The sequence below is a fragment of the Emys orbicularis genome, chromosome 9 (assembly GCF_028017835.1).
Source record: "Emys orbicularis isolate rEmyOrb1 chromosome 9, rEmyOrb1.hap1, whole genome shotgun sequence".
NCBI classification, from domain to species: domain Eukaryota; kingdom Metazoa; phylum Chordata; order Testudines; family Emydidae; genus Emys; species Emys orbicularis.
This window is the reverse complement of record NC_088691.1, coordinates 74684208-74828386: the sequence shown is the minus strand read 5'-3', so window position 1 is coordinate 74828386 and position 144179 is coordinate 74684208. Positions and strand designations below refer to the sequence as shown.

Genomic DNA, 144179 nt, shown 5'->3' with positions numbered 1-144179 from the left:
ATTTCAATTGGTATTCTATTGTTTAACAGTGCAATTAATCATGATTAATTTTTTTAATTGCGATACATTTTTTCTGAGTTAATCGTGTGAATTAACTGCAAGTAATCAACAGCCCTAATTAAAATATAAGGGAGTTAAAAAGAAAAAGGATTTTTTTTATTTCACTTGTTTTAAGACAGGCATTAATTTTATCAGAATCTGCAGAACTATCTCCAATTCCTGTATAATTTAAAAACTAAATAGCAAATTAAAACAAACAAACATGAACTTTCCAAGAGTGATGACATTCAAAATGACATTACTAATCAGGAAAATTAAATGTTAAAGTTCTAGTTGGCTTCTATGCTTCCTTGCTTGTACCAAATGGTATCATCCCTCTGCCTGGAATGATAAATGTAAAAATACTTCCAGTGACATTATCTCAAGACTACAGTTAAGGCATAGCTAGGAATGGATGGGCCTAAGTGATAATTTGATTTGGCCTATGCACACACATTGCAGAATGGAGGACTTTGTTTTTAAAACAAGATATATATATAATCTTCTTTGCATGCAAGTGGAATTGTACACCCGTGCAAACACCTAGTGAAGTTAGTGGGGCTCTGTGCAGGTTCTGTCTATATCCTTGTGGAACAAGTTGTAGGGCTGGGACATAACGCAACTGGATACTAGTGAATACTTCCGAATAAACTTAACTCCCCGAAAGAGAGAGTCAACTTTCAACTAATGATATGCAACCTTGAGGTTATTTTGTTTGTTGTTTTTTTAATTGTCAACACATTGGCTATAAACCACAGAAAGCCAACCACTGCAAAGCCACAGACACAGATCACTTTTTGCAAGTATGTTGGGTTTTATTTATTAAAGTTTGTTGCTGAATTTGGGGCTCCGTCATGTAAAACACATTGTTTAGAGCTATACAAAATATGGGCAAAGCCTTTTCTTGGGAGCCATGGATTCCATGATTTATTTTCTTTCTTTCAATACATAATTTTTTGACATTTGGTGATTTTGGATAGTGAGTAGGGGGGTTTGATGGGAAACAGATAAACAAACATCACTGAGAACTACAAGACCTTGGATTGCATGGGAGGCTAACAGAGAACAGCAGTTCAGTAACAACATTGCAGCAATGCAAAGAATCAGAGCCATGGACTTGCAGCAAGAACTTTTGCTTGAATGTCATTTAGTGCTAACCGAGGTTGACCCTCACGATCTCTGCTTCTGTTTTATAGCTCCAGCCCTGTGAGAGTCCAAACAGCTAAAGAGATCCAATTTCTCTTTGTCAGGGATTTTTATCTCACCCACCCCAGACCCCAAACTGATGAGTTCATGAGTAGGAGTCTCTTTCCTGGAGGGAGTTAGGAATGCAGTCAACAGGAGCTCTATCCTTTGAAGCTACACAATACCTCATTTGCCTTCAATGAGGCATCTTGTATGCAGGACGAGATCTCTTCCTTAACTGATGCTTCTTTTCCTGTTTGGGGAGTTACAGTATTACATACGTTTACAATGCAAACATTCAATATAACTTTATACCATGGGCTACAGAGGTTACAAGTGAGATCAATACATGAGCATCCTACAAGCATTTCATAAAGTTTAAACACAAAATACATTCTTATCAACTTCACATCTAATATCTATTTTGATAATGCTAACTCACAGGTAAGCAAGACTGGTTTCCAGCTATGCATCTGTCAGTGTTCAGTGAGGTTTGGGGCCTTGGCATGAGCTGGCACCTAATCTGCCAGCATCACAATCCCTAGTTAGGAAAACACATAAGCATAGTCTTAACTTTTAACATGTGCTTCAATCTCATTGAATTCAGTTGAAATGGGATTAACTTTAAGACCATGTTTAAGTACATTCCTGAATCAGGGCCTTAACAAATGGATATTTTATACATTTTCAAATAATATTTTAAGCAAGATATATGCAGCTCTCTTTTTACATCCCACTCATGCCAGTTGTTCTAGCCATGCAGAGTGCCACTGTGTAGCTGAGGCCTGGTCTGTTATGAAAAATTAACACCTGGAGGCCTCATTTTTGGAATATAGAATTAGGGAAATGAATCATCAGGTTGAAAATGGAATGTTTGTGCTAAATAAAATAAGCAAATAGGTCAGTAGGCTAAGGAGACAGAATGTCTGAGCCAACTAAGATAAGAGGGAGAATGTCCAGGGAACTATTTACTGTGAACTAGATAACAAGGGACAAAATAAATTAGGAATGGAGAGATGAGATAAAGAGAAAGTTGAACCATGGTCATTGTGTGGATGGTGCATGCTGCACAGGGATTGGTTCCTGAAAAGTAACCAAGCCAATCCAAAACCTGGGATGCAATGTATAGTAAATACGAGATGTGTAATGTATATAAAGGGTGAGGGTTTCTGAGTAACTTTGGAGCTGTGATGTACCCTGCATCCATCCCCCCTGTGTTTGAGTCTGATTAACTCAGTGTTGCACTGCTTTATGCCAAGTAAAGATACCTGAGTGACGAAAGCTGGAGTTGAACTGAGGTCTTGGGAAGCCAAATGGAAAGAGGTCTCAGAGGGAATCTCAACACACTGAAGTCAATGAAATCTACCCATGTGTTACAACTGGCGAAGTAAGGATCTCAGTCAAGAGAGCTGTAGCACCTCTGTGTGAGAAAACTATTTCAGAAGAAATAAGTTAACTGAATTACTGCATCAAAAATAAAAAAGCATAAAGTGGTAAACAATAAGGGCCAAACCCTGAGAAGTGCTAAGGACATGTAACTCAACTGGCTTTGATTGGAGTTGCTGGTGCTCAGCATCTCTCAGAATTTGACCCTAAATTTTGAAACAATAGCAGAACACAATATATGTAACCCTTCTGCCCATCTAAGTTGGCAGCAACAAGGGCCGGGTTCTGTATCTAGGGGTTCCGTTTCAATAACGCAATGCAAAACCGGCTCAAGCCCCCACCCAGTGACCTGGGACAATTACATACCACCCCCCTGGGTACCTCTAAGAGGCAATACTTCCCCTCTCGCAAGCACGGAGTCTGAGTGTAGCAGAAAATGTTTAATAACATGAGGTAAACGACATCAGCATAAAATTGGAAAAACACCACAAACAGGATTCATAACACAAACCATGAGCAAAACCCACCCCAGCAAATTGGGCTGTGTCCTTTCCCTTTGGCTCTTGAATCCAGCAACCCAAAAATCACCCAGAGTCCCCAAAGTCCAACACCCCCAAAGTCTCTTGGGTCCAGCAACCACCCAAAGTCCCAAAAGTCCAACAACCCCCAAAGTCTCTGTCCCTGGTCAGTGCAGCCCCAGAGTAAAAGGGGGGGCACGCAGGGTGTTAAGGGGCACCTTACGTGATCCGAGGCTGGCCAGCCGTCTGTTTCTCCGTGGGGTTCCACCGCAGCCTTCACCACGAGCCAGTCCACTTTCCTGCCATCCCACGAACTGCTCTGCTCTACAAGCTGCTCCGCTCCGCCCACCGACCTGTGAGCCGTTCCCGCAAACAGCTCCGCTCGCCGTTCCTTGGGCCACTCCAAACGGCCCCGCAAGGCTCCACACTGCTCGCCGCTCCTCCAGTTGTCCCCACAAATTGCTCCACCAGCTGCTGAGCAGTATAGCTTCAGGCTCCCCCACTAGTTAACACAGCACTCAGTGATCTCAGCTCTTTAATCCTGGTATATTTTGAAATGCAATACATTCTTCCTGAATGTTTCATAGATATTTATGAGGGGGGAAACAATTGTCAATTCCTAATTAAATTTATCACCATACAAACTGTTTACATTTGTAGTTCTTCACACTAATAATTTTTCAGATATGAACAGTATATTAAAACAAATCACACAAACTGTTACCATAGATACTTCACAGCCAATACAAATTGTAACTAGTTTGTGGAAAATAAAGAAAATACCATATTTACACTAATAGCAACTGCAGTGACATACATTGTTCTATGTGATAAAAGGAACAGAAGAAAGTTCAAAAGATGAGAACAGTGAGTCCTGGAGCAGGCAAAGAGCTCGACTCCTTTTTCTAATTAATTTAAAACAAGGATTTCTAAAGTGGATAAGACGTAATGAAAACACACTGGCAACTTGGAATTCTATGCACGTATAAAATTCCCTAGGAATTTGGACATGTTCCTTGGTATTAAAAACAGGCCTAAAAACAGACAATAGAGTCTGAAGCAAAGGTTCTTCTTCCACTGGGGAGATAGTTCCACAGCCTAACAAATCTTATCCTTAGGATATTCTTTGTGATACTCAGTATACATTTTTCATCTCTAATTTCTTCCCATTCCAGTCTAATTTCTTACCATTACTCTTAGTTATACTGGATCCCTTGTCCCACCCTAAATAATAAATTCTTCTTCCCTAGATAAATTGTTCCAATAGTTAATTACCCTCATTTAAACTTTTGCCCCTTATTTCTGGTCTGAATTGGTCTGGTTTCAGTTTCCAGCCTCTCTTTTTATGCCTTTTCCTGCTAAATTAATGCTATCTACTATCAGAAATCTCTTCCTCATATAGATACTTATAGACTGTGATCAAGTCATCTCTTGACCATCTCTTGGATAAACTAACAAGATTGAACTTCTTAAGTCTTTCACTATAAGGCATGTCTTGTCTGCTTAACCGCAAAACGTTCTTGTAGCTCTTTACTGAACCCTTTCCAATTTTTCAATTTCCTTTTTCAAGTGTGGATACCAGAACTGGAAACAGTATTCCAATAATGGTCTCATTAATGCTGTATACAGAGATACTACTGCCTCCCTCACTCCTACTTGATATTCCCTATTTAGACATGCAAGGATCAGGTTTGTCTTCGTCACTACAGCATCACACTGGAAACTCATGTTCAGTTGATTATCTACCATTAGCCCAAGTCGTTTTAGGTGTCAGTACATTGCAGGATACGGTCTTCCAACTTGTAATTGTGTCCTAAATGTATGACCTGGCATTTGGCTGTATTAAAATACATGTTGTTCAAAGGAGCTCACCTGCCCAAGTGATCCACATCAGTCTGTATAACTGACCCAACCCCAACATTATTTACCACTCTACCAATTTGTGTCTCTACAAACTTTATCAGCAATGATTTTATATTTTCTTCCAGATCATTGATAAAACCAGTGACAGAAATCTAAATATATTATACCAACACAGTTGCATTTGTTAATTATATAACAGACAGCTATCTCCCCAGATTCCAGAATAACTATGTAGACAAGTCCCACATCTTCATTGAGAAAGCTGTATATATTCAGTTCTTTAATCTTTCTTCATAAATCATCTTCTCTATCTCTTTACTTATTGCCGTTGCTCTACTCTAATTTCATTCCAATTTACCTACAGCGTAGCCTTCTGGTATAGAGATGTCTAGAGATCTGGGCACATTCCTACATCGTATGTTTTATCTAGTGTGAATAAAGCAGACTCCATAGTTTTAGTATGCATATTTTTTTCTGTTGTTTTTTGGTGTGGATGACATTTCTGTATTAAGATAAAATGGGTCAGTTCACAATTTCATAGTTAGGACAGAAACTGGACTCTCTCTGTGCTTTCAGGTTCAGCTCCTGTAGCTTGCCATACTTCTTGCACAGTTTTTGGGACGATATTTGAGGAAAGAAGGGATGAGGGAAATTATGTCCTTGTGAAGAACCAACCAAAATGCCCTCCATTTTGAGGCCATGTCCTTCCCTCAGAGTGAATGCAGCATGTTGCAGACAGATGACATGAGTGCATTCAGTGCAAGCAACTCATATCACTCAGCGACCAAGTAAGGGGTCTTGAGACCAGAGTGGCTGAACTGGAGGAGCTAAGGGAGACAGAAGTATATAGACAACACTTTCCGGTACCCAGTACAGCTGTCCCACCCCCCCAGTCTGACAGTCTCTGTGCTGCTGAGGAGGATGAAAGTCTTGGAGAAGGAGAACATCAAGCTGGAGCAGAGGGAAACAATCCCATAGTTGGAACCCTCCTTCTAGATGATGTCAAGGTATCCTCTTGCACTGAGGATACCCCTCCAGCAGAGGGAGCCCCAGTTAATAGGAAAAGACATGTAATAGTAATGGGGGATTGTAGTGACGCGGTGTGACTCCCCGCCACCCCAGAGAGGGTCGAGCCTATCCAGAGGCCGGAGTGGGCAGAGCTAGGGAGCTCTAAGCCCGCCCCTCAGAGGGTCAGGCGGTGACCCAGAAGTATAAAGGCTCGCCCTCAGAGCTCACTGGAGGGCTAGCCGCCGGGGAGGCCAGATGTCTCCAGCCTAGCCCGCGACTGGGAAACCCCCGTGGCCCAAGGTGCATGCCAGGACTGGCCTGACTTGCCCTGCACTCGCTACCCGGAGGAGTTGCCAGACCTGCCCTGCGCTCGCTACCTGGAGGAGTTGCCGGGCCTGCCACTCGCCCACTACCCCGAGGAACCCATACTGCTGGACCCCCCGGACGACAACACCGTAACCCAGGTACTACCCGAGGGGGAGTCTGGAAGTAGCCCGGGGGCAGCCGACCCTAGTCTGGCTGTAACACTGCCAGAGCCCATGTCAGTGTGTTGCGGCCAGGATCCCCACTGACACAGCAGCCGGTCTTCTACCGCTGCTAGGGCCCCGGGCTGGGACGCAGTGGAGTGGGAGGGCCTGTGTGTCCCCCCCACCCAACCCGTGGGTGGCAGTCTCTCCCTCTCCCAGGCCTTTTGGAGGCTTGGGCCTTCTGTCAATTCTCAGCCCTGCCTGAGCTCCTGACTCATTACTGTTTGTAGTGTTACTGCTCAGCCCTGCCTGAGGGCCTGAGCCCCTGACTCATTGTTGCCCCGCCCTGACCTAGGGCCTGGGCTCCCTACTGCTTGTACTGTCACTGCTCAGCCATGCCTGAGGGCCTGAGCTCCTGACTCATCATTATTGCCCCGCCCTGACCCAGGGCCTGGGCTTATTGCTACTGTTTATACTGCCACTGCTCAGCTCCTGCCGGAGGGGCCTGAGTGTCTGACTCATTGCTGCCCCACCCTGACTCAGGGCCTGGGCTTGTTGCTCCTACCGTATTGTCACTGCTCAGCCCTTGCCTGAGGGCCTGAGCGCCTGGCTCACTGTTGCCCCACCCTGACCCAGGGCCTGGGCCTATTTCTGTTGTACCGCTGTTGCTCAGCCCCTGCCCGAGGGCCCGAGCACCTGACTCATTGTTGCCCTGCCCTGACCCAGGGCCTGGGCTTATGGTGCTTATTCCAGTTACCACAAGGGCTGCCGAGGGAGACTCCCGTGGCCGGACTAATTCCCCCGAACATCAACTGTGTGTAGTGAGCAGGTGTGGCTCACCACCGCCGCCCCAGAGAGGGTCGAGCCCCAGCTAACCTCTTTACAGGGATTCAATTATTAGAAATATACAATAGATAGTTGAGTTTATGATGAGTGGGAGAACCGTATGGTGAATTGCCTGATGGGAGTGAAGGTTGCAAACCTTTTGAGATATCTAGATAGACTTATGTGCAGTGCAGGAGCTGGTGGTTGTGGTACATGTACATACCAATGACATAGGGAAAGATAGGAGAGAGAGCCTGGAGGGCAAATTTAGGCTGGTAGGAAAGAAATTAAAGTCCACGACCTCCACGGTAGCATTCTCTGAAATGGTTCCAGTTTCACTCGGAGGGCCAGTTAGGACAGGCAAAACTGCAGGGTCTCAATTTGATGGTGAGATGCTGGTATTTGGAGAAGGGATTTAGGTTTATTAGGAACTGGGAACCTTTTGGCAAAGGAGGAGCCTATACAGGAAGGGTGAGCTCCACCTAAACCAAAACAGAACCAGATTGCTGGCCTCTAAAAATTAAAAAGGACAGAGGAGATTTAAACTTAAGGCTGGGGGAAAGCTGACATATGTGGAGGAGCACATGGTTTGGACAGACCCATCTCTTAAGGGAGTATTTATTGAAGTGGATACTCTACATCCTAGTAAACAGGAAAGGATAGAAGTTCATCAAGTACAGGTAGGGACTGAAGAGAAACAGTCAAATGAAAAAGTCTTATTCAGTTACATTACATGAAGTCAGACAGCTAAATATTGACATGTTATATAAAGTGTTTTGTGAAGATAATGAATACCATTCTTCTGAGGGCACAGGCCTGCAGCTGGTTGGATGGTTGATTAGCCCTGCCTGCTGCACCTGGGAAAAGAGCTGGAACTTAATTGGCTGATCCTCATAAAAAAAAGAAGACAGCAGGAAACAGGAGATTGCAATATCCTCCAGAAAGCCGAGGGGCCCAGTGTGGTCTGTAACCTATCACTTAAATCAGCCTCTGTTCCAGATGACTGACAGATAGCTAATGTGATGCCAATTTTTTAAAAAGGCTCCAGAGGTGATCATGGCAATTACAGGCTGGTAAGCCTGACTTCACTACCAAGCATGTTGGTTGAAACTATAGTAAAAGAACAGAATTATCAGACACATATGTAAACACAATATGTTGAGGAAGAGTCAAAATGGCTTTTGTAAAAGGAAATCAGGCCTAACCGAGCTATTAGAATTCTTTCAGGGGGGTCAACAAACCTGGACAAGAATGGTCCAGTGCATCTAGTGTACTTAGACTTTCAAAAACCTTTGAGAAGGCCCCTCACCAAAGGTTCTTAAGCAAAGTAAGGAGTCATGGGATAAGAGGGAGGGTCCTCTCATGGATCAGTAACTAGTTAAGATAGGAACAAAGCATAGGAATAAGTTATCAGTTTTCAAAATGGAAAGTGGTAAATAGGGAGGCCTCCTTCCTGTACTAGGACCAGTGCTATTATGCATATTCATAAATTATCTGAAAATGGGGTTGTAACGGCTTGTGCTCACCACCGTGGCACCTCCTGCTGGTTGCTCTGAGAATTAGATCTGTCCATCAGCAGGGCATCCTCCTCTTGTGGTGTCTCAGGGTATGTCTTCACTAGCCTCTGGATTGTCGGGCAGCGATCGATCCAGCAGGGATTGGTTTATCGCATCTAGTCTAGACGTGATAAATCGACCCCCAAGTGCTCTCCCAGCAACTCCTGTACTCCAGCACCACAAGAACCGCAGGCGGAGTCGATGCAGGAGCAGCAGCAGTCGACTCACCATAGTGAAGACACCACGGTAAGTCAATCTAAGTATGTCGACTTCCGCTACATTATTCACATAGCTGAAGTTGCATAACTTAGATTGATTTCCCCCCCCCCCCAGTGTAGACCAGGGCTCACTCTCCATCACTGCTTCTCCACCGTCTCCACTGTCTGGGAGCGACGCGGGTCCCCACAGATCATGGTGTCCTGTTCAGGGCATGGCCCTCCGGCTGTGCCCCAGCTCCATTGTTTCCCCCCTTCCGGGGGAACCAGCAGTCATTTGCCCGGCTTCTCACTGCAGTGGCTCACTGCAGTGGTGAACTGCAGGCCCTAATCCAGCCCCTTGCTCAGGGGCAAACTGCAGTCCCTTGGCTGGCCACTTCCCCTGGTGGCTAGTGGGGCAAAGTGTGTGTGTGGGGGGGGAGAGGGCAGCACAGGCCCACCCGCTCTCTGGGCCCCAACCCAGGGACCCTATAGCTGGCAGCCGCTCACTGCCTCTCATTCCCCTCTGCCGCTACCTGCTTTCCCTGGGCCACTTCCCCATAGCTCCAGCACCTACTCAGCCCCTGTATCAAGGCCACAGGCTGGAGTTCCACTTGCTCCCCCAACCCTGCCCAGCACTGCTCTGTCCCAGGTACGTCTCTCTACAGGCAGCCAGTCCTTCTCCCTCAAGCTCCAGGGAGAGGCTGACCTTCTTTGCTCTGCATTATAGGACCCAGCCTGGCCCTGATTGGCTGCTTCTAAGCCTTCCTCTGGTTGGCTGGGTTCTGCGCAGCCACTCCAAGGGCTGCTATTAACCCTTGCCAGCCAGCAGGGCCGGCTCTAACTTTTTTGCCGCCCCAAGCAGCAAAAATAAAAGAACCGCCCTGCCGTAACACCCCCCCTCCCAGCGCCGCCCTGCCGAAACACCCCCCCACCGAGTGCCGCACCGCCGAAACCCCCCCACCGAGCACCATGCCGCCAAACAGCCCCCGCCGCGCTGCCGAACACCCCCCGCCGAGCTGCTGAACCCCCCCACATGGAGCGCTGCCAACCCCCCCCGCCCCTCCATGGAGCACCGCGCCGCCTAAACCCCCGCCAAGCGCCACACCGCCGAACATCCCCGAGTGCCGCGCTGCCGAACACCCCCGCCGAGCGCCGCGCTGCCGAACACCCCCGCCGAGCGCCGCGCTGCCGAACACCCCCGCCGAGCGCCGCGCTGCCGAACACCCCCGCCGAGCGCCGCGCTGCCGAACACCCCCGCCGAGCGCCGCGCTGCCGAACACCCCCGCCGAGCGCCGCGCTGCCAAAGCACACCCCCCCCCCCCACGCCGCCAAAACCCCCGCGGAGCGCCGCGCTGCCGAACACCCCCGCGGAGCGCCGTGCTGCCGAAACCCCCACCAAGTGCCGCGCCGCCGAACACCCCCCACCCTCTGCGGAGCGCCGCGCCGCTGAACCCCCCCCCCCGCGCATGCCGCGCCGCCGAACCCCTCCCCGCCGAGCGCCGTGCCGCCGAACACCCCCTGCCGAGCGCCGCGCTGCCCCCCGCCACCCCAAGATTGGCCGCCCCTTACCAGGTGCCGCCCCAAGCACGTGCTTGGTTGGCTGGTGCCTGGAGCCGGCCCTGCAGCCAGTGAGGGGCAGCTGCCCCATCACAGGGGGTAATCAGTAAGGTAGCAATTTACAATTTACAAATTACTCAAGTCCAAAACTGACTGCCAAGAGTTACAAAGGGATCTCACAAAACTGGGTGACTGGGGAAGACAATGGCACATGAAATTAAATGTTGATAAATGCAAAAGGGCACATTGGAAAACATGAGCCCAAGTATAAAAAAAATGATGGGGTCTAAACTAGCTGTTACCACTCAAGAAAGATCTTGGCATCTTTGGCCTGGTCCACACTACCCCCCCACTTCGGACTAAGGTACGCAAATTCAGCTACATTAATAACGTAGCTGAATTCGAAGTACCTTAGTCCAAACTTACCGTGGGTCCAGATGCTCCCCCGTCGATGCCGCGTACTCCTCTCGCCGAGCTGGAGTACCGGCGTCGACGGCGAGCACTTCCGGGATCAATCCGGGATCGATTTATCGCGTCTAGACAAGACACGATAAATCGATCCCAGAACATCGATTGCCTGCCGTCGGACCCGGAGGTAAGTGTAGACGTACCCTTTGTGGATAGTTCTCTGAAAATATCTGCTCAATGTTCAGCAGCAGTCAAAAAAGCTAATAGAATTTTAGGAACCATTAGGAAAGGGATAAATAGGATAGAAAATATCATAATGCCACTGTATAAATCCATGGTACGCGCACATCTTGAATACTATGTGCAGTTCTGGTCACCCCATGTCAATAAAAGATACGTTAGAATTAGAAAAGGTACAAAGAAGGGCAACAAAAATTATTAAGGGTATGGAACAGCTTCTATATGAGGAGAGATTACAAAGATTGGGACTGTTCAATTTAGAAAAGAGATGACTAAGGGGGGATATGATAAAAGTCTAGTATATCATGAATGGTGTTGAGACAGTGAATAAGGAAAAGTTATTTAACTCTTCACATAACAAAAGAAGGCAGCAGCAGGTTTACATAAGGTGGTACGTCTTCACTCAACACAGAGTCAGCCTGTGGAACTTATTGCCAGAGATGTTGTGAAGGCCAAAAGTATAACTGGATTTTTAAAAATCTTTAGATACATTCATGGAGGATAGATCCATCAATAGCTATTAGCCATGATGGTCAGGAATGCAACTCCATGTTCTGGTGTCCCTAAACCTCTGACTGCTTGAAGCAAGGACTGGACATTTGATAAATTGTCCTGATCTGTTCACTCCCTCTGAAGCAGCCAGCACTGGCTGCTGTCAGACGACAGGATACTGGGCAAGATGGACCACTGATCTGACCCAGTATGGCCACTCTTATGACCTGACATGTTAATCTTTAAAGACCTAGGGTATGTCTATGCTACAGACTTTCCTCATTTAAGTCTCTCTCTCATTAATTTATCTTGATTCAGGCTAGCATGAGACAGCATGTTCACACTACAACTATCAGTAATGGGCTTTCTGGTACACCAGGCATCCACACTGGTGCAATACTTAATGCTGTTAGATCCAAAACTTCTCAGGAAGTTTATAGAGCCATTCAAAACGGTGTTGTGAATGCTCTCAAAGGGTACTATGGGTGAAGATGTCTGTCCCTTTTGGGGAATATAGGGAGAAAAAAGGAGCTTCTACAATCCAGCTGGTTCCAGATAACCATTCTCCTTATTTCTGTATCAGTCCTGCATCACTGTATATAATGGAACCCCCTTCTAGCCACGGGGTGCGGCAGCACCCTTACATCCAGTACCTATGCTATATAAATTGGTAAGTGACTTTCAGTCAGGGTCACTGCTTAGAAATGGAGAGTAGATAGATGGCAAGAGAGGCCACCATGGGAAGTTTCCTGGGGCATTGTGGGAAGGCATAGGCAGACTCACTTACACTGACTGTTGTGTCACAGCCCTGCTGCCACACTAGGGCTTTCTTGACTTTCTTGAATATCAGTCAATTCATCTTACCTTGAGATCCCTCTTTGGCTGCTGACTGGGGTAGCTACCTCAATTTCTGCTATAGGCAACACACATATCAGGGTGGGGGGAGTCATGTCTGGATAGGGAAGGTGGGCAAGGGAAAGGGAACAATCAATCTTGACTTTGAGATAAATATATAGTGTACATAACCCCTTAGATTACTTGAGCTCTGACTAGTTGAGAGATCACTTACCCTGTCAGTTGCAATTCTCTGAGGCACTCATGCTAACAGCCCTTCATTTAATTTAGAGAGGGATTAGTGGAAGACATTTTCATTAAGGGGCTCCTGGACTGTGGCACTCACTTCCCACAGGAGCTGCAGGATTCACCATTCTGTCCGGCTCCCCAGTGGGAGGGACTGAGTGGAAGTAGGAGGAGATGGAGGCCTTTTTAGGGTTGAGAAGATTTTCAGGAAGTCCTTTCTTGTAAAAGTTGTTTGATCTATTTTGATGAAAGTTTGAGGTTTAAATGTGGGTATAATGTGCTTAGAAAATGTGATAGTATTTATGGATTTAGAGTGCTCACCGCTGTCTAACATCTAAAACTTATTATCCAACACAATCTGCAGATCTGTTAAGGACAAGTGTGTGCACTGCTAGTTTCTCAAACACTGCGTGGAAGCTGGGTTCTGAAAGCAAGATGTGAGTTATGAGACTACGTTGCAATGTTCAAAATGTGAATGAGATATTTACTCTGCTGAACAGATGCCAAAAAAGGCTGAATGGAATGAAAGATCTTGAAGATCTATGATGCTGTGGAAATATTTATTTTATTTTAGCTATACTGTTGCTAGGGAAAGGAGAAAAATGGAGCAGCAGTCTTTGAAATTGTAGCATGATTATATTTTAAAGCATTCATTTTTAGCCCTGCTTATAACTTCCAGCAGCTTATTCAATGCCTCATGAAGTAATTGCTGATTTATTTATTTATTTTTACATTCCTACTAATGGATGAAGTCTTAGATATTATACTAAACTGTTGGTGTAGCAATGAAAGAGTCTTTTCCCTTTGAGCTGTTTCTTCAAAACGGCTCATGCATCAGGCTGTGCTGCAATGAATCACCAAAACCAAGTAACGTGTCAAAATGCAAGTAGCAGTTGATAACTACTGCTTAGAATTTAACAAATTGGGCATCCAATCTGTAGTGAACTGCTTTTCCTCCAGTTTCTACTATACATCTGTCCCCAGTTAAACAAAGTGGCTTTTTCAATAAAGTTTTGCTATTTGCAGATTCTTGTTTTTGCAGTTGAAGGAACACTAGAATGTTATGAATGCCCTGAGGACATTATTGCGCAGTGAAGTCACTATTTCTGAGTTGTACTGAAATTGCAATTCCTGTTTCAATTGTTATGCAGTTGCACTATATTCCAAAAGGAAATTAAGAGAGTCATTTGGTAACTTTTATACTTTAACTGCACTGCCTTAAAATATGAATCCAGATTGGCAATTGTTCAGTTCAATATTGTTTATATAACTAACCTACAATCTGCTAAGAAGGATGTGTATGAAAAATAATTTTGAAATGAAATGGTTCACTTCTGGTTTTACCAGATTACACTGAAGGGGATATTGGCACCCCACCATGCCCAGCAGGAGAAGAGTTCTAACTGAGCCATTCTGGCCTCCAGAAATAGCCACTCAATACAGTTCCTTTTCACCTTTGCCAAAACTTCTCTGCTGGTTCCTGTAGCCTGATCAGGGTCTTGATAATAGATGGTGGAATCTAACCATTGTGCTTATGCTGCATATTGTGGATTGGGGGCATGTGTCAATCCCAGCACATAACCTGGGAAGGAATGACATGGGTATCTGAATCCCAGATTTGAGCTTTTTTCAATTGGTTCAAGGGTGCCTGTTATGAAATTCAATGGGAAAATATTTTAGAGCCATTGAATTATACAGATCTACTGTATGTTTTCCCTCCACACAATCTCCAAATGCATTCTGAGCTCTGTTGGCCAGTGGCTCATACTTTGTCAGCAGCCGAGCACTGGTGTCCAACATAGTGGCACCAGGGCATAGGGGGTGGGTTTCAGACATGTTTGAGGTTAGGCCCACAAGAGACAAGCTTGTGGAGCACGACCCAGATTCTGTGTTGGGTAATAGGTATGAACAGTTTCCCAATCTCAAGGAAGAGCAAAACAATCCTCCACAACTGCCATAGGTATTTTAAAACTACCTATTGCCTTGATATCTAAGCAGTAGGTAGAGGTGGGAGGTATTATTTGACCAAGACAGGGCATACGGGTAACTACAGAGTGACAACCCCATGCCTCATTGATGGGTTTCTGAGAAACAAAGGACATCAATGGGGATAGTGGGGGTAGGTGGGAGAAGAGCAATAGAAATTATATAATCTTGGACAGTTAAATGACAGAAGAACATGCAGAACCAGAGTCAACCCATAGAAATGTTAGCAAGGACAGGAAATTGTATTTTGCATAATATAAATATATATAAGCTATTGCCATCAAAGATAAAAGGTTAAAAATAAAAATGTTACTTAACTGAACGTTGACAAACTGACAATTTTATTCTCATAATGTAATTAGGAAATTTTCTGCACTAAGTGCAAAAATCATAAAGCAAATGAGGCATAAAGTGCTAATGTGAAACTATCATTTCCTCTTGAAGTGACTGCAAAATTTTCCAGCTTACTACACAGAGTTAAAAAGCAAAACGTCCCGACACAACACTAGCCCTTAGAGAGATGTTATTAATGTAACAGGCTTATCATGAAGACGGTGTTGTGATTGAAACAGGTAAAAAAAATAACATGCATTTGCTTGAGATAGGAAGACTTCTGTGGTCCTATGGCATGAGGATGAAATTCATTAGCATTTTAGTTGTAGCACTAAAATGAAGTTGTTTCCACCTTGAATGAGCCAATCTATAGAACAGTATGAATTAACTCTAAACTATGGAATATAACTCATCCATTAACAAGAACAAAGGGGAATTACAACTGTTCAAAGACTTATTTGAAATAGTTGGACGCCATTAAGTATAGGAAACTCAAGCAGCCTTGTTTGGAAAAGTAGCTCTGGAAATTAGCTCAATTTCATAACTCCATAATAAACCCAATGACTTTTTAAATGAAAGTTCACTTAATGTGGAATTCCCATAATATAAGCATTAAACAACAGCTTGAAAAAGAGTCATAGTGAATTCTCATCTTGTCCAATTCAGCCATCATTAGCCTCAATTGTAAGCAGCTTGCTTGTCTTGCTGGACTTTCATAGTAACACATGCCAAGATTGACATTCTGGGAAGCAGATATAAGCAAATTGAGAAGAAAACACATTAATGCTTAGCATAAATGCATACAGACAGAAACATGCTGAGAGGATGACCATTTATACTGACATTCAATGTAGAATCACAGCAATGATTAGTAAAATAGAGACTATGGACCTGATCCTGCAAGGGGCAACACATAGGCACAGCAGTCCAATTATGTGACACCAGTTGCAAGACTGGGACCTAAATGTGTCTACAGAATAAGATGACCGACTCAGATTGTGTCCAGTCTCCACCTGGTGTAAATATTTAACGCTGCCCCTCCCAAAGTTTCTGTGTACGGTGGACAGAGAAATACAAAAAGTTGTAAAGAATTTACTAAAGTTGCCCAGAATGGATTAGACATTTCAGGCTAGATCCTGCATTCCTTGCACACTCAAAACTCCCATTGGTTTTACTTGGGCTGTTTAGAAAGAGTTGAATAAATGCAAAAATACAGGTTTTCCCCACATGAATACTTTGGAAATGCAGCAATGTTTTATTCTTAGTGTGCAGAGACTTGCTTAAAACATTGGCTGACCATTAGTGATACTTCTTAAAGGAGATTGAGTTGGACTTTCCCTGCTATAAACTTTCAGTTGTGGTGCACCATAGCTTGGCTGTTTCCAACATACATACTAATTATAAATGCAGTTTTTTTAGAGGTGGTTTTAACTTTTTAAAATCTGGCTCAAAAATTTGTTAAATAAAGCTAACCCAAGTTTGAAAGTCATCCCATTTTGTAGGTCTTATCAAATTTAACCATTGTGGTATTTGTGTTAACCCATGAATTAAAAACTTGTGTTCTCTTCCCTCCACCCCCTCTAACCTTTAAATTTTAGAAAAGGCAAAAGTAATAAAAATATCGGAGGAATTAAATCCTGAAGGTACTTTGGAAAATGTTTCCCCCAAAAGCCAAGATTTTGCAGTATGTAGATGTTTGAAAGAAAGCTACTCGAGCTAAGCACTAGCTATTAATGTCAAGTTACTGTTTTGGGTGTTGTTGGTTTTTTTAATTAAATGTAATAATCGGGACAAGACAATATCAATGCAACCCTGCAGGGATTGTCTGTACAAAATGAAACTAGGTCAATGCAAGATAGGCTAACAAAAAAATTGAATATAACCCCAGAACACTGAAATAGCACAGAGGTAGATTTATAAATCCAGAAAAACCACCAGAACAGAAAATGCAGGGAACCAGGACCTTAGAGAGCCCTCTTGTGTTGAGCTGCTGGATTAATACAAAAGGTGATTTGTGAACATATTTGCAAAAGAAGTGGTGAGTTTATGGTATGAGGGAAGGGTGGTAATTAGTACATAAGTATTCCACATGGACACTGGGTGTTTGAGAACTGGTTAAAAGATAGGGAACAAAAGGTAGGAAAAAATGGTAAATTTTCAGAATGGAGAGGGGTAACTAGTGGTGTTCCCCAAGGGTCAGTCCTAGGACCAATCCTATTCAACTTATTCATAAATGATCTGGAGAAAGGGGTAAACAGTGATGTGGCAAAGTTTGCAGATGATACTAAACTGCTCAAGATAGTTAAGAGCAAAGCAGACTGTGAAGAACTTCAAAAAGATCTCACAAAACTAAGTGATTGGGCAACAAAATGGCAAATGAAATTTAATGTGGATAAATGTAAAGTAATGCACATTGGAAAAAATAACCCCAACTATACATACAATACGATGGGGGCTAATTTAGCTACAACTAATCAGGAAAGAGATCTTGGAGTCATCGTGGATAGTTCTCTGAAGACGTCCACGCAGTGTGGAGCGGCAGTCAAAAAAGCAAACAGGATGTTAGGAATAATTTAAAAAGGGATAGAGAATAAGACAGAGAATATCTTATTGCCCTTATAGAAATCCATGGTACGCCCACATCTTGAATACTGCGTACAGATGTGGTCTCCTCATCTCAAAAAAGATATACTGGCATTAGAAAAGGTTCAGAGAAGGGCAACTAAAATGATTAGGGGGTTGGAACGGGTCCCATATGAGGAGAGATTAAAGAAGTTAGGACATTTCAGCTTGGAAAAGAGGAAAGGTATATAAAATCATGAGTGGTTTGGAGAAAGTGAATAAGGAAAAGTTTACTTGTTCACATAATATAAGAACTAGGGGCCACCAAATGAAATTAATGGGCAGCAGGTTTAAGACAAATAAAAGGAAGTTCTTCTTCACACAGTGCACAGTCAACCTGTGGAACTCCTTGCCTGAGGAGGTTGTGAAGTCTAGGACTATAACAGGGTTTAAAAGTGAGCTAGATAAATTCATGGAGGTTAAGTCCATTAATGGCTATTAGCCAGGATGGGTAAGGAATGGTGTCCCTAGCCTTTGTTTGTCAGAGGGTGGAGACGGATGGCAGGAGAGAGATCACTTGATCATTACCTGTTAGGTTCACTCCCTCTGGGACACCTGGCGTTGGTCACTGTCGGTAGAGAGGATACTGGGCTGGATGGACCTTTGGTCTGACCCAGTATGTTCTTATGTTCTTGACCCGCCTCTCAGTAACCAGTCATCCAAATATGGATACATGTGGATTTCTCTCTTCCTGAGATAGGCCATCACAACCACCATGCATTGGTAAAAACCTGAGGGCAGAAAAGAGCCTGAATGAAGTACCATGTACTGAAAATGATGGTCTGCCACAATTAATCAAAAGAATTTTCTGTGACCTGGCAGAATTGCCACATGAAAGTAGGCATCCTGAAGGTCCAGAGCAGCAAACCAGTCTAGGGTGACCAGATGTCCTGATTTTATAGGGACAGTCATGATTTTGGGGTCTTTTTCTTATATAGGCTCCTATTACCCCCACCCACTGTCCTGATTTTTCACATTTGCTGTCTGGTCACCCTAAACCAGTCATGCTGAGACAACACAGGGAGGATAGTCGATAGTATGACCATTCAGAACCTCATGTATCTGATATATTTATTGAGGCTGCGAAGGTCAAGAATGGGTCTTACCCCTCTCTTAGGATTTGGGCACCAGAAAGTACTAGGAGTTGAAACCATGATCCTGGCATTCCGGTGGAACTTCCTCCACCTCTTCTAAAGCCAGTAAAGAGTGAACCTGCTGGACTAGCAGTATTATGTGAGAAGAGTCCCTGAAGAGGAATGGGGAGGGAGGGTGGGTGTGGTGGATGGAGAGGAACTGGATGTATAGCTTGATCTGATTGTGCTTAGGACCCAAGCATTGTGAAAGCAGGCCAGCCTGTCCCCAAACAGAGATGGGGAGAAAGGAGCACCGACTGAAACACTGCAGGAACTCCTCTTGGATACCTTGGGAAGCAGCCACGTGCTGCAAAAGGTCCTGGTGCACCTTGAAATCCTCCAGTACCTAAGGGGAGGAAGATCCCAGCACTGTGAAATCATCTGGGGACAAAAATTGAGCAGTTATATGTGCCAGAGCCGGATCCGCCTCCAGGACTGACAGACCTGGGTGGACGACTCTGGAGACTCCCCAAGGGGAAGGCTCACCAGTACCAGGGTCTTCGGCAGATCAACGGTCACTACCACAGACCTGGTCAATCTTGCCTTTGAGTGAGACAAGGAGAGGGACCTCCTCCACCGAGGAGCGTCCCATGGATTCCATAGAGGCCACTGCTAGGGGTACCCATAGCGCTCAATGAATGGCCACCCATGCAGGTCAGGCGATGGCAAGTGAGAGGATGAAGATCCCAAACTGGATGCCAAAGCGTCCCAGTTCAGGGGATAGAGGTGGAGCCAGCCATGTGGGTGCAAACAACCAGTGCAACTCGTCTGTATCCCAAAATGACGAGGGAGCTGGCGCCGATGATGGAAACGGTACCGGTGGCACCAAGTAGGCCTCATAGTTGCTGTGCTGGAAGTAGTGTTGACCCCAACGTCGGCAGCAGTACCAAAGTAACTAATGGTGTTGAAGCCTAGGGAAGTGAGTGTCACAGGGATGCCAAGGACATTCCTGGTGCTGGGGAGGGCCCTTGCACTGAGCCAAGTACTGGCTCCACTCCCATTGAGTGTGAAAGGGAGATCTTGCCGTACGGTGCTGACAAGACTTACAAGGTCAGCGGCCCACCCAGACAATGGGGCTATAAAAGACGCAGCCCTGGCAAAGTCCTGGACCAAGGGTGAGGTTGGGACAGAAAGGCAGAGGAGATCTATTGCCGCCTGATACGCCACCAGCATGGAAACAGCCAGTGCCAGCATGCCCTTGTCGGTACCAGATTCAACAGACACCCAGGGGCTGGAACCAGAGTCAACAGTTGACGGGGCCTGCTCCACCCTGTGCATCAATGTTCACCCCATGCCAATCTGTGCTACTTCTGGAGGAGGAAGACAAGTCCCCATGGGACCTGGAGCAGTCTTGGTTGGTGTTATGCAACCTTTTCCACAGCACACTTAACAGGGAACAACTCCTTCATCTCTTTGGAGAGGTGCCAGCTCCAGAACACGATGTGGGAGCACTCTCAGAACCCAAGGGTGACCTTCGATCTGATGAGGGCCTCTGTTTCAAAGCAGGTTATGTGGCCTATTTGAGCAGGTGCTGCTTCCGATGAAGATACCTCGCCACTTGAGTCCATTTGGTGAATGATCTGCAAATTGAGCACTGCTCCTTGAGCTCTGTCTAGGCACAGCAAGCAACACGTGTAGGGATCACTCCCACACACGACAGACAACGTTTAAACCCTGGTGAGGGCATTACCAGGGAAACACAAACTATAGCTAATGCATGCTAAATCTAACAAACTCTATTAAGGATACTAATTATATACCATTAGAAAAATCACTAAAAATAGTGGGATTGTGAGGTTAAAAACAGAGCTCCAACTCCAGCCACAGATGGTAAGAAGGAACTGAGTGGGGTCAGGACGGTGATGCCTCATATAGCTTGTGGCCGGGCTACAGCCACAAAGCATGAGCACTGCCTCTCTAAGAGTACTGCTAGGCAAAATTCTCTGGCTCCAGCACACCCAAGGGATCTAAAAGGGAATACACAGTTGCATCTACTTAAAGAATCCCACACTGCCTGATTTGGAGCAGGGATTAGAACCTGGGACTCCCACATCTCAGGTGAGTTCCCTAATTATTGGGTAATAAAGTCATTCTCTCACTCTCTACACCAATGAATATTTAAGCATTCTGTACTAAGTGAGATAGCTTCAACAGCAGTGACCAACCCACCCCGCAATATGCTATAGCCTGGCTGTTAGGGCACTCAACTGGGAGGTGGGAGATCCTGCTCCAGACCAGGCAGAGTAGGGTTTTGAACCCATATCTCCAATATCCTGGAGGAGTGCTCTAACCACTGGGCTATTAGGTAAGCAGGGCCATGACCACAGTTTTTCTTGAGAAAAGACTGACCTGGCTTAGGTGCTTAACTCCAGGCTCACAGCTGTGAATTTGGATTAGAGGGAGATGCCTGCCTCCAGCTAGGACTTAGGTGCCCAACTCCTTCTGTGGGGTGGGGCTCTCCTTGGCACTTCCTATTGGCTAGCTTAGATGGCTCCCTGCTCAGCTTGGTGGCTTCTGTGAATCATGTTTTTCAGGTGCCTAACTCTCCCCATGCATTGTACAGGGAGCCTGGGTGCCTCACTCAGGGCTGTGAATTCTACTTGGAGGCTGGGTACCTGGAAGTTAGCCACTGCAACTCACCCCAAATCCCGCCTCTGAATTTGGCCAAACGGAACAGTTTGAGACCAAGACTTAGGCTGAAATTGTATAAACTCGCTGGTTTCAAACTGTAGTCTGACAAGCACATACTGAAGGTCTGCAGAGAACTAGAGTGCCATATGATGCTAACTCTCCTCCTTTCCACCTGTTAAAATACTATGCCTAAACTTGCCTAATATGGATTTTCCACATAAGCAAACATTATAGTTGTCACAAGAGACTCTCCCCATTAATGTGGCCCACACATGGAAAATTTCAGAAATCCTGCAATCTGGCTAACACAAATACATTCAGAGAAGTCAGGCATTGCTAAAGAAAGGTCTCTAGATACAGAGCTGATGGAATTCTGAGTAGCTGCAAATTTATCCCTCTTTGTTTATGAACCAGTCCTATCAGGAGGGCATATAATGCTGAGTTTAGCATACAACTGGGAAAGCACTTCACCAATTTAAATGTGCGCATATCAGATTAAAGGATGATTAAATAACACACTGCTTACATTAAATTCCAATGTTTAAGGAAGCATTAAGGTAAGCATCATCGCCTAGCATTTTAGGCTTTAGGGACACAATGCAGCCAGAATGGGACTCCATTGTTTAACTCCATGCTATGGCAGGTTAAACTCAATTTCCTTACTTTTGTATAAACCACATCATTAAGGCTTATATATGCACCTCCCAGGGAACACTCTATAGGAGAATCAGTGACTCCATGTTCTCTACTTGCATTTTCTCAAATGGGGAGGGTTTGAGGCCACATGGAAAGATAGGGGGTTGCTGTGCTCAATTGCCATATAATCAGATGATCATTGGAAAACCCAACTCTACAAAACACAGAGCAGCTTGAACAAGGACCAACCTCTCTATGCCATTTCCCAAATCCCCACCACCAGCAGTTCCTCCATCCACACCATCCCAGCTGTAAGATAAGCAGTGTAGTAAAATTCCTTCTCCCAGACTACACCAGGACCCAATAACTCTTAGAGCCCCCAGCCATGCAGTAACTGTACATAAGGGCTTCTGTAAGTCCAAGGCTAGGGAGAGGTGAAGTGTATTTCATTGGCTGTGCTTCCCCTTTTTCCTCAGTTATTGTGGGGATCACCTGGCCCTGGTTCAGCCAATACCACACTTGAAACACAGATTTCTCCTTTACATAATCAGAAAATGTACTTCTTGCAATTTCAGATGAAAGCTATATCTAGTCATTCTGCCAAGAGTTAGACAATGTGGAGAAATTTTTATTCTATTTAGTTTAATTTGCATCTCCAATATTAGTTAAGTCTTTTATTAAGCATTTCCTGTGTAAAGATTCTGTATTTTTTTTATTACCACTTTGCCAGACAAGGCAAGCTATAAACAAAATTATGTAGAAGGGAGACATTAGAACAAATGGTATCAAAAGGCGTTCTTTTCAACAATAAAATAGGAATTGGTATCAAATTTGCGGATTCTTAATAGCTCTTGAAGGTGTATTATTAAACAACTTTTCCAAAGCCAGAAAAATGAGCAAACAGAACAAAATAGAAGGGAATGTTAATAAAGTATTTATAAATTAAATGTGCTGATAAAAGCTGTTATAAAATACAGCAGTGCGGTTAGCCATGCTGTTATAGGTCTATAGCTACTTGACTTGGAACTTGCCTAATAACGGATTGTAATTTTATAATAATTTTGAATTCCCAACTCTTGTATAGTAGGCTTTACATATGGTTTTTCATTTTTTATATCAATGACATTCCTCCCTCCCCCCAAACATAACTTCCACACTTCATACTGTAGATGTCGGTATGATGTTCATGTGATAAATGCAGTTTATCTTGAACCTTTATCTGAATCAACTGCACTCTGCTACTTTTGTTTTTATTTGACCTGAAATAGGAGCGCTCTCTCACTGAAGAACTAGGACTATCCCCTTCAACTAAAGTGTCGTATTTGCTTCTGGCCCTATATATTTTGAAATCAAAGTATCAAAGTATTGAAATAGAAGCTATTTTAGATCATTTAAAATAAATATATATATATATATATATATATATATATAATTACTTTATTCCAAGGCCTGTATAGTTGAATTCTTACTAATAAGCCTGTCTGGTTTTATAAGCAAAGGGATAAGAAAAATATTTTTAAAATGAACGCAAACATTTTTAAAATTGTTTACTCCATTTTACAGAAACTAATACATGACTGTGTATTCACTTCTTGTGAGTAATGCATCCATTGAAAACTCATGGCAAGAAAGCCTTCATTGCACACATCTATTCTCTTTATATTTAAGGGTCTAGAACAGGGATCGGCAACATTTGGCACACGGCCCGCCAGTGTAAGCCCCCTGGTGGGCCGGGCTGGTTTGTTTACCTGCCATGTCCGCAGGTTCGGCCGATCGCGGTTCCCACTTTTGTTTGTTTACTTGCCGCTGCAAGCCAATGGGGGCTGCGGGAAGCCGCGGCCAGCACATCCCTCATCCCGCGCCGCGCGGCCCGTGGGAGCCGCGATCAGCCGAACCTGCGGATGCAGCAAGTAAACAAACTGGCCTGGACCACCAGAGGGCTTACCCTGGTGGGCCACGGGCCAAATGCTGTCGATCCCTGGTCTAGAATGTCTCCTTCAGTTCCTAGGCTGTCAGGACAAGCTTCAGTAATGCTTTACCTCTAAATCACATTTACATTAATTTAATTATCACTAACTCAAAGACTCTAATGGGAAGAGAGGAGGAAAGATTAAGGGCCAAATATAAAGGTTTTAATAAAGATTTTTAGATCCTGTATTTGCAACTGTCTTCAGCATCTTAAACTGACTAGAGACATACAAGTAGTATACAATTTCCCCCCCCTTTTTAAAGTTCAGACTTTAAAGGCCATAAGCACACCAACATAATAATAGGTCATCTAGCACTCCATGGATGCAATAAGCACAGCTCTGGCTTTCAGAAACAGTTCACAGGAGGCCAGGTCCCTTTTTTTATTTTACATTTTTATTACAATCCACCCACGCCTCCAAGTATTAACACTGAACCCTCCTGGTTTTTTTTTTTTTTTTTTTTTCCGTAAAAAAAGAAAGTTAAGTGTTGCAGACCAAGCTGAAGAGATTTAAAGTTACATCAAGGCCTAAAGAGCAGAGTAAAGGAGGCGAAAATCTAAAATGAAGAAAAAGTTACAGTTGTTTGGTTCAAACATATGATTAAATTAAAAAAAACAAGTTGATAAAAAATTAATTTCTTCTAATCTATTTTGAACAGTTTTCACAATTGGGAAATATATTCAATAAAAAAAACATGTAATGTAAAAGCTCTGCTTTAGGAATAAAAATCCACTTTAGAAAAACAAATCAGAATGTACTATATGCTGCAATCATTGTAACTATATTTCTTGAGGAAAATCATTCAGCCTTTGGCCTTTTTTCCTTTCATTGTTCCCAAGGCATGCCACTAATGTGGCTTATAGATGCATCATTGCACATATTATCCCTACACTTAAAATTCACTTTGATTTCAGAGATATTCCCCATACTTAAAATAGAGAAATACCACCAGAACTGGTAACATCTCTAGTACATCAGAACTTTTAACGTGCCCAGCTGTAGGCACCAAACTGGTCAAATGCTCCTACATTAAGCATCACAATGGGAAATTACATCCATCAGCTGGATTCAAAGGTGCTTTTCTTTTGATATTCAAACTAACAAAAAAGGACCACAGCTGTTGATGTCGTATACTCCACTGAAGAAAGATTTTAAACAGCATAGTATGTCTGAAATACACAGTACTTCCAAACAAACTATGAATGCCTTTAAAGATCTGTGTCATAAGTGGGGCAAGAAAACCACGTTTTAAATTTCTGTTCAGATTTTATTTGAAATCTAATTCAAATTGTCAAAGCTACAAAAAGGGGAAAACATTTGTGTTATTTTTGCTATGTCACAACATTCTAAAACAAAAATATCACTACTGCCAGCAGATCAGATACACACATTTCTGATGAAATCTCTAAACACAAAAATGTTTCATTTGGGGAAATAGTCACAATGAAGATATTTTGTACAATATAAAACAATGACAGGTCTACAGATGCAGTTACTCATGAGTATACACATGCATTCACAAAAAATTCAGGAATGCTTTTTTGTTTGATTTTTTTGTTTTTTAAACAGACTGTTCAGGCACAAAAACAAAACCGCATTTCCAATAAGTGACAGCATCATAAAAAATATGAACATTTTGTCAGTGTTTGCTTTTCTTTGACTTCTTGTGAGATCTGTGTGGAGAACGGGACTGCGACCTGGATTTTTTCCCTGACTTTTTAGGGGACCTGGATCGTGACCTTCTTGATCTTTTGGGTGTCCTTGAGCCAGATGGTGACCTGAAAAATAAAGTTTCATTACATACTGATAGATAATTCCTTCGCTTTTTTCCTGCAGCTATATGGCTCTTTCCTCTGATCTACTTTAGAATAAAATACAGAATAATACTCTGTTTAGCCGATTTAATTGGGAGAGCCAGATCAGATAATCAAAAATTCGGATAATGAGGAAAATGGGCAATCATCATTTTAAGATGTGGAGTTGCTTTTAAATGAGCTGACCCCTCCCAGAGAAGCATTAAAACATGCCCCCCTTCTTATCTACTTAACAGAACATACAAACCCCTAGTTCTTGCAAACAATGTTTTGTTCATTTGTTAACAAGAAAACCAACATGAGTTTTTATCAAGTTGTACAGGTATTGATCATGTTCAGGGTTAAAGAGTAAAGAGTGTAAACATTATAGGGACCATCTACAGCAATGTTTCTCAACCTTTTTGTTGCAATTGCCCAGGGCCCCACACTACATTGGGCCCCACTACCAGGGGCTGAAGCATCAATTTCCCATATTCCTGTGTGTGTGCTGGTGGTTAATATGGAGAGACGGATAATGGAGGCTTGGATAAAGGGGGTTCTACTTTGTCATTTGTAAACAGAAATTACTGACTTGTTATCTAGGCACATCAGTTAGCATGTACAATTTCTCCCCTCATGGTATGTGCACTGACTCAGTTTCAGTGCTCAGAAAGTATGAGAAAAACAGCACCAATCAATGTCACTTAAAGCAGGCAAATAATGTACAAGCTTTCCTACATGGTTCTGCAAATGCACCTTAGTCTTTGCGTTAACACCAACTTATTCCAACATTGCTCGTTTCTATTCCATGCAATTATGCTAAATTGTGTTGAGCTGGAAAATATCTAGCATTCTAACCAAACATGTTCATGGATTGTGACCAAACCCAGGAGTCTACAGACAAATGGATAATGAATAAACCTACTGCACCATCTGGTCCACTCTTAATGCACATGATTAATCTCATCTAATCTAAATTGATTTCATGCCTCATCAGGCTATATGACCACTGCATGAACTCTGTAGAAAGATGTAATTATCCCAAAACAACTTTCTGGTTTAATATAATTGCTAACTTTCTCTACAAGGAGGTGCTTACTTTTGCTTGAAGAAGAAACATCACAAATATAATGCACCATAACAATTTTTCTCTTCTCTGCCGAGTCACTAATAGTAGGAACTGAAACTTCAGTAACATGACTACAGCAAAATGCATGAGTATAGCAATCTAGACTTTCAGAGCAATCTTGAGTTTTGGAATGCAAACAGAACACCACAAACCACATAAAATATTAATGAGAAATATATCTGATCTCATGCATAGCATAAGCCAGAGACCACTATTTTGGTGATAGCAGCAATAGGATACTGTTACGCCATATCTAGAGTAGGGAATTTAGGAAGTAATTCCCCATCGTTGAAAGACCTAGAGTAGACAAGGCAACAGTGGTTTTCTTCATTACACTGCTAAAACATCTTCCATAAACCACCAAAACTTGTGTCTACACCAGGGTTCTCACCAGTGAGAATCTTCGCTTAAGTTGCATTTCTCAAACATGACATGAAAGATAATGAATAATCGTTAATACTGTGGTGGTGTGTGCAAAGGAGGCTCTGTTGTCAATCCCAGAACTGGGGGATTATTATTGTAGTTTGGCATTGGGCAAAGGAAGGACCTTGAATCATATAGTTTATTGGTACTGCTGCCTTGTATAATTTAGGGTAGATTTCCAGAAGAGATGCCTAGCTTACCTTTTGGCTTTTTTACTGACATCTCTAGGAGAATCTTTGTGAGATGACCTGGAACGCGAGGTCTCTTTGTGGGATCTTTCAGATCGCTCTGAGCGCTCTGATTTTGGTGATGGGGATTTTGCTCGTCTACTGCCACTGCTGCGAGATGGACTGGGAGATGTACTGTGTCGTCTTTTCCTTTGTAAGATAACCAAAAATAATAAATTTACACACATACACACACCCCTACAAAAAGGAATTCCCTCCGTTTGTATAGATTCTTTGCCAATTTAATATGCAGTTTCATTCATTCATTCCTTAAAAATAGCGTAGTGCTAACTTTTTTTAAAATCACAGCTTCCAAATAGGTCAGTCTGTACTTGATCAGACTTTTTATCTGGGTCACAAACTACAACCTATGACTGATCCCTGTTTATGGATTGGTGACAAAGTTGCAATTAAATACAATATTGCTACAAGTTCTTGAAAAAGCAACACAAGTTACAAATAATGCAGCTATGCTTACTGAGCTAGTGCCAAAACTCCAGCTAAACACATATGTTAGTAGAGGGCCAGCACGAAGACTAAAAGCTACTGTACAATTTAAACTGTTTATACTTTCGTAATGAGGTGAAGAATATTTAGACCAGAGCAATTTATTTTTCCTAAGTAATTTAGTTTTAGGTCCAGTTTTCAGACCAAAAAGTTATTTCACAGTTAATTTATTCCTAAAATCACAGCTAAACACAGTGCATTGTTTTTATAGAGGTCCTATTTGTACCCATTTTTCCAGATGCATTGACTGAAACAAAAGGTTCAGAAAGTTACTTGAGGAGTGGTTTGGGCAGATTAGAATACAAGATCTGTTAAACTCAGAATCCTGTCTTTTACTGTCCTACAATCAGATTAAATTTTAAATAGCTGAATTCCTTTATTACAGCAAAAACTACAAATACAATTTAATCTAAAGTCTAATATTGTCTACAAAGCTATTACACAAGTGGCTTCCATGTGCTCTGGGACAGAATAAAAACTGCACCTTTCTTTTCTTGTTGGTGTACATTCTTCTTTTTCCTTCTTGTCTTTGGATCTGGATTCAGATTTTTCCTTGTCTTTCTTGTCTCTCTCTCGTTCTCTTTCCAGCTCCTTTTCTTTTTCCTGAGTTATTAAAAACAACTGAGATTTAGGTAAGATTTGTTCTATGATACAGAGAAAAGGTATCCAGTGTATCCGCTATTGGGTTACAAGTTTGGAGGGACAGGATCAACATTTGAATCTGGGGAACAGGAGAAAATAATGGTTACACCAACCCACAAATCTTACATTTACTTTTACCGATAGGTTTCAGAAAATTTAAACAACATCTTAACACCAAAATTTTCTAAATTTCCATTTTCAGGAGTAAGAGGGTACCTCTACCTACTTAAATATACACATTCTGGCCCCTGTCTTGAAAATGAAACTATAGACTACCTTATGACTATTTATCCAATGTTATAGAAAAATGAAATCAAAGTACTGTACCAGTCCCCACTCCTCCCTGTAACAGTGTATGTTGTCACATGCACCAACAATAAAATTAAAAAGAAAACAATACAGGTTGATGGCTGAACATGTGTAGTTTAATTTTGCCAGCTGGATCTCGTCTCTCTCCCCCGGATTACAGGAGACAGGACTATACAATTAGTGAGTTTGAGCATAGGTACTGAAACAAGATAAAATGTGGGCTTCAACACCATGTCTACATTTTTGTTATTTCAAAATTCCCTCTGTAGTTAGGAAAATTCTACTATACTCTATATCATGAAAGGAGGATGAAGCACTCCAGATGCTGAGATAACACTAAGTGCTGCATGGCAGCACCATAATTATAGATGCTAATAAAGCAGCCCAGGAACTCAAATGGACTGACTTTTGAGAAAGCATTATAATACAAATGCTTAGATATCTCAGAAAGATAATGTTCTACATTACTGTAAATCCCAGGACAACTATATTATTTCTAATGTCGCATCTTTTAAATATGAAATAGTTACAGTTAAAGCATTAACCTTGCATTGCTAGTCCACTACACCTGCTGTAGTACAATTACACACTATCATTCCACTGAAGTCAATGGATTGTTAATGGGCTACCTGGCACATTTGGTAGTATAGCAGACTAGTTTCAGCTGGACAGACCTGGAGCATTTAGCAACAATGAAGCTGTTAAACAGCTAAACACTTCTATTTTCTCAAACTGATTGACATACTCTGAGGTAACTTTACCTTAGAAATGCTCATTTATTGTAAATTAAATAGGCAGAAGAGGGCAACCATCTCAAAGCTTAATGCACTAACTGCAAATCAGCCATTTATGCACCACTCTTTTGCAGAACTGCTCGGTTTATTTAGCAGCAAACCCAAAGAAAAGAATTATTCACCAAATAGAGAAAAACTGCACTCTCTGAATGCCAGTGTTGTAAAGAACATCAGTTATAATTGCCATATTTAATATTTATAATTTATAAATATGTAAATAAAATGTAAAAAAAATATAATTTAATGAAAATTAAAAAAAGAACAAAGCCAGCTAATGACAGAAATCTATGCTTACAAACTGCTAGAATGAACGCCAATCAAGATCAAGCCATTGCAGAACACACACACCATCTGACAAGGTTATCTGGGCTGTGATTTTATTTTTTTAAATAACTCCATTTTACTACATACATCACTCTTGCCACACAAGATAAACACCACTTCTCTCTCCAATTATAGCTAAGACAGAGTAAGAAAGACTCTTTAAATGTCAACTACATTTAAAACAGAAGTTACTGGTTTCAAACACAAAGCACCAACAGCTACCGTCATTCTCCAGATGTGTATATTTCCTCCATAGATCACCATTCTGGACTTTAACAGGTCTCTTTCCTAAAGGTGACCTACAAATCTATTTTTAAGTGAGTTACCCTTACATTTGTGTGCTGAATGCCCCAAAGGAAGAGAGTCAGAGAAGCACTCAACACAAATTACTACATTTATGTTTAGCTTCCAATAAATTGTATGGGTAGTTCCAAGCTTTGCTGTGACATGCCAGAAGCAATAATTCTGTAATACCATGGGTGATGCTGGCAGACCAAGTGCCAGCTCACACCAAGGCTCCTAGGCCCCACTGAACACTGACAAATGCATAGCTGAAAACCAGTCTGGTTCACCTGTTAGTACTTTTAAAATAGGTATTAGATTTATTATAAATGTGTTTAGTCTTTATGGAATGCTTGCAGGATGCTGCATGTATTAATCTTACTTATAATATCTGTATCCTATGTTTTATGCATTGTAAACCTCTGTAATTGTGTAAGTCTTCAAACAGGAAAGGAGTATTAATTAATGTAGAAATGCTAGTTTCTTACAGAAGGTGTTAGGTCCTGCCCACCAAGAAGGCCCACTGAAACCAAATGAGCCATTGTGAAACATCAAAGAACAAGGACTTTGTTGATTGCTTCCCCCAACACACCAAAGAAGAGGAGGCATGCAGGTGGACTCATCCCATCAGCTTGAACTCTGGGGGAAGGGAATAAAAACCCCTGGAAAAAGGAACAGTAACTCTGTGCTGCTTGAAATCGGAGGTGAGAAGATTTGCAAGCATAAGCAAGAGGGCCCCAGGGCTTGGCCTGGGTCAGCCCTAAAGAACATACAGAGTACATCTACACAGCAACTAGATACCCAAGCTAGCCCATGCCAGCTGACTGTGGCTCGCAGGGCTTGGGCTGCAGGGCTGTTTCATTGCTGTGCAGATTTCTAGGCTAGGGCTAAAGCCCAAGCTCTGGGACCCTTTGAGCCCAGAAGTATGCAATCAAACAGCCCTGCAGCCTGAGCCTGCTGGCACAGGCCAGCCGCAGGTGTCTACTTGCTGCGTAGACATGCCAGAGCTTGCACACTACAACAGCTTCTATTACTTTTTGGAACCTAAGACTAACTTGTTTGTGTGCGTTTACCTGCATTAACTTTGTAAATAACTCTCATTACTTTTCTTAGTTCATAAATCTTTAGTCAGTTTATAACAGGATTGGCTACAAGTGTTGTCTTTGATGAGAGATCTAGGGTGAGGCTGACCTGGGGTAAGTGACTGGTCCTTTGGAACTGGGAGTAAACTGAATATTATTGTGATTTTGGGTGTAAGGGACCATCTATCACAAAGGCAAGCTTGCCTGAGTGGCAAGATAGACCGAGTACCCAAGGGGACCGTCTGCGACTCCATGTTAAGGCTGTTATAGCGCTTCAATCAAGTATCAAGTATGAACTCCTGATGAACTCCAAGTATAGAACTCACAATCTGTTTGGGGTCTGTGCGCTGCTTCCTCACAGTCTGCCCTGAAATTGGTACTTACACTCGTGAGCCACTCCAGACAGCCTGACAACCATCATTACTAGAACTCAGACTGTGGAGTCAGACCAGAGAAGCTCAGGTTAAAAGTGTTTTTCCATTTACATGCCAAGGTTTTGAGAAGTTCAATTTTTATATTGTTTTGGATATATTTTAAAAATTCTGTAACGTAGCACTTTCAGAGCTCCTCTGACCCGGCTCTGGAGGCCACAGAGGACTAACGGTAGTGGTAATGTTGCAGAATGATTCATTCTGGGGTGCAAACACAAAGCTGGAGTTAGCTAGAACAAACTGAGGTGTAGGGAAACTAGAGGAGTTTCGAGTAATGTGTGTCCTGAATGCCATTCTCTCTCTCGCTATTTGGAAGCATTTGACAAAATGAAGTTTTTATCAATTTACCAACAGAATAGTCAAAAATCTGGAAAACACCTTTAAGTGTAAACTGAAGATGTTTTCCCACTCAAGCCAGTCTACCTTGTTTTATATACTCAATAAGGTCTGACCCTCTCAAACTTCTTTACTGATTCGCTACAACAGAGGTGGGCAAACCGCAGCCCGCAGGCCACATCCGGCCGGCAGGACCCTCCTGCCCGGCCCTTGAGCTCCCAGCTGGGGATGCTAGCCCCCGGCCCCTCCCCTGCAGCCTCAGCTCGCTGTACCACCAGCGCCCTGGGCGGCAGTGCTGCGAGCTCCTGCTGGGCAGCACAGCTGTGAGAGCCGCCGGCCTGCCCCGGTGCTCTACACTGTGTGGCAGTGTGGCTGGCTCCAGCCGGGCGGCGCGGCTGCCAGTCCTTGTGCTCTGAGCAGCATGGTAACAGGGCGGGGAGCAGGCGGGGTTAGATAAGGGGCAGGGGCAGTCAGGGGACGGTTGGATGGGGCGGAGGGGTTGGATAGGCGTCGGAGTCCCGGGGGCCCTGTCAGGGGGCGGGGATGTGGATAGGGGTTGGAGCAGTCAGGGGACGGGGGGGTTGGATGGGGGACGGGTTCCGGGGGGGGGGGGGGGAGGGAGAAGCGGTCAGGGGACGGGTCCCAGGAGGGGGTGGTCAGGGGACAAGGAGCAGGGGGGATTGGATGGGTCGCGGGTTCTGAGGGGGGCAGTCAGGGGGGAGGAAGTAAGAGGGGGCAGGCTGTTTGGGGAGGCACAGCCTTCCCTACCCAGCCCTCCATACAGTTTTGGAACCCTGATGTGGCCCTCAGGCCAAAAAGTTTGCCTACCCCTGCGCTACAAGCTATTTTTGGCAGCACTATTTTTCTATGCATTGTTTTTTCCCCAAAATAAATGTACTGTTAGAGCTTTAACTGTTGAGTGTTTTCTTCTCAACACATTCTGATGGCAAGAAGCCAAATCACAATGAACTGCACTTGGATTGAAACACTTAATTTAACAATACAGTGGAATGTCAACTAAATGCACTTGTTAATACATTACCTTAGTTCAACACTAAATCTGAAATCTAGAATCAATATTGAATATATAAAGAACATTTCTTACCCTCTGAAGAAGTTTGTCTCTATAGTGTTCAACCTGTTCCTGAAAACTCTGGCCTGGTTTCTTGGGTCTTTTTCCAGACTCCAACTCATCTTGAAATTTCATGACCTTAAGCTGCAAAATTAATAACCACCATTTAAAATACATTTTTATTGGATTTAGTATTCACAGGTTTTAGACAACTGGCTGAAAATGAAACTTGGTTGAAATGAATTATTTGTGTATTTTGTTCTCTCAATATTAAATGTACAAGTGTCACATATGAAAGGACATCAACATCAAAGTGGTGAAATTGTGTATTTGACCTTAGTCTCATGCAACTGTTTACACACTTAACAAGAACTAAATAAAGACACATTTGTTTACAGTTATTCATGGCTACCACTGAAACCTCTACTCAATTAGTGTCCATCATTTGATTTTGCTACACCCTAAAATCTCTATTGGAACACTGCAAATGAAAGTTTACTGTTACCATACCCTGTTTCAACCTCTCATTTGCAGGTTTTCTTAGAAATTGTCTTTTTTCCATTTAACCCCAAATTCTATCTGACTGAAATGAAGTGTTTGTGATACACAAGCCAAAATTATCCTTTTCTTTTGGGATGTTTTGGTAAACATTCACTTTCAAGACGGATTATTTTAATGATGTAAATATTTTTTCATACACTGTCCATTACAGTAGTGACATTCAGCTCATTAGCACTGCTATAAGTAATGTCATCCTTACTGTGATGGTACCTCCACCACGAGTCACAGTAGTAGCCAGGGAGTCTTTGGGATTTTTCCTGTGAGGAACTTCATTTTTTTCTCTGCACGTTAAACTTTCCATCAAACTGGTTCAGACCATAAAACTTTACTCCAACTTCTCACCTTTTTCTAAAGCCTTAATTTAACACTATTCAGTTTCTGCATATAAGAAGCACTGAATCATTAAGCCAGGGGTGGCCAACCTGTGGCTCCGGAGCCACATGCGGCTCTTCAGAAGTTAATATGCGGCTCCTTGTATAGGCACCGACTCCGGGGCTAGAGCTACAGGTGCCAACTTTCCAATGTGCCAGGGGGTGCTCATTGCTCAACCCCTGGCCCTGCCCCCACTCCATCTCTTCCCACCCCTTGTAATGTCTTTTTTATTTCTTGTCAGAGTGCACTAGAGATCTCAGCTTTTCAAGTATCACAGCCCGATTCACAGGGCTTTAAACTGAATAAAAGTTGGAGAAAATGGTGCAGTTTTAAGCCTGCCCATGCATTTTTGTATTGAACCTGCAACGAAAAGCCCCCCATTGCTGATTGAGCCCATGCTGAGTAAGGGCCTTTAGTTCCACTCCCACTTAGCTCTTCAGCCGATCAGCCACTTACAGGTGTGTGAGAGAAGAGGGGCTAGAGACAATCTGTGCTCCCCAAGCTCAGCAGATATTCTTGCAACTCTGCTTGGAGGAGGAAGGGAGAAGGAGCAAGTACTACATGCTGAACTAAGACGGTCAGTTAAATTCCCCACCTGCCAGAAGAGGTGAAAGGAGGATCAAGGAGCAAGCTGAGGCGGATGGTGGCATGGAAGGAAAACAAAACAACAGAACTGAAGAATAGGGCTGTACTTCATGTGACCCTTCATGCCCCCATTTTTCATTCTTTAATGCATTTTTGTGGGTGGATATTCCTAAGTACATATAACTCTTCTATAAAATAGAATGAATTTAGGAGAATCCATACTGCAGGATTAGAATTATTTAATTCAAAATATAAAACAACTATATTTTTGGTATAAATCCATTTTTTTTTATTATTTATTTTTTAACACTGACCTCAATTTCTCTGAGTTTGGCGCGCTTTTCTTCACTCATTTCAGAGTACTTGATTGATGACTTGGATTCAGGCATTTCTTCTTTGATGGGATTGGAGTACATATGCTGCTCTTCTGATTTAGAACTCTGAGTATCCTCCTCATCTTCGCTTTCTTCTTCCTGACTTTAAAGGGCAAGAGAACAAAATCAATTAGTATACAGATATCTACTTGATGCAATAATTTGCTTGAACATTACAAATCTTACTTTTTGAAATGTCTGTATTTCTTACAGTCTTAGGTCTGTATTTCTGCAGATTTCTAGATAAGTTAATCTTATAACTGATACACCTAAACTTGCAATTTAATGGTGTACTGTGTCAGAGACTGACCAGGTGCATGAGGTAGCTACCCTAATACTGTCTTTTTTTTTTTTTTTTTTTTTTTATAAAACGTACATTTAGGCTTCAGTTATTTTACACTGTACACTAAATGCATCCCAACAAAGCACTTCAAAAACTATACGAACTCAGTCACTTAGTCCATAATTATTCTGATCATTATGAAGCTAAAAATGGTGACCCAACACTATTTACAGGATCAGGCTAGTGATGCAATTTTTGCTTCTTCAAACGTAGTTAGTTCCAAAACAAAATAAAAGTATTCTGTTTTTACATTTCTTCACACAGTCCTGGGAACAGACATCAGAAGTATCAGACTCTATAATGGTATTCCCAAACTCGCCACTAGAGTGCTGCAGCTCAACACATAATCCAGTCTAAGATGCTGTAATCATTATTATTGATGCTCTCAAACTACTTAAAGAACAAAAGACCAGAGACTGCTCAAGAACTATAACACTGCATGAGGTCTAGTAGTATCCAGAAAATCATAAATATGAGAAAACTACTACCTGCTCTTCTGATTCAAAGTAGAAAGTGAACCTTTAGATGGGTTCACATAACTCTATGCAAGTCTCACATGTCAAACCTCAGGTAGTATTGGACACATATTATTTGACATTAATGGGTTACTGAATACAGCTTCTTTTGAAAGAGTTCCACTGACAATATTACTATGCAGAATAACTGATGAAATTGGAATGCAGAAATAATTGACAAAGGTATGCAGTGCTAAAAACCTTGCTTCATATCTACATTTTCATATTCTCCCTCTTTTCAAATTTAATTTGGATTTTAACTAGGGCTGTCGATTAATTGCAGTTAACTCACGCGATTAACTAAAAAAAATTAATCGCAATTAATTGCAGCGTTAAGCAATAGAATACCAATTGAAATGTATTAAATATTTTGGATGTTCTTCTACATTTTCATATATATTTTTAATTGAATAAATGTGTTTAATTGAAATCAAAGTGCAAGTTATTTTTTATTACAAATATTTGCACTGTAAAAATGATAAACAAAAGAAATACACCTCTACCTCGATAAAACGCTACCCGATATAACACGAATTCGGATATAACGCGGTAAAGCAGTTCTCGGGGGGGGGCAGGGCTGCGCACTCCGGTGGATCAAAGCAAGTTCAATATAACGCGGTTTCACCTATAACGTAGTAAGATTTTTTGGCTCCCGAGGACAGCGTTATATCGAGGTAGAGGTGTAGTATTTTTCAATTCACCTCATGCAAGTACTGTAGTGCAATCTCTAGTCATGAAAGTGCAACATACAAATGTAGGTTTTTTTTGTTTTGTTACATAACTGCACTCAAAAACAAAACTGTGTAAAACTTCACAGCCTACAAGTCTACTCAGTCCTACTTCTTGTTCAGCCAAATCGCTAAGACAAACAAGTTTGTTTACATTTACAGGAGATACTGCTGCCCGCTTCTTATTTACAATGTCACCAGAAAGTGAGAACAGGCATTTGCATGGCACTTTTGTAGCCAGCACTGCAAGGTATTTACGTGCCAGATAAGCTAAATATTCGTATGCCCCTTCATGCTTCGACCATCATTCCAGAGGACATGCTTCCATGCTGATGACATTCGTTAAAAAAATAATGCGTTAATTAAATTTGTGACTGAACTCCTTGGGAGAGAATTGTATGTCCCCTGCTCTGTTTTACCCGCATTCTGCCATATATTTCCTATTATAGCAGTCTCGGATGATGACCCAGCACATGTTGTTCATTTTAAGAACACTTTCATGCAGAGTTCACAAAACGCAAAGAAGGTACCAATGTGAGATTTCTAAAGATAGCTACAGGTTTAAGAATCTGAAGTGCCTTCAAAAATCTGAGAGGGACGAGGTGTGGAGCATGCTTTCAGAAGTCTTAAAAGAGCAACACTCCAATGCGGAAACTACAGAACCTGAACCACCAAAAAAGAAAATCAACCTTCTGCTGGTGGCATCTGACTCAGATGATGAAAATGAACATGCGTCAGTCTGCACTGCTTCGGACTGTTATTGAGCAGAACCCATCATCAGCATGGACGCATGTCCCTTGGAATGGTGGTTGAAGCGTGAAGGGACATATGAATCTTTAGCGCATCTGGCACGTAAATATCTTGCGATGCTGGCTACAACTGTGCAATGAGAACGCCTGTTCTCACTTTCAGGTGACACTGTAAACAAGAAGGGTCTAAAGGAGACATGGCATAAGGCAGTGGTCCTCAAATTTTTTACCTCGCGCCCGCCGCTTACCCCTGCCCGAACTCCCCTCCCCCAAAACCGGGGCTGGGAGCAGGGCCACGACTCCGGGGGGGAGAGATGCAGACATGGGTAAGGGGGCAGGGGCTGGCAGCCAGGACCCCGGGCACAGGGCCAGGAGCAGAGCTGGGTGGCGCTCTCCCCTCCTCCCTCCCCCCCACCCCAATAGAGGCTGACCTGGGCCCCAGCCACGTCCCCCTTAACGTTCTTCTGTACACCCCCAGGGCGGTATGCCCCACAGTTTGGGGAACTCTAACATAAGGTAAACAGAATAGTTAAAATGATGTAATCTTAGACTGTGTTCCGGGGTCTATCACAGTTACAATTATAGTGTACATATGCATTTTTATTAAGTTATACGATGTTAAATATTGCTTTCAATACAATCTAGAAATAAAACTGTACTGTTTACATAAACAAAAATTTTAAATATAGCCTTTCTTCAATAAAGATAACATTTACTTGCTACCAAAATCCAGGCTCAGAAAGGACCTTTACACTAAAATCAGTACGCTGTTAGTTTGCCAGTCACATGTAACTGTTATATGGAATGTTGTAACCTAATGAACTACTGTATATGTAAATGCACTGGGGAAATCTTAAATCAGAAGTATAATAATTTATCAAAATTATCTGAATATAATCTGAATTTCAAAAAAATTCCCGAATAGGGTTTAGAATTTGTAATCTTACACCAAGGCAGTTATTACATCAGCTTGGATGAAAATCCTGGCCCAACTGAAGTCAATGGGAGTTTTGCCATAGACTTCAATAAGGCAGCCCCTAACTTTCAGAAAGAAGCCTACATGGGTAAACTAGAAACATTTAGAGCCTTACTTTTGATTTTCTTCCTCTTCTGATTCTTCATGCTGGTCAAACAACTCCCATTTAGAAGTTGTAACAGCTGGAAGAAAAAATAAAAGTTCTAAAAACAAACAAAAATTACTTCATCTGAAATTTGACAGTCATATGTAAATATTATAAAATGCAAAACACTGTAGCATCCAGTGTTTACTACAAATATCCCCTCTTAATGGAAATGAATTACCGTATACACTCGTTCATAAGCCAAATTTTTCTAGTAAAAAAGGGAAGCATCGGAGAAGGGTGTCGGCTTATGAACGGGTACACCTCTACCCCGATATAACGCGACCTGATCTAACACGAATTTGGATATAACGCGGTAAAGCAGTGCTCCGGGGTGGCGGGGCTGTGCACTCCGGCGGATCAAAGCAAATTCGATATATCGCGGTTTCACCTATAATGCGGTAAGATTTTTTGGCTCCCGAGGACAGCGTTATATCAGGATAGAGGTGTATAGAGAGGGGGAGAGGTGGGACAAAGCCTTCCCCACCCCAAAAAAAAAAACAGAGGGGGCAAGGAGAGGCAGCACAGCCAACAGAGTCAGAAGAGAAGAGGGGGGGCCAGAGTCTCTCCTCTTCTGGCCATGCTGCTCTCCCCCCAGCCTCCAAAGCAGCTGCAGCTCCGGGACTGGCAGGCTGCAGCTGCACCGCCCAGCCTGCCGGAGCGGCTCCGCCTGGGTCAGAGACATCCTCCCTTGGCCCGCCCCAGGTAAGGTGGGAAGGGATGGAATGGGGAGAGTGTGGGGGTCCTGGGCTGGGGGAGGGGTTACACGGGGAGGGGTTATGTGGGGAGGTCCTGGGTTAGGGGTGGGGTCATGTGGGGGGTGGTCACAGGGATTACTCCCCTGACCCCCAGCTTCTCCCCTCCCCACCCCCCAAAATTTCCCCGCCAGTTGCTTTCCTGGCTCATCAGGGTAAGCCATTGGTGGGCTGGGACAGTTTACTTAGGTTTACCTCCGTGCCTGTGGACACTCAAGGTAAACAAACCGTCTTGGCCCGCCAACGGCTTATCCTGATGGGCCGGGAGCCAAAGTTTGCTGACCCCTGAATTATAGGGTCAGCTTATGAATGGGTCATAAAAATTTGCCATTTTTACTTATCCATCTTGCGGGGGTCAGTTTATAAACGAACCGGCTTATGATCGAGTATGTACGGTACATCTTTACTCAAATCTGCACTTCATCAGAATAGTTAAATGTATTTCTGATTTATTATTTAATGACAACACAGCACACTTAGGGTAAAATTTTCAAAAGCACCTGAGTAACTTTCAGAAGCCTAAGTCCCATTTACAAAAGTGATATAGGCACTTATAAGTCTAAGTCTCAATAGCAATCAATGGGACTTCGGAGCCAAAGTACTTGCATAACTTTTGAAACTGGAACTCTGAGTGCTCTTTAAACATTTTATCCTTAGAATAAAGATTTGGGAATGGGTAATCTGTAGATATCACTAAATGTTTTCCAATATTTATTTGTTATGCAGGGAAGATTTTTAAAATTCAACTAAAATTGACTTTTAAATTTCAACTAAAGTATGAAAAACAGATGCAGAACAAAGCTCAATTTATTTCAGTTATAATTTTCTGTGAAGGAAGCGGTTATTATTGAAAGTATTTAAACTGCATGAATAGTTTTAGATAGCTTACTTACAAGTGTCCATGAAAAGTGGCCAAGTAACAATGAAGTAAAACATTAAACTTCCAATTTACTTACAAAAGTGCCTCAATTTTAAACGTTTTTTTAAACTAACCCTGAGCTTCCAATTCTGCTTCATCCACTGCTTCCCATTTTGAAGGAGCAACTTTGAATATGGGCTCATTCTTTTTAGACTCTTCAGAAGTATCCACTGTTGAGGAAAAAATTATTAAGAAAATCGTTGTCCAAAGTTCTCTCAGTAGATTTAAACGCTGAATTTTATTAGGGCATTTGCAGTGTAATAAAATATTTAAGTAACTTGTGCCATCTTATTTATTATTTGTATCACTATTAACACCCAAAAGGATCAGGATTGGGGCCTGAACATGGTAGGCATTGCACAAACATTTAGGGAGTCATGGTCCCTGCCCCAAGAGATTACAATCTAAAAACAAATTATAAATTAATTTTGTTGACATCATAAGATTAAAAATAGAGTCAATCATGAACTCAACATTCTACTTGTTAAATACTCTGTCTTATTCCTTGTTGCTGCTCAATTTTGACATGTACTTCATTTTGAAATTCAAGTTTACAATGAGGCACCAGGCTATTAACCTTTTCAAGTCAAGCTCCTATATCAGCATTAAGTACATTATATCAGGAAACCTAGAATTCCAAAATTAGAAGTTGAACTTACAAGGTACACCGTCAAGATCATCATCAAGCGATTTAATAGGGATTCCATCAAGATCATCTATCGGAGCAGCATCAATAGGAATTCCATCAACATCTTCCAGTGGTGCACCATCAAGTTCTTCCTCAATGGGAGCTCCATCAAGATCATCTGGTACTTCCTGTAGGCAAATACATTTATGGTAAATACTTAAATTCCTTCAGCTAGGGGCTGCCCAATGAGTGATCTAAATTGTTTACTTTAATTTCTCTAATTCATTTCAGGTAACATTTACTTACTTGCTGGATTTTTTTTTTTTTAGTTATAGCTTCAAACACATCTTAAATAGAAAATAACAAAGTGTTCCCGGTAGCACATATATTAGTGCATTACTCTAAACTGATATTTGCTCCCTACACTGCTGTGTAATTTCAATAGAAGTGACTAAATTATCTCATACAAAACTAGGAAGATGAAAGTTTTCCACACATTACTTAAGAGTTCTGCAATATCCATATCCAAAGGAAAGGAGGATGAAACACATACATAAAGTACAGGTTTGGCTCATGAGGCAAATGCATTAATTCACTGAAGGACACACACAGCTGTGCACCTGACTTCAGATATGTGAAAGATTCCCTGAAAGACTTTAAACTGAGCAAACTGAGGCAAACAGTCTCCCTCCTTGGTAGTAATACAAAGCAATATTCACATAATTAACCATTCCTAAAGAATCTTTCTAATACATTAGGCACAAGCACTTTCCTTCAGGCTTGTATGCTTTCTTGACTCTATTGTTAGCATTCACAATACAATAAGAACAATCCCACTTTCCAATTGTATTTCAGTTACCATCTCTTGTATACTATATTTTGGCAGTGCTGCAATGCAAAGACTTGTTCTAACCCTGTATTTGTTTACTAGCCTCCAGTGACTTGATCTTCCTCATTTAGGATATATATATTTAGTTATAAAAACATCAGTAAGCATCCATCCTATGCTCTGGGTGTTTAACAACTAGGAGTGTACAGTGCATCCCACTGTAATTATATATCCAGGCACCTCACACAAACATCCTTCAGACTGCCTCTCCTGGAAAAAAACAAAAGCAATTCCTGGCTCTGATAGACCAAGGTAGGGGTAAGCAAACTGCAGAGGCCGTCCTGCATAATGACATACCAACACTAGTTCTTTCATTTAAACTGGGATACTTCCAGCTCAAGTAGCTCCACTAATTCCAACTGTGATACTATGGCAGAGGAAGAAAGACTTTAAAAGGTCAACACCAACACCTTAAATTCTACCTAGAAATTCACAAGTCAGCTCTACCAGGTACTTAGAATACAAAGTAAATGGCCTGTCACATTCTGCACTAGCTTCAGTTTCCAAATAATCTCAGGATGTAACCTGATTATTACTGATTGCATTACAGTAATCTAGTCTGAAAGTGACAAAGGCATGAATTATGGTAGCAACATCCATATCTGAAAGAAACTGTCACATTTATCTTCCAGGGCATAGATGGAAAGAAGTTCTCTTGGATGCTCAGGTGACATCTAACAGCCACCTCAAGTTTATCAAAATTCATAAATTTCATAAATTTCAAACCTGTCATAAACAGCAGTGACACTCAATCGGGGGTGCCAAAATAATCCTTGCCAGTTTTTCTGGTTGCTTCACCCTATTTGCATCATTATCAAGGTTTAGTTTTAGTTAAGCCAAGCACTTACCTCTATTTCTTTTTCTTCTATAATATTTACAAGCCCCAAGAAAATATTCTGCAGTTTGATCAAAAAGGGTTCTGGATAAATTGCCCAGTCTTCCCATGCTCTGAAGCATGTCATTACCCGTTGCTAAAAATAGAAAAATGCTAGCACTTTGTAATAAGAGGTATTTTAAAATTATCAGATGTTTATAGCACAGCACTATAAAACTATAAAGTTTTAAAACATGCATTTGGCATATAATCAATTTTCAAGAGAAAAACAATACTGTATGTTTTCTGTACATAGAAATTAGAAATAAATTTAGTTTAAAAGTAGCAAATGGCCATTCTCTGTTAAGGTTTTATAAAGTCTAATTATCAACCATTAACAAACAAAAAGGGTGAAAATAAGATTGTGTATTCTGTGTCCGGCAATTTCTTCTCACATTAAGTTTTCTTACACTGAAACGTACATTGTCTAATACAAAACTAAAAAGTGACCCTACCAGAACAAATCCATTCTCAAATGCTACATTTCTTTCCCAATTCCATGAGTATATACTTAATTACATATTTAATCTATTAGTTGTTGTATTTTCTTCATTTACATTGATCTCTACCCATCGGGCAAAAACCTTCTAATAGAAAAGCTGTTTTTCTTCTTTTAAGCATTTTAAAAGTAACATTTGTATAAGGACACAGTTTGAACACAAATTCAAAGCTATTATCTCTATGATAGAAGAGACAGAAATGGAACTCAAAGTTCAAAATGGTACTATCCTTAATTTGGAAGTTTGGGGGTTTAATCAACTTTTGTTATGAACACATTCTCTTGTGCAGAAGTATATTACTAATTCACGTTCTCAATGTCATATTAACAATAATGCACATACCTTGAAATTTTCCGACTGTAAATGGCCTTGTATTGTACGGTAGGTAGCATTGAGATCAGAAAATATCTGACATAATTTTGTTTCAAAACTGGAATTAAACACATTTATTAAGTTAAACAGTGTAACATGAGGATTGTAATCTAGTTCATACTGCGTGCACCTGGAACCTATTCCTTTTAAATACTGTGGTTTCATCATGAGGATTCACAGCCATGAACTGAACTATAAAACAAATACAGTTACCATATGTGAAATTTGCTTCAGTGAATGGTGGAATTACATGGGGAGATACCCATCAGTGCTTCAAACCCTTTAGACTATGTAGTAGGGATGAAGTGGCATAAAAGCACTGTATCCAGGCAGGAAACAGTCCCTCTTTGAAGACACCATGGAAGGCAGCCATAAGCCTCTCTTACAAGGCCTGACATGGGGGCATGCTGAGTGGAGGGCTGCAATGTTTTGGAGAGTCCAAAGAGTGCTGCAGCCCACAAGGCAGCCTTGGGAGGCTACCATAACTTTAACAAGGCTCCAAAGAAACCAAGGAGCAAAGGCTTGCTCCCTCTCTCTGGTCGCAAGTTCTATACTGTGCCTCTTATAGTGCTTGGGAAATTTTGAGTTAGATTCTGTGCTATAGCTATCTTCCAGATTTTCAAAGGACAAAGTCAACGTTTAAAAGAGACTTCTGTCTGCTAGATTTACTTGCTATACAAGTAGCAACAGCCCCAATTCTATAATGGGGCTCCATGCTGGTGTGAGGGGCCACCTGCATGACTCTAATTGCAGAAACTGGGGAGAGAGGGAGAGGGAGGGAGCTAACACGGAACAACACAGTCTGGAGGAAAAAATATTTTGATATTCTTTCAGTTGTATTCTTTGTGCATTTGACAGGATTTCATATATAGGTCAGTTTCTTGATTTCCTTGTACCATATGCTTCTCCTGTTTATGTGGGCCTTTTACACAGCAACATGGGAGAGAAGAAACGTGATTGTAAAACAGTAAAATTCAGCAAGGAAACTTAGGGACAGATATATCTGAAACACCTAACAACTCGTATTTTTAAAATGAATTTGATTTCAAGTTGCCATTGTCTCTTTCACTCCAAAAGTTCAGCACGTTTGGAATTAAATTCAGTACAACTGACCACAAAATAAGAAACTGGGGTGATAAACTATGTCACAAAGGAGCAGCTGTTCCTATCATTCTAATCCCTGCTGCTATTTGATCCACTGATATGAATTAGGCTACAAAAGGGTGACAAGAGTAAGATGAAAACTAAAGAAGCTAGGTGAGGGAAACTGTGCAGGGAATGGAAGGAAAAAACAACAGAAAATTGTTCAAGGCAGCGGCCTGACTGTTGCAAATGGGTACTGGGATCTTAAGATCACTTCTAAAATTCAAGCCAATGAAAACCATGTGCATAGATGAAAAGATGGTCATGAGAGGGAAAAAAAAAAAACCAAGCAAAAAGGGCACACCTACCACATATTTTAAAAGCATGCTATATACTATGAGAGAGCACGATAATGATACCCACACCAGTAAAGTGAGGAAGGTTTATCCTTTCCTATTTACAATACAATATTGCACTGCCCCTTTTATCCAGAGGGAAAAACTAGATGAATGTACTTTTAAAGCTATAATTACATTCCTTTATTTCTATAAAGAATTTAAAAAATTTGATACTTACAATTTTCTATAATATGAAGCATTGGCAACTTTAGCTGAAGAGTTGTATAACACATCCGACACCAAATATAATCTTGCAATCTACAATAAAGAGGATCCAAATTATGACCAACTTTTTAAAATTTAAATTATGCTGTGATAATATTGTGATATCTTGGGATAAATACAAGACATGCAAATTCAAGAGACTTTGGTCTATTTTAAATTAAATTAAACTAGCCTGAAGCCAGCTTTCCTTTCCTATGCTTATATCCATTTCCAGCAAGAACAGTCATCAGAACTTCAGTACATACATATGCTGTATAATCATATCAGGTAAAGATTAGAATTCTGATTTGTTTCTATATGTATGAAAACTCACAATATTCTATTCAGACAGTGAAAAGGCAACCTCCCGTGTCCCCACTACCTACAAGGCTAATTTGGAAGGAATGGAAAATGGGAAAAGTTTTGAATGGAAAAATACTAGGCAAAGAGAGAATAAGAATTTGCTTGAACAAAATGGCACTTCTCAGAAGAATGGAAAACCAACTTCAAACTCTGGTTATATACAGAAACTCAGTATCATCTTACACATGGGGAACAATACTTTTAACTGCATGCACCCATTATAGAGAAAGGTCCCCAAATTATACATAGTAGGATTAAAGAAATTCTTCATACCTTTTTAGGAAGAGGAGTCTTCAGAATGGACAATGACTCCGTAATGCAGTCTACAATTTCTTCAGCAGCTTCAGCATTATTAAGACAGAAAACCATTGCATCGCCAATATCGTTCTTACGAGGCGTTAATCCACGCAGGATTTCCTCTAATTTGTCTCTCTGCCTAAAATTTCACAGTGTTTTTCACATTTTCATATAAATTAACAGCACTTTGCCTATAAATTTCTAATTAAGCTTGTAGTGAGATCAACTTGTTTAGGGCCAAAGTAACCTTAATATTATAATCTGTTGTATGTTTTCAGTGATTAAGGTATACGTATTCATTAAGATGAAAACCTCCTAAACACAAAATGTAAAGACAAACTAGCCACTAAAACAGACCAAAGGCTACTGAAAACTCTCCTCTAGTCTACGCCAAGTTATACCCTATTTTAAAAAGCTACACATATTACAATAATTATGTTGGTGAAAAGAAAGAACAAATAATGAAACAGAAGTCCACACACTGGCTTTTAGCAACACATGGGGAAAAAAGGTTGGCAAAATGGAAGATGTTTATAAGGAAAGAAATGTTAGACTCTATTTTTCTCTCATAATAGCATAACAAGTGATTTAATTACATTGACTTCAATAAAGTTATTCCTAATTTATGTCTATTTGAGAGGAGTATCAGGCCTGTGATTTTCAATCTTTTATGAGGGTTTTGGATACAAAAAGGTATATACAGGAATACTTATTGTGAACTCTCTTTGGTATACAATAGTCTTAGAATTTGTTTGTCAAATGGAACACAAGACTGTAGGGAGAATAATTTAATTTTCCAGCTTCTGTTTTGAATTGAGTTGAAGTTAACATGGCTGTTTTCAATAAGTTTAGCCACAAAGTTTCTTTTGTAACATAACACTTTGTGCACTACTGTTGTTAACAACAGTCATCGCAGTTACAGCAAATGGAAGAACAGAACTCTATATTGCCCTGTGAACTAAGTTTCCCTCTGCCAATTAGTAGCTATTTCATATTTTAATTTCCAGTCAATGAAATCAGTAGAATAAAAGGTCAAGATAGATCAAATTCTGGTGATAAGATGAGCAAACAGGGACAACATTTACATTTAACTCTTTTCAGACATCCAAAGCAGGTAATGTTTTACCTGCTCATTTATTTTCTCCAGCCCAGCCTCTGGAATTATATTCACCCACCAACAGATGGAGATAGGAAACCAACAAATACTTTGACATCATCCTCCCAACCCCATAAATAGGGGGCTACACTGACTTAAACAGTCTGAGCCCTTCTCAAGCAGTTAAACAAGCCAGGGCGAGCCAACTCAACACAATCTAAGTCAAAAGCGAAAGGTGACTAGAAATTAATCACACTAAAAATCCATGAACTGAACTAAAAACATAACAATAGTTCTAAGAGTTCCAAACGCCTAACATTACAGTAAAACACAGTCGGGCATCTGGGATGGCATATCATATTACTTTAAAAAAAAAAATTTGCAGGTAAGACATTACGATGACATAATTGAAAATACTAGATCTTAAGTTCTTACTCCTCCTTAAGTGCCCCCTTCTTGTTAGTTTCCTCTACAAATGCTTCAGTTTCTTGCTCTTCTGACATCCCATGCAGGTATGGATTTAATGGTGGTGGCCTCCAAAATGATCCATTTTTGAACATACGAAAATCTTCTGTCCTCCACTTGGTTGGAGCGTCTCCCTAAAAAGAGGGATAATATTTCACTATGTTCCTGTATTTTATCATGTGCAACATTGTGAATTATCACTAACATTTTACTTGCCTGTAAAATTGAATAAAGCTTCCATCTGTAATATACATGGGCTGGAGTCTGGTTTTCAAACAAAAACCTAAGCCAGGGCGGGGAAAATAAAAAGTAAAGCATGTTATTATTGCAAGTATACATTTGAAACACAATTAAAAGGAAATACTATTTAAAGAAATGCAAGGCATCAATATGCAACTCCTTCCCCTCATCCCACTCTGGCCACAGAGCGACCCAAGAGCATCAGAAGTAGAGTGCTGCCCCTGCACAGTGAGAGCAGCTTTGGGGAACCAACACATGGAGATATACACAAGCGGCATGATGAAAAGCAAAACTCCATTAGAGTTCCCTGTGTCCCAGGACTGAGTAGGATTTTGGTAGCACAGCTACTGGACCTACACAAATTAAGTGGCTTGTCCCACTGCAAGGGGGAGGCATCAGCTTGAAGGGCTACTATAGCCCCTAAGACTGCATTAGAAGCTGTAGAGGTACTCTCTAGAACATAGTTCAGTTACTCAAGTTGTACATGAGGGACCAGAACTGGCCAAAAGTTTTCCAACTGAACAGTTTTCCACTTGAAAATGCTGATTCGACAAAATCTAAACATTTTGTGGGAACATTGTGACAGGCCAAAGTGCTTTGTTTAGAATTTTATAATATAATAGTATAAATTAATATGACAGTCAAAACAAAGTTGAAATGAAGCACTTCAAACTTATTAAATATATATGGAGACATACCTATCTCATAGAACTGGAAGGGACCTTGAAAGGTCATTGAGTCCAGTCCCCTGCCTTCACTAGCAGGACCAAGTACTGTCCCTAACAGATTTTTGCCCCAGATCCCTAAATGGCCCCCTCAAGGACTGAACTCACAACCCTGGGTTTAGTAGGCCAATGCTCAAACCACTGAGCTATCCCTCCCCAATGAAATTAAGGTAAGGTTGTTTTGATTTTTCTGAATTGAAGTTTTTAATAAATTTTGTTTTGAAGGAAAGTTTGAAGTTTCATTCAGATTCAGGACAAAGGGAAATTTCAAAAGGTCAGAGTTTCTTGTGAGACAGAAATTCTGAATTTCAACCACAGATCTTATCCAATTCCTGCTCAAAGTTAACAGAAAGACGCCTAACTTTTACTGAAGCCTGGCGTTCATGTAACATGTTGTGTAAAATATGCATTTTGTACTCTACTATTATCAATGACATTGAACTCTTTCGACTACTAGGAGTCACATGTCATTGAAAGATAATTTTACTGTAGATTATCAGTAAGATTTTGACTTCATCAATGGCTTTAACGGCATGAGTATTTAGAGCTCACCAAAACAGTTTACCATTGGAAAACACCCTTTTGACAAACCAGAATTTCACTAAATAGCACTGACAAAAAATTTTTTTTTTTAAATTAGAAAAAATGATGTTGAAAATCTCAAAACTGAATATTTTGTTATTTAACAAAAAACTTCAATTTTTCATTTTGAAACTATTTTGTTTAGAAATTTGCGGGGAGGGATTTCATTTCACAAAAAATGTTGATTTTTGGCTTTTCATCCTGATTCAGGATACATGAACAATTAGTAAAACTCACTAATTTCCAAAATTTAACTTATTTACATTCAAGATATCCACCCAGAAAGCATCCCCACTACAATATTTTAAAAAAGATAATTACTAGCAATAACTGAAACAGATTCAATGTTACTGCATATTAAACAAAAATAAGCACCTGAACATTGGATTGTTGATTTCTCGGTTCATGATCATGGCTTCAAACATAGGCCCTTCACGTACCACAAACTCTATCATTCGATGTATCAATGCGAGCAAATTCCTACAACAACAACACAGTTAAAGAAAAATGGATTCAGACCTAACGCTATACAAAACTACACTCCACCTAAGATACTATAACTGTGTGCAGGAGATTACTTTGCTGTACTGTTAAAAAAATAGTATAAAAATAAGGTAACGTGGAGCAACGTTAAAGCCGTGCATCAAGAACACAGGCATACTACAATGAAAAGATGCCTGATAAAAGGTGGAGTGTGCATTTTCTAAGTGAAGCGTTTACTCCTAAACGTCAACAACTTAGCTTGCAGTCATCTTCTGCCTTAGTCAAAACTAACCTAATGATCTTAGCTATAAAAAAGGGCAACTGAACACCAAAAAGTGATCTAAGTTAGTCAACAAATCGTGATCCCTGAACTAGTGCTGATACATTAAAATCTAAAATGTATCATTTAGTGCTGATACATTTAAAAAGTTAGTCAGTGTTCTGTAGACTGTGTCTACTGTTTGCTTGCACTCAAAATTAATACAAGTTATCATTTTAACCTATTTAATAGAAACTCCATCCAGCTTTCAAGCTAAAGACATACAAAAGAAAATAATATCTGAGCGTGCAAAATTGTGCATCAGCTTTCCTGACACAAACCAGGTGGAGATTTTATTAAAATTAGGCCACTAAGGAGCCAACATCCTTTTGGTCAACGTTTAAGATGTATGCCATTAAAACAACCCTGTAACATCGTTTATCAAAACATACCATTTGATGTTTCATCCATTTTGTAGCAACCCAAACTCAATGAGCCGAATTACAATTCCAAAATCTATAAAGAAAGCTAGACCCCATGTTGCTCCACACAACAGCCTTAGACATTCACAGTTAGACGAAACTGTCAGATTAAAATCTGAAAGTATTTTTTAATTTGAAAATTTAGGCCCACTTAAAGACTGGTAAAACAACTCCTGCAATATGGTAGAAACTGATTTTCAATCAAAAAATATTTACTATTTAACAGTGACCTTCTGTTGGCTAAACTACTATTAAAGTAGGATGCAAACTAGTTTACATTTTGAAACAGGACCCCAAGTTTTCAAATATAGGTCACAGCCTACACATATCATGAAAAGCTTCATGATGTAAGTATTTCAGATATGGTGCAAGCAAAACAAATGCAGCTTTACTTTTAGCTGGTTTGTGTTTTTACCCCATATTAGTTATTTAAAGCAAAACAAAAGGATATTGGCTCTTTGAACATTGTACGCACATTTCCCTTTCAGTGACCCCAAAATAGGTTATAACCCATAAAGTGTTACGTTTAAAATTTGGTAACTGTTCATAAAAGAAGATACAGAATTACTTCATTTGTGTCTCCATGTACCAAAGTGCTTAATATGATTACTAGGTAATGACTATTTTATTTTTTACCATCTTAATAGTTCAAAGCTCTCACAGATGTAAAGTTCTTAAGCGGACAATTTTTTTTCCACAAAACTAAAGAATGTAATGAAAAAATATTTAAGACTAAAGAAACAAAATCTGCCCCTATAGCTTTAGAAATTGGCAAATGGTCTGAATTATGTATTAATTATTAATAGGACTACATTTCCTTCATATATCACAGAAAAGACCAAAAGCAGTACTTCAATTAAGCCCTACCTAGACCTCAGGGGGGTTTTGCATACTAATACATTTGACAATCTTGGAAACATTCTGCAGAGAACAGACTCAAAATAATTCTGCAAGCCATTTTATTCAGTGCGGTGTTCTGAAAGTCCAAGTAGCAAGAATGTTTCACAATGTGCAAACTAACTGTATTTGAAAATAGTGCAAAATTACAATTAGACTTTCAAGCCTCCTGATGCTGATAATATCAGTTTTTAAGGCCAGAAGGGATCATCTAAACCAACTTCCTGCATAACACAGCCATGGAAGTCTACCTAGCAACTCCATCATCAAGTCCATTAACTTGTGATTGAACAAGAGAATATTTTTAGAAATATATCCAGTCCTAATTGCAAGACTGAATATGATAAAAGATTTAGCACATCACACTTCTGAAAAGGTCATATCACTTCTAATACCTACAGTGAGAATCCAATACTTTAAAACCAGTTTCTCTTGCAAAACAATGAAAATGCAAACAGAAAATCTTCAGTGTTTAAGCTAAAATATATGCAATATTAAATATTGTTCAAATGAACAGGAAGGAAACTGGCTTTACAATCTTAGGCCCCTGATCTTGCAGATATTTACATGTTATCTGTAATCATGTGAGTAGTCCCATTGAAGTCAATCACATAAATTAAATGTTTGCACAATAGGGACATTGTATAGTATTTTCCCACTACTGGCACCACTAATGTCACTTCAATCAAGTTTTACCAACAGGAAGCTAAAAAACGTTGACTTTAAAGTTATTTCCGAATACAGTTGAGTACTCATCACATATTAACTGCTCACCACATGAGCTTTCAAAATGCTGCAATACATAAAATGGGAGCATAGCTTTCTCTGAAAGCTAGTTGCACCACACACATTCCTATTTTAATACTTGCTTTACTATCCAATAAATCTTTCTAAATCTGATTTTACAGGCAAATCCCTGCTGGCCACTATAATTATCCCACATCACTATTCAAAAGTTGCATCACCCTGAAATTTAGCAAAATTACCACTGCATTTGTGTATACTGTAAAATATGTTTATACTTCCTGCCTTAAAATATTTTTACAAAAGCCTTTATAAAAAAAAAATAAGGGCTATTTTATGACAATAAAAACAGTGTAGTACAAAAGGATGATAGTTTAAAGTGCATTATTTAAAAATGTCAATTATCTTAAGTTGGCCAACAAAAAATGTCTTTCAGTTACAATAAAACCACATTTATTGGAGCCGATCGTACCAATGTCTGGTCAAAAACTGTATACTTTCCCAATCCATCCCATGATGTTTTCCTGGTCCCCCGCTGCCGCAGACAGTTCAGCTGGTGTTGCTCACCAAGGCCAATGTCAAAGAGAATTTGGTATTCTTTTGTGTTATTTACTTTTTAAAACAGTGTTGTGTTCCTATGTTTGGGAAAAGGTTTTAGCTTAACTGAGCAAGGGTATACCTACATCAATGCTTCTACCGTTACACTAATGTGAGGCCAAAATTAAATACATACTCCTTGCATTACAGAACACCCTTTTCCACCTGATTACATATCTAGTTGACTGCTGTGTGTAAAATTTAAAAAAAGGGTAACTTAAAGCTCAATTAATAGGGTCAACTGAACCAGAGTTCTGAGTTATATGTTCATAATTCAGAAAAGAAAGCATTATACAGAAATGTTATAGCCCTGAAGTATCCAGGTGTTAATGGCAAGACCTACAAAATCATCACTAATCTTAAATACTTCTCAGACAAATGTTCTCTGATGAAATTACACAAACTATACCCTAGTATTCAACTCTGGCTGCTGAGAATCATAATTCTGTTCTTCTCCACCAAAAACTGCTGAGGTAAATATTAAATGTGAAATATAGACTGTAAAACAAATGAATTTCCATTATAAGTAGTATGAAAGAACCATTGCTCAGTCAAGCCATTACCTTTTCCTCAACATCACAATTTTTCTTTAAAATTCCGAAGGGGATATTTTCTATATTTAGATCAGTAATAATAAAGAAAAACATGTACCTTTCTGTTGGGATAACCACTTTGACTATGGCTTGCGACAGAGTCTGTATATGAAGTCACATCAGATAATAAACATAGAATATGTGAGTATTGTTAACAAGTAACAAGCAAAAATATACATATGCATTGAAAATACTACACATCTATCACAAGATTTGCAGGCAATCACTGCTGGAAAGTTATAACTAAGCAATTACATAAAAAGCAGATGGTTGTGTTCAGTGAATCACAAAAGTTCACTAATTGCAAAGTATTAGAACATTCCTGTCGGAATGCACATCAATGCACTGAATAAGTACTACACTGAAAATAATTAAGGAGTTTTAATTTATGAAACAATTCTCAACTATTTGACCTGGCTCATACTGATTTTTGCTACTCTGTTCCCAAGCCTTTTAAAAAAATAACCCTATCATTTAAGTGTCATTCATTAAAGAATCAACAAATTCTTACAAATGTAAATCAAATTGGTTTGTGTTTAAAAAAAATACTTACCCTTCATTTTTACTGTCATAGCTAATGTTCTAAAAACCTCTGAAAGTATTCTGAACTATCCTCAAATACTGACTCAATTTATTAACTTACTAGCAGCCATCTAGACAGAAGAACTATTTTATGAGCTCATTCTAGTGTAAAAATTAAGCTATCTGAATTCAAATGTAGCATTTGCTTTAAAGGAAATAATTTAGATACTGCAAATTTGGCAGCTTACAAAAGGGGGGACGTAGGAGGAAAAAAACCCAGGGAGCTTGGAGGGGGAAAATGATGGCCAGATTTAAGAGAGTAATGAAAATAAGACAAGGCCCAATACCATGGCCTAATGTACTCAGACAATGCCTCAGGGATAAAAGTCCCTTGGGCTAAGGCAGGGAACAGCTCAGTTTGTGTAGCTAAGGGCCACCAGAAACAGACTGAACAATGCAATTCTATAAAGCCATTGAAAAAGACTACCATAGATTTAATATTTATAAATTAGATATGGCCCAGGGTACATTTTTAAGTTACCTTCTCAAAATCCTCCTTGTTTTTTGGTGGTGGTAACATTGGAGCATTAGGGTTCTTCAATCTCTCTCTAGGCTGAGCGTTAAAAGGCAGTCCTGATGGAGGTGGTGGGAGGGTGTGTTCCATCATGGAAGGTGGAATGTATATTGGGTGTGGTGGAATCGGTACAGCTTTGCCCCAACCTAGCTTCATTTCAAAGGACATAATCATCTTGCCTGCAAAAGTGAAAGGTTATAGTTGATAAAACTGAAAGCTACGTCAGAGCTGTGCCACTGTTTGCAATGTTTCATTATGGCTTTGGGGCCTGGGCCTGCCTATACTAAGGTTAATCTGTTTTCGCTTAAACTGTATGGTAAGATTATACCAAGACTGCAGATTACATCATTCCAAAATGAAAGCCCACTACATAAATTTTTTTTGGAGGGTTTCAAAGTATGCCTTCAGGAGAGTACAGTGCACATAACTTGAATTTTTAAAGGATCAACAAGATCCAGGGTAATCATAGGTTCTTTGCATATATACTGAAGCTTAACACTCCAAGCTCTGGTCTATACTAGGACATTTCACCATGTCTGACCACAGCTGCCAATCATTTTGGCTGATCCACAGCTGAATGCTGTTCCGCAATCCATATAAAATAGAATGAAACATGGTCAGCATACTACGTTTAAATCCTAAATGTTGTCAGAATGATAAAGCTTCAGCAAATATTAGCTTTCCAAATACTAGTTTTCTCCATATGGAAGTTCTGAAATGAGTATTAAACATTAAACAACAAGCTACTCCTTAAGGAAGGCCAAAGATAGCATGAATGTAGGATACAGGGAAGGTAAGAAGCTCTCATTACAAAACAGGAAGTATATAAAGCAAGGACAATAAAAATAGTTAAATATTTATCCAAACTGGGGAATAAATAAGTAACTACCATGTTAAAAAAAATCTGACGTTTTATTCACAAACAGTTTAATGAGTGCAAATCAAAATTGTACACTCAAATTTTAAATGCACTTTTGGAGCATGATCTCTTCATTATCCAAGGTTTCAGAGTAGCAGCCGTGTTAGTCTGTATCCTCAAAAATAACAGGAGTACTTGTGGCACCTTAGAGACTAACAAATTTATTAGAGTATAAGCTTTCGTGGGCTACAACCCACTTCTTCGGATGCATATGCATTGATATGCATTGATATGCATCCGAAGAAGTGGGTTGTAGCCCACGAAAGCTTATGCTCTAATAAATTTGTTAGTCTCTAAGGTGCCACAAGTACTCCTGTTATTTTTCATTATCCAAAACACTCTGCCAGAATGCCCTCTGGGAACTTTCAACTTCAAAGCAACCACTAGCAGTCATAGTGGCAAAATTGAACTAATCACAACTAGCCATTCTACAGCTGGTCATATCTTCCTTAATCCAAGTGAAAATGTATTCATCATACTATACTCACTGGCAACAACAAAAATGGAAATGTGGGCTGGAGAGAAAGACTTTCCCCTCATCCCCTTACATAAAAGCAGTACTTTAATAAGTACTTTTTCTTTCAAGGTTTATGTTGTATCTTCACTTGGAAGATTCTTCTCTTTATCCCTTGCCAGTATTACAGCACAAGGTTTGTGCATCAAGTCTAAAACTTTATGATCACTGTGTTAAATTCAATTGATTCGAATACTCAAATCAAATTGATGAGCTATAAAATAGTCTATACAGCATTATTTTAGGCCTAGTCTACACTAAAAAAGATTTGCCAATACAGTGGTACCATACTAGTAACCTAGGCCATGTCTGCACTACCTTATGTCATCAAAACTTAGGTTGCTGAGGGTGTGAAAAAAACACACCCAAGCAACCTAAGTTTCACCAGCACAAGTGCTCGTGTGCACAGCCGACGCTCTCCTGCCAACATAGATACTGCCTCTCGTTTAGGTGGTTTTATGATGTCCATGGGAGAGCTCTCTCCCATCGGCACAGAGTGGCTACATGAGCGATCTTACAGCAGCGCACATGCATCAGTACAGTTGTGCCGCTGTACATTCACTAGAGTAGACATGGCCCTAGTGTAGACACGCTAATATCAGCAAGAGTGTGCTTTCACTGTATAGTTATACCATTTCCCCAAATGAAATAAGCTACACCGTCAAAACACTTTTTTGCAAGTGTACCTGCATCTACAATAAGATTCTGGCAATATAAAAATTTTGTAAAAATACCACACCCCTAATCAATATTACTATACCAGCACAAGTTTTAAGTATATACCTGGCCTCAATTCACACAGCTTTAACTATTTACCAAAAATAACCAATTCACTGGTAACCATTTCAACTCTTATAATATAGTAGTATCTCTCCCACCCTCTGCAAAAATAATAATTTATAATATAGTAGTATCCCTCATACCCTCTGGAAAAAACTATTTCCACTCTCAGAGGAAAGGAAGCCATTATAAGACTTTTTAAATGGTGTTTCAAACTGCACTAGCAAATAAAAATGAAATAAAAATATGGTAAGTTTCCACCTTTTCCATGACACACAATAGTTTCCATTATTTCATTTTGAAAGAACTTAATTCTAAGATACATGTCTCCCAAACTTATACTTCAAGCCTCCCCAAAAGGTAATTATGACTAGACATAATTTAAAGTCCCGTTTACCATTTAAGTTCTTTAATGCTCGTTCAGCATCTCTCCTGTTCATAAAGGCAACAAAACCACAGTTCCTCTCTCTTGCTCTTTCCTCATCGGTTCTTGGCCACATAATTTTAACACTAGCTAATGGTCCAAAGCGCCCAAATTCTTGACATAACATCTCTTCATTCATCTATAGAGAAAGAAACCAGAATTAGCATCCAGTTACAGTTTTTCCAAGGCACCTATATCACCTTGGTATCTAAGTGTTGTGATATTATTTCTCTCAATTCTCTGAAAAAACAGGAGATTATGTAGATGCTTGGGAGTTTTCAGGGTGGTGCTGCTTATGGGTGCCATTCTAGAGGGAAGTCTCTCTTGAAAAGGAACGTCACATATTCTGACCCAACCACAGTCAGGCTTCAGCTCAGCCTGATCTTTTCCAGCAAGGAGTTCTACAGCAGAAATGCTTCCACGGAGAATGCCCTACCCTCAGTATTCGAATGTCTAAACCTGGATCTCTACAGTGCCATAACATTTTTCACTAATATATAATGCTTTTTTTAAGTGTATAGTCTGTAATCATAATTAGCCACCATAAAACAAAATTTCACTGAGATAAAAATCTACAGCAAACTCCTGAAAGAGTTCAACTGGATCCAATGTAACTGCTGCTCTTAGTTACATGGCTACATCCAACATTACCTGAGGATTAATGTTTCCAAGGTACAAATTCGTTGTGCTTGGATCTCCAACATCATGTGAACCTGGTGCGTAATCATCCAGTACTAAAATGAAGAGAAGATTATTATAACCCAAACATTAATTTAAGTGACACAATACGGTACTAAATGAAAAAAGAATCTATATTACCACCAGAAGATCTGTTTCTTCTTGAAGGAGCATCCACTATATAAAAAGAGATTATGTATATTTAGTCTATACATTTTATAAAACAAATAAACATAATAAAATAATGATTACTTACTGGAACGGCGCTGGCCATCTGAATCTGACTGAGGTGGCTCAAAACGACTTAATCTACCTTTTGTTTTATGCCTTTCATCACGCTCCTCTTGAATTCTACAAAAATGTTAAATACAGGTAGCAATTATCTACAATTCAAGTTATTGCTAATAAACAATTTTTCAAATAATATCTTCCAAAATATGATTCTTCAGTCATTTTAGCAGTCATTTTAAAATGAAGTTAGTGGCAGTAAAAAATAGCAAATTGCCAGTCAAAGTTTTCCACTTAGCCACAGAAATGGGACAACTCAAATAGTCGTCAATGTAATCTTCCCCATTTCACCCCCCAGTGTGCCTTTACCCCAACCTGGATGGGCCACCTGTAGGTGCGAGAAGTTGTTCAATTTACAAGATCAAGGTCTGGGGCACCGGTCTGAAAAAAATCAGGAGACTTGGGTTCTGTGCCCTGCTCTGCCACTGACCTACCATGTGTCTCTGGGCAAGTCACTTCACCTCTCTGTACCTGTTTTCCTCTCCGACCTTTTCTCGGTCTTGTCTAAATTTAGATTGTAAGATCTTTGGTGTAGGACCTGTTCTCATGTTTGTACAGTACACAGCACAATGAGGCTCCAATCTCAGTTGGGGCCTCTGGGCACTAATGTCACACAAATTAATATTCAATCATTGGAAGTATTGCTGAATGTAGAGATTTTTCTTAATGTAGATATCTGTGTTTTCGGAACTAGAATAAGACCACCAATTAATTTCATATACACAAACTAGCCATGAGACAGTAATAAAGTTTGGTCACTATCAACAAGTGTCAAGTATCAGAGGGTTAGCCATGTTAGTCTGGATCTGTAAAAAGCAACAGAGAGTCCTGTGGCACCTTTAAGACTAACAGATGTATTGGAGCATAAGCTTTCGTGGGTGAATGCCCACTTCGTCAGATGCATCCGACAAAGTGGGCATTCACCCACGAAAGCTTATGCTCCAATACATCTGTTAGTCTTAAAGGTGCCACAGGACTCTCTGTTGCTATCAACAAGTGCTATCTGTGGATTTATAACCCAATGTCTCTATATCAATTATCAATTCCCATAAGACTCCCAGGTGTCCTTTTCACCTATTCTACCTTACCAAAACATGTAATATCATGGCATACAGGTATTTTATCATCTGTGATATAGAGCAGTGGTGGGCAACCTGCGGCCCGTGAGGGTAATCCACTGGTGGGTGGCAAGACAGTTTGTCTACATTGGCCGGGAACGGCGAACCACGGCCACTGGACTCCCAGTGGCCGCGGTTCGCCGTTCCCGGCCAATGTAGACAAACTGTCTTGTGGCCCACCAGTGGATTACCCTCACGGGCCGCGTGCAGCCCGCGGATCGCAGGTTGCCCACCACTGATATAAAGAGTCTACCTTGTTTTCAGAATCTCAGCACACAAGCACACACACACAGAAGCTAACACCTCCCAATCCCACTCTCCACAATACTATGCTCCACAAGTCATCTAATAAAACCAGAGATCACAGGCAACACTCAGAAGCATATAAATTGCCTCTGGTCCATGGGACATGAAGTCCTTGGCATAGCCAATGAGATATGTACAAAGCTCAGCCACAGAATTTTCTTGTTTTGGTTTGTTTAGACTAAACTGTATTCAATCTTTACTGAAAAAACTGAAATCTTTCATTACCACGATCACTCCACCGTTCCTTTGGCCATAGTGTAAGAGACACTGACACAATCAAATACTTTGTTATTCATTATTCCGATACACAGGAAGGGGAACAAATCTACTACTGAAATACATGTTGTTTCTTTGGATCCTTACAGAGTGAAAAGAGAAGCCTCTTCCTTTATACTATCTGATCATTTTGCTTCAGTTTCCATACATAATATAACCAGTGACAGTATGATAAAAAGTAGTACTCACTCTTGAAGGTACTCAGTGGCTCACTTTCAAGTAATAGAAAGAGCAAAAAAGCTTAAGTTCCTTCTTTTGAATGGAAGCTGCACTGAGAGCAATCTAGAGGATGCCCTGATCCCAGTTTTTCTAGCTGGATACTGGATACTGAAGTATAATGGTGGTTGGTTGATCCAATCCAAACCCTAATCTCTACTTACCCTTTAAACTGCAAGAGCAGCTAACTGATCCAAAAGTAGTCATCCTGGGTCATCCGCAAAAGCACCCTTAATTAATATTACTCATTGCTAGTCCCTGGAAATACTTCAGGCATATTGTGGAATTTAGGCTCTCCACATAGAGTTTTGTATTTTTACTATCTTTTGCAACATTTAGGTCTTATTTTAAGCTGAATTACATTTCTAACCTTTCTAGTTACAAGGATATCCTTCCAACTAGGAAGGCAGTAGTGCAAGTTTCAAAGGCCATAATCAGACAAATTGAAACAGCTCTGACCGATTCAACACTAAAGAGAAAGGGTTAAGTGTCAACACTGTTAACAGTTTTATTGATCATTTTAGCAGAGACTTCGAACTAATGTTGAGTCTTACAATAGGATTTTTTTTTGCAAACACTTACCATTGCTGCTATGACCAGTTCAGTCCCAGAGGTGGTGGTAGCAGCAAGAACACCAGCATAAATTACATGGCCAAAAAACCCAAAACCAAAAAAACCACAACTCTGTTATCCCAGATTTAATGCTATCCAACAAAAGCTTGTGCCCTTCCAGAACATCAAGTTTGGTAAAACTCAAACTTGTGAAAAACAGGGTTAGGGTACACACCCACACAACCTTAACTCTGCCCCCTGGAGCTAGAAATAGCCATCTGCATGAACCCCAGCTGCATTCACTCTGTAGGTATAGCCATATTGAATGGTGAAGGAATTAGCTGGCACTGCGTGGAAGAGTAGTGATTGTGATATGAAGTTATCAATGGGGGGAAGGGGGCATGACATTTTGAGGGTATATGTGATCCCTCTCCCCAAATCCTGTGTGTGAGATCAAAGGAAAGAGGTGTATATGTACCTTCAGAAATCCAGTATGTCTCATTTCAGCACTGAGTTGTGTCACTAATGATGCACAGTAGTCCCCTTGGGGATTGTCAGCAATTAGGCGAGAGATGAGTATAGTTTGTGGGATGAATGAAGGGTAAGTGAAAGTAGAGTGTTTGATGGATTTGTGTGCACAAGGAGTAAAAGGGGTTGAAGAAGTTGTAAAATCTAGTAGATGTGGTGTTCTTTCTGTGGAGTTGGCTAAGTACAAGAGCATAGGAAACTCCTGTTCTGTACAGAGCAAAGGCAGACCATGTGTGCGCGTGTTATGGACTTACTGGAAAATGGCTCAAAGATGACAGAGTTAAGATTGCATGGGCCAGTACCTTAACTCTGTATTTCCTGGTTTTCACTAGTTTGACTTTTGCTGAACTCGACGCTATGGAAGGGCACGAGCTAGACACAGATATCCTGACCTCTGGGTTAACTAAGGTTTTTTCCCATTTAATTGCCCAGTGTTTTTAACAGCATGAGAAATATTGTTGGTAGAAGTTAGCAGTCATTTAGGCAGCTATAATTACCACACAGGTGTGCAGTTAATGACCGATTAATTACCCATGGACCAGTAATGATAATATACCTAACTCTTAGATACGCTATCCCTAGATCGCAAGGAGGTAAACATTATTCACTTTGTAGTGATGGGGAAACTGAGGCACAGAAAGGTGAAGTGAGTTGGCCAAAGTCACCCAAGTAGGCCAGTGACAAAACAAATAGAGCGCCCACGTTTTCTGAGTCACAGCGCACTGTTCTCCCTATTGCCATGTGATTCTTAAGTGTTGTGTCCCTCTTACTCCAGCATACTTTCTTGCAGCAGAATGGGAATAATGGTCATGCTATGAAATGTTTGGAGTGTGTGGTTGCTAACAGAGCCAATGAGAGAAATCTCAGATGCGGTCTGTTTCCCAAGAACTTTGTAATTTTATTAAATGGTAGCTACAGTAACTTTAAGCATGTGAGAAAAGATTGGTGTCTCCCCCACCCCTACTATTCCCTGAAACATACAGTTAGAGCCCTGCAAATCTGCAGATTCCTGCTTTGTATCTGTGGATATTCGCATACATCCCAGTCTACCTGCAACTTACCCCCATATTCTTTTCCCAGTGTCCCCCACCTGAACTCCCACCCAACCCCATTTATCCCTCCCCCCATGATCCAGCCCCAAACCTCTCTTACCCCATTCTTCCCACTTCTCCACCCCCCAAAATGCTCCCCTCCCCATCAGCAAGCATTCACGTCTTTTTAAATGGGGGGGGGAAATGCATTCCCCCAAAATAAAAAAAAATCCAACAAACATTTTAACATTTTAGACGTTTTGTGCCTTACAACATTTTCCAGACATCTGCCCATGTTGGGACTCAAACTGACACTGGCAAGTTAGTAAAGTTCAAAGGCTTACTGCTTATCCCCTTGAGTTATCTATCTGCTGTGAAAGTTTTAAGGTAACAAACCCTGTTGGCTTCTCTGTCTGCACATACTCAGTGTAGTCCATTTGGCACATGGGCCTTAAGAGTGCTTGACAGCATGCTTAAAAAGGAACCAAACTCTTTGGCTACTAACATTGAAATCTGACTTCCCCCAAAGGGCTAGTGGATGCCATGCACTTTGTTGGCATAACACTCAAGTGTTTGAGACCCTGACGTGATGATCTCAGCCCTGGTTTGAGCTCTGTAAGAGGGAAAATTCAAACATTTGTGCCATTTTTTCTAATTTATTATGGCATTCCATGCACAGTCAAACTTACTGTTTTAGTTCTTCTTTGAAGAGTTCTAAATTGCTCTTTTTCTTTTCTTTCTCCCCCTTCTTCAAAGGCTAAAATAAAGGATACATCAGCCAATATTTCAGAAGAACATACAATGAATGGTTTGTCAAGGAAATGTTTGTGTGACCTGTATTTTAGATCATTTCCAATCCATATTATCTTTGGTTTACCGGTTTCCTAATGACTGAATCACAGAAAAAAATCCACCTTTAAAAACATTAAGGCTGAGCCCTCTGAACACAAAGTCAGGAAACACAAAAGTTAAAGTTGAATGTAAACCTTAACTCGGTCTTCGTGCTTATACATTACAATGAAACCTTTAATTGTGTTCTCATGCTCAAACATTATCTTTACAACTTAAGATACATATTTAACATCTTGTAATTCTCTGTCAGTCTTAACACTTATTTTATCACAAAAGTTAACTACATCCTTAGTGACTAAGGGCAAGTCTTCTCTACAGCGCTACATTGGCAGTAACATTTTTACAGCAACATGACAGTGAAGGGCTCAGTGGGAGGAGTAAGATGCACTCAAGAAGTGCAACTAAGTAGCTCTTTTTTGTAACTGTAAATCTTTGCACACTGAAATATCTTCTATGTTGTCCATTAGTATCCAACTCTATCATCTAAATCCACAGCATATTGTTTTATGTTTGGGGTGGGTTCGCATTAATATCACTTGTTACTTTCCCACACTAGCACACAATGCTATAGATGCTTCACACACATCTAAAGATTGTAGAAAGAATTCTATTTAGGAAACATGATTAAGTAAAGACTATCATAATGGATTGACACAGGAACAGCATTAAGTCTGCAGGTTAAACCTTAACTTGCACATTTTCTGACTTGAGTGTTCAGTTGCACAGTCAATGTGCCCCTAACAGTTTTTGTATTTTTTTCCAGTTTTTTTTTAAAAACAAAACAAAATCAAACTAACAATATACAGTACATGCAAACTGACAGAAAAGAGAGAAAAATGAAAGAGAAAGTAAGCGCTTCATCTTAGAAGACTTGCAAGTTGTGCAGACTATTGGTCATAACTCAAAGAACTGAAGGGATTTTGCTTACGCTTCAAAAAAAATTCACCTTGAGACAGAGACCAAGCATGGAAAATGTAGATCAGTCCAAAAGGTAAAAGTTTCTTAAAGTTACACGCATCTGAAAACAGATGGTTAAAATGAAAACTGTTTTGAAACCTTCAGAATAGCTGGTGCTACCAACTATATATACACTTCAATGGCGATAGGGAACATTCTTTTAATATTCACCAAATACTAATTCATGATGAAGTTATCTTGATTAAAAAGAATACTAGAGCATGTACAATATTTCTTTTGCACAAAATCAAGACAGAGAGCCATGGATACCAGTCTGCATACAGGGCTAGTAGACCTTTGCATTCTAATCTCTGCAATGACTTACTATACGGTTTGGGCAAATCGCTTAATGTCCAAATCTTGGTTCCTCTGATATGAAAAATGGGGATAAAACTATTCTACTTAGTTAATGTGTATAAGTGCTTTGAAGAGGGATTAAACAGGAAGAAAATATTTTGAGAAGAATAACTTACAGGCTTTTTGGTTTCTATCATTAGAAGGGATGGAGGCTTCTCATTAGAGGATGGCTGATTTGGCTGATTTTTTTGATCTGCAAATCGTGTTGAAGGTTTGTAGATTTTACCTCGTTTTTCATCTGTTTCATGTTCATCTGGATTTTAAAAAGGAACTCAGTTAACAGTTACTACATAAAAAAAACCTGATTTCGCTCATTATTATTTATTTCTGAAATTCTGTCTCCAACACAGAATCTAAAAAATTAGTTATTTATAAATCAAAATGAAATGCTGTAATAGTATCACACTCTGCAATTGTAATACTCAGGAAAGGCATGTGTAAAGTGTAGTTGGTTAAAAAAAAAAAAGAACACTTTCCTTTCAATATAAAAAAGTGATAATTTCACTAACATGCTAATGATTTATATAAACATCTCCTAAAAACATAAAGAAAATTTTTGGCAAGCAATGTACTTCATTAAACACAAAATAAAATTCAAACCTAACCTTTTTCTTTGTAATTAACCAGAAGTTGTTGGGGATAAAATATTCAAGTCTTACCTTTAGACGCATTAACAATTCCTCCTCTTACAAATGTTTTCACTTTATTACCATCACTTCCTTCAAAGGCAGCAAGGAATTCTTCATAAATTTCTGCAGCTGCCTTCTCATCCTCCTACACACCAAATGTTAAATCTGTTTACTATTTTTACAAACAGCATCCGTGAGACATCTAACCTTAAGCAGCTATATGACTTTCCTTTTTCTTTTCTAGAGCTCATGATACCTGTTTTAATTCAATGTACATTTCACTTTCGGACAAGACGATTTTTCAGAGCAGGAATGTGGGAAGAATTAACAACACAAGAACTAGAGACAAACAGCTAGATTTGTATAGTCAAATATGATTACTCATTTAATAAATGTAGAGTTGATTTTTTTTAAATGATTTATAATTTCAGAACTAAAAAGAAGATTGTAGTGTTTTTGTGTTTGCCAAGACCTTAGACTCTGCGCTAGCCTGCGTGTCGCAAAAAATGTATAGCGTACACTATGGGAGTCAAACTGTGCCTGGATGAAATTAATAATGGGCTCGGTTTTAAATGGTGTGTTTCACAAATGACAAATTAATAAAAATAAGTGAGACAGCAAATTAAATTCAACACCACTGCATTGCCTTACATTAGGATTTTCAAAGGAGTCTGGGGAAGTTAGGAAGCCAGATCCCACTGAAAATTCAGAGAAAGTTGAGAATTTAACTTGTTTAGGCTCTTTGAAAACCACCAACTTTAATTAGCATGAGTTGACATCACACAAGCTAAAGCAAAGAGTTAAAATATACTGAAACATGTTAAAGGCCTTTGCTAAAATTCCAAATTTCAATATGTTCTTAAGCCATTTTACATCAGATATGTGCATTTCTGCACCAAACCATATTTAACATAAATTTACTGTGTTCCCAAGATAAAAATCTCTAGTTTGAAAGTAAAATCTATTTTGTAGAACAAAACATTTTCAGCACTGAAATATCTAAACAGAACAGTACCACTGATTCTCTTGGTAGCAATTAAAGTCAAATAATATACAACATAAAACCACACAAGAGAAAAGTCACCTGAGGTGATAGTAGGTCAAAGGGAGGGACTGATTTCACAGACTGAATGTCACAACAGTCGCTGGACTGTCATAACCCAAAGCTTACAGGAAAGCCACAGGATCTGATCTCTCATTTAGACTTATCCTGGCTTTTTTCTCCATTTCAAAGGCAGACCTCTGTGCTCCCCAATACAGTTGGCAGCAAATATTTTTAAAATTACCACACGAAATAAAATAGTATAGTTAAGGTATTATTTACTTACATTTTTTTTAAAAGTTAAGTTACAACTAATTCTCTGAAATAGAATTTTTATTTTCACTGCCAGTTCTTTGTTTGGATAAGATAATGACAAGATAATTTCATATATAAAAAGAAGAAAAAAAACCTTGTCTATTTACCATTACCTTCTTTTTTAACTCCTCTTGTTCCTTCTTACTTAAAGTCCTCTTGGCAGCACTCATTTTGCCAATACTGAATGCTTTAAGTTTGTTTTCCAAAAGAGGCTACAAAAGGGACAGAAAACAGAATGCATAGAGAAGTAATTTTTAAATGCATCTCATTATTTGAATCTAACATCCAAAGTAACATTTTACCTGAAAGGACTCACCCAATCTGCTGGTTTAGTTACTTGGAAAAAACTTGAAGTCTGCCTGGACTTGTCCCTCAGGACAGGTAGTTTTCCAACAGCAATACAATTTTGAAATATTTTCATAATTTAAAACTATTCAGCAATAGCCTATGAAGGAAGCTTTTAACATCCAAACTTAGATGAGCTAGGTTGGTGGTCTTGTGATATGTTCTGAGCTAACTTGTGGGAAACCTAACAAAGTCTGTGAGCCCAATACATGGGTCAGCAGAAGCTGACACTGCTGAAGATGCCTACTTGCTTAAACCTGGAGAACAATATGTTCCATAACTCAGTGGCAACCCCTGCAGCCATTTAAGAAATACGGACAAGCACTGAAAAGAGTTGCAACTAATTAAATTCTCTTGGCCAGAAGAATGATTTTGTGATCCTAGCCAGTAGGGATTGAGGATTTTAATGGAAATAAAATGAAAGGACTGCTGAGGAGTTTAAATATATGTTTTTGCTACGGGAAGATACAGAGGAAAGTTATATTCTTGAGCCTTTTCAGCACCAGCGCCTTCATTCCCCAATTTCTCATTCTCCTTGCCTCTCCCAATTTAATCTCTCCCCCTTAACTATCAAAGAAGGAAGCTCACATAGCACAATTACACTTGCACAACTGAAATAGTAATAATTGATCATCTGCAGGATTCTTCTGCTTCGCTGACCGAAGAAAGATGGTAAGGCATTGAGAGGGAGGACAACTTCTCCAAGAAATGGGCAGTGGGGAGGTTTGGGAAGGGGAGAAGAGACAAGGCAGCAAACTTATTCTGAAATTCGAATAGTCAAAAGATAGCAGAAAATAGTCTCAATTTTTAAATAATTTAACTTCTGTTTGTTATTGAAACTAAGAATCAGTATGAGAATAAAGAAAATATCCCCAGTAGTCACCAGAACATCTCTACATATGGTATGACACTTCATCCCCCCAAAATATTTTCAAAGCCCTACCATGACTATCAACTCATTTATACACAATGATGCTAACAACTGTTAGCTCAGCAACACACAACCTCTTTAAACAGCAGGTCCCACACTTTGTGAGAAGTTAAAGTGAGTAAACTGAACTTAGTCATGATACCAAAGAGATTTCAGAAGCAGCTGCAAAAAACAAAAAAAAAGTTAGCTTTGGAAAAACTTCTGTCTGAAATGGAATTTCCCAGGAATTTCAGTGCCTCAGTCATTTACCACCACTTCTAATAGAAGTTTCCTACTCAAAGCCATTTTTACACAACATGAAAAAGCACTGTAAGAAGCTTTTGCTTGAAATAACTTGAGCTATAATACTTGCTTGGTGTCCATACGTGCACCACTCTAGATGTGTGTGACAAGAATAGAGTCCAACAATTGGAACAAGAAGGCCAAAGGCTCACTGCTCTTGAACACTGAGAAGTTTGACCTGGGGAGTGAAGTGGCTCACTTGTCTTAAAGCAGTTTTGTGCCCTTTTGACTCCCAGGAAAACTTTCTGGGACTGTTTCATTGCTGTAATTCAAAATCCTATAGGCAGCTACAAAACTGACGGGAATTATATACGGCTTAGAAAAGCTATAAAAAGAGCCAGGTACTTGAATATTTTGGAAATACCACCCCATTCAAAAAAAAAAAAAAAAAAAGACGTTGCCAAAAAGAGGAGAGTAATTGAGACAGAACAAGGGAGGAGAAAGTTGCCATTTAAGTAGTCAGGTTGGAGCATGGAGGGAAGAGAAATCTCCCCATTTACAAATACCTTGCTAACTAGAGGCTGATACAAAGGATGGAAAGCCCAAGCAAGATCAAGGATCAATACTGTGTTAGCACCTGCTTCCTTCCTAGAGGCTTGGCATGGATAGAGGATTTCTCACCACAGCACTGTCTGCAGAGCTTGATGGTACGCCCCTCATCTTTTTTGGCTAGCAAGCTTAGTAACAAGTTTTTTAATTTCTACTGGGGAGCAAGTGTTTAGCCCAGGCCAAACTGCATCTTTTGAAAGGTGCAAGTCACTATGGGAGAGGTGCTTCAGGAGTTCAGTCGTATGGTGAACTGTGTTTCAGAAACATCAAAAGAGGGTGTGTAAAAAAAAAAAAAATCTGTATTCTACATACTAAACTGTTGCAAAGTCAAGCAACATGATCAACCTTTTTATGCAGTGTCCCTGCAACAGTTTCCTCGCTTAGTGTAGGCAGGTCCAAACTGAATAGATTATCTGGACATGCCTAATATCAGCATGCTGATCAGAACAAAAGTGATATTTGTAGTTGCTGACCATATCTGGTACACCATTTGTAGTATACAAAACTAGACTGAAACTGTGAATGTAAAGTGTTCCATTATCAGCTTCAAAATTGCTTGTAAATCATCAACATTGTAGATTGATTTTTTTTGTTTTTAAACTTTTGTTAAGCTATGCACTGATTCATCTTTGAAGTGCAATGGTATTCTAAAAAGTAACCATACGTAGGATCGGGGACTCCACAGGTTTACTGTCTCAACTTTCAGAGCATACCACATAAAAAAAATTAAAAAATAAAGGAAAAGGATATTTTTTGTCGCTACCAGGCCTGTAAATTCAACCTGAAATTGAACTCAAACTAGGTTTCAGAGTAGCAGCCGTGTTAGTCTGTATCCGCAAAAATAACAGGAGTACTTGTGGCACCTTAGAGACTAACAAATTTATTAGAGCATAAGCTTTCGTGGGCTACAACCCACTTCTTCTATATGCATCCGAAGAAGTGGGTTGTAGCCCACGAAAGCTTATGCTCTAATAAATTTGTTAGTCTCTAAGGTGCCACAAGTACTCCTGTTATTTTAACTCAAACTAGGTCTTTCTAACTCATACAAAGGCTCTGCACCAGGATTGAGGGAGGGAGGACACCTCAAAGACTAACGCCAAGCTTGTTGTAATGAAGCTGCTTACATCCTGTCATTAAACAATAATGCTGGTGATTTATAAGCAATTTTGCTGCTAACAACAGAACACCTAACATACACAGACTGAAATTTTGAAAAAATCCTGTGTGCAAACTAAGCTTGGTGCTGTATTTCAGAGCTCTATTTCCCAGGCACCTGGGAAAGAATTCTTTGTAGTAACTCAGGGCCTTCCCCGTCCAGTGCACCCAACCCTGGCCATTGGGGATATTGCCTGATCATTTGTGTGTTGGCTCAGAAGCTGGTGTGCCTATCAATTTACCAGCTATATAATGGGGATAAATAAGAAATCATCACAAGAAGGCAAAAAAAATTTTTTTTTAAAGCAAGAGCAAGTAACCTAACCAGTCCATTTTGTTGAAATCTGCTCTACTAGGCATTCTAAAAAGCAGAGGTTGAAATTAGAAAACAATAGTTCACAAACCAGGTCTCTTAAAAGATCACTTAATTTAGCAGGCAAGGAGCTACACTTTGTCTAGAACACTGAAGAAATTGTTCAGCTATATATACTCTCTTTACAACTAGTTTATTCAAACATCTATTACCATTGCAATTAATATTATATACAGCTCTTCTAATATTGGTAATTATTATGAAGGAAAGGATCTTGTTATAGTTATCTACCCCTTTCTGGCAAGAAAGAGAGGTGAGGGGAAGACAAATTCTCTAGTACCATCATTAAGCAATTATTGTTTTCAAAATTATTTAAGAGAATATTCTGAAGTGCTAAAATGAGGAGTGTCATATCTCTGAAGCCTGCAAACGGATTATGCTAAAAGCCCAGGAGGCAGACACACATGCATGAGACTGGCTAACAAGTAAAATAATTCTATGAATCATTTACTAATGAATATCAATAGTTTATATGTATTACCCAGCAGTGGGGGCTGACTGTGGCAAAATAGGTGAAGTATTCTTTGCAATCTAATAGCTATATTCTTTAGGACTTACGTGACTATCGGCAGATCCAGTCGTTTGTACCGTATCTGGCAGTCTGACCTGCAAATGATGGGGGAAAAAAGTCACTTAGGAATATATTAGCAGCATTTACTGATAAGCAAAAGACATTAGCCCTTTCAGATGCAGCTGTTGGGATTCCATTTTCATTTCAATTTCTTCCACCACTATCCCGGCATGCATCTTTACCCTCATATATTTAAGATTTTTTAAAGTATTTGAGCAGTACAACTGGTATACTCAATGTGGATTGATAGCGTCTGAGGCAACAAAGGAAGAAGAATAGAAAAAAGGCTCTTGCCCTTATCCATAAACATCTCAATTCTGCTCTCTGGATTTCACAAACTTCTCACTTCCACCAGGATTCAGGAAGGGAAGGAGGCCACCTTAAACACTAATTCCAGTCCTGTTGCATCGAACCTGCTTACATCTTGAAACTGTCATGAAGTGCCTTCAAAGATAACATTATTTACTTCATTATATTTATCTTAAGTTATAAAATTATGTAATAAATGTGATTTGTTGGTATTATACTTATTGGGGAATTCTGCGCGAAAATGTAAAAATTCTGCACACTTAAAATTCTGCATATTTTGTCAAAATAATGCAATATAATCATGCCAGTTTCAATTATTTTGGTAATTTATTTAAACTACAATACAATGGCTGGAGAATGGGAGTGGGGCGCTTTGGAGGAAATCCCCAAACTCCCTTTGTCTAATAGTAATATAGCTAGGTTTGACCCTTTATTTCTAGTGATTAGTCAACAAATATATGCAGCCATATGCTCAGTGTTACATCATAGGCAACTGAAGAGCAAGTGAGGGCTGGGGAATCAAGCTCACAATTTTGGCTATTGACCATCTCCAAAAAGGTCAGCACTAAACAGCTAACGGAGCACGTTTTGATAGGAATTTTTTTCAGTCCAAAAATTTAGACCAGTTCTAATCACTAAAGCACCATAAGCATTTAGAAGGCCATACTGTCCTTTACACCACTCTGGCAATGTAAAGGAGCCTTAAAACTTTTACACCTGTTTTATACTCCTGGGGGAATTTACAGAGACAATGGGAACAATTCACTAAGCAGGCAGGCTGCTACATTCTGCTCTGCCCCACACCTACCTCCTCAGAAACACCCCAAAGCCCTGCCTCTCCATGCCGAGCATGCTGCAATAACGAGCAAGTGGGACAGAGCATCTCTCTCTCACACGTGACTGCAGGGCTCCCACCCAACACCCCGCCCCAGCAGTGATTTACATCTCTACCAGCTGCTCCGGGTGCCTGAACCAACCTGCCTGCGCTGCCAGGAAGGGGGGGCGTGGCCACTCTTGCAGGTTTCCCCTTTGCTTCCCCGTCAAATGTCTTTTTTTGCAGGAAAGCAAAGAAATCTGCAGGGGACATGAATTCTACACATGCAGAATTCCCCCAAGAGTAATATTAGTACAAGTTATTACTATGTTGTGATTAACCAGATCTGGATGGAATTAATCTTAACCTCCCCAACCCAATGAAGTTAACCCCTACTAGTGACACACATACTAGCTGACATCAAATTTTATTTTAAACTAAACTTTAAATGTATTTCATGTAATTGATATTAGCTTGATATAGAAATTTTGTTAAAAAGTGAAGAGCACTGTTGCTTTTCTCTGAATAGTAAATTTAGTATTTTGGAAAGATATGTTTGTTTCTACTTCTTTCTTGATATCTTTTCTAATATTAGCCTTTAACCTTGTAGCTGGTAGATGTTAGTAAGCTTTATTTTGTAATGGGTTTTTTCACTTGAACACTGAGGGGTCTGTATGTATATAGGACAGCTATATCCGCAAAAGAGAAGGATATCAATTACCAAATAAGACAGAAAGAAAACTAATTTATTTGAAAACATCTCTAACACCATGAACATGGTAAAACTAAGTATACAAGAGATAATCCCCATATCATAGTAATCCACAAGCCTGAAGCTGCTAGAACTGCAATTTTCCAAAAAAGAAATCAGGATTAAAGCAACCATTTTGCACCAAGAAGTACAATATTTGTAGGGAATGTATACAGAACCCTAAGGACATCTAGACCAAATTGTAAGTTTGTTTCCCACTATATTCCAATAAGTAACTGAAGCTGTTTTATTAAGCTTAATATAGGAGATTGAGAAATTACCCTTCTGAGGGCTGTATCTGTTCATTAGTACATAACTTATTCAACAACAGTGGGGATATGTATAATGTGAAATTTCATCTATGTTGCCTAAGGGATATAGGACAGTATATTGGATAAAATCTTTGGTGAATGTGAAACATGTCAGATTGGACAAAACATTTGAAACTCACGTACAGAATGCACAAAAGCACAATGTTCTCTACTCTACCCCACCAGTGTGCCATTCCAGAAATTTTGGGGGAGGGAAGGAGAGAGGAAAAGGGTCAATCTCAACATCAGTTCAATCTGTGTTGTCAGAGAACAAACAAGGGTATTAATTTTTCTGGTGGCTTTTTATGCTGTAGAATTAGAATGAGACCAACAAGCTAGATTACACTGATTACAAATCATTGCTACGTGATGGATTTTTGGAGATCATTGCCAAATTCAAGCAAGTAAACCAAGAGTTAGACCAGTCATGGTCTGGATTCATACCCTGCAAAATACTATTTAAAGCTGTTCAGGCAGTGCATAGGAACTCCTTCAGATCTATAGGCTGCTCTAATATGCAAGGCAAGCATAAATAAACCCAAAGAATCCAGGAGCTGTAGAACTGGCTCCCAAATGCCACCCTCCCACAACCTGCTCTGACAAGTGGACCGCAGTGCAGAAGAAAATATAGCTCCTTATAGCCTAGTATTTGGGAAACCAGAAATTGATAGGAAAGGACAAAAACATGCATTCACTCCACTTGCTCAAGGTTTTGCAACACATATTGTAATCTATTGGCATTCTTGTGATTATTTTACAATTTGATCATTGAAGTTTTGGAAGGAGATTTGGTTTGGGGCATTTTAAGTTATGGGGACGAATTTTTTATTTTTCCAAAAAGTTTATATTTAGACAAACATTCTAATACTTTCATATGAAATTAATCACTTAATTCACCTATCCAATCACTTTATGGCTATATTCAATTCAGAAGTATGGAATCACATAGCAAAATGGCTCAATCTTGAAGAATTTGCAAACCTAGTGAAAAATATCTTGCTGTCTCAGAGTTAAATCTCTACAAGATTATTTAAGGAATGTAATGTAGAGGGGCAATTTACAGCTCTACTTTTAGACATTTGCTTGATTTACTTCCCCCCAGCCCCCACTTCACTCCTTTTTATGAATAAGTATAACAGGCTGCATATTCAATTAAAGTATAAAGTCTGTGTGATATGATTGTTAGGTGACAAAATGTTTTTATCCTAGCTATATTGTTTAAATACAGACTCCTTGGGACCTTGTTTAAATAGAAGCCATGTCCAGACATACTATTATAATATATTCCTGGGAGAATTCTGCACCACTGCACACGCACAGAACGCATGCGCCACGCAGAACTTTTTTTTCCCCTGCAGAAAATACATTCTGCCGGAAAGGTGCTGCAGTTACTCTTTTCGCCCACCATGGGCCGCTGTTGCACCAGAACAGAGAGCAGCTGCTCTTGGGTGGGAGAAGCCCCAGCTAGGGATAGGGAAGAGAAAGAGGCTGCTTTCCTCACAGTGCCTGCCCACGGGACCAGATCAGGAGGCACAGGATATGGGGAGGATGGACAGCATGGGGCTGCTGTGGGGTGGGAGGGGGGGTCACAGACAGATTCAGAAAATCTATGGGGGGGACAGATTGGGGCAGAGGCTGAATGGGAGTGCGGGTTCAGGGACACATGGGGACAGGGGGAGGGAGCTGGAGGGACACATGGGGATGGGGGTGGCTGAGTGGGGGTACAGGGCTACATGGGGACAGGGAGAGGGGTGTGCAGGGACACATGAAGGGAGAAGGTGGCTGAATTGGGGTGGAGAGCCACATAGGAGTTGGGGGTAGCTGAGTGGGGGCACAGGGACACATGGGGACAAGGGGAGGAGCTTCAGGGACACACAGGGAGGGGGAAGGGGATGCAGGGATATATGAGGATGGGGGGAGGAGGGGTGGCTGAGTGGAGATGCAGGAACACATGGGGATGGGGGGATGCAGGGACACATGAGGACAGGGCAGATGTGTCTGACTGAATAAGAGGGTTGGGGTCTGCCTGGTGGAGGCTCCCTAACAATCCCTCTCTGCCCCCCCAAAAAAACCCTGTTCCATACTTCTCCCATCCACACCCAACAACCTGTTAAGTCCACACCCAGGCTCCATCCCAGCAATTACTTCCCTCTCCCTCAGCTCCTCCATTACCCCTGACTCCCCCAAGCCTTTGCATGGCTTCCGAGGGGTGCAGGAAATAAATTTCTGTATTATAGTTAAATTAATTATTACTCAGAGTTCTGTATTAATATGCCTAGTAAGGAATCTATTTATCAAAAAACATTTCCTGAACCTTTTTTTTTTTTTGGTTGTAGTCATCTGTATTGTTACAGGCATGCTTGTCGACAGGTATTTTGAAAAAAATTACCAAAATAATTGAAATTGGCATTATTATATTGTGTTCTTTTGACAAATAAAATATGCAGAATTGTGCACAGAATTCCCCCAGGAGTATAGACTATTAGCTATTCTTCCCAGCACATAGGGCCAGGAAGTTCTCTGATTCAACCTGTAGTAACATTCAGAAGATGAGCCTGAAAATCCAAGATAAAGTTTACCATCAAGCTACAGACTAAGTGGCACCTTTAGCATAAACACTCTTTATAAACCTTAACCTACCTCTCTCATTCAATAAATACTATGTATAAAAAATGAAATACTAATGTTTATAGTGACCTATAGCCTGCCTAGTAATTACTTTTGTTATTAAAAACTGGCAAACTCAATTCAACCTGATACAAACTAATTTTACACCATTAACAAAATGAAGATGAGTCAGTCCATGCAGTTTTACACTAGAACTTATGGAATATCTATATTTATTTGGCTTTTATTGTCACTCTTATCATACTGAAAATAAGAATGATAATTCAGTGCTTTATGGCAAGGCAAAAGGCAATTTGCACAGTTATCTTTTTAGACAAGTAAGAGAATTAGAATCCCCTACTCACCTTTCACTGAAATTCTAGTTATCTAAAAAGACTGAAGAAAGTTTTGCTAGTATGTGCCACAGATAGGCCTTGCCAAAGACAGATGGTTTTTGGCAACAAGTTCTTAAGCTTTGCTAGCTTTTAGTTCATGGCTGAACAAAACAATGTCTCTTTTTAAGTGATCCTTATGTAAAAGCAATTATATTTAAAGATATCAAATTTATTATTAAATCAATTAAAAATAAACTAATGCAGACACGACAACATATGAAGACCAGTACATATACATATGGTCTCATCATAAATAGGGTATTTATTTTAGAAGAGATTCCTTATTAAACCTTTCTTAATGGTGGCTGAAAGTTCAATTTTCCCTTCTCAGAGAGTAAGATCCTTAATTTTAGATGATTATTGTTAATTGAAAACATTTTTAGAGAGATGCTACAGAACAGAAAAAAGTGCAAATTACATTAAATACATACGTTCCAGAAAACTCCACTATTAGAGGAGGGTCCCCTGTAATTTATGGGTGTTTCATACAACATTTATGTTTAAACTGAAATTAAAAGTAAAATGTAAAGATTACCAAAATTTTTAGTTATCTTCTAAATTTCCTTATATTAGCTACAGAGCATTAACAGACTTCTTTGTTGTAAGAAATTTGTTTTTTAAACATGTCATATTAAGAAAATGTTATTCCCCATCCATCCAGATTGGAACAATGCCAGACACCAGTAGTCTAAGAAATACTTTGCTAAGAGTATGGCCAGTTTCCAATCGACCAAGATATTAGCACTTAAGGCTACACAATGGTTGCAGATGTAAGGAAACTACCTCCATTTTTAACATGACCAAATCCATTTAAAATAAATGTTGGACAGAGCTTCAAGAATTGAACTAAATAAAGGGCTGGTCTACACTAGAAAATAAGCGCTAGATCTATGGAAGAATTCTGATGATGAAGCTATCACCTCTTGGGGAGGTGGATTACCAACACCAATGGGAGAACTCCAAGTTTCATGTGGAGACAAGCCCGAAGCCACAAAAGCCAAGGACACAACCCCCACAAGAAGATACAAAGTGCCTCCAGGCTTCCAAAATTGAAAACAATAACTATGTTACCTCCCATCCTCCATACAATTCTATCTTCACATTCCTCGCTTCACCTGCATCAATAGGGCTTACCTTCACTATTGAGGTAACACGAGGCATAGTTCAAGCATAGTGGTGATAGTAACACCAGTTCACTGGTGCAACCAGGGATATAGCTGTAAATTAAAAAGCCACACTTCTTTTCTGAAAACACTTTTTCCTCCTTTCCAATTACCAACTGTCATGTTATTGATTTGAACTGGGACCATATAGAACATGGTTGCAGCCAAAGTCCTGTAGTGGCACCAAATCTTGTATAAAGGGGGTCAAATAAGGTGTCTAAGACAAGGTTATGGTTTACTGGTTATGATTATGCTGTCTATATGTGTGTATCAATTTTGTAGTTGAAGTTATGAATATTGGCTCTATACTGTCCGTATTTCAAACTTATGCTATGCTTCTGGGAGACATCCCAGACAAGTTGGTGTTAGCTCTGCCTAGCCTGCTTGATGGCCCATTAAGGACCATCAGCTATACAATTGACCCATTGAGAGAAGGCAAATACGCCTTGCAACTCAGCAAAGTATACAGGGACTGGCCTATGTGACTCCAGACTCCATTTTGCTGTAATTTTCCACAGTAAGGACGAAGAGGTATTCTTACACCTGGAAAAGACTATAAAAAGGCTGATGCCTCTCCTCCATCTTGTCTTCAATCCTGCTTCTTACCTCTGGAGGGACTTTGCTACAAATGGAAGCTCTACACAAAGGACTGAATGACCCATCCCAGTTGTGGATGTACTCCAGAGACTTGATTTGAACCTGCAGTTTATTCTATCACTGCTACAAGCCTGAACCAAGAACTTTGCCATTACTGTATGTAATTGATTTCATTTAACCAATTCTAGCTCTCATCTATATCTTTTTCCTTTTATGAATAAACCTTTAGATTTTAGATTCTAAAGGATTGGCAACAGTGTAATTTGTGGGTACGATCTGATTTGTATATTGACCTGGGTCTGGGGCTTGATCTTTTGGGATCAGGAGAACTTTTTTTTCTTTTAATGGGGCATTGGTTTTCATAACCATTTGTCCCCATAACGAGTGGCACTGGTGGGGATACTGGGAAACTGGAGTATCTAAGGGAATTGCTTGTGTGACTTGTGGTTAGCCAGTGGGGTGAGACCAAAGTCCTCTTAGTCTGGCTGGTTGGGTTTGCCTTAGAGGTGGAAAAACCCCAGCCTAGGGCTGTAACTGCCCTGTTTTAAGCGATTTGTCCTGAATTGGCACTCTCAGTTGGGTCCCGCCAGAACTGCATCGTTACACCAACTTCAAACCCTTTTTTTCCTATTCTGTTATTATGTGTTACACTACTGCCTAAGGGCCCCAATCTACAATCAGAGACACACTGTTCTAGACCATACACAAATGTAATAAAGACAGTCCCTGCCTCAGAGTTGACAAGCTAGGTGTATGACAAGAAAACAGTCGATGAAAGACAAATGCAATGGATGATTTGGTTTATCAGACATTAAAATGATCATATTTTGAAAAATAACAGGAGCACAGCAAAGCTTGAAACACCCACCCATCCCACTTGCTAAGGAAAACATGGAAGGCTTATGACATCATTTGAAATTCTCCCCTTTTAAAGAAAATAATTTTCTAACCTTTGTTTTGAAAATAACCTTCCAAACATGAACTGATGCAGTGGTGTCTTCCTGGGGCTGCTGAAAATTCCAGTGCCTGTGCTGCTACCCACAGTTCTCTTAAGCAGCAGAATGAAATTAACAAAACCCTTGTAAGTTCCTTACTAGAGGAACTGGAAAGCTGAGCATCAGCAGAGGCAGGTACAGAGGCATATTATCCAGCATATGAAGCATAACACTTAGGCTATGTCTACACAAGAAGTAGATTACCAGTATAGGAACATCAGTATACTATACAAGAAAACCACTCCTAGCATGGACACAGCTATACCGGCAAAGCTGCATTTTATAGTGGTATAGTAACACTCATGCTCCCATGAAAGAAGAAAGCTGTACCAGTAAAAGTGAAGTTTTGCCAGTATAACTGCATCTACACTAGGAGCTTCTGTCAGCACAGCTGTGTCAGTCAGGGATCACACCTCTTCACACCCCTAACTGACACAGCTGTGCTAACAGACACTTGTAGTATATAGGCATAGCCACCGTTGTAAAGTTATAGAGAACAATACTGTACACTATTGTTTGAGAGAGAGTATGTGACAGGGTGGATTTGATTTAAATCACTAGTTAGGAAGACTCGATTTAATCATGGATTTCTACATAAAAGTGCATTCTTGCTGGTTGTTATAACCTTAATACATATTCTTCACAACTCAGAGATAGATGTAGGTTTCATTTTTAGAAGGTACACACTTATACATTTTTAAAGTGATTTATTTTGAAAACTTTTCAGATTAGTTTTACAGCTATATCAGAAAATGAATGATTGTTTGGTTATTTCATTTACCAAAGGTAATTGAAGCAGATATTTATGACGTCTTTGGGAAGTGAACTATCTCCAATTCAACAGGTTAATCATTAATATTTGGAGGATTTTCTTGCCATGCTGTATTAGGAGGAGACCATCACCAGACAGACATTTAAATTGTTTTATTTAACTAAAACAACATTATGTATTCTGGATTTTTTTCTTCAATAGCAAACATATACAGTACAGATCCCTTTACGCGCGAATCTGCTTAACACGCGGTAGCGCCATGCCTCCAAGTGCTACCTAGTTAACACGCGATACAGGAACTTGCTATGTAGCGCTACAGATTTGCTCACTAACTCACTGACCTAGAAATAGACAGAAAGTGCGGAGCGGAAAGGTGTTGTACATCTTTACCGCCGACGGGTGGGGGGGCGGGAGTGAGGGGCAGCAACATTAAAGCGCTACCGTGGCAAAGGACCCTGCAGCACTTTAAGGTCCCTGCCTCTTTTGCCCCCCCTCAGCCGCCAACGTGGGGAAGGGGCAAAGGGAGCAGCTGCCCCGGGGCCGGCTATTTAAAAGGGCCCAAGGCTCTGAACGTTGCTACCGCAGCAGCAGTGTCCAGAGCCCCAGGCCCTTTAAATCGCCATGGGAACCCCAGGTTGTGTGGACCAGACGGCCTGGAAGGGCTGGCTGGGGGATGCTGACCCCTAGCCCCGCCCCTTCCACCCCAGGCCCCGCCCCTTCAAGGGGCCAGAGCCGCCCCCGCCCCGTACCGGTAAGTGTCCTGAGTTACTTTCACCCCTGTGTAGTAATAATAATCTTTTTATTAGATTACACATTTGAATTTATATTCTTGCAAAGCGCCGTTAACAGATAGGCCTGCAGTATTTGGGACGCTGTGAATACGTATGTAATCCTAGATAATTATACATGTATATATAGATATCTTAAGATATTTCAGCATGGCCCTCTTAACCTGCGGTCCGTTAACACATGGTCATGACAGCTTGACTCCCAACATTCGCGCATAAATTGGTCTGTACTGTAATATTTTAACAAAACAAGCATATGAATTTGTTTTTTAAAATCAGGTTTGTTTTTGATAAAATTGTTTTTAAATAAAATAAATGAAATGTTTAAAAAAAATTAAATCAACTATGTCAGCCAGGTCTACATGAGTAACTTAAAATATTGGCTTCTGCAGCTAACTCAGTCGTCTTCACCTTCAAACAAGCTTTCCTGCTTTTTCAGGTCCCAAATGATTTCTCAGTTTGGAATGAATTAGTCCAAAGGAAGAAAATATTCTTTCTACACCGGCAGAAGAAGCTACTGCTGTTAAAAGTGAGATTATTGTGTCAACAGTCTCTGAATCCAAGTGCTTAAGTGACTTCCACCAGTTCACTGGTGTGACTTTATTTAAAACATCATCAGCAAACATATTTCTTGAATGATTCTTATTCCCAAACTGGGTCTCTTTTACGGCCTGCTGCCATTATAGGTTTTCCCTTCTAGTGAAAGAATGGTATGGTAGATCTCAAATCAATGACGGCTACACTCAGAAAGACCTCAAGACTTCTGGAATATGCTGCTCAAACAGTTCCACTTTTGTTTCTACTGCCTGTCCCTCCCTTCTCACATTTATCTCCAGACTTCTTCTCTTTGTCCACCCCAACAATCTTCTGTTCATTGAACTTTTTGAAACTTTGCACTTTTAGAGAGAGGTAAGGGATTGATTCTGTGTACACAAATTTGCAGAGGGACAATAGGATTGAGGTCTGTTATTTCTCACCTCTATATTATTTATTTATTTTATTTCAAAACATTTTTGCTGTTAACAAGCATGTTATCTCTGGAGACACAAATCCACAGTTTGAGAACTGTAAAACTAAGCATCTTTGATGGTATCTTCTAGACTGAGCACTGAGAACATTGGGTAGATAGAAAGATTAACCTAAATAATCTATACAGAAGCCCCTGGAACCCCATAAAATTGGGTCCCTAATCCATGAACTATTGAAACTCATTTACAAAACTTTTCTTAAACATTACATGAATATATTGTCTCATACTATAGAATTAGAATTTATAATCCCCATTCCATGATGAGATATCTCTGAGCTATAATGTATCTTAATTAAAACTATATTTAGATGCTTTTTGAGGAAAGAACCTATTTTATCAAAAAAATCTGATTTTTTTTATTTTTTTATAAAATCTTTGATTTTTATCCACTCATGTGATCATGTAACATTTTTAAATTTGCTAGAAGATTAAACATAATAGACAGAAGATGTAAAAAACAGGGGGTGCCATGTTCCACCAACAGATCCAACAGCAATGTGCTGGGAAAGAAACCAACCCTAAATACCAGTTAGGGTGATGGAATTTCTGCTAAGGTGCAGCTTTAGAGACTGTTTTGGACTCCAGCTTTTGTATCAGATTCTACTTATAGATGTCTAATAAATATGACACTCTAATCTCCTCCAGTTGTTCCTGGCTGCAGCAAAGGGGGAGAGTTTGCACTACTCTACCATTACAGCAGAATCTATTTTTCAAGTACTACTCTCCCATGAATAACTCTAGTCCCTGCCTCTGCTGCTGCTCACAGCTTTACAAGTACCCCAAAGGAAACTGTCATTGCTTGACATTTACACACTGCTACCCACGTTTCTGAATAGCAACAATTAAACTAACCAGTACTGTTAACTTTTTTCTCTTGGTTATTGCCTTTCCTTCTTCCAAACTGTCTGAGGCCATGTCTACATGAAAAAGTTAGGTCGACCCAGTTATATCACTCAAAGGCATAAAAAAATCCATACCCCTGTATAACATAGTTAAGCCAATCTAACCTCCTGTAAAGACAATGCTACCTACCATCTCTCAAGGAGATAAATTAACTACGATAGCAGAACCACTCCTGTCACTGTAGTGTGTCTCCACTGAAGTGATACTGCACCTTTGCCACTGTAGCGGTTTAAGTGTAGACAACTTAAGTGAGTCTGCAAAAGGTTGTGTTTTTCAATTGTGTTAGATTAAGTTAAGAGAACTTTTCAAACGTGTTACATTAACACTCATTAAGATACAGAGTAACAAGTCTGAAGGTGCTATCCAGCTGTGTTGTAGCCTAGAATAGGCCTTTTCAATCATATTAAGCTAACTTGATTGAAAAATACCCTTTTTGCCCGCTAACGGAGGGCCTGCTGTTTTTCCCCCTCTCCGCTTGCATCCAAGCAATTTTGTTCAAACATTCCAAAAATAATTCAATGTAAAGCAGCGTCTAAACCCTGAAAATGTTTGCCCTAAGTTTCAAAAAGATATAAACACCTGAAACAGGAGTTTAGAACTGAAATATTTTTACTATCTAAATTACAGAGGTGACTATCAAGTCCACTATAATAAGGTCAAACAAACAAAACAAAAAACAAAAAGGAGTTCTATTCAATTACATCACTTAAAGACAGACAACTAAATATTGATACATTTTATAAGTGCTTGTACACAAATACTAGAAGTCTAAATACAAAGATGGATGAACTTGAATGCCTGGAGATAGCTCAGTGGTTTGAGCATTGCCCGGCTAAACCCAGAGTTGTGAGCTCAATCCTTGAGGGGGCCATTTAGGGAACTGGGGTAAAAATCTGTCTGGGGATTGGTCCTGCTTTGAGCAGGGGGTTGGACTAGATGACCTCCTGAGGTCCCTTCCAACCCTGATATTCTCTGATTCTATGAAAAGACAGCTAGCAGATTGCAGGTCAAATCACGGGTTGATCCTAGCAGATCAGATGCGGATCCACATTTTTGTATCCGCACAGGGCTCTAGCTACAAAAACAGAAAACCAAATAATAATGGGGGATTTTAACTATCCCTATATTGACTGGGCACATGTCACCTCAGGACAGGATGCAGAGATAAAATTTCTAGACACCATTAGTGACTGCTTCTTGGAGCAGCTAATCAAGGAACCCACAAGGGGGAGGCCATTCCTGATTTAGTCCTAAATGGGGCACAGGATCTGGTCCAAGAGGTATATATAGCTGAACCCTCAGTAATAGCAACCATAGTGTAATTAAATTTAACATCCTTGTAGGGAGGAAAATAACAAAGAAACCCACCCCAGTAGCATTTACCTCCAAAAAGGGAAGCTACACAAATGAGAAAACTAGTTAAATGTCAATTAAAAGGAACTGTCACAAGCGTGAAATGCCTGGTAGCTGTATGAAAACTATTTAAAAACATCATTATAGAGGCTCAAACTATATATAGATAGATTATATATATATATATATATATATATATATATATATATATATATATATATATCCCAAATGAAAAAAAAGAACCACAGTAAGAGGACCAAAATAATGCCACCTTCACTAACCAACAGAGTAAAAGAGGCGGTTATAAGCAAAAAGGAATCCTTTAAAAATTGGAGGTCAAATCCTACTGAGGAAAATAGAACGGAACATAAAATCTGGCAAGTCAAGTGTAAAATATAATTAGGCAGGGCAAAAAGAATTTGAAGCACAACTAGCAAAAGACAAAAAAAAAATGCTGTTAGATTTTGTAAGTACATCAAAAGTAGGAAGCCTGACAATCCAGTAATGGGGTCAATGTACAAAAGGAGCACTTAAGGAAGACAAGGCAGTTGTGAAGAAGCTAAATGAATTCTCTGCAACAATCTTCAATACACTAGATGTGAGGAAATTCCAACACCTGAGCCATTTTTTTAGGGGACAAATCTGAGAAACTGTCCCAGACTGAGGTGTCAATAGATTAAGTTTTGGAACAAACTGATGAATTAAACAGTAATAAATCACCAGGGCCGGATGGTATTCATCCAAGAATTCTGAAGGAACTCAAATATGAAATTGCAGAAATATTAACTGTGGTACGTAACCTATCGCTTAAATCAGCTTTCATTGCAGAGAACTGGAGGATAGCTAATGCAATGCCAATTTTTAGGAGAGGCTCTACAGACAATCCTGACAATTACAGGCTGTTAAGCCTAACTTCAGTACCAGGCAAATTGGCTGAAACTATAGTAAAAGAACAGAATTATCAGGCACATATATGAACACAATATGTTGGGAAAGAGTCAAATGGCTTTTGTAAAGGGAAATCACCCCTCGCTAATCTATTAGAATTCTTTGAAGGGTTCAACAAACGTTGTCAAGGGGGGATCCAGTGGATATTGTGTATTTTGACTTTCAGAAAGCCTTTGACAAGGTCCCTCACAAAAGGCTCTTAAGCAACGTAAAGAGTCATGGGATGAGAGGGAAGGTGTTCTTATGGATCAGGAACTGGTTAAAGATAGGAAACAAAGGGTAGAAATAAATGGTCAGTTTTCAAAATGGAAAGTAATAAATAGTGGCGGTCCCTCAAGAATCTGTACTGGGACCAGTGCCATTAAGCATATTCCTAAATTATCTGAAAAAAGGAGTAAACAGTGAGATGGCAAAGTTTGCAGATGATGGCAAAGTTTGCAGATGATGGCAAAGTCCAAAATTGACTGCTAAGAGTTATAAAGGGATCTCACAAAACTGGGTGACTGGGCAAGAAAATGGCACATGAAATTCAATGTTGATAAGCATAAGAGGCATCATCCCAACTATAAAAAAAGTTATGGGATCTAAAATAGCTGTTACCACTCAAGAAAGAGATCTTGGAGTCATTGTGGATAGTTCTCTGAAAACATCCACTCAATGTGCAGCAGCATTTAAAAAAGCAAACAGAATATTGGGAATCATTAAGAAAGGGATAGATAAGACAGAAAATATCATATTGCCTCTATATAAATCCATGGTACTCCCACATCTTGAATACTGAGTACAGATGTGGTCACCCCATCTCAAAAAAAGATATATTGGAATTGGAAAAGGTTCAGAAAAGGGCAACAAAAATGATTAGGGATATGGAATGGCTGCCATATGAGGAGAGATTAATAAAACTTGGACTTTTCAGCTTGGAAAAGAGATGACTAAAGGGAGATATGATTGAGGTCTATAAAACCATGAATAGTGTGGAGAAAGTAAATAAGGAAGTGTTATTTACTCCTTCTCATAACACAAGAACTAGGGGTCACCAAATGAAATTTATAGTCAACCTGTGGAACTCCTCGCTAGAGGATGTTGTGAAGGTCAAGACTATAACAGGGTTCAAAGAAGAGCTAGATAAATTCATGGAGAATAGGTCCATCAATGGCTATTAGCCAGGATAGGCAGGGATGGTGTCCCTAGCCTCTGTTTGCCAGAGGCTGGGAATGGGTGACAAGGAATGGATCACTTGATGATTACCTATGCTGTTCATTCCCTCTAGGGCATCTGGCATTGGCCACTGTCCGAAGACAGGATACTGGGCTAGATGGACCTTTGGTCTGACCAACATGGCCGTTCTTATGTTCTAATTTAAATTTTTTAATTTAAATTCCCTAATATAGTTGGATTACAAGAGTCATATCACTTCCACAGTACTACATGAAAAACCATTTTAAAATACGCACTGAGAGCATTATTTTCAAAATACTTCACAAACCTTAATTTCGGAACATAGCCAACTAAGTTCCAGCAAGCTGCACAGCCATGCAGCAGCCTATTTAGCACCAGGCAGGCGCTCAAGGAACCCGCCCACAGACCTGCCACAGCCAGGGGAGGGGCACCCCTGCCCCAACTCTGCTGCGGCACAGCCCGGGCCGGTCTCAAGGGCAGCCGGAGCAGCCCGGACCCAGCCGCATATTGGTCAACCGGATCTGCTGGGGTGACATGGCCAGATTGGGCCCATCCGCGGCCAGAGAAGCCCAACACAGACCCAGGGAGGCCCTCCCCCAGCTCAGACCTGCTGGGGCCGGGGGAGGAGCGCCTATCCTGCAGCCCCAACCCCAGAGCTGTTGCAGTGGGGAGAAGCACCTCTCCCCCGCCCAGCCCAGGTGCTGCTGCTGCAGGAGACGTTTCTCCCCACAATAGCCCCATAGCACCCTCCTGCACCCCAACCCCTCATCCCCAGCCCCACCCCAGAGCCCTCACCCCATGCACCCCAACCCTCTGCCCCAGCCCTGAGCCCCCTCCCACACTCCAAACCCCTCGGCCCCATCCCCACCACATTAATTTTGTTATGAAGATGATGTGTCACACAATGTTGTATCTGCCCATATTATAAGAGTCATCTTGAAATTTTAAGGGCTACAAATTTATACTCATATATAAACTTTAACTCAGTAGAAACTAATAGTTTAAGTTCCAATGCTCAAAAGGGAAATCTTCCCATTCACTAAGAGCAAGTGCATTTTTCAAGGCCCACAACTGTCTTCACCCCACCTCTTAACATACCTGTCTACAATAAGTTTATATCAAAATAAGCATAAATGTCTGGAAATTAAGTTTTATACCTAAGAGTATTTGCTATTTCATTATTTAAATCCATATTACCTGTAGACCTGAATAAAGAATTAGAAGTCATTTCTTCTGAAGCACATGACATTTGAATTTATTACTATACTGCTACTGCTAAACTTGTAAAAGCAGGCGCAGCTGGTATTCAACCCACCACTGCTGGAAAGCAGAGGAAGAAAGAGAAGGACACATACTTCTTTTATATTTTTCCACCTGCCAAGGAGCGAGTACCTGCCTCTCTTATTCCTGCTTACAAGTTTAAGTAGCAACACAATGAAAATTAAAATACCACCTGAAAGTTAACACCGCTGCCCCTTCAAATCTTATGGACAGCAACCACACTGGAACTCAGCCATTTTTGTAGATTTTACTTCACTGTTCCTGGCACATAGTAACTCACCAGAGAAAGCTGCACACTCATAAGTAGGTGAGTGCTATTTCCCAGTTTTTATTAATACACTGCTTCACTTAAACCAATGCAGTGTGCGCACTTCCTTGCACTGTTAAGTGATGAAAATGTCAATTTTTTACTTCAAGTTACAGGGAATCCACTGTTTACTCTAATGACCCATGCCCATTGCTGCAGAGGAAGGCAAAATATTGATTCAGGTCAACACTTTAATGTACCTCTTCCTAATTACCCTTAAATACAAGAACAGTTTTCAACACTTCCACCACCCCCTAAATCCCCATATATAAAGTTTAGCTTGACAGTATATTTTCCCTTCCCAGACTTTGGGTCTGCTTCCTGGTTGAAGGCAGTGGCTGGGGAGATAAGCCTCTCTGACCATACTTGGAATAAATCAATGGAAAAAAACAACATCCCAGTGATGAGGGACATTTATAGATTTAATACCTATATATAGTGCATTTCATCTGAGCAGGATAAGTTATCCCCATTTTGGTGAAAGGAAAAATTGAGTAAGAGGTTAAATAATTTACGTATTGAGTAGCAATGGAAACAGAATCCTGGTTCTCCAAGTCCCATATCCTATTCCTGGCCCACGACCCTTCCACTTGGGAAGACTGAATAGCCAACTGCGAGGAAGAAGAACTACATACTGTTACTGGCTGGCCACTCTAAGGCCTGGTCTACATTAACCCCCAAATTCGAACTAAGGTACGCAACTTCAGCTACGTGAATAACATAGCTGAAGTCGACATACCTTAGTTCGAACTTACCGCGGTTCAGACGCGGTCCACACGCGGCAGGCAGGCTCCCCGTCGACTCCACGGTACTCCTCTCGCCGAGCTGGAGTACCGCAGTCGACGGCGAGCGCTTCCGGGATCGATTTATCGCGTCCAGACCAGACGCGATAAATCGAACCCGGAACTTCGATTGCCAGCCGTCGAACTACCGCGATAGTGTAGACCTGGCCTAAGGCTTTGTCTACAATAGCACTTTTATCGGCAAAACTTTTGTTGGTCACAGCTGTGAAAAAACACACCCCAAACCAATATAAGTTTCACCGACAAAAGCACTGGTGTGGACAGCTCTATGTCGGCAGGAGACGCTCTGACGCTGACATAGCTACTGCCACTCATTGGAAGTGCTTTAATCTCCCACCATCATAGAGCAGCTACACAGGAGACCTTACAGTGGTGCAGCTGCAGCAGTAGTAGTATAGCTGTGCCACTGTAAGGTCCACAGTGTAGACATAGCTTAATACCTGCAGTGGGACTAAGTGGAAGAGAATTTATGGCTTCACTATCCCTAGAATCGTTGCCAGGTGCTGGAGAGCACCCAACCATTGGAGTGGAGTAGACTATAGTCCTTACTGATTCCTCACTTTTGTGGGAGATTCAGGCAATGAACGGTTCTCCCATTTCTGGGAATTACTCTTAAGCATCCACCCTGATCAAATGCAGATTTCCTGTGTGGCTTTAAACAAGCCAGCCAGTGGCTACCATATAGTTTTGACTCGAGCCTCTCAATCCTCAGCAGTGTTAATTATGGACAAAAAAGTTGGCTCACTGAGGGAAAACACCAATGTTTTCAACCAGAAGTGAGAAGCAGGAGATGGAAACAGAAAAGTCAATTTCAAATTAACTACAAATTTCTAATCCACAATTGGGAAACTATCCCAAAACAGGTTTTAATATTTCCAAAGTAGGAAATGGGAATACCTATGTGAATCAAGTTAAGCACATGCACGTGTCTGCAGGATTGGGGCCTTTGATTATTATAACAACCTCTTCCTCATTTCCACCCACTACCACAAAAATGTAAACTCCAAACATTTCTAGACTTTTGACTCAAGAGGATACAGTTCATAGGCCCCAATCCTGCAACTGCAATGGGACTCCATGGGGGCACAGGAACTGTGCAAATGCTGCTGCAGGATTGTAGGAAATATTGGATCATTCCAGTATTATAGGAAATAATGTCAGCCATGGGAATTGGGAACACAGAGAAAGTGCATTCCATGAGGCTGCAAAGTTGTCAAGCCAAAAACATCTGAAAAACTGCCTAGCAATCTGAGCACAGGACTAGGAATCAGATACTAGAAAATACTGATTTGCCATGTGATTTTGGATATTTCTCTGTTTCTCCAGAGTCACTGATCACATCTACACTAGTGAGCTTACAGCTGTATGGATGCAGCCCTGCAGCTGTAAGATTGATCACGTAGCCACTCTATGCCAAAGGGAGAGAGAGCTCTCTGGTTGACATAAGACCACGTCAGTGAGCGGCTAGCTATGTCAGCAGGAGACACTCTCTCACCAATGTAGTGCTGTGCACACTATCATTTATGCTGGCAAATCTTATGTCCCTCATGGGGTGTTTCTTTCATGTCCCTGAGCAATGTAAGTTTTATTGACATAAATGATAATGTAAACATGGCCTAAGAACACCTGAGTTGCCCCCACACACCCTAACAGAGACGTTATAACAAATAATTTAGGCATAAAACAGAGAGTAAAGGGGAAATGTTTTCAATCTGGAACTGAAATTTACAACAAACGTGTTCATCACCAGAGCAGGAAGCTTTAAAAATAAGGCCTTCAAACAAGGCCCTGTAAAGCTACTGAGATTGTGAGTGTTTCAGTGAAACAAAAACGTGACAAAATCCATCCCAAATGAGCAAGAGAACTATTTTAACATGAATCCAGGTAATGGGGGGCATCGAGCCCACCCCCCAAAAGTGCAGCGTTGGGAGGGGGCAAACCCAGAGGAGCAAGGCTGCAGATGCACCCCGCTCTGCCCCGCCCGGGGAGAACGTGGTGCCAGCAGTGGGGGCCGGAGGGGACCCCGCGGGCTGATGGTGCAGGATGGGGGGCACATCCCACAGGCCTTAGAACGCCCCGTCCCCCATGCTGAATAAGCAATAGGAGAAACCCTGGACCCCGACCTCCCTGCTGCCCTATCTGCCCCAGCCCTTCCCCGCCGCCTCATCCCTCCCTCCCGCCGTCAGCACCCCGCAGTAACGCCGCGGAGGGGAGGGACGGAGCAGGCCGCACGGCCTGCGCACCTGGGTCCGTGCGTCCCGCGCGCCCTGGCTCCCCCGCCCCCGGGGATAGATGCCGCTACCCTCCCTGCCCCGAGCGGGCCCCGGGCAGCGGCGCCGCTTGCAGGGCCCGCGGGGCGGCCTCACCTTCGCACTGGCTTTCTGCGACCCGCCTGGCGTTTTGTCCGCCATCTTGATTCTCTCCCTGGCTCAGCGCTGGCGGCAAAGAATCGAGCACCGATTGAAGAGGGAAGGGGACTGGCCACGCTGAGGAGGGGGGAAGTGCGGCGAATCGATGGCCGAACTAGCGATGCGGACGGCTGGGTTGCGGCTGCGGGCTTGGCTCGGCCTGATGAGCGCGCGGCAGGGAGCATGCGATGCGCGCTGCCAGCTCCGCTGCGAGTCGCTGGCTCCGTCTAGCTAAACATACTGCAGTGTGCTGCGTTTGTGTCAGGGGGCCTGACTCTCCCATCACGTACACAAGTTTTACCCCGGTGTAACTCCATTGATTGCACTGGAGTCACGCCAACTTAACACTGGAGTAAGAGAGTGGTGAATAAGGCCCCAGGGGTGTAGTGTGCTGGTAGGGGTGTAACAGAGGGGAGGATTAGGCAGAGTAGTGGCACTGGCCACTGTCTGAAGACAGGATACTTGGCTAGGTGGACCATTGGGCTGACCAGTACAATCATTCTTATGTTTTTATGTTCGCTCTGGTACTTTGATCAAATGATAATTCCCTTCCTGATCCTGCTCTCAGTTTTGGGAGCTGTTCTTCTTATGCATTTCCCATGCCACCAGATGTGCACTGTTTCATGCAGCTGGGACTTTGCTTCTCATTCTGCCTGTAGCATGAATGTCACTGTGAGGCAAAGTCAGGAGAAGATCACCAGTCGAGTGCTGTAGGAGTGGCTACTTCTCCCAGGCCTTTGCTGTGGGTAGGATAATGAGGCAAGCTTGGAGCTCAGAACTTTGGAAGCAAAATGCCCCTTAATATTTAGGGAAGAAAGCTGGGAAAGGATAGAGAAAAGAGGAAAAATGGCTGGTGGCATAAGGAGGTAAAAACGAAGCAGGAATGGGATGAGAAGCCAACTGGAAGGTTGGTAGGGAACTGAAAGTGGGCAGAGAGGTAAGAAGGAAAGAACATGAGCAGAAAGAAAGGGGCAGAGCAAAGGGGAAGGGAGGGAGGGACCAAGAATAGACAGAGAAGGGGAGGGAAATGAATGAGGGGAAAGACAGGTTCTGAATCAGCAAAGTACTTAAGCATATGAATAACCTATTGACTTCAGTGGAACTATATATGTGCTTAAAACTAAGCAGTGTCTTGCTGAATCTGGACTTCAGCGGGAGTGGGGGAAGAAATTACATCTATGCCTTTATTACCTCTAGATTTGATTACTGCTACAGGCTCTACCTGGCTGACTACAAAGGCCACTAGGGATATGTCTACATTGCAATAAAAAGCCTGCGGCACAGCTGCAGTTGGCCTGGGACAGCTGATTTGGGTTTGCAGGGCTCAGGCTGTGGGGCAATAAAATAGCACTACAGATGTTCAAGCTCAGGTTGGAGGAGCCTGGCCACTGAGGCACCATGAGTGGGGAGGGTCTCAGAGCCTGGGTTCTCCAGCCTGACTGCCTGAATGTCAACAGTGCTATTTTTAGGCCCGCAGCCCAAATCCTGCTAGCCCAAGTTAGTTGACCTGTATTCTGTGATTCGGTGCCACGAGTTTCTTATCATAGTGTAGATATACTCTAGGAAGCATCAGCTGGTGTTGAACATGGTTGCCCAGCTTCTGAGCAAGATGAGCTGGTAAAAGCATTTTACATTACTGCTCCATACTGCACTGGCTGGGTAAAGTTTTAGGTACTGGTTACCATCAGCAAAACACTGAAGCACCCTTGTACTTAGGTCCCGTTTAAGTCAATGGACATGCTACAGCTACATACACAATTGCCATCATGAGGGTGCTTTGTTGATATACCATGTTATATTACAGAACTTTGATAAGATGAAATGTCAGCCAAAGATAGCCTGTTCCTAAAGTTGGGATGAGGACCTGTAACATGTTGCCAGGATGATTATGATGAGGAAGATCGGGTTGTATCATTAATTAAAGGGAGGAGATTGGGGGGCAGTGCATGAGAGCAGTCAAGCATGTTCACAAAATCCAAGGATGACAGGATTTTGAGAAGAAGAGTATGATCCACAGTGTTCAGGTGGGCAGCCTGGTGAAGCTACCGCTGTAGGTTTCCCACTCCTAGTTTGTGGAGGATGGTGCTGGAATCTTCTCCATGTAATCTAACTAGAAAACTGTTTTGTTTCAGGCCTTAAACAATGTTTCAGACTGACTTTATTTGGGAGACCTTGCGCCCCCCGCCCCCATCTCTTTCTCTTTCGCACATACACACACACACTAGATAATACAGAGATTAATTGTTCCTCTTTCATTTTTCAATCACCTTGCATGGATTAAATTAATGTTTTTTTGTAATCTACACATCAGGATTTCTGGTAAAAATAACTTAACAGTAGAAATTGAATTTCCATAGCAAATTCTTATTAAAATTATCATTTGTGTTACTGTGGTAATTGATTTGTTTGCTGTTTTCTTATTTTATGAGTACAGAAGATTTACAGTTGGTTAGTAAAAAGCCTCTCAGAGATAACTCATTCAAATGGCATCCTGGGGTTCTATGTATATTGTGTCTCAGTGACTCCATACCAAATTTGTTTAGTTTACAGCTAAAGAGATGGATATTTTCTAACTGCCAACCCAACAGACTCAGTCTGGTTTTTGAAAGTCAGGATAGATTTTTTCTGACTCAGTCATCATCACAAGTAATGAAGATTCTGCAGGCCAAATTCTCCAGAGTTACACCTATTCAATCCCATTCTCTTCCAGTTCTGCCTTCAATTACTGTATACATTCTAAGTCTTCAGTGGGGGTAACACAAGTGTAACTGAGCACAGAATCCGGTCCTGCAATTGGAATTTGTTGATGCACAGCAAGAATAGAATCCAGCTCACTTGCTGATTGTTGCATTAGCTTTGCAGTAAGATTAAAAAAATGTACAAAACTTTTTTGGAGTCTAACGTGAGTATGACTCTGAATACACACAGGGAGTTGATCTGTTGAGTAAAAAGGTACTTTTCAGAGCAGAACCACAGTTTGTGTTATTATCCAGTCCCACTAGAGGGCACATATGGCACAGTTGATTTTCAAAAAGAAAACAAAATTACATACAGCCGTGGGTGTAAGCAAGCATATGTTGTGTACACCACAGGATGCAGATTTTAATTCCTGGAGGCAGCAATACTCTGGTATACTGGCAGGTTTCTTTGTCAAGCATTTATTTCCATACGGCTACATCTCTATATCTAAGTGCACCTGCTTTGTTCACGATCATATTGGGCTAAACTCGTCCCTCATGTAGCTCTGTTGACTTCAGTTGAGTTACTCCAGGGATGCATTTGTCCCCACTGTGTGTTATTTCTGGTCTACATTGGGAGATTATGTATGCATGCTACTGCAGGCACAGTCAGTGGATCAAGTATGGGCCCAAATTTCAAATTGCATGTCAGTTCTCTCCATGAGGATGTTTAAAAGAAGAAAAAGAAGAAATGCAAGTTATTCACCATAGAAAATAGCCTGAGACCACTTGTAAGGAAGTCCGTTACATTTATGGAGTAAATCCCAATCATAAAATAGCTTATTTTAAATTTGGAATCGATGTTGATTTTACATTTTACGAGTATGATTTCCGATTCACAGAAAAGAAACTTGAACAAAGGAAATGTAGCAAAACAAATTTGATTACTTTCCAATATGGTAGGGGAGTGGAAGGGTCGCACTGGCGTGGCTGAGGAGAGGGTGGCTGGACACAGAGGAGGCATGTGGAGGAATGCCCATTTCTCTCTGCCCCTCCATACCTTCAACAACCACACCCACACACAGACACACCACATGTGCACACACACACCTCCATGCAGAACAACTCCCTGGCAGTTTAGCTAAGAAGCTAGGGACAGCAGTAGGGATCACTACAACTGGTAGGAGCCACAGATTCTCCCTAGGGAGTGTGTTGTTCTTATTAAGGGCACAGAGAGCTTATATCTAACAACTCCATTGATTTTATTTAAATATTACATAACACAGCAACCAAAGCCTGCTGTAAACTACAGCCTGCTGAAGTCCATTCTGCTCCCTACCATTCAGAACCCCACCTTCCATGCTGAAGAATGAGTTTTGATCTCCCCAGCCACACTTACCTCCTTATACATCACCTGCTCCACACAGGGAGGGCATGAGCCTCCTACAAATCCACTGGGATCCATCCTGAGTTTTGGAGTGGAACCACTGTCAATGCTGAGGGGAGAAGTGGGAGGAAGATAATTCCTTCCTCTGACAAGAAGATTTAGGAAAAACTCAGTCAGGGAGTCTTTATATCTCTCCAAACCTGGTTATACAGGAATTGCCACAGGAAGGGGTGATCTGGGCCAGTGAATCTTTAGGGGTGGATAAAGAAGAATCCTTGTATTTTTGTGGTCTGCACAACAACAATGAGGGAATCCCCCCAGCTTCCTAGTGTTCTCTTGATGGTCTACCCATTTGATACAGGATTAATATGCATTGTCACCCACTCCCTGCCATCTTTTATGATCTGGCTCTGGGCCCAGATAGAGCCCTGAGTTAGAGGCAGAGCAGCAGGAGAATATGAAATATATAGAAAGTACCCATAGAGATGCAGGAGATGATGCAATAGGAGGGGATGCAAGATGTTACTGGACTAACCTGGTGTTGCACTGGCTGAGATACCTGGATTAGGAGGAAGATCAAGGACTCTGTATAAAGACAAATGTCAAGCTGGAAGGGGGAGTGTGTTGTGGGAATACCCGCATTTTGGGGGAGCCCTACCATTTTGGTGATTGCAGGCCCCATTTTGGCTTTAATCCATTCATTTAATCCACTTCATTAATTCTTTTAATTACTCATCTCATTGTCTCAATCTAGCTGCTTAATGCTCAGTTTCTGGGCACATGTAATTAATAAATTGTATCAAAGTAAGAGCAATATGATCCAGAGTATGCTGAGAAAGGGAGGGGTGACAAAGCCATAGCTGGCCTTTTAAAGGTGTGATCGGTGTCGGTCCACCTACCCGCTAGGGGGCGGTGGGGAGCTACGAGGTCACTGGCCGGCCTGGGTCACGCCTCCGCCAGCGGGGAATTAGCAGCGGGAAGGCCGCCGGCCAGAGTCTGTAGCGCGTCCCTCAGGCAGGGGAGCGCCGGCAAAGGTCAATAGCGCGCCCCTCAGGCAGGGGAGCGCCGGCAAAGGTCAATAGCGCGCCCCTCAGGCAGGGGAGCGCCGGCAAAGGTCAATAGCGCGCCCCTCAGGCAGGGGAGCGCCGGCAAAGGTCAGTAGCGCGCCCCTCAGGCAGGGGAGCGCCGGCAAAGGTCAATAGCGCGCCCCTCAGGCAGGGGAGCGCCGGCAAAGGTCAATAGCGCGCCCCTCAGGCAGGGGAGCGCCGGCAAAGGTCAATAGCGCGCCCCTCAGGCAGGGGAGCGCCGGCAAAGGTCAATAGCGCGCCCCTCAGGCAGGGGAGCGCCGGCAAAGGTCAGTAGCGCGCCCCTCAGGCAGGGGAGCGCCGGCAAAGGGCAATAGCGCGCCCCTCAGGCAGGGGAGCGCCGGCACGGGTCCCGGCGTGGCTCGGCCAGGTAGGGGAACGCAGGCCCACCCTACACCACTGCGTTCCAGCCCAGGGCCCTGACAGTGGCAGGACGAGGGTCCCGCCACTGGATCAGCGGAGTCCTTCCGCGATACAGACTCACCACTGTGCAGCTCTGTCCCTGGGCTACTTCCTACCCGATTGCTCGTCCGAATCCCTCTGGTCCCGCCAGTGCATCGGGGTAGTCCGCTGTTGGCAGCTCCAGCTCCCCCTCAGGGTCAGGCTCCTCCAGCTCCTCCCGGTCCTTGGCTGCTGGCAGCTCCAGCTCCCACTCCGGCTCCTCCAGTTCCTCTGGGTATTCGGCCGCGGGCAGTCCTGGCAGCCCCAGTCCGTCCTCTGGGTGAGGTTTCCACTGGTCCAGGGCCTCCCCTGGCGTGGCAGCAGGGTCTGAAGGGAGCAGCCCGCGGTCTGCGTCTGCCTCCCTCCCTGGTGCTGCTCTAACTGAGCTAAGGACCCCGCCCTTTATACTTCCTGTTCCACCCCTCCCCTTCCGGGGGGTGGAGCGAGCTTGGGCTGGCCCCGCCCACTCCGGCTGGGAGAAAGGCCCTTGAACCTCAGGTTCGGAGGGCAGCCACCCTGGCTCCCTACAAAAGGTCAACTCTAACAATACATTTCATATTGAAGTGTATTCCTGAATCCATACTATTTATAAAGCAATGCAGCAGCCCTGTAGTACAATAGCAGCCAGCATACAGTGAGTGAATGATAATATCATGCCATCTCTTGGGCTTAAGTGAGGCATCACAGAGATGCAGAAATCAATGGAGGATTACTAGTGGGAAGGATGGACTAATAAAAATAATTAATATTTGGCACTTGTATTGCACATATTTTCAGTAAAATATAGCAGGTCTGGAAGGATGCAGGTATCGGAGCTCCTCAGTTATTGTCATCCCAATAATAACCATCATTAGTGTTACCAGATTTGCCCATTACTTTGGGATATGCTCCTTTATTAGGGTTACTCTTCTGTGTGTGGCGGGGGGAGTCTGTAATTCTATCAATGTATTGCTTGTGTCACTTGTGTTCTCAAACGGAGCTCTACTTCTCCCTGCTGCAAGTTCCCTCCCAATGGAGCTATCCTGCAGGACCTAGGTTCCCCAGGGCTGGGTTCTTCCAGCCCCAGAATCAGACAAACACATACACACATTAACAGAGTGCATCGGAGAGGACCGGGTTAATCAGCACTCCCAAACTGACCCCTTATATGTCCCTGGACTTAGTAGGCTGGGTCAAGCAGCACTTCCAAGCTGCCACCCTCATATGTCCCAGGTTCAGCACGTCCCTATCCCCACTTTCACGTTACACTTGTTCTGGTAGTAACCCACTTGATGAGCAAACCCCACAGGATTTTTGGGCGCTGCAGGGATCTTTAGCTTAAGTACGAGTAGCGTTGCTGCAGAGCGAATGAGGAAGCCAAAAAACACCCACGAGGGGGAGAGAGAGAGAGAGAAGCAACCAGCTTAACCATGAAAGTTATTTATTGCCAGGTAATAACCATAGGGGAGCCAAACAAGCAAAACAGTTATAATATTAACTCTAACTTAAATTTGATTATAAAAGTCAGGTTTAGAAAACTATAACTGATCGCACAAGTCAGGGTCAGAATGCTATACTGAAAGAGAGAGAGAGAGAGATGGGTTCTCACCACTCTGTGAAGCTTGAATCAATCAGGGGTCCTAGGTGGTGGTGGTAGCTGAGGGTCCAGAGTGCTGGAGACAGGCAGAACCCCCTGCACAATCAGTCAGGAGAAGATGAAGTCCCAATGGAACTGATGCAGATTTTGGATCCAGGCATCAGAACACTTACTTGAGCATGGGTAGGGTTTTTGTAGGGAAACAACAATGGTTCAAGGGAGAACACTAGATTTGTTTATGGGTGAACTGATGGCTCAAGGGAGTATACCAAAGTTGTTTTGTTCAGGCTAGACAATAGGAACTGATCAGTGTTCTGTGGAGGGAGCTCACAATGCAGTTAGGGAGCTTCACTATTTTGGATACCAATAAAGGATTTATTACTAGAATTGGTCTGATAACTAGCTAGCAGGGTGTGTGCAGGCATGGGTTCATTAACATCTGGAGCAGAGATCCCCCATCATGCAGTGCTTCCCTGCTTTTCTGGTCCCAGAGTTCCCTGTGGTTCTTGCCTTGGAATCTCTGTTCTCCATTCTGTATGCTAATGGAGATGCCTTCCTGTCCCATCTTCGATGCAAATGAGGCTAGGGGAGTTTCCTTAATCCTGTCATCCTTATCCCAGGGGTTTAGGTGTGTATCCCACTGCCTTTTCATTGCTTTTTATAAGTCTTTCTTCTGATTGGTTTTGATTCAAGCAGAGGCTGGGGCGCGGGGGAGGGAAAGGTCTTTAATGAGTCAGACAGGCTGGGTACTGTGCCCTGGTTCCCCAAAAACACGGAGCTGATAGGTATCATTAGCCAATATACTACAGAATAGTTACTAGAAAATTGTGAAGTATCATAGATAATTAACATTAAACTGCACTGAGCAAACCACATGCTGTGATGCATTATCCTTGTTTTTCTTACTGTCTTTGTTCACTAAGGGGCAGATTCTTCCACCCCACTCTCCTCCCTGGGCATGGTTGTGCCTGAATGCAGCAGAACTTCTACAATTCGAATGCACAGGTGGGGAAGAGGAAGAATTTGGAGAGCCACAGAGGCTCCCTACACCCAAACACATGTATGACATTTGGGAGCAAACCAAAGGCAGGATAGAAGGGAAGCAAAGATATAGCTGGTGGAGCTGCAAATTTGCATCTCCAACACTCATTCCCTACATACAGCATAGGGTATAATAGCATTAAAGCTGCAGTAGTGGCCAGGGAGTGACTGCTGTTTCTCTATGGCCTAGGAGATAGGTTGCTGAGCAGTTCTGCAGGACAGAAGGAAGCCTATCTCACTACTCAGGCTATTCACTGGGAACAGGATTTGGCTCCTATTCTCTGACTGGCAACATTTAGTAATTTGAAGTTCATCTCCCAACCATTAGTGTGAGTATCAACACACAAGGGTCAAGTCCTGCAGTCCTTACTATGACTTGTCTTCAGGGAGAGTTTTATTTACTATGGACTATGGGGCTGGAACTTATGTGTGCACTTTCAGCATCTATTTGGAAGTGTGAATATTCAAAACCAGTGAGAACAGGTTACACAGAACCCTTCCCACGTATTGGCCAGGGCTCCCCTTCCATCCCCCCACACCCAATAAGATTTATTGTGGCTGTTATTTGTGCTTCTGAACTACTCTCACTATGAAGTTGAGTTAGCCATGCATGCATGCATAGCACAGCCTTCCTTAGCCACACACTTTACAAACAGAAGGTCCAGTTCTGCCACCCTAAATGTGGACAAGAAGTATTCTCCTCTGGGAGGAGTGGATTGGGCTCATTATTAGTTAGGGTGACAGGACTGGATCCTAGAGCAAGAAAGCACATACAAAGTCTACTGCCATTTTCAAAAACTTATAGCTCAGTCAAAACAAACCTAATTTCATCATAATATTTGTCCTGAGAGTAGGCTATTTCCCCATCAAATTTCTACCCCCAGCCATTCTGATGAGCTGTTCAAAAGAACCACTACAAGATTTTTAATTTTTTTAGATGGCAAAAAGTATATTTTTTCCAGTCTGCTTGCAGGCATAATTAATTCAACCATTCTGATCAAACTTGAAAAAGAAAAAATAAACTTCAGGCACAGACCAAGCCTGGAAAAACTCAACTCAAAAGATGAAATGGTCAGAAACTTAAAAGCTCCCAAATGCAAGGGATTAGAATGAAAACTGTCATGCAACCTTAATTATCTCAGTCATTTCCACTCCCTTTATAATGTCTGTTTTTTCTAAGCTTGAACTAAAAAATGGGCTTTAGGTGCAAGTGGCATCTTGGAACATCCAGGGTCCAAGAGACCCATGTTCACATTTTATTTGTGTCATAATAAAAATCTGTTTATAAATATATTACTGGCTCTAATTAGTCACACCAGAGAGATAAAACTGAAAATTATGCAAGAATTCCTGTCTATCCAGTCTGAAAGGAACTCTGGGGAGGGTGTCCGGAGGCAAGTTATCCTGGTTCCTAAATTAAATCATTTTGTGTACTGATTTATTATGAAAGATAATAATCACTGCACTGTAAAATTACCTGTCAGGATATCTGTTTAAGGAGTTGATATGGGCATGACAAGGGATAAGAGCTCATATGAAACAGTAACCAAATTATCAGAATGATGCATGTTTGTATGATTAAACATCAGCACAGATGTTTTCTCAGGGGAAAAAAACTGCCTTCTACCTACCTGAGTATTTTGCCATCTGAGAAAGGTGTGTGGGATTCCCCTATGCCACACCAAGGAGGTGTGCACAGACAGACTGCTATCAGACTCTTGGAAAGAGTACAGGTAGAGTCTGACCCTGCATCCCTTAGCACTCACAACTCCTATAGAAGTAACATCTCTGTGCAGTGCAAGACTGGGTCCTTAATCTCCTTTCAATTTTCAGTTTACACAGATTCAATCATACTGTTATAAGTGATATTTTTGTGATGTATTAGCTAAATAAGTCCCCAAGAGGATGGTAAATTCATTATTCCTTTTGGGAGAAAAAAATAGAGGAACTTGAATAAATAACTGAGTTGTAGGTCTAACAATAATGGGACAATGGATCAGCATGTATCACTCTCAGAAACAGTCTTAGAAGATAGGTTCCTCTGTTAGCTGTTTCCATTGTGCTCCTCACTCTTGTATATAAGGACCAGGCACAAATGTTTAGGTAGTACTAATAGGATAAAATATACCCCCCAGCAGAAGGACAGAACAAAACCTGTGCACCACTTTAAGTCCCATTTAAACCCTATTTTGAGGGTGTAAGAGGTGCACTGGCCTTCTCCACAGGAAAGACTTTCACCTTAACATCACAAAGGGAACTCTGAGAACTTTGTCTCCGTGAATCTAAATTCTTTTTTTTCCTCGCTTTTTCTTCTTCTCTCTTTCTTACTCTCCTCATATCCCTTATTTCCATGAATGCTGGCTAGGTGACAATTACTTACCATTTTAATTTTAAAAATACTGTCCAGAAGAGAGAAGACATTCCTGGAGGAAGGCATTACAAAATAAGTTGGTATGGAATTCTGAGCCGTGTGCGCTCATGTCTGGACTCTGCTTCTGCCTTAGTAAGGAGATTCAGTGTCAGGGTCCTGCCACCAAATATGCTCTTATCCCAATCTGAGTCTGAGGTTAACCAGCTGCAGTAGCCCGGTGTGGCCATTTTGGCTGGTTGTGAAAGGTTAATTGATCTTCCAGGTAGTTAGATCCCAACTTTGATATCAGTGTGGAAACAAGTAGGAAGGAAAGTCTGGGTAGGAATTTAGATCTAACCTTACTGTAGTAAAGTCAAAGTCTGCCCAGACTTACACTATTAAGTCAATGGGGATGCACAGAATATGTCAAGATAGAATCTATACCAGGGGTAGGCAACCTATGGCACGTGTGCCAAAGGCGGCACACAAGCTGATTTTCAGTGGCACTCACACTGCCCGGGTCCTGGCCACCAGTCCAGGGGGCTCTGCATTTTAATTTAATTTTAAATGAAGCTTCTTAAACATTTTAAAAAACCTTATTTACTTTACATACAACAATAGTTTAGTTATATATTATAGACTTATAGAAAGAGACCTTCTAAAAACGTTAAAATGTATTACTGGCAAGCGAAACCTTAAATTAGAGTGAATAAATGAAGACTCGGCACACCACTTCTGAGAGGTTGCCAACCCCTGATCTATACCCTAGAGGTTCTGCTGAAGAAAAACAGAAATGAGTGAACAAAAAGGGAAGAGGAGTAGACAGAATTAGAATTCAAAAAGACTTTGACAAATCAGAGAATTGGTCTGAAACCAACAAGATGAAATTCAATAAAAACAAGTGTAAAATACAAGGAAAAATCAAATGCAAAACTACAAAATGGAGAATAAAAGGCTAGGTGATAGTACTCCTGAAAAGGATCTGGGGTTTATAGTGAATCACAAATTGAATATGAGTCAACAATGTGAGCATCCATGAAAAAGGCTAATATAATTCTGGGGTGTATTAACAGGAGTGTAAGACACAGTAGGTAACTGTCCAGCTCTACTCTGCACTAGTGAGGCCTCAGCTGGAGCACTGTATTCAATACTGGGAGCTACACTTTAGGAAAGATGTGGACTAACTGGAGAGAGTCCAGAGGACAGCAACAAAAATGATGAGGAATGGTTAAAACAATTGGGCATGTTGAGTTTTGAGAAAAGAAGACGGGAAGACCTGAAGACTATGGGAGGGGCCTGACATATGTTAAGAGATTATATAAAAAGGACTGTGACTATACATGATTATAATGTAGCAAATTTGTTCTTTATGTATTACAATGTGATAAAGACATTATTTTAGAATGGTCTACAGTTGCCAAGTGTTTTTGAAAGATTTGTTTAAATTACAAACAAAAAGAGGAAACACACCAGAACAGCAAAGAACACCCTATCCATTTGACCACTACCCTGAGCCTGCAGCTCCTTACCAAACTTTCTGTACTGTCTTATATTTACTATCTTTCAGTGTAGTTACATGCTTACAGTGCATTTTTCTCTGTATCACTTTTAATATTCTGATTATGTAACTGTACCAATTACATAATGGTACCGTTGATAAATGTAGGATTTGTCCAAGGATCAACACAGAGCCTCTGCTGTCAAGCCCATTGTAGATTCTCACTGTCAGCCAGCAGGCAGAAAGCTGCTGTTCACATTACATACCATAAGTACAGTAGATATACTCTTCCCAGGCATGTGGGATAAAGATTTCTCCGCAAGTCTTTTACATAGATTGGTGTCCTTTGCATAGTACAATGTCACCAAAAGAAAACATGGCCAGCATGGCACTTTGACATATTCATTGAAATATAGACTGTAAAGATCAAACGAATTAAAGTTTAACCGGTTATCTCGCCTAGGGGATGGGATGGGAGGGGAGGGGGGAGGTTGCCACCAGGTCTTTGTTTTGTTTGGTCAGCAATTCCCGATTTTGGCATTGCTATCTCTTCTTTCCCAGTGGGCCCCCTTCTTACTGTTGTCAGGGATTCTTACGCGTCTGATCTGATGCATTTAGTATGACTGTGCATTTAACACACTGAAATGTGTAAGGTTTTTTTAATGTTCCACTTGTGTCTGTTATACTCCAATGGGGCTAATTAAAAAAAAAAAGACAATACAATGGTGTGCCCCTTTCAAAGCACCTATTGTTGCGTATTTCTCCCCAAACCGCCCGCCCCTTAACCTCCCCTCCCCAAAGTGGCTGCTTTGTGAATTTCCTAGAAGGAGGCGAGAGGGAGCCGCACGAAGCTGCGGGCTGAGCGAGGGAAAGAGCCCGTGATGACAGTGACATGCAAACCACAGCACCGCGGAGAGGAGTGGAAAATTCATCCTCCGGCTGACAATGTATCGGGTGTTCAGAGAGGGGGGGCGGGGTAGGCGCACTGTCCCAGGCCTTACAAATCAATGGCTCCCCCGCCCAAGCCGGCAGAGACCGCCGCCTGCGCTCGCAGCGCATCAATCATTAACCGGCGCGGCGGGGGAGGCGGGCACAGAGCAGGAGCCGGCATCACGTTCTGCCGCGGGGGGGGACTCGGGGCCCCAAGCCGGGCAGGGTCTCGGTCTCCTCCAGCGGCAGGGGCTGAATTACCGCGAGGCTGGGCTCCTCTGCAGGAGGAGCTGCCGCCGCGCGTCGGCTGGGGCGATGCTGCCGCTGCTGCAATGAGTGATGCTGGCGGGGGGAGGAGGAGGAGAAGCACAAATCCACTGCAATTCCTCCTCCGGCGGCAGCGGGGAAAGCGGCTTGTCCTTCGCCGGCTTACATCACCAGCCCCGCTCCGGCTCCGGCTCCGGCTCCGGGGCCCCAAAGGCGCCCTCTCCTCCCCCCACCGCCACCCCCGCAGAGGAGCGGCGCCGCGGCGGGCCGAGGGGGCTGGGGAGGGGGGCACCATGCCTGGAGGCCGGGCAGCAAAGGACCAGGCGCCTCCCCCTCCTCCCTCTGCCCCCCTGCTGCGCTGGGACGAGGTGCCCGATGACTTCGTGGAGTGCTTCATCCTGTCGGGCTACCGGCGGCTGCACTGCAGCGCCCAGGAGTGCCTGGCCTCGGTGCTGCAGCCCACCAACGAGACGCTCAACTTCTGGACCCATTTCATCCCCCTGCTCCTCTTCCTGAGCAAGTTCTGCCGGCTCTTCTTCCTGAGCGGGGCCGGCGAGCTGCCCTTCCACCACCCCCTCCTGCTGCCCCTCTGGTGCTACGCCTCGGGCGTCCTGCTCACGTTTGCCATGAGCTGCACGGCCCATGTGTTCAGCTGCCTCTCGCTGCGCCTGCGCGCCGCCTTCTTCTACCTGGACTACGCCTCCATCAGCTACTACGGCTTCGCCAGCACCGTGGCTTATTCCTACTACCTGCTGCCCGGCCTGCGTCTGCTGGACGCGCGGGCCATGAGCCGCTACCTGCAGCAGCGCCTGGGCTGGCAGCTGGACTGCAGCCTCCCCATCGCCCTCTACAGCGCCCTGGTGCTGCCGGTGGCCTTTGTGCTGGCCGTCACCTGCACCGTGGCGTGCTGCAAGAGCCGCTCCGAGTGGTGCGCCTACCCCTTCGCCATCCGGACCTTCGTCTTCGCCATGCCCCTCAGCATGGCCTGCCCCATCATGCTGGAGAGCTTCCTCTTCGACCTGCGGGGGCAGAACCCCACCCTCTTCGTCTACTTCTATAGGCGTTACTTCTGGCTCCTGGTGGCCGCGTTCTTCAACATCAGCAAGATCCCCGAGAGGATCCAGCCGGGGCTGTTTGACATCATCGGGCACAGCCACCAGCTCTTCCACATCTTCACCTTCCTCAGCATCTATGACCAGATGTACTATCTAGAAGAAGGGCTGCTGCAGTTCCTCAAATCCCCACCTGCCTCCCCTACCTTCCTAGGCACCATCGGATATATGCTGCTCTTAATGCTTTGCCTGGGAATGGTCATAAGGAAATTTTTGAACGTTGCAGATCTCTGCAAACAGGACTAGGCGGCCAGGTATATTTATTCCTATTGTGATTCCTGTTCCTGTTCTTTTTAGAAGATGCTGCAAAATTTAAGTGAAAGCTACAAAGGAGCCTGGTACCTTTCTATTGAAAGTGGTTGTTTCCTCTTGTCAATCACTGAACTGCTAGAATACTACTATTACTCTTAAAACTACTAGGTTCCCAAGGGAAGAAATCAAGCACTATTGTTTATAACTATTCCTACATTGTTGTTTAGGACACAAGGTGAAACCATTTAGTACTACTGTTTAATCTGCTAGAAAAAAAATGCATGAACTGTGAAGGCCCCTTTACTAACTCCAGACTGTTTAGGAGATTGTTTAGCACACAAGGTGAAACCATTTAGCACTACTGTTAAATCTGCTAGAAAAAAGAATGCATGAACTGTGAAGGCCCCTTTTCTAACTCTAGACCATTTAGGAGATTATTTAAATCAGCAATATGTGCACCCGCACCAGGATTATACACACAGATTTTTAATCAAATCCTGTGTGGAATTCCCTAGCAGATTATGCACTGAAGTTCTTCTTCTTCTGTGCTACTGTAATAGCCCATTGAGGTCACATTCACTTGAACTGGATTATAAATGCAAACAAGCTGACAGCTGTCCATAGCCTCCCCCCCCCCCCCCCCCCCCAGTGTTGTGTTATAGCCTTTGTGGCAACCAAGCTACAGTTAAGATTTTAGAGAGAAAGGTAAAAAACAACTGCAAACTATTAGGGAGCTATAATTTGATCAAGGGATTTTGTTCATATTGTGCGACTGACGCTTGAATGGTTGGTATAGTCATTCCAAGGCAAAATAGAAATACAGAGCCAGATTCTTAGCTGGTGTAAATTGGCACAGTTCCACTGAAGCCATTGGGCCAGCAGAGGATCAAGCCCAGAGAACCAAAACCTAATTCTCTACTCACACAAAGCTCCCATTGACTTCAATAGGAGGTTTGTGGAGTGGAGAACATGATTTCACCCAAAGGCCCTAATCCAACATCTGATTTATTTTTTAAAGTTATGAAGTATATTGACCTGATTTCTGCTTCCCCTCTTCTTCTACTCTTTAGTTACTTGGGGCCAGATTCTGTCACCCTTAGACTACTGTAGAATAAGATACTACTGAATATGCATAGGAACTACTGAACATGTTATAGGAGGCAGAATCTGGCTCTAGATAAGTACTCAGTTTTATATTTTGACATCCTTCCCCTGCTGCTTCGTAATTCAATTTACCTCTGTGGCAGCTGGACATTTTAAAACCCTACCTAAGCGGCTGTGCTGTGGATGTTTCATAGAGCAGAAGTTTTAGTTGGGTGACTCTTCCAGTTTACAGGTTAACAACACCACACCCATGAACAGATTTTTAAAAAAATACAAATTTGCAGTGTCTTTGCACAGTAACCCAGGTATTATCAGCAAAGAGATGACTTAATTATTAACAACATACTATTGATACTAATAAAGATTTTGTAGATTATAAATGGACCGGGTTTTAAACAGAAATATTTTAAAGTTATATGACCGGACAAACAACAAGCATGCAATAATATAATACAAGGAAATTATGGTCAAAGTCCAGGTGGCAAACTACTCGTTATGCTCCATTTTCAAAATGTATGATGTCGCTCCTTACTGGAACTCTAGTCTTATATTGCACAATAACTTAACTATTCTTTATACAGGGCAGATTCATCTCTACCTGTGGAAATACGTTTCTGCCTATACATTTGTTTTCAGATATGATGCATCACGCCTCAATTAAGTATTTGGGGCCCAATCTTGTAGTCCTGATTTAGGAAAAAACTCCCATTGTCATCAATGGGTGTTGTGGTTGAGTAGGGATTGCAGGATCAGGCCCTTTATTTGAGGTTGGAGTCTTCACACAAACATGATTTTGAAGGCTGAATACATCAGTGACTGTCATATATAGAGGGAGCTCCTGTGATGGTTCTCAAGGTACCCAGGACAGAGTCACCTTGTTATCCTCCTGCCTCCAGAGAGAGGGAAACTTGCTTGTGCTTAACTGGATGTCAGCTCCTTGACACCACCAGCCTGTTAGCCACACAAGCACTTTCTTCTGGGCTATCCCAGCCCTTACTTTAACTTGCAGGTTAACAATAGGTGCAGCCCAGTCCCCAAACCCTTTGAAGTGTTCCCTTGTAATGTTCAACCACTTATCCACTAAACTCTCACAGAAATACCAGGTCTTCTGTCCCCAAGGGAACAGTATACACACCAGCTTATATGATTCAACACAGGATCAACACCTTGCTTAATACCACAGAACTGAGATATATTTATAGTGAAAAACAACTATAAGTTTATTATCAAAGATTCAAGAGATAGTGAGTAAGGGTAATGGAAACACAAAGGTTACATATAAAACAAAATCATAACACTTTCTGGAGACTAAACTCAACTATTGTGTTAGCCTCCTTGTCTAATGAAGTTTCTGACCCAAAGCCTTTTTTAACATCTTCAATGAAGGCTGGTTGTGATCCCATCTTCATTAACGTAAACACACTGCCCGTTTACTTCCTAAATGCAGGATGGTGGGGTATCTACTCTGTTCCCCAAATATAGTCCATCAAACCTTTGAAGTATATCTGAAGATAAGTTTCTCTTCCCCCAGCTGTGTTTCTGTTAGTTTCTTCCTGAAATCCTTATAATCCTACATCTGCATTCATCTTAGATAGGTGATGGAAGACCCACTGTGAATGAGACAATACTTAATTTACATTTCAACAGAGAATACGTAAATAAAAATCCCTTGTCTGACAGGAAACCTGTATCTACCCCTGCTGTGATACAGACTCTAAGAACATATTTTCAGTATACATACAGAACTGCTTACATAGTATTTGTACATACATTTTACAACAATGACAATGAGCAGTGTAACCCAGCTTTTCGTTTAAGACCTCACATAACATTCTTTGGTGAACCAGAATGTACATACCAGAATCAGGATAATATTGTCACCCTCCTCCCCCTTGCCAGTGGCGGATTAATAATTTTGCTGCCCCTAGGCCGGGAAATAATTGCCGCCCTGGCCCCGCCCCGACTCCGCCCTTTTCCCGCCCCCATTCCAACCCCCTCCCCAAAGTCCCTGCCCCAACTCTGCCCCCTCCCTTCCCCTATTGGATCCCTTCCCCCGCCCCCGGCCCCACCTCTTCCCCCAGTGCGCGGCGTTCCCCCTCCTCCCCCCTCCCTCCCTGCCCCGCGAAACAGCTGTTTCACGGCGCAAGCGCTGGGAGGGGAGAGAAACAGGACGCGGCGGCGCGCTTGCAGAGGAGGCGGAGGTGAGCTAGAGCAGGGGGGCGGGGCGCGGAGGGGAGCTTCCGCCCCTGCAAATTTGCCGCCCTAGGCCTAGGCCTTGTCGGCCTAGGCAATAATACGGCGCTGCCCCTTGCCAGTTGGCATTGAGGAGGTCTTGGGTCACTCCAAACACCACCACTCTCATAACACGGGGAGATTTTCAAAGACACAAAAAGCCTTTAGATGCTCCACTTCCACTGAAAGTCAATGGAAGTGGAGCATTTAAACTCCCATTTATGCCTTTGCACATATTCCCCAGAATGCTTATCACTAGGGTCCTTTATGCCTGAGCAGAAGCAGATGTTTTCCAGTGTGATTATCATTAAGAACCCTTGGTCCAATGACTTCTCCCACTCTTTTCAGATAGGACTCAGTTGGCAGTCTTTGTGCACCCAAAATTTTCACTGAAGTCAGAGAGAGAGTTTCAATCTGGCAAGGAAGATTAAGCCTATCATGAGTTAGGGCTGCTTGAATCCATAGATAAATTCTCCTCTTCACTGCCTACTTTTGGGGTTGTTTAAGGCAGAGAATGTATCCTTCCCTATTCCATTACATTAATCTGGTGATTATTGAGGCATGTTGGGGCCCAATGAGATGGGGTTTTTCTCATGACCCAAGAGGTGGATAATAGAAGGAAAAGGTGGCCCACTTCACCTTCTTTCCCTACATATTTTTTACAGTATTGTAATTTTGGTTTTTTCAAGCTACAGTATTTAATAGGATATGGCCCAACACAAATATATCAGCGATGGGGCTGCTAACACATGACTTGTGGAAGAGCCACTTGTGGAGTCATGAAGCATGTGACTAAATTGGGTAAATCCGTGGTTCCCAAATGTGGTCCATGAGTATTTATTGATGGTCTGTAGAGAGCAGGCTGGTCCCATGTGCCTGTCTCCTTGTTTCCAGCTGCTAAACTGAAGTAAAAGATGCTAAAACTACATTAAACACTTTCCTGATATTACTTATCCATGTAAATGATTATAGTTGCCCCAGTGGTGTTACTCAATTGCCAGTAAGATAGGAGGTGGTCGGCACAGTAGTCAGTAGGAGGGGACATTGTCTCAAGAACCAATCACTCTATTAAGATGTGGTTCACACTGAAAAGTTTTGAAAATCCTTTAGATAAACAAATACAGAGTCAGCTCCTGCAGCTGCACCATGTTCCAAACTCCCTGACTTCCAAGGGAGTTCTGAGTGTGGAGCCACTACAGGATCTGACCCATGACACTGTTCGAACATCTACATATGTTATGCACATATACATTGAGTTTGAAATTAATGTGTTAAGAATAAAGTTGATATTTCAAGTGTGATGCACCCACGTTAAAATAGGACATTTTTAGTGGTTTTAGATGGCTCATCCAAGCTTCAAAATAAATTATTTCTTTTAAAGATTTTTTTAAGAGATGGCATTAGAGCATCCAACCAGCAATTAAGACATGTAGGAGAAATCAGAAAGGCCAGGAAGAACAGCTCTCAGTGCTAAGAGACAGCTCAGAAACAGCTGAGAGTATAAGCCAAATGTAGAGAAAGTTTTTAAACCATATTACATAATGAGTTTTATTTGTGCTTGTCAGTAACAATGTAGAGGGCATCTTGAGAAGCAATGTCGGAAAGGCCATGGCTAACTTGTAAAAATACATTTGATATTTGCAGTTAGGCCACGTGAGATCATCTATATATATCCCAATTACAGACAACAGTATACGGGGTTGGATCATCTATGGTTGCAAGTATAACTGGAATCTTATTTCCATTCATAAATGGTGGCTGTAAATCCCACCTGATTTACAGATTTGTGCTCAATAAGGCACCACTAGGTAATATTCAGGACATTGCTTCATTCTGAACATTTGTATTTCAGCAAAGTTTTGAGGTGTATTTAACATCTAAGCCCATCTGTAGAATGATTTATGAATGCTGATTGCAAGTGCAGTTTTCTGATTTACTTTATTGTCAATGCACTGGATGTATCAAAGGGTGAATGAGTACAGGTAGGTCTGCCTAGGTTTCCAGAATTGTAACTAATATTTTTTTGTTTTAAATGCAGATTAATATTAAATGGTTACAATGATAATTGCCACATTTCTCTGCAAAATTTCTAGGGAGCTGGTACTTGAATGTCTATATTTATTTGTTGAAGGGCACATATGTGGATAACACAATCTGATATATTTGATGGCCAGTTTTTAATGAATATGAGTTAGGGAGGCCAGAAGTGGGACAAGCCACCCTCAATTATGGGACCCATTTCTGCTCTCATTGAAGTGAATGGCAAAACTCCTATTGGCTTAAGTGTGGGTAGGAACCATTCCTTGGCTTGCAAGCATACCGAAGAGAATTCAGTGCATCCACAGTCATGTCCAGAGCTTAGACAGCAGGTCTGCTCTCTAATAGCTTTGAGCTTGAGGGGCATTTAAAGGGACAAAAACTTGCAGGGCATTGTATAGGCGCCTGCCAGAAAATGCACACCTAGCATAGAGAGCAGAGAGTAAAAGATTTCTGCTCCAATCCTGAAAAGCGGGTACTTCTCAGACCTTTTGTGAAAGGAGTAATGGAGGGATGGGGTCTAGGGCTCAGAAGCATGACCTGTCCTTTCGATTTGCTTTTCCTTTCTTGGCCCAGCAATGGTCTCCATCCTGACACACTTGTGCAGGTGTGCACAGACCACGTGTGGGGCTGCTGCTACACAGAATGTTGGTGCATGACATTATTTCGTAATGAATGTGTGCCCAGAACCGTAGCCTAGATATTGACATGCCCGTGAGGAATGACAAGCTTCCCAACTACATGTAGTGAGTGAACTAGAGTAGAAATTACTCCTGTGAGTTACACAGCTGGCCTGTAGAAACTGTCCTATAGTGCTATGGCAATACTGGAATTCTTCACATGGGAAGCTTGGTGTATCCATTTGAATGTTGGAATCTAGAATGCCGAGCCAGCTCACAGCTGTTTCACAGCAAGGCTAGCATCTGAGCTCTGGAAACAAGGTGAAAGGGTATAGATACACACAGTTCTAGTCTGCATGCCAGGGGAGAGATTTGGCAGTTAGAACTAGAATCATTATTATGTTTTCTCCTGTGAGAGTTGATTATTTGTTTAAAGTTTCCTGCTCATTGTGTCTGTGCTGAATTCAGCCTCATTTATCATGTTTATGTCAATAGTACCCAACAAAAATGTGAGTCTGACAGTTTGCTTTATTTTTATGTATAAATTCCATTGCAGTACAATATTCCAGGCAGTGTAATTGTAAGGAATTATTGCACTTCATGACTGGTTAAAGTCATTGGGTTGACATCCACATGCCTTATAGCACCAAATAATGCATAGAGTAAGAACCCAGATATCCACAGCATGTCTTATTGCCTATAACAGTCAACATGATCAAGTGGTCTGAACAGAGGCCCGAGAACCAGGAGCTCTAGCCTTCTGACCCTAACTCTGCCACTACATGGTCTGTGACCTTGGGCAAGTTATTTAAACTTTCTGGGGCAAATTCATGTAAGTCAGTGGAAACACACCAGGGATGAATTTGGCCCCCGTCTCAGTTTCCCCATCTGTAAAATGGGAATAATAAACTTTACCTACCTCACAGGAGTGTTCTGAGCTAATGTTTGTAAAGCGCTTAATAAAATGCAAAGAACTCTGTAGGTGCTAAGTAATATTCATTGACCTTCGGCACAAGGAATGTCATATTCGAAGGGGCTTGTAATCTCCCTGAGAAAGGACCATGGCTCTTTCTAAAATCAGGAACTCCTGGACAAACAAGTGGGCAGTGTACTCTATCTATCCTCCTCATAGCCCTACCTCTAGAAGAGCCTGATTCTGCTCCCTTTGAGATCAATGGCAAAACTCCCACTGACTTCAGTGGGGGCCTCAGAAGGCCTCAAATGAACAGTACACCTTTTTACAAGCCAACTAAATGCAAAGGAGTCAGTGGAGAAGCAGGGAGGAAAGCAGAAGAGGTCTGCCTTCCTTTTATAAATGCCGACTAGTAATTCATTTGTACAGAGCAGCCATTTAACACTCATGAGTCCTGGTTGTTCATATGGGGCTTGATCCTATTCCCAATTATTGTGATGACAATGGGAAAAGATTTCCATTGATGTAAATGGGAGTAGGATCTGGCCTCAAATGGCCTTTGTGCTCCGCTAACTCTTATCTCAGTGATAAAGACCTGCTGCACCAGTCCTGATTAAATAAGTAATATTTAGGGAAGAGTAAACTTTGTTCATTTGTTGCATCTGTCTAACATACATACACCCCAATGACTTCAGCCAACTCAGGTCTTGCCCTGTACATGCATCAAAACTGAACGTAACGCATCTGATCCTTCTCTTCATCCATTTTGCCCTTCTTTCTAGAAATCCTCTATGAATCATAGCTACAAGGAGCACAGCTGCATAACTTTTAAGGCCCAATTTAAAGCTAAGGGTATGAAATATGCGGCACCATCCTTTATATACTCAGGTGAGATGTAAGAAGATAAGAAGGTTTTACATGGATCAAAAGATACAGACCTCCTTTCAATATGTTTATTTCTGTTAGGGCTGGGAGCAGAAAGAAGCTAAATTATTTCTTCCCCTCACAGTTTGCTAAAGTAGGGCCTACTCTGCTCCACTGAAATCAATGGCAATTTAGCAATTGACTCAAATGGGAGCAAGTTTATGCCCATAATTATTTAAGAGGAAAGACCACCAGTAGACTTTCAGGTCCCTGGGAGCTTCTTCATGGCTGGCTATATTCAAATCTTAAGGAGCCTCCTATTGAGCATTCCTGCTGTAGGTGAATGCCTTAAGGCTTGCAGTTGCAAATGCGAGTCAATAGTATGGAGAGGCATAAAGAAAATACAGCAACAGTTGCATCTTTTTATCAGCTAGTGATTCAAGCACATTTCAGTATAAAGGAGATATCTTGTTTAAGGGTCTCTGCATGCAACTGAATAAATCAGTATGAATCTTCGTTTCAATTTGATTGTGTTTGTTTTTTGAGGAATTTGCTCTCTGTAAAGTCTTGGATGCTGACTACTGTATACATAATTACTATGCACTTTTAGCAAAAAAAAGTGTAAGCTATAAATAAAGTTGTTTCTGAACTCCTTGTAGAAAGGCATGTGTGTGGTTTGTTCATTTCTTTCTCTAAGCTAGTGTGAGGCCACTAGGAACAGAAATACACTAGATACAGCCATTTAGATAAGCTAGATGCATTCAAGTTGGCAGGGCCTGATGAAATTTACCCTAGCATACTTAAAGAACTAGCCGAAGCAATCTCAGACCTGTTAGCCATTATATTTTGAGAACTCATAGAGATCAAGTGGTACCAGAGGACCGGAGAAGGGCAAACAGTATCTATCTTTTAAAAGGGAAACAAAGAGGACCCAGGAAATTATAGACCAGTCAGCCTAACCTCAATTCCTGGAAAGATACTGGAACAAATTATCAAACAATCAATTTATAAACACCTAGAGTTATAGAGTAATACCCAACATGGATTTGTCAAGAACAAATCATGCCAAATCAACCTAATTTCCTTCTTTGACAGGGTTACAGGCTTCGTAGCTAGAAGGGAAGCTGTATGTGTGATATATTTTGAGTCTAATAGGGCTTTAGACACAGTCCCACAGATATTCTCATAAACAAACTAGGGAAATGTGGTCTAGATTAAATTACTTATAAGAAGTTTGCATAGCAAATTGAAAGACTATACTCAATGAGTAGTTATCAATGGTTGGCTGTGGTTTGCTATGCAAACTGGGAGGATATATGTAGTGGGATCCCACAGGGTCTGTCCTGGGTCCAACACTACTCGATATTTTTATTAATGATTTGGATAATGGAGTGAAGAGTATGCTTATAAAATTTGCAGATGACACCAAACTGGGAGGGATTGCAAGCACTTGGAGGACAGGATTACAATTCAAAAAGGACCTTGATAAATTGAAGAATTGGTCTGAAATCAACAAGATGAAATTTAATAAAGGCAAGTGCAAAGCATTACACTTAGGAAGGAGAAAAATCAAATGCACAAATATAAAATGGGGAATAACTGATTAGGCAGTACTACTGCAGAGAAGGATCTGGGGGTTTATAACAGATCACAAATTGAATAGGACCTAACATGATGCAGATGCAAAAAAAGCTAATAACGTTCTGGAGTGTATTAACAACAGAAAATGATAAAAGGTTTAGAAAACCTGACCTATGAGGAAAGATTAAAGAAACTGGACATGTTTAGTCTTGAGAAAAGAAGACTGAGGGGCTCCTGATAACAATCTTCAAATATATTAAGGGCAGTTATAAAGAAGATGGCAATCAATTCTTCTCCATGTCCTTTTTTACTTTTCTGAGAACTATACTAGTCAATCCATGTTACAGAGAACCCCATCCTAAAACTGTTAGCAACAACTGTACTTAAAGGATTGTAGCTAGCACAGTTCTGACTGTAGTATGAACAGTTATTTAATACAACCAAAATGTTGGTGGTTCAACTAAACAAATTGATTTAATCTTTTAAGTTAAATATATTAAGAAATGTTGCTGGGTGAGAGAGTTTTACATTTAAGTGAAATGCCATTTGAGAGAGGAAGCTGTCAGCTTTCTAATAAAGTCTGATTTATGGCACAATCCTATACTCCATACGTATGGATTTGGCAGATTACCTTTCTTCAAAAGCTGTATTAAAGGCTTGTCTGCTTTCCATCAACACACAGTAGCTTTCTCAGTCACACCTACTGTGAAGCATCCTGTTCTGTATTAAATAAAATGCAATTGTTTCCCTTTGCATTCAGTTTAAAAATCAACGGCTCTTTTCAAATACAAAAGTGATTACCTGAATTTAGCCCAAGTCTTTTAGAAATTCCATGAACATCTAGTTTATGTATTTTCACTTGTATGTTCATCCATATGCATTTACATAGATTTTTAGATTTTTAGTCCTTCTTTTGTTGTTTTATCTTGGTTCCTCTGGATTTTTTCACCTCTCTCAGGTTTTCTTCCACTTGTTCACTGAATATTTAATTTTATGGAACTTCTACAAATCTGAACAAATGGAAGATTCAAAGATGAACACTTTGAGCACCCAGGAAATTGCAGTGAAACATCTCCCACTCAGCAATATTTCTCTTAGAATGTTAGGTGAATGTTCCAAGAAATTCTCCTTCTGGATATATTAATGAAAAAATAGACCTGAACACAAAAGCACTGAGACATAATATTCACATAGAAAAGATAATTCTGATTGGTGGACAAATGTAGCATCTGTGTTGATTTCTGATATAACTGCAGTGGTTAGAACTGATTAGGTAACTATATAAACCAAGGTAGCAATCCACATCATAAAGAGCCTGATTCAACAAGCTACTTAAGCATGTGCCTAACTAAGCACATAAGTCATTTCACTGAAGACAACAGAACTACTCGTCTTAAAGTTAGGCATTTGCTTAAGTACCTTGCTGAATCAGGACCAAAAGCAGTAACACTTGAAATGTAGGTTTCAGAGTAGCAGCCGTGTTAGTCTGTATCCGCAAAAATAACAGGAGTACTTGTGGCACCTTAGAGACTAACAAATTTATTAGAGCATAAGCTTTCGTGGGCTACAACCCACTTCTTTGCATTAGATATCTGCTTTCAGCCTTGTACCTCAAAATGCACCGGAAATGTGTTGTCATCCAAGATAATTGCATACATTGCCTTGTGTTGAAGATCACAGAGTTCATGGGCCTGACGGAAACCCCATTTTAGTCAATTGGAGGCTTTCCATTAACTTAAATGGACACTGGACTAGGCCCATAGTCTTCAAATACAAACCTAAGTATATATCTACTATGCTTTGTGTATGTAACGGGCACCATCAAATACAAGCTGGGAACTTTTTGTTGAGCTTTGTGGGAGTTCTCAGGATACACGTATGCTGTAGGTGGGAGCAAGTCTCCCTGCCCACACAGACAGTCTGACACAACGGGGCTCGAGCTAGCAGGCTGAAAATAGCAGTGTGGACACAATGGCTGAAGCTGGACAGCCTGAGCACCAGCCTGTGCCACAATGTCCACACTGCTATTTTTAGCATGCTAAAAAGAGTCTGTCTAGGCTGGGAGGCTCATTCCCAGCTTCAATGAAGACATACCCTTAGAGAGTTCTACAAAACATCTTTGATCTCCCATTGCAAAGCCTGTTATTTGTGTAATTTCACCCTCTGAAAGATGGCAAGGATTTAAAATATTTAACTATAGCAAAAAATTCCACTGCCACCTAGCAAATAGTCAATGACGGACTAAAAAATCAGAAGGCTGTATTCCACAGCTGTCATTTAGGGCCCTTCCCATTGACTCTAGTGGACTTTGGATCAGGCTCTTGGACATAATATTTGACTTTTAAAGTAAGAAAAGAAAAAAACTCTCAAGGTACTTCAGCCTAACTGTCATCAGGATGGAAAAGAAATACAGTCATTTGTTTGGTGACTAGTTTACTGGCATTTGATATCTCACCACTACATTGTAACCATTAGCTGATTCATCATTGTCTTGATATCAAACAGGAAATATAAAAGTCATCTTTTTTAACCCTTTGATACCAATTCTCTTACAAACAGCCTTAGGAGTTACCTACAGGCACACTGTCCAGGAGAGGAAAGGACATTTGTACAGAATTTTAATCTTCAGATTATATGTTCTAGGTATGGTGCTGGAACAATGTGTGGTTAGTCAAATTTGTGTATAGAGAGAACCCCACCCCAAAAGTTATTGTGATGTCCTAAGGACGTAGTCCTGTCCTTGGTGGAAGCAGCTAGCTTTGCAGTCTGGAGCAGGTAAACTAGCAGATGCATCCTCTGCAACAGGAATCCTAGCACAAGGCAGGATGTTTTTTTTATTTACAGCAAACTCAGGCGTGGGGACTGATAACAGCGTACATGCTAGCTGGAGATACCCCTTCCATTGGACCCAGCCCTTTGGGAAAGGTGTGTGTATTGCAGGAGAGTGGCAGCTTGGGGTTAGTCCCATCTATGGAGCAGATTTAGTTAATCTGGCCTCCCTGCACCATCTTTGGAGGATTTGGCCCAAAGGCTCAAGAGATATGCCAGACACCTACTAATCAGTCTGCTAACAGAGACAGGTCAGAGCACCATGCACCTCCTGGCTGCTGGAATAGCAGGCGCTCCACTATCTTTCCTCATTCTCCTGCCCTCTCCTCTCCTCTCCCCCCCACCCCCTTTTGGTTGCTGGGAGGGGGAAGGTCTCCTTTTTGCCCTTTCTTAACTGCTGTTCTGGGGGTTGGGGCAAACCCAAAGCCCAACTTCTCCCAGTAGGAGAGCATTTGTTTTCCACTATCTTTGCCCAAAGCCCTATGTGTTCCATGGTTCTGGGACCACAGTATCCAAACTGATACAGAACTGTATTGCAGAATCTCAGCTTTCACTGTAAAAACATCTAGCCCTCGTGTACGTGAAGAAAACTCTGGAAATGTGACCCAAAGCAGCACTGTCTGAAGTTCACAGGAAAATCAGGGAGTGGCCCACAAGTCAATGTTACAGCTTGCTTTGTCTAATGTACCAGCAGGCATTCCCCTAGCGTTGGGGCAGATTGCCTTTTCATAGGCCCCAATTCAGCCAAGCACTTAAGTACGTGCTTAAAGTTAAACAAGTTCTTAGCTGTATCCTTATTCAGCAATATGGATGAACTTAAGTTTCTCTTTTGGAGTAACCTAGTATGCATTTTATCTCAGAGTCAATCAATTATGAACACAAGAATCCTGTAATGCCAGACGTGCTGTTTGCCACTGGATCTGTTCAAAAGTTAATCTGATCTAATGAAATATTCATGCTTTAGCTAGGGATCATATCGATTCCTTTTAAGATTAAATGCACATGTCAAGGACTACATTTTACATTAAGAGAATATCTTTATCCTAGATGTTGGAGCATATATAGTATATTTTATTCAACTGTAAATATTCTTATTTTAATTTCAGTGTGCTGTAGCCTTTACTTTATTTTAACTTAGTTCTGGTGTGTACAGTATTATACAAAGTAAATTCCAATTAAGTTTTCCGATTTTAATGAAAAGGAAATTTATAATTAAATGCAAAAGTACAAAAATCCTATTTAAATACAATATTCAGGTTGCACAATTAAAATCACAAAAACTAGAAAAAGTTAAGCACTCAACAGCAGCATCAATGCAGCTGCATTGCTCATCCTGTGAGTGTTATGGCATACATCTACTGACATGATTAGTTGTAACATGTAAAGCTACACATTTAACAGTGAGTAGAAAATAGCACTTATCTGCAACATGAAAGCGTTGCTGTTTTGGATTTCCTAGTTTTATTAATTGAGAAGAAGGTTGAATTACTTGGACTGCAAACTCTTTGGGGCAGGGTCTGTTTTTAATGTGCTTGTATAGAGCCCTATGCAATGGGACCCTAGATGCTGCCATCATACAAACAGTACACAATATCTTAAATTTATTTTTGTAAAAGGCCCATTCAGTGCACAAGAAACACTTATAGTACTGCAGGCTGGGAAGGTGCTGCATTGTTCAGCTATATACAAACCCGAAATGGGGGGGCGGGGGGAGTAAGGGTAGGGTGGAGCATAGCTCAAACCCATAATACTCTGAGTAACCCAGTTAACCCCTTCATGATCACTATACTACATCCCTCCACTCTTAATTTACAGCTTGGATGTAGTCCAACCATAGAGGAATGGTTCAAATAATATGGGAGGTTATTGTTAGAAAAATTAATATGGAGATATACCTATTTCATAGAACTGGAAGGGACCTTGAAAGGTCATCGAGTCCAGCCCCCTGCCTTCACTAGCAGGACCAAGTAGTGATTTTTGCCCCAGATCCCTAAGTGGCCCCCTCAAGGATTGAACTTATAACTCTGGGTTTAGCAGGTCAATGCTCAAACCACTGAGCTATCCCTCCCCAATTATGTTTCCAGCAAAACAGACAGAGGACAAACATACTTAGATATTCAATTACTAGTCGTTCAATAGTCAAAGTACATTCACCTGCAAAAAACAAAGACCGTACACCTGTCCAATTTTTTGAATATTAATAGTTGCTAGACATGCCTGATCTGTTTAATGTGTAATCAGAGATTTCACTCAGTTTAATGAAGGCACTAGAAATGTTACTCACTCTGTAATATGGTAATACCCTATTAAATAGAAAGGTCTGATGACTATAATCTTGTATGTCTCTTTAAACAAAAGCTCACTACTGTAATGGTTGTTTTGTTTGATATTTACATGGCAAGGATTTTAAACCTAAATAAATAAATAATTAGGAAAACATATTCTCCCCCCGTCTGGCCCTGCAAATTCTATTCTTCCCTTTTAGAAAGTACATACTGCTTCCTGTGTGTCTTCCTCCCCCTCAAGGTAAAAAGCCCTTTGCTTTCTTCCTTTTTCTCTGGTCTTTTGGGGTCTACCCTCCTGGGCTTGAGACACTGTTTGATAGCAAATGCAAAGATGACAAATTGTCCAATCATTTATGACACTGGGCCATTTTAAATTTACGCACAGATGCAAAATGAACACTTCCACAGTAGAAACAGCTGTCAGGAGCCTGAGTCACTTATGTTACTGAGTCAGTTTCATTGGCTCTGCCTTCTAAGTGTACATCTTGTCAATTTTTCACTGCTGATTCCATCACTGTTGCTAATTCTACTGCTTTGGGCCAGATTATGTTTCCCTCTCCCCAACTAGCAATTGTCTTTGAATTCTCTCATTATTAATATCAAACCAATCTGTCCCGCAGCATTTCCTCTGGGACATTTCTAAACGAGCAATATTCAGTTAATCTTTTTAGCTCTGCCACATACACAGGCACCTTTTCCCCTGGCCTCCTCAATTTGCTCTAAAACTTGAACCATTACGCAGTAATGTCTGGCTTTGGTTTTGTGGTGCTCTGTTAAGATCTTTGGCAGGTCTTCTAAACTTTTATTTCCTGCTTTCTGAGGTTGTAACAAACTCCCCAAGAGGGAGCAGGTACTACTGCCACAGACACTCACGAAAATTGCTTTCTGAGTGTTCGACTCCTTATCTATAATCACATCGACAAGAAAATAGTTGCCCCATCTTTGACTATATTGCTACCACTCCTCCTTCGCTCCATGAAGTTGTTATTCTTATGGTTTTCCTTGTTGTCAGTTTTGTAAAGGGACCACTCAGTGCACAAGAAATACACTTTACTTAAAGTACTGCAGGCAGGGAACATGCTGCTTTATTCAACTGTATGTGGGGGGAGGACACTAACAGTACTTAATTTGTAGTGAAAGAGGTGCCAGGGCTCAAGCAATTTTTTTATATTCATAACCATAGGCCCCGACTCCGTGGATGCTCCGGGGCTGGAGCACCCACGGAAAAAAATTGGTGGGTGCTCAGCACCCACTGGCAGCTCCCCGTGGCCCCGCCCCGCCCCCCTGCTCCAGCTTACCTCCTCCTCCGCCTCCTCTGCGAGCAAGCCGCCGCATCCTGCTTCTCCCCCCTCCCTCCCAGCGCTTGCGCTGCGACACAGCTGATTCGCAGGGTAGGGAGGGAGTGGGGAGGAGGGGGAACGCAGCACGCTGGGGGAAGAGGCGGGGCCGGGGCAGGGATTTGGGGAAGGGATCCAATAGGGGCAGGGAGGGGGCGGAGTTAGGGCGGGGACTTTGGGGATGGGGGTGGGGCCAGGGGCAGGGATGTGGTGGAGTCGGGGCAGGGCCAGGGGCATGGAAAGGGGTGTGGGGGGGTGCGGGCACCCACCGGCGCTGAGAAAGTTGGCGCCTATGTTCATAACTAGTGTGGTAAGCCCAGTGGTGCTGGGGCTATGAACTGCCAAACAGACACCCCCCTGAGCGACACTAGTTACAGCGACCTAAGCACTGTCCACACTGGCGCTATGTTGGCAGGAGACACTCTCCTGCAGATATATCTTCCACCTCTTGCAAAGGTGAAATAATTATGCCCACCGGAGAGCACTCTCCCATTGGCATAGAGCATCTTCATCAGGTACACTGCAGCTGTGCCGATACAGCACTTCTAGTGTAGACCTATCCTGAGTAACCCAGTTAACCCCTTGAGGACCACTTTACTACCATTATTGCACTAAAATTCCTATGTTTTTCTTTAAGAAGAAGTGTGGGGGGGGAGGGGGTTGGAATAAGCTCCCAGAGTTTGCATGTTATGTTGGCTTTGCTAGCAAAGCTCATAAGCGATTTGACCCAAAGCTAATGGGCTGGCAGAACTTACAAACTATTGCAAAGCTCTGTTTCTAGTTTAGTAGTTCCCAAAGTGGGATCCCCAGACCTCTGGAGGTCTGATGTGGGTTATGTGGAGTTCCATCCCTTGAGCCAGGGAGGGAACACACCAGAATGGCCCACTGGCACTTTTGCCACAAGGAGGATGCCATTTTGTTCTCAAAATGGCTTTCTTTGCTGCATGACCTCTCATGCATGATGTGTGAAAGGTCATGCTGTGCAAGGGGGATTCCCATGCTGGTGGGGGCATGCTGGTAGTACCAGAAATGAAAGGGGTCTGTGACATCTAGTCAGGTGGAGAAAAAATGGGGGGAACTACAGCTTTAGTTGTGTCCTGCTCCTCCCATCAGAATGGAGGCTGTAGTTGCATTGTGCCACTGCAGCCTCCTCCCTTTTTCCCAGCCAGAGTTTACTCAGGCACACAGACCTGCTCCAACTCTAATGTTTGTTACCCTGACTAACAGCAATAGATGTAAGCAGAGTGAGGATGAGCTCTACCCTGACATCTGGTGGTGAATTATGGCGAGGGTGGAAAAGAACTTCAGGGGCTGATCTTGTTTGCATAGGCACACCCACCCGCCTAGCCTGGGACAACAACAACTGAAAGTGGTTACTTTGGCTGGTGTGGGATCCCCAGTTTCTCTGTTATTGGGGCAGGAAGAATAAAGTGTTGTTACCCTGATTCTGTGAATCAAGGCCAGTGGAACTGTTGTATGACAGAGGGACTCACCAGTAACTAAGTAGCACTCGCTAGACAAGGGGCATGGGTTACACAACCCAGTGAATTGAGAGAGGTTGGGGACAGGTATGTGTACCTGATGATATGGGCCCTCTTTTGAGGGCCTGGAATACCAATTGCACTACCCCCCTCTCGCCACTGTTAAATAGCAGAGCTAAGTTTGCTTCCATTAGGAATCTAGCTAGAAGTTGCTGAACTGAATTCACTTTGGGTCAATGGTGCACCAGCACTGGGGCTCCCCTACTACAAGCTGAAATCACTAAGAGCTGAAATCGCTAAAAGAGCTAAAATTGCTGAGCTGAGATCACTGAGTGCTGTGTTAACCAGTGGGGGAGCCTGAAGATATATTGCTAAGCAGCTGGCAGAGCCAAGCAGTTTGTGGGACGGTTGAAGCGGCCCATGGAACAGCGGGCGGCAAGGCAAGGCGCGCGCTGAGCTGAGCCATTTGCGGGGGCAGCTGGAGCGGTTCATGGGATGGCTGGTGGAGTGGAGCGGCTGGCAGAGCTGAGCAGTTTGTGGGACAGTTGGAGCGGCCCATGGAACGGGGAGCGGAGCAGTTTGGGGGACGGCTGGAGGAGCGGAGCGGCGCGGCTGGTAGAGCGGAGCCATTCGTGGTGAAGGCTGCAGCAGAACTCCACGGAGAGGTGGGGCAGTCGGCCTCGGACCACGTAAGGTGCCCCTTAACACCCCGTGTGCCCCCCCCCCATTTCCACCCAGGTGGGGGAGGGGGGGTAAAACTCTGCAGATAAACTTTTGAACTCTGGGGCAGCACTGACCAGGGACAGAGACTTTGGGGTTGTTGGACTTTGGGGTGATTGGACTTAAGACCCTGAGGGGAAAAGGACACTGCCAAACTTACTTGGAGGTGGGTCTTTTGCTCATGGTTTGTGTTGTGAATCCTGTTTGTGGTGTTTCCCCAACATAATGCCGCATTGTTTCCCTCCTTTATTAAAAGGCTATTGCTACACTCAAACTCCGTGCTTGCGAGAGGGGAAGTATTGCCTCCTAGAGGCGCCCGGGGGGTGATATGTAATTGTCCCAGGTCACTGGGTGGGGGCTCAAGCCGGTTTTGCATTGCGTTATTGAAACGGAACCCCTAGATACTGAACCCGGCCCTTGTTGCTGCCAACTCAGAGGGGCAGAAGGGTTACATAAGCAATTAGTGGAAACAAGTGGACACTTGAAGCTGAACAGTATTAAATGTAATTTATGCATTTTTTCATGAATAAAAAAGCAGAGAGTTTAGGCCCAGATCAAAGGTATTTGGGTACTGAACTTTCACTGATTTCACCCAGGGTTAGTCATTTATAATTTAAGAAAACAAATCTGATTTTTTTATTTATTGTTTGCCCTGCACATTGCAGAGTTTGTCTGATGTCAAATTTAATAAATATTCTGTTTAGTTGAAAACTCAGCAAATTCAATTAGTGAGACAGCGTGGATGAAGTAATATCTTTTATTGGACCAATGTCTGCTGGTAAAAAAGACACGCTTTAAAGCTCCATAAAGCTCTTCCTCAGATTTCTCTGTGTAGCTCAAAAGCTTGTCTTTCACCAACAGACGTTGATCCAATAAAAGATATTACCTCATCCACCTTGTCTCTCTAATATCTTGGGATCAACACCACTACAGAACATGGCAAACAGCAAATTCAGTTATCTTTCTATAGCATTCAGAATGCTATAGAACACTCCTGCAGTGGACTCCAGCAATCATTTTACACTACAGGAATGCAATGATTAAGAATGGCTATGCTGGGTCAGGCCAGTGGTATATCTTCCTCAGTATCCTATCTTCTGACAGTGGCTGATGCCAGATGCTTCACAGGGAATGAACAGAACAGGCAATCAAATGATCCTATCGTCCACTTACTTCCAGTTTCTGGCGAAGCGTCTAGGGATACTCAGAGCATGGTGTTGCCCCTCTGCCCATCCTGGCTAATAGCCATTGATGGACCTATCCTCCATGAACTTATCTACCTTTCTGAACCCTGTTATAGTTCTGGCCTTCACAACATCCCCTGGCAAAGAGTTCCATGGGTTGACTGTGCGTTGTGTGAAGAAGTATTTCCTTTTGTTTGTTTTATGCTGCCTATTAATTTCATTGGGTGACCCCTAGTTCTTGTGTTATGTGAAGGAGTAAACAACGTTTCCTGATTCCTTTTCTCCACACCAATCAAGATTTAGAGACCTCTATCCTATCCCCCCTTAGTCATCTCTTTTCCAAGCTGAAGAGTCCCAATCTCTCCTCATACGGAAGCTGTTCCATACCCCTAATCATTTTAGTTGCCCTTCTCTGTAGCTTTTCCAATATATCTTTTTTTAAGGTCGGGCATCCAGGTCTGCACAGGGTATTTAAGATTGATGCAAGCATGGTTAACATGCTTTAGTAAAGCATGTACACTCTACAGCGGGCTTGCTCCTGGATGGGACAGAAGGGAGATGTGTTAGCAGAGCCACTAGGGGGGGCGAGAAGGCCACTCGGTTTGGTGCAGTGATTCACCATCTAGGGAGGACAGCAGTGGATAAAGCTGAGACTCCTTAAGAGGAGTACAGGTTTTCCAAGGTCACTAACTCTTGTCATTCTTGTTTTCTGACCATAAATGAGAGCTAAGAACTATTGCACCAGACACGCCCAACCTCTATGCTCCCCCATAGTTGTTTTTTATGAGTTCTGTACAATTGCTGGATCACCTTGCTGAGCACAGTGCACTTCTCATATGGGATGGTTGCAGCCTGCACAGCATCTCTCTTCTCCACATGACTTAAGGACTTGCAGGGTCAAACCCAGGGTGTGCCACCAGTACTTTGTTGCTTGAAGAATTTATTTTGTAAATCTGACTTCACTAAGGATTTAGAGGAGGAATTGGTATAAACATCTTGGAAATCTGGCAGAAGTAACACCTTACAAGGCAGCTGTTTGGTGACATAATTTATAATAAATGGAAAAAATTGTTTTGGAGGGGATGAAACTTTAGCATCTAGGGATGTCTGGGAGGAAAAACAGAGAGTGAATCAATAGCAGGTGGAGTATGTGTCTTGCCATGGTGACATCACAGCATGACTTGTTTAAAACTGATTTATCTGATTCCTGTTTCATTACAATATTACAATGTATACAACACGGTAGAAGAAGTTTAACATACATATTAGAGTTAGTCATCTGTCCATAAACACTAATATGACTGTGCTAATAATTGTAGGGAATAAAATACAGCATATGTAAACACCAAATTAAAGCATTCCAATTTTAAAGTAATAACAAAGCATCTGGGTTAACAGTGTATATGTTACACAGATCTTCTATTGTTTGAGGCTCATTCTCTCTTATCTAGAAGGTGGTGATGGGTATTTGAGAGTCATCAGCTTAGAAATAACAATGAAAGCCATGAGTATGCTGTTTCAGAACTTCCTATGGTTCTAAAAAAGAAGCTATCAGAGCAAACTCAGAGCAATGGAGTTGAACCTGTCTGAACCTGCCCATCCGTTTTATCAGGCAAACAAACTTCATTAATCTTTGGTTAGCTGCCTCATTTCTTTGACTTAATCCTATGATAGGCTAGCGAACCAGTTAGTGACTGGTTAATTTGATGTTTTTTTAATTCTAACTCTTTAGTTTCCAAACTGAGCCATTAGTATCCCCCATCTGTCAGAGAAGACTGTACATACAAATAACTCTGTCCTTTCTCATGTTACTTTTTAAAGCAGATCACTATTAAGTAATATTTAATAGATTTGTAGAATTTAAGGCCAGAATGGACCATTAGATTATCAGGTCTGACCTGTATATCACAAGCCATTAAATTTTACCCCAGTACTGAACCCAATAACTTGTATTTGGCTAAATCATATCTTCCAGAAAGACATTCGTCTTGACTGGGAGACATCAAGAGATGGAGAATCCACCTCTTCCTTTGGTAGTTTGTTCCAAAGGTTAATCACCATCATTGTTAAAAAATTGTGCCTAATTTCTGGTTTGACTTTGTCTGGCTTCTGCTTCCAGCCATTGTTTTTTGTTATGCTTTTCTCTGCTAGATTAAAGAACCATTTAATATTTTCTGCTCCTGAAGATCCTTACACACTCGGACAAAGCACAAGAGAGACACATACCTATATAACAACAAGCACCTGCATGTAAGGCTCTGCCTTAGTTCTCATCCTTCGGAGAGCCCATTGGGTCTTAATCCTGGTCTACACAACAAACTTATGTTGGTGTAACTGTGTCGCTCATGGTGTTGAAAATCCACACCCTTGAGCGACACAGTTAAACCGACCTAACTCCGGGAGTAGACAGCGCTATGTCAACAGGATGGCTTCTCCTGAGGGAGGTGGAGTACTTACGCCGATGGGAGAAGCTCTCCTGTCAGCGTAGGTAGCATCTTTGCGAAGCATTACAGTGGTGTGGTAGTGTAGACAAGCCCACAGTCAGTGTCCTTCGAGGAATCCAGGATCCTCCTGCCCAGTCTTCTCCTGATGTTTAAGAAAATGCTTCCTGAAGCATTCTAGGGTTTTTTGTTTGTTTATTTTCCCCTTAAAGGTGGAGCGTTAATGAAATGTATGCTACTGAATGGTACTGTGATTTAACAAGATACAGGTTCTGCTTTGGCTTTATTTGACCTCTTCTTAGTTAACTACATTATTTTCTCTTCTTTTGTTGCCTAATATTAATGCATACCTTGATACATGCCGGCAGAACTATTGTGGTAGATATCGTTTTTATGAAGTATAACTGCAATACATCTCTCTTGCTTAGTGGCTCAAAAACAGACGGATGTGTTAGTCATTGGCCTGCTGTGAGTTTTGAGTTCTCTTGTGGCACTCTGATTCATTTTGGATAGTATATTACGGCAATATTACATATAAAAATATCCAGTGTAGCCTCGGTCCTCAGTTGTAGGAAAGGAGCACATAGTGTATCTGAGGAAAGGGAGGTGCAGAGGCTTTCAGCCAACTTTGCACTAGGCGAGCCCAGACACGAGTTACAGTAGCCCTAAGGCTGCTCTAGTTTGACCCCCAGAGGCTGTCACAACATCCAGAGATTCTGGGGCAAAGGGGAGTCTTGGCCACACCTCCTTTCCCCACAGCCAGTCCCCGTAATCCAGCCACAGGGTGAGGGTTTTAGGATAAGAGCTGTTATGCTGGCCATCGATTGATCCCTGTATGATCCATTAGGGGCTAGCCATGCTGACTGTAGGACCACTTTGTGCTCCTGGAGTGATACACAGCATCCCTCGGATAGCCGAGATTGAGGCCTGGCTGTAACTTTGTTCTAAGTGTTGATTTATATTCACATTGCATGCCATTTCCCACCCCACCATAAATATTGCTTTACATTTAGTACTTCTATTTTGCCTGGATTACTGCCTTCTTGAGTCAGTCTTCAATTTGAAACCTATAGTCATATTTCCTTAGTTTTAATCTTTTTAGAACAAGTTACGCAGTATCAGAACTAGCCAGTATATGGATGGGAGACATCAGAGGAAGGTGGTGTAAAAAGTGAGCTTTGTAATCCACTAGTGTAAAACACTTCTCTGAGGGTATGTTTGCACTGCAGCTGGGAGTGTGCTCTCCTTGAGGTAGTGCACTAAAAATAGCAGTGTAGTTGGGGGCAGTGATTTCCCTACACCTCCCCCTGAATTTCTCCAACTCCCCTCCCCCCCGCAGTTTTGTGAACTAGTTACATGCCAATTTAGTGACTGTTTGGAAATTTGAATTGAAATTGAAACATTAATACACACTTTAAAAGCATATACAGTGTATGATAAAATACGTGTATCTGAAAAAGTATAATAGATTTGAAAAGTATGAACATAGACTCGCTTCCTTATACGGCTGTTGTTTTTTATGACAATGTCAGTGCATTCATTTCGGTGATGTGGCCAACCTAATAATTTCAAATGATGATTTTTAAGCAAAGTCTAAATGAGCTCTCCCTGACAGCTAGTGATGAGCTGGGGCTGGGAGGAAAGGCTTCAGGACCAGGTTGTATTTACATTCACACCTAATCTACCTAGGTATCCAGCAAACAGAGCTGTGTTGCCGAAGTGATAGATTTTGGCTGGGGTTGGGTTACAAATCACTTGAATGCAGGGGGAAGTGGGGGAGGGTAATGAAATGTTGTTGTTCTTATTGTATGAGTAAAGGGCAGTAGAACTGTACTTAGCCTGTGCTGATTGAGGGCATCAAGAGAGAGGGTGGAGACCTGTCCCTCTCCACTGTTTAAAGACAGAGCTGATTAGGCTCCATAGATAGTCTTTTGTTCTGTTAAGTGACCACTGCAGCTGAAATCACTGATAATCAGGTCTAAGTGCTTAGTCCTGCTGTGGGGACAGTGTTTCTGTGGAAGAGACAGCCGAGACTGCACTAGCAGCAAGGTTCCCCCACTGAGAGCTCAGCTGAAATCACTGAGAGCTGGGTGGAACCTCAAGAGACCAACTCGCAGAGGTCACAGTGGCAGGTGGCAGCAGAAGGTGACTGCGCAGGGCCATTGACAACACAGTGGTGGAGTGAACGGTGGCACAACAAACAGCAGTGGCCAGAGCGAACAGTGAGCAGCTGGAGGAATGAGCAAGGTGCCTTCTTGCCCCCCACCTGGGAGGTGTACTCACGTGAAAGCACCTCTGAACTCTGAGTCTCCACTGACCAAGGACAACACTGGTGAGTGGGGTGCAGTGGAGGGAAAAGAGAGGGGCACGTTAAATAAACATTTGTTTGTTGGACTATATTTTAGTGACTTTGCTGCAGAATGCTAGATTTGTGACTGGGAATGGAAAGTTATATAAATATGTTTCCTAGTAGGCCAAGATTTTTAAAATGCATTATTTGCCAAGGTTGTTATCTCACATCGTTGCTATCTTGAGAGGTCATTATGTTGGGGAGTTTCTGTACTAAACATTTTTATTATTATAATTAATTTTTACATAAGAATGGTCATACTGGGTCAGACCAATGGTCCATATAGCCCAGTATCTTGTCTTCCGACAGTGGTCAAGGCCAGGTGCTTCAGAGGGAATGAACAGAACAGGTAATCATCAAGTGATCCATCCCCTGTTGCCCATTCCCAGCTGCTGGCAAACAGGCAAGGGACACTCAGAGCATGGTGTTGCATCCCTCTCCATCCTGGCTAATAGCCACTGATGGACCTATTCTCCAGGAATTTATCTAGTTCTTTTTTTAATCCTGTTATAGTTTTGGACTTCACAGCATCCCCTAGCAAAGAGTTCCACGGGTTGACTTTATGTTGTGTGAAGAAGTACTTCCTTTTGTTTTTTTAAAACCTGCTAGTTCTTGTGTTATGTGAAGGATTAAATAACATTTCCTTATTCACTTTCTTCACACCAGTCAAGATTTTATAGACCTCTATCATATCCCCCCTTAGTCGTCACTTTTCTAAGCTGAAAATTCCCAGTCATTTTAATCTCTCCTCCTGTTTCATACCCCTAATCATTTTAGTTGCCCATCTCTGTACCTTTTCCAATTCCAATATATCTTTTTTGGGATGGGGTGACCAGATCTGCACACAGTATTCAAGGTGTGCACGTACCATGGATTTATATAGAGGCAATATGATATTTTCTGTCTTATTATCTATCCCTTTCTTAATGATTCCCAACATTCTGTTTGCTTTTTTGACTGCCGCTGCACATTGAGTGGATGTTTTCAGAGAACTATCCACAATGACTCCAAGATCTCTTTCTTGAGTGATAACAGCTAATTCAGACTCCATCATTTTGTATGTATAGTTGAGATTGTTTTCCAATGTGCATTACTTTGCATTTATCAACATTGAATTTCATCTGCCATTTTGTTGCCCGGTCACCCAGTTTTATGAGATCCCTTTGTAACTCTTTGCAGTCTGCCTGGGACTTAACTATCTTGAATGGTTTTGTATCATCTGCAAATTTTGCCACCTCACTGTTTACCCATTTTTCCAGATAATTTATGAATATGTTGAACAGTAATGGTCCCAGTACCGACTCCTCAGGGATACTACTATTTATTTCTCTGCATTCTGAAAACTGACCATTTATTCCTACCCTTTGTTTCCCATCTTTTAACCAGTTACTGATCCATGAGAGGACTTCCCTCTTATCCCATGATGGCTTACTTTTCAAAAGTCAATTTAAATTAAATACATTTTTTTTTAATTTATATTTTTTTAGAAATCTAGACCTGTTATGTGTTTTGGTGTAACTTGCATTATCCTTATGTTAAATTTGCATTATCCTAACAAAACATTTACTTTATTCATATCTCTTTTATATGTTGCAGGTCAAAGTGAAAATGAAAAGACAAAAAACAATACAACATTTTTTCCACTCAAAGGCCTCAAAAACTAACCAAGGTGAAGAACACATCAAGAACCAAGAATATATCAACATGTCATCTGAAGGTTCTAGTGGTATATCTACATCCAACCAGCCCGAAGCACAAATACAGCTACCTACTGAAGAAACAGTGTCTCCAAAACCTAAAGGCAGTTCCCAATGTTTGTCGGTCAAAGCGTTCCCATTTATTGAAGTTACAAAAGATGGCTACTGGTGCACCTCTTGCAAAAAAGCTTATGAAGAAGAAACGCTTCCCAATGCTATAGTTGGTAAAAGTGGAGGAGCTTGGTTTGTCAAACTGATCAGCAAAGCCAGTGCTGACAAACTACGTGAAAAAGCGGCAAAACACCAGGCCTCTGGAGTGCATCAACATGCAGAAAGCCTTATAAGCCCACTTTCAAAGCCAATTTTAGAAGTACTTAATGAGGCTGTTAAGAATGCTGGAGACACAACACAGTTCATGCAAACAAACATGGATGTGGCATCCTACTTTCTATTTAAGCAAGAGATACCACACACTACAAACTGGAGGCCAATGTTAAGTGCATTGTCACTTGTTCATCCTGAAGTTGAACACTGGTTCCGAACAAGACCAGCAAATGCTCACTATCTTTCTGCAAGAAACTCAACTGACTGGCTAGAAGCATGCGGTGCAACAGTGAAAGACTCAACAGTTGAAAAAGTGAAGAACTCTCTCACCACATTCAAAAAATTTGCATACATGGCTGATGAATGCACTGATGCAAATGGGCATCAAGTATTAAGTCATTGTGTACGTTATCTTGATGTCAGGGGTAGGCCAGTAGATGCATTTCTAGATGTTCAAGTTATAGAAGACACATCGGCTGCATCTGTGACAACCTACATCTTAGAAGAGTTAAATTCTTGTCAATTGGACCCCAAACAGATGGCTGCTTGTGCATTTGATGGAGCTGCAAACTTCTCTGGAAGACATGGTGGAGTACAAGCTTTGCTCAGAGAAAAGTGTAATCCTAATCTATCCTACACTACACTACACTACACTCCTATACACATCTACTCCAACTAGCACTAGTACGAGCTGTAGAATCTTCAAAAGACATTTAAAAAGCTATAAATTTAATGTCTTCATTATATTCTTTTTTCAGCAAAAAGACTGAATATCTTGGAAAATATAGAAGATACACTGGGACTGAAGTTCAAATTAGTCCAACCTGGGATAACCCTCTGGCTTTCTCATGAGCGATCCTTGGCTGTTGTCTTAAAATTACTCCAGCTGTTATTACTGGCTTTGGAAAGTATCTACCAAGATGGGATGGATCTAAGTAGTGAGGCTGGTGGATTACTTTTGCTACTACGTTCAGAGAAGACTATTGCCATTCTCTCTCTCTCGTAAGTCTACTGTTGAAACCACTTGGGTCATTAAACAATGCCATTCAGGCATCTGCTACAACAGTAGTAGATCTTTGTCCAGCAATAGAAGCTACATATGGATCAATCAGAGAGCTATCCATTGAAAAAGTACTGGAAGAAGCAAAGACTTCAGTCCAGAAGTTGACTAATGAAGGCATTTATATTGAATCCTTAAGTGAAGAAGACAAGAAGTGTTTGTTAAGACAACTGAAAAAGTACACAGACGATTCTTAAAAATCTGCAACAGTGACTTCTAGATTCTACTCAACCTCTACGTAGCTTTTACAGATGCCTGTCCTATAAAACACTAACAGTTGAGTGGAGTGAGGCACTACCAGCAATGGGACTGCCATGTGATCAGGACAGAATAGAGAATTTGAACACAGAGTGGAATATCATATGACGAATGAATGAAGATTTGACTTCAACTTCTTTTTTATCATCACTAGTGGCTCGACCCAAACTTTGTGTTCTGTTTCCTGGGATGAAAGAAGTAGGAATTCATCTCTTGATACTCCCAGTCACAACAGCTACAGTTGAGCGTTCTTTTTCATCATTGAGTAGAATTTTGTGTTCTGAAAGAAGTCGCCTTCTGCCTGATCATGTGAATGAACTAATGAGCATATCAATTGAAGGAATGGAAGTACCGGACACACGAGAAGCCACCAAAGATGAATGCATTGCATTCAAGAAGTTCATTAACAGAGTTGTGCAACATTATAACAAGAAACCAAGAAGGATGTAGATGTAGTGATTCACAGAAGGCTTGAGTATGATGTGATGATTTTAAAACATGAGTTAAATCTAATAAAATGGTCATGAAACATTTTTCAGTTTTTACTATGGTGTCATACAGCCCACCTTCACCCTCACAGTCTCACCCCTCATCGGCCCTGACACACACACCCTGAAAATTCAAACACCCCCCCTAATTTCAATTCCTGGGGAAACCACTGCTGGGGGTAGCAGCAGCTCAGACTAGCCACCTTATTACCCACCTACCCAGATGCCCTGGGTACATACTCTGGCAGCTAGCACAATCTGCTACTTGTGCCATCCCCAGCTACTCTACTATTTTTAGCTTTATAGCTCAATTAGAGCGAGCACATGTCTGTCTGCCAAGTGGGGAAGCACCATCCCAGCTGCAGTGTAGACATACCCTTAGTCAGTACTGTGTCACCCTGAGTCAGCACAGGACCAGTGGCTGCCCTAGGCTTGGGAGCACTTTACTGCTAGTGGTGCTGCTGTCTTTCAGGTAAGACATAAAGCCAGAGGCGTAGCGAGCGCACTCCGTACGCTCCGATGGGAGGGGGCCCCGCAAGGAAGGGGGCCCCTAAAAGTAGCAAAATAAATAACGCATTCCAGGTTCTGCAATGTAAGGGGCCCCGCCCGACATATGTTCGGAGGGGGCCACGTTCTCTGTTGCTACGGCCCTCGCCGCTTCTCTTGTTCGTGAGCTATTTTCTGAGACCGGTTTAAAAACAGCATCTGGAGAGAACCCCTCACATCAGGCCAAATCCATTGTGTGATGTTTCACTCTATATGATTTTATGAAAATATGCTAATGAGTTAAATATAATGTAACTGGAATATGCTTCATGCAAAAGGTCTCTTGTAAGGTGTCATTACAAAGCTCATAATCTATTGAGTGTGGTCATCCTATTTGTATAAATGTACCACTCATGTATCTGAACCTAGAAATATGAACTATAACTCTGAGGGCCTATTGTAATTATGCAAAGTGTGGGCCATTAATGGTGGTTTGGAATCTTGATGACTCCCATTAACCAGGACAATCGTCTGCAGATGGCTCTGTTTTACTTGTAAGTCTCCCTGTATACCTGTGTGCTGGCAAGTGGGTAATGTTTTCCCTTTAAAAAGGTGATCAAAGTTTATGTGAACCCCTCCAGGTATTTAATAATTTCAGAAAGCCTGATTCTAGTATCACTTATACTGTATAAATCTGATATTATTCTAAACGAGTCAATGGTTTTATAATGGGGTAACTGAAAAATAACAAAACAAAACAAAAAGAACAAAACAAAAAGAAAAACAAGGCCCATAGGCTTTATCCTTCATTTGTAATGGATTAAATTTTTCTGTCATGAGTTTGTTCTTTTTTCTGTTTTCACAAAACATGCAATACACATCAACTTCACTATGGGAAAAATGTTCCTAATCTTCAATCTATTGGGGAAATGCCTGAAAAAAACACAGAAATCACCTCCCAGAATCTACACGATTTAGACATTTATGCTCCAATACGACTGTTGGTCTATACGGTGCCACAGGACTCTTTGTCGCTTTTTACAGATCCAGACTAACACGGCTACCCCTCTGATACTTGACACCATTTAGACAATTTCTGATGTAAATTTCTTAATGAAATGATTGAGTTCTATCTTTCTAGGCTTTTATACCATATTATCAATGCAGCTACCTGACCAACTGAATGATCCCTTAAAATTGTAGGATAGTAAAAGAGGAAATTAATTCACAAAAGAAGACCAGGCATTTTAACTGCTTTTATTAGACCATACTGATGCATTTGAAAAGAGCCTTGCAATCAAGTTAATGTCATTTCTCCCAAATCTGGGGTGGCAGTCTCCCCTTTGCTCTGTTCTCACTTAACAGGGACAGGAGCAGGGGCAATCCTTTTCTTGATGGCTCTCCTGCCATTCCTCTTCTTGGAAGGTAAAACCACAGGCTGATTTAAGTGCAGGATTCCGCCCTGAGAGATAGTGACACCTCCCAGCAGTTTCTTGAGCTCTGAGTCGCTGTGAATGGCCAGCTGCAAGTGCCGTGGGGAAATCCGACGCTTCTTGCTGCGTGCAGCGACTTCCCCAGCAATATCCACAATCTCATGAGTCACTTATTGAAGCACCGCGGCCATATATCCTGGGGCTCCAGCTCCAATACGGTCTGCAAATTGTCCTTTGTGGAGCAATATGTCTATGCGACGGACAGAGAACTGTAGCCCAGCCAGGGAAGAACGGGTGATTTTGGCCGTGGGGTCTTTTGCGGTTGAGGTCTCACCAGAGTGCTCAGACTCAGACTCAGTCTCAGACATGTTGCAGACTTCTAGTGTTCCAGCAACACTTGGCTTGACTTTCTTGGCTTTCTTTTGTTTTCTCTGCTTGGTTTACCTGAGTCTTTACTCAGGAATTGGCCTGCCTAGCTTTTTTCTTGACTTGCTTGGCTTCAGTGGATGTTCCCTTGCTTGGCTCCACTTGCCTGTGTCTTTCTTTGCTTGGCTTGCCTGACTCTCTTTCCTTCTGTTCCTGGCTCTGTTCACTTGGTTTTCTCTCTCTTATTTTGCCTTCTTTGATTTCTTCCTGGTCTGGCCTGATTCTGACTGGCCTGACAAAGTGTGGCTTGGCTAAGCCACCTCTTGAAATCACCACAGTACTATGCTGACCCTGTCTGAGCCTGCAGCCTTTTATAACCTCAGTGCAGACAGAGAAAACATCCTTTCTGATTGGTTGTCTGAGAACCAATGGGCAGCTACTTCATTTGTTACCCAAGCCAGAGGGGATATGTCATCCTTTTATGACATCATTCCCATTGATTCACCGTTTGTGTTGGATTTTTAGTCAGTGATATCTGCTATTAGCAAAACTCATCCTGTAACGGCATGAAATAGGCTTTGGTTACATTTTGAAAATTAGATGCCTTAAATTAGGCACCTAACTAACTTATAAGTGGCCTGATTTGAAGAGGAGCTGAGCACCCACAGCTCCTGTTGATTTCACTAGGAGTTTTGAGTGCGCAGCACCTATGGAAATCAGGTCACTTTTAGTTAGTTGCTTAAAAGTGGGTTTAGGGGCTGAAATTCAGGCATCCTAAAGTTTGAAAATATTGGCCAGTTTCTCTGGAGCCCTTAACTTGGTGATGCTTCCCGTCTCTTAGAGAACCCTCATGGCACCCAAGCCCATGGTAAGGGTTCTTTGCCATTCCAGAAACCCAAGTGTTCACCATTTGTCACTCTCAGGTTTGATTAGCCGCTTCTCTTGTTCGTGAGCTATTTTCTGAGACCGGTTTAAAAACAGCATCTGGAGAGAACCCCTCACATCAGGCCAAATCCATTGTGTGATGTTGCACTCGATATGATTTTATGAAAATATGCTAATGAGTTAAATATAATGTAACTGGAATATGCTTCATGCAAAAGGTCTCTTGTAAGGTGTCATTACAAAGCTCATAATCTATTGAGTGTGGTCATCCTATTTGTATAAATGTACCACTCATGTATCTGAACCTAGAAATATGAACTATAACTCTGAGGGCCTATTGTAATTATGCAAAGTGTGGGCCATTAATGGTGGTTTGGAATCTTGATGACTCCCATTAACCAGGACAATCGTCTGCAGATGGCTCTGTTTTACTTGTAAGTCTCCCTGTATACCTGTGTGCTGGCAAGTGGGTAATGTTTTCCCTTTAAAAAGGTGATCAAAGTTTATGTGAACCCCTCCAGGTAGTTAATAATTTCAGAAAGCCTGATTCTAGTATCACTTATACTGTATAAATCTGATATTACTCTAAACGAGTCAATGGTTTTATAATGGGGTAACTAAAAAATAACAAAACAAAACAAAAAGAAAAACCAGGCCCATAGGCTTTATCCTTCATGTGTAATGGATTAAATTTTTCTGTCATGAGTTTGTTCTTTTTTCTGTTTTCACAAAACATGCAATACACATCAACTTCACTATGGGGAAAATGTTCCTAATCTTCAATCTATTGGGGAAATGCCTGAAAAAAACACAGAAATCACCTCCCAGAATCTACACGATTTAGACATTTATGCTCCAATACGTCTGTTGGTCTATAAGGTGCCACAGGACTCTTTGTCGCTTTTTACAGATCCAGACTAACACGGCTACCCCTCTGATACTTGACACCATTTAGACAATTTCTGATGTAAATTTCTTAATGAAATGATTGAGTTCTATCTTTCTAGGCTTTTATACCATATTATCAATGCAGCTACCTGGCCAACTGAATGATCCCTTAAAATTGTAGGATAGTAAAAGAGGAAATTAATTCACAAAAGAAGACCAGGCATTTTAACTGCTTTTATTAGACCATACTGATGCATTTGAAAAGAGCCTTGCAATCAAGTTAATGTCATTTCTCCCAAATCTGGGGTGGCAGTCTCCCCTTTGCTCTGTTCTCACTTAACAGGGACAGGAGCAGGGGCAATCCTTCTCTTGATGGCTCTCCTGCCATTCCTCTTCTTGGAAGGTAAAACCACAGGCTGATTTAAGTGCAGGACTCCGCCCTGAGAGATGGTGACACCTCCCAGCAGTTTCTTGAGCTCTGAGTCGCTGTGAATAGCCAGCTGCAAGTGCCGTGGGGAAATCCGACGCTTCTTGCTGCGTGCAGCGACTTCCCCAGCAATATCCACAATCTCATGAGTCACTTATTGAAGCACCGCGGCCATATATCCTGGGGCTCCAGCTCCAATACGGTCTGCAAATTGCCCTTTGCGGAGCAATCTGTCTATGCGACGGACAGAGAACTGCAGCCCAGCCCGGGAAGAACGGGTGATTTTGGCCGTGGGGTCTTTTGCGGTTGAGGTCTCACCAGAGTGCTCAGACTCAGACTCAGACATGTTGCAGACTTCTAGTGTTCCAGCAACACTTGGCTTGACTTTCTTGGCTTTCTTTTGTTTTCTCTGCTTGGTTTACCTGAGTCTTTACTCAGGAATTGGCCTGCCTAGCTTTTTTCTTGACTTGCTTGGCTTCAGTGGATGTTTCCTTGCTTGGCTCCACTTGCCTGTGTCTTTCTTTGTTTGGCTTGCCTGACTCTCTTTCCTTCTGTTCCTGGCTCTGTTCACTTGGTTTTCTCTCTCTTATTTTGCCTTCTTTGATTTCTTCCTGGTCTGGCCTGATTCTGACTGGCCTGACAAAGTGTGGCTTGGCTAAGCCACCTCTTGAAATCACCACAGTACTATGCTGACCCTGTCTGAGCCTGCAGCCTTTTATAACCTCAGTGCAGACAGAGAAAACATCCTTTCTGATTGGTTGTCTGAGAACCAATGGGCAGCTACTTCATTTGTTACCCAAGCCAGAGGGGATATGTCATCCTTTTATGACATCATTCCCATTGATTCACCGTTTGTGTTGGATTTTTAGTCAGTGATATCTGCTATTAGCAAAACTCATCCTGTAACGGCATGAAATAGGCTTTGGTTACATTTTGAAAATTAGATGCCTTAAATTAGGCACCTAACTAACTTATAAGTGGCCTGATTTGAAGAGGAGCTGAGCACCCACAGCTCCTGTTGATTTCATTAGGAGTTTTGAGTGCGCAGCACCTATGGAAATCAGGTCACTTTTAGTTAGTTGCTTAAAAGTGGGTTTAGGGGCTGAAATTCAGGCATTCTAAAGTTTGAAAATATTGGCCAGTTTCTCTGGAGCCCTTAACTTGGTGATGCTTCCCGTCTCTTAGAGAACCCTCATGGCACCCAAGCCCATGGTAAGGGTTCTTTGCCATTCCAGAAACCCAAGTGTTCACCATTTGTCACGCTCAGGTTTGATTAGCCGCTTCTCTTGTTCGTGAGCTATTTTCTGAGACCGGTTTAAAAACAGCATCTGGAGAGAACCCCTCACATCAGGCCAAATCCATTGTGTGATGTTGCACTCGATATGATTTTATGAAAATATGCTAATGAGTTAAATATAATGTAACTGGAATATGCTTCATGCAAAAGGTCTCTTGTAAGGTGTCATTACAAAGCTCATAATCTATTGAGTGTGGTCATCCTATTTGTATAAATGTACCACTCATGTATCTGAACCTAGAAATATGAACTATAACTCTGAGGGCCTATTGTAATTATGCAAAGTGTGGGCCATTAATGGTGGTTTGGAATCTTGATGACTCCCATTAACCAGGACAATCGTCTGCAGATGGCTCTGTTTTACTTGTAAGTCTCCCTGTATACCTGTGTGCTGGCAAGTGGGTAATGTTTTCCCTTTAAAAAGGTGATCAAAGTTTATGTGAACCCCTCCAGGTAGTTAATAATTTCAGAAAGCCTGATTCTAGTATCACTTATACTGTATAAATCTGATATTACTCTAAACGAGTCAATGGTTTTATAATGGGGTAACTAAAAAATAACAAAACAAAACAAAAAGAAAAACCAGGCCCATAGGCTTTATCCTTCATGTGTAATGGATTAAATTTTTCTGTCATGAGTTTGTTCTTTTTTCTGTTTTCACAAAACATGCAATACACATCAACTTCACTATGGGGAAAATGTTCCTAATCTTCAATCTATTGGGGAAATGCCTGAAAAAAACACAGAAATCACCTCCCAGAATCTACACGATTTAGACATTTATGCTCCAATACGTCTGTTTGTCTATAAGGTGCCACAGGACTCTTTGTCGCTTTTTACAGATCCAGACTAACACGGCTACCCCTCTGATACTTGACACCATTTAGACAATTTCTGGTGTAAATTTCTTAATGAAATGATTGAGTTCTATCTTTCTAGGCTTTTATACCATATTATCAATGCAGCTACCTGGCCAACTGAATGATCCCTTAAAATTGTAGGATAGTAAAAGAGGAAATTAATTCACAAAAGAAGACCAGGCATTTTAACTGCTTTTATTAGACCATACTGATGCATTTGAAAAGAGCCTTGCAATCAAGTTAATGTCATTTCTCCCAAATCTGGGGTGGCAGTCTCCCCTTTGCTCTGTTCTCACTTAACAGGGACAGGAGCAGGGGCAATCCTTCTCTTGATGGCTCTCCTGCCATTCCTCTTCTTGGAAGGTAAAACCACAGGCTGATTTAAGTGCAGGACTCTGCCCTGAGAGATGGTGACACCTCCCCGCAGTTTCTTGAGCTCTGAGTCGCTGTGAATGGCCAGCTGCAAGTGCCGTGGGGAAATCCGACGCTTCTTGCTGCGTGTAGCGACTTCCCCAGCAATATCCACAATCTCATGAGTCACTTATTGAAGCACCGCGGCCATATATCCTGGGGCTCCAGCTCCAATACGGTCTGCAAATTGCCCTTTGCGGAGCAATCTGTCTATGCGACGGACAGAGAACTGCAGCCCAGCCCGGGAAGAACGGGTGATTTTGGCCGTAGGGTCTTTTGCGGTTGAGGTCTCACCAGAGTGCTCAGACTCAGACTCAGACATGTTGCAGACTTCTAGTGTTCCAGCAACACTTGGCTTGACTTTCTTGGCTTTCTTTTGTTTTCTCTGCTTGGTTTACCTGAGTCTTTACTCAGGAATTGGCCTGCCTAGCTTTTTTCTTGACTTGCTTGGCTTCAGTGGATGTTCCCTTGCTTGGCTCCACTTGCCTGTGTCTTTCTTTGCTTGGCTTGCCTGACTCTCTTTCCTTCTGTTCCTGGCTCTGTTCACTTGGTTTTCTCTCTCTTATTTTGCCTTCTTTGATTTCTTCCTGGTCTGGCCTGATTCTGACTGGCCTGACAAAGTGTGGCTTGGCTAAGCCACCTCTTGAAATCACCACAGTACTATGCTGACCCTGTCTGAGCCTGCAGCCTTTTATAACCTCAGTGCAGACAGAGAAAACATCCTTTCTGATTGGTTGTCTGAGAACCAATGGGCAGCTACTTCATTTGTTACCCAAGCCAGAGGGGATATGTCATCCTTTTATGACATCATTCCCATTGATTCACCGTTTGTGTTGGATTTTTAGTCAGTGATATCTGCTATTAGCAAAACTCATCCTGTAACGGCATGAAATAGGCTTTGGTTACATTTTGAAAATTAGATGCCTTAAATTAGGCACCTAACTAACTTATAAGTGGCCTGATTTGAAGAGGAGCTGAGCACCCACAGCTCCTGTTGATTTCACTAGGAGTTTTGAGTGCGCAGCACCTATGGAAATCAGGTCACTTTTAGTTAGTTGCTTAAAAGTGGGTTTAGGGGCTGAAATTCAGGCATCCTAAAGTTTGAAAATATTGGCCAGTTTCTCTGGAGCCCTTAACTTGGTGATGCTTCCCGTCTCTTAGAGAACCCTCATGGCACCCAAGCCCATGGTAAGGGTTCTTTGCCATTCCAGAAACCCAAGTGTTCACCATTTGTCACTCTCAGGTTTGATTAGCCGCTTCTCTTGTTCGTGAGCTATTTTCTGAGACCGGTTTAAAAACAGCATCTGGAGAGAACCCCTCACATCAGGCCAAATCCATTGTGTGATGTTGCACTCGATATGATTTTATGAAAATATGCTAATGAGTTAAATATAATGTAACTGGAATATGCTTCATGCAAAAGGTCTCTTGTAAGGTGTCATTACAAAGCTCATAATCTATTGAGTGTGGTCATCCTATTTGTATAAATGTACCACTCATGTATCTGAACCTAGAAATATGAACTATAACTCTGAGGGCCTATTGTAATTATGCAAAGTGTGGGCCATTAATGGTGGTTTGGAATCTTGATGACTCCCATTAACCAGGACAATCGTCTGCAGATGGCTCTGTTTTACTTGTAAGTCTCCCTGTATACCTGTGTGCTGGCAAGTGGGTAATGTTTTCCCTTTAAAAAGGTGATCAAAGTTTATGTGAACCCCTCCAGGTAGTTAATAATTTCAGAAAGCCTGATTCTAGTATCACTTATACTGTATAAATCTGATATTACTCTAAACGAGTCAATGGTTTTATAATGGGGTAACTAAAAAATAACAAAACAAAACAAAAAGAAAAACCAGGCCCATAGGCTTTATCCTTCATGTGTAATGGATTAAATTTTTCTGTCATGAGTTTGTTCTTTTTTCTGTTTTCACAAAACATGCAATACACATCAACTTCACTATGGGGAAAATGTTCCTAATCTTCAATCTATTGGGGAAATGCCTGAAAAAAACACAGAAATCACCTCCCAGAATCTACACGATTTAGACATTTATGCTCCAATACGTCTGTTGGTCTATAAGGTGCCACAGGACTCTTTGTCGCTTTTTACAGATCCAGACTAACACGGCTACCCCTCTGATACTTGACACCATTTAGACAATTTCTGATGTAAATTTCTTAATGAAATGATTGAGTTCTATCTTTCTAGGCTTTTATACCATATTATCAATGCAGCTACCTGGCCAACTGAATGATCCCTTAAAATTGTAGGATAGTAAAAGAGGAAATTAATTCACAAAAGAAGACCAGGCATTTTAACTGCTTTTATTAGACCATACTGATGCATTTGAAAAGAGCCTTGCAATCAAGTTAATGTCATTTCTCCCAAATCTGGGGTGGCAGTCTCCCCTTTGCTCTGTTCTCACTTAACAGGGACAGGAGCAGGGGCAATCCTTCTCTTGATGGCTCTCCTGCCATTCCTCTTCTTGGAAGGTAAAACCACAGGCTGATTTAAGTGCAGGACTCCGCCCTGAGAGATGGTGACACCTCCCAGCAGTTTCTTGAGCTCTGAGTCGCTGTGAATAGCCAGCTGCAAGTGCCGTGGGGAAATCCGACGCTTCTTGCTGCGTGCAGCGACTTCCCCAGCAATATCCACAATCTCATGAGTCACTTATTGAAGCACCGCGGCCATATATCCTGGGGCTCCAGCTCCAATACGGTCTGCAAATTGCCCTTTGCGGAGCAATCTGTCTATGCGACGGACAGAGAACTGCAGCCCAGCCCGGGAAGAACGGGTGATTTTGGCCGTGGGGTCTTTTGCGGTTGAGGTCTCACCAGAGTGCTCAGACTCAGACTCAGACATGTTGCAGACTTCTAGTGTTCCAGCAACACTTGGCTTGACTTTCTTGGCTTTCTTTTGTTTTCTCTGCTTGGTTTACCTGAGTCTTTACTCAGGAATTGGCCTGCCTAGCTTTTTTCTTGACTTGCTTGGCTTCAGTGGATGTTTCCTTGCTTGGCTCCACTTGCCTGTGTCTTTCTTTGTTTGGCTTGCCTGACTCTCTTTCCTTCTGTTCCTGGCTCTGTTCACTTGGTTTTCTCTCTCTTATTTTGCCTTCTTTGATTTCTTCCTGGTCTGGCCTGATTCTGACTGGCCTGACAAAGTGTGGCTTGGCTAAGCCACCTCTTGAAATCACCACAGTACTATGCTGACCCTGTCTGAGCCTGCAGCCTTTTATAACCTCAGTGCAGACAGAGAAAACATCCTTTCTGATTGGTTGTCTGAGAACCAATGGGCAGCTACTTCATTTGTTACCCAAGCCAGAGGGGATATGTCATCCTTTTATGACATCATTCCCATTGATTCACCGTTTGTGTTGGATTTTTAGTCAGTGATATCTGCTATTAGCAAAACTCATCCTGTAACGGCATGAAATAGGCTTTGGTTACATTTTGAAAATTAGATGCCTTAAATTAGGCACCTAACTAACTTATAAGTGGCCTGATTTGAAGAGGAGCTGAGCACCCACAGCTCCTGTTGATTTCACTAGGAGTTTTGAGTGCTCAGCACCTATGGAAATCAGGTCACTTTTAGTTAGTTGCTTAAAAGTGGGTTTAGGGGCTGAAATTCAGGCATCCTAAAGTTTGAAAATATTGGCCAGTTTCTCTGGAGCCCTTAACTTGGTGATGCTTCCCGTCTCTTAGAGAACCCTCATGGCACCCAAGCCCATGGTAAGGGTTCTTTGCCATTCCAGAAACCCAAGTGTTCACCATTTGTCACTCTCAGGTTTGATTAGCCGCTTCTCTTGTTCGTGAGCTATTTTCTGAGACCGGTTTAAAAACAGCATCTGGAGAGAACCCCTCACATCAGGCCAAATCCATTGTGTGATGTTGCACTCGATATGATTTTATGAAAATATGCTAATGAGTTAAATATAATGTAACTGGAATATGCTTCATGCAAAAGGTCTCTTGTAAGGTGTCATTACAAAGCTCATAATCTATTGAGTGTGGTCATCCTATTTGTATAAATGTACCACTCATGTATCTGAACCTAGAAATATGAAATATAACTCTGAGGGCCTATTGTAATTATGCAAAGTGTGGGCCATTAATGGTGGTTTGGAATCTTGATGACTCCCATTAACCAGGACAATCGTCTGCAGATGGCTCTGTTTTACTTGTAAGTCTCCCTGTATACCTGTGTGCTGGCAAGTGGGTAATGTTTTCCCTTTAAAAAGGTGATCAAAGTTTATGTGAACCCCTCCAGGTAGTTAATAATTTCAGAAAGCCTGATTCTAGTATCACTTATACTGTATAAATCTGATATTACTCTAAACGAGTCAATGGTTTTATAATGGGGTAACTAAAAAATAACAAAACAAAACAAAAAGAAAAACCAGGCCCATAGGCTTTATCCTTCATGTGTAATGGATTAAATTTTTCTGTCATGAGTTTGTTCTTTTTTCTGTTTTCACAAAACATGCAATACACATCAACTTCACTATGGGGAAAATGTTCCTAATCTTCAATCTATTGGGGAAATGCCTGAAAAAAACACAGAAATCACCTCCCAGAATCTACACGATTTAGACATTTATGCTCCAATACGTCTGTTGGTCTATAAGGT

The 144179-nt window shown here is 41.7% G+C and overlaps 2 protein-coding genes across 2 annotated transcripts; one reads left to right on the top strand and one right to left on the bottom strand.

Moving 5' to 3' along the window:
• Positions 1 to 25378: 25378 nt before the first annotated feature.
• On the bottom strand, positions 25379 to 90237 carry U2SURP (U2 snRNP associated SURP domain containing). The gene is made up of 27 exons (XM_065410416.1): positions 90033 to 90237; positions 70348 to 70395; positions 66268 to 66366; positions 64828 to 64942; positions 64285 to 64421; positions 62692 to 62759; positions 57944 to 58038; positions 57829 to 57864; positions 57661 to 57743; positions 56983 to 57148; positions 54340 to 54551; positions 53335 to 53378; positions 49597 to 49701; positions 47887 to 47957; positions 47645 to 47804; positions 46090 to 46252; positions 45428 to 45507; positions 43739 to 43826; positions 42871 to 42993; positions 41165 to 41321; positions 40580 to 40675; positions 38802 to 38868; positions 35316 to 35478; positions 33517 to 33627; positions 28696 to 28814; positions 27678 to 27854; positions 25379 to 25910 (listed from the first exon to the last, which is right to left on the bottom strand). The coding sequence occupies exons 1-27, from the start codon at positions 90075 to 90077 to the stop codon at positions 25772 to 25774; spliced, it is 2967 nt and encodes a 988-aa protein (XP_065266488.1). The 5' UTR covers positions 90078 to 90237; the 3' UTR covers positions 25379 to 25771.
• A 12900-nt stretch (positions 90238 to 103137) lies between these two features.
• Positions 103138 to 104685, top strand: PAQR9 (progestin and adipoQ receptor family member 9). Its single transcript, XM_065411351.1, has one exon. It carries the CDS (start codon positions 103138 to 103140, stop codon positions 104683 to 104685), a length of 1548 nt encoding a protein of 515 aa, XP_065267423.1.
• The last annotated feature ends 39494 nt before the right edge of the window (positions 104686 to 144179 follow it).

What these genes read in the sequence shown, in the direction of transcription:
- U2SURP (XM_065410416.1), bottom strand. Translation starts at nt 90,077, where the DNA reads ATGGCGGACAAAACGCCAGGCGGGTCGCAGAAAGCCAGTGCGAAG. An exon ending in CGCAGAAAGCCAGTGCGAAG is followed by an intron (nt 70,396 to 90,032) that starts GTGAGGCCGCCC and finishes CATCATTTGCAG; the next exon opens with GTCAGACTGCCAGATACGGT. An exon ending in AGATGGCCAGCGCCGTTCCA is followed by an intron (nt 57,865 to 57,943) that starts GTAAGTAATCAT and finishes CTTTTTATATAG; the next exon opens with TGGATGCTCCTTCAAGAAGA.
- PAQR9 (XM_065411351.1), top strand. Translation starts at nt 103,138, where the DNA reads ATGGCTCCCCCGCCCAAGCCGGCAGAGACCGCCGCCTGCGCTCGCAGC.